This window comes from Podarcis liolepis (genome assembly GCF_965112155.1).
Source record: "Podarcis liolepis genome assembly, chromosome: 14".
NCBI lineage: Eukaryota > Metazoa > Chordata > Lepidosauria > Squamata > Lacertidae > Podarcis > Podarcis liolepis.
In genome coordinates this window covers 10,257,054-10,382,835 of record NC_139569.1, presented here as the reverse complement: position 1 = coordinate 10,382,835, position 125,782 = coordinate 10,257,054, and the positions used below count along the sequence as shown (strand labels likewise).

At 47.4% G+C, this 125,782-nt stretch overlaps 4 protein-coding genes and 1 long non-coding RNA gene across 7 annotated transcripts; 2 read left to right on the top strand and 3 right to left on the bottom strand.

The window, feature by feature from the left end:
- The first annotated feature begins 5,369 nt into the window (after nt 1-5,369).
- Nucleotides 5,370-19,680, top strand: DNASE1L2 (deoxyribonuclease 1 like 2). Of its 2 annotated transcripts, XM_083474529.1 has the most exons (9): nt 5,370-5,528; nt 10,414-10,561; nt 12,324-12,412; nt 13,768-13,851; nt 14,901-15,001; nt 15,900-16,012; nt 16,842-16,996; nt 17,648-17,744; nt 17,885-19,680. In XM_083474529.1, the coding sequence occupies exons 2-9, from the start codon at nt 10,424-10,426 to the stop codon at nt 17,936-17,938; spliced, it is 831 nt and encodes a 276-aa protein (XP_083330655.1). In that variant the 5' UTR covers nt 5,370-5,528; nt 10,414-10,423; the 3' UTR covers nt 17,939-19,680. The 2 variants fall into 2 exon arrangements, with proteins under 2 accessions (XP_083330655.1, XP_083330654.1); XM_083474528.1 differs by having other exon boundaries at nt 17,648-19,680.
- A 336-nt stretch (nt 19,681-20,016) lies between these two features.
- On the bottom strand, nt 20,017-32,150 carry ECI1 (enoyl-CoA delta isomerase 1). Of its 2 annotated transcripts, XM_083474542.1 has the most exons (8): nt 31,106-31,151; nt 28,366-28,451; nt 28,124-28,240; nt 27,180-27,307; nt 25,889-26,035; nt 23,771-23,892; nt 21,890-22,068; nt 20,017-20,446 (listed from the first exon to the last, which is right to left on the bottom strand). In XM_083474542.1, the coding sequence occupies exons 4-8, from the start codon at nt 27,294-27,296 to the stop codon at nt 20,280-20,282; spliced, it is 732 nt and encodes a 243-aa protein (XP_083330668.1). In that variant the 5' UTR covers nt 27,297-27,307; nt 28,124-28,240; nt 28,366-28,451; nt 31,106-31,151; the 3' UTR covers nt 20,017-20,279. The 2 variants fall into 2 exon arrangements, with proteins under 2 accessions (XP_083330668.1, XP_083330667.1); XM_083474541.1 differs by lacking the exon at nt 28,366-28,451 and having other exon boundaries at nt 31,106-32,150.
- Nucleotides 32,151-32,273: 123 nt separating this feature from the next.
- PARN (poly(A)-specific ribonuclease) lies at nt 32,274-80,966 on the top strand. The gene is made up of 24 exons (XM_083474334.1): nt 32,274-32,472; nt 35,394-35,471; nt 36,794-36,873; nt 38,039-38,106; nt 38,205-38,286; nt 38,481-38,541; nt 39,859-40,024; nt 41,479-41,544; nt 41,820-41,858; nt 42,718-42,760; nt 44,418-44,498; nt 44,641-44,697; nt 45,961-46,038; nt 46,986-47,029; nt 47,977-48,019; nt 49,933-50,008; nt 50,598-50,708; nt 50,810-50,879; nt 52,043-52,098; nt 52,905-52,991; nt 56,026-56,100; nt 73,671-73,863; nt 76,040-76,224; nt 80,008-80,966. Exons 1-24 carry the CDS (start codon nt 32,454-32,456, stop codon nt 80,058-80,060), a joined length of 1,911 nt encoding a protein of 636 aa, XP_083330460.1. The 5' UTR covers nt 32,274-32,453; the 3' UTR covers nt 80,061-80,966.
- Nucleotides 80,967-86,656: 5,690 nt separating this feature from the next.
- Nucleotides 86,657-107,877, bottom strand: LOC310692994. The gene is made up of 2 exons (XR_014518938.1): nt 107,264-107,877; nt 86,657-91,571 (listed from the first exon to the last, which is right to left on the bottom strand). It is a non-coding gene; the product is annotated as an uncharacterized lncRNA (long non-coding RNA).
- A 6,883-nt stretch (nt 107,878-114,760) lies between these two features.
- On the bottom strand, nt 114,761-125,203 carry LOC310693797 (uncharacterized protein; the record flags this gene model as incomplete). Its single annotated transcript, XM_083476175.1, has 5 exons — nt 124,544-125,203; nt 123,636-123,693; nt 122,315-122,360; nt 118,555-121,355; nt 114,761-118,008 (listed from the first exon to the last, which is right to left on the bottom strand). Exons 1-5 carry the CDS (start codon nt 124,856-124,858, stop codon nt 114,761-114,763), a joined length of 6,468 nt encoding a protein of 2,155 aa, XP_083332301.1. The 5' UTR covers nt 124,859-125,203.
- Between the last annotated feature and the right edge of the window lie 579 nt (nt 125,204-125,782).

The window sequence follows — 125,782 nt, the reverse complement described above, 5'->3', positions numbered from 1 at the left end:
GAGGGTGTTTCCCAGGCCTGAGGATGCAACTGAAGCTACCTGTGGCCGTCTTACCAGTGTCCTGGCCATCCCTCCTGCAAGAAGTACAGTGGTACCTCGGGTTAAGTACTTAACTCGTTCTGGAGGTCCGTACTTAACCTGAAACTGTTCTTAACCTGAAACACCACTTTAGCTGATGGGGCCTCCTGCTGCCGCCGCACGATTTCTGTTCTCATCCTGAAGCAAAGTTCTTAACCCGAGGTAGTATTTCTGGGTTAGCGGAGTCTGTAATCTGAAGCGTATGTAACTTGAAGCGTATGTAACCCGAGGTACCACTTTATCTGTGGTTGTTCTCTGGGGAAGACCAGTGCTGTGATCATGTCTTGTTTGTAGGCTTCCCATAATGGGAATCTGGCTGATGTCTCTGAGAACAGGATAATAATAAGAATAAGAATAATTTTTATTTATATCCCACCCTCCTCAGCCAGAACCGGGCTCAGGGCAGCTAACATCAAAATATATAATACATTAAGACATAAAATCCAGCAATCGTCTGAAATACAGATTAAAATTGGATTACAGTGGTACCTCGGGTTACAGACACTTCAGGTTACAGACTCCGCTAACCCAGAAATAGTACCTCGGGTTAAGAACATTGCTTCAGGATGAGAACAGAAATCACACAGCGGCGGTGCAGCTGCAGCGGGAGGCCCCATTAGCTTAAAGTGGTACCTCAGGTTAAGAACAGTTTCAGGTTAAGAACGAACCCCCAGAACGAATTAAGTTCTTAACCCAAGGTACCACTGTAAAATCAAAATAAAATCAGATGGTTACCCGCAAATTATAACTAACTATAGGGGTTGGGAACCTTAAGTACTCACCAGGATAGTGGACTAGATGGGCCATAGGCCTTGTCTTATATTCTTTTTGGCCTCTTTGGGCTTTGCCCACAACCTCCTCAAAAAAAATTCACAAGCACTTGAGGGATTGTACGCCAAGGTGGTGTCAAAACCTGGTTTGGGCCATATGTTAATGGAAACCGATCCAAATCACACATTCGAAAACAATATATGAACTGAAACGAAACTATCCTTCGAAATCTGGACTTACCCCAAGTTTGTGATGCAATTCTCTGGCCAAATGATGTGTGCACAAATGTGTGCGTTTGAGGAAAATGTGTGTGTAAATGCATGTATTAGTGAATGTTGCATACAAAATTGCATTACATTAGGGTTATGCTTTACAAAAACATGCCTCTTAGACAAAATTGCATACCAGAAATGTGTATATTAGGATAAATTCACTCTAAAATGCTGGCAAATGTTCAAGAGCGCTTAAAAAAAAATGCAATCTGGTGGGGAAATATGCAGAACTGAATTTACGATGGGAAAAATGAGAAAGAGATTGACAGGCTGACTCATCCCTTGTCATCCTGACCATATTCCTGGTTCCGGATTTACTATTCCAACCCATGGCTAATAGCCAAGTAGTGTGAAGGGAGCCAGTGGAGAAAATCAGCTGAGTGTGGCAAGCAAGCTTCTTCCCAGACTAGATGATGTGTAATGCCTCTCCTTTGTGAAATGGGAAGTTTGAGGAAACTCTGGTCTTGCAATTGTGGTCGGCGCACGGAAACCTGAATTCTCACCTCCTGTGCAAAGAAGAACTTGCAGAAACTCCACTCCTAGTCCTAGACAGCATCGTGAAATCATTTAGCCACTTTACGGTCACAGCCATATCATGCATTTAAAGTATTCTTATGCTCCTGCCAACCTAGCAGTTCAAAAGCACGTCCAAGTGCAAGTAGATAAATAGGTACCACTCTGGTGGGAAGGTAAACGGCGTTTCCGTGTGCTGTTCTGGTTCGCCAGAAGCAGCTTAGTCATGCTGGCCACATGACCCAGAAGCTGTACGCCGGCTCCCTCGGCCAGTAAAGCGAGATGAGCGCCACAACCCCAGAGTCGGTCATGACTGGACCTAATGGTCAGGGGCCCCTTTACCTTAATACCACATGAACAGTCATGGCTTCCACTCAAAATCCTGGGAATTATAGCTTGTTCAGGGTGCTGGGAATTGCAGCTCTACGAAGGAGTCTCAGCACCCTACACTAGGATTCACAGGATTCTTTGGAGGAACTCATTACTGTTGAATGATTTAAGAGGACTTCACATGTGTGATGTGGATGTGATTGTGGGATAGGAAAGAAATTCCATTCAGTTTGCATTTGAAGGCAAACCCACCAAATTTGCACCACCTGTAATGCAAAAACTGAAACACAGCGATCCTTCAAATTCACCCTAATGTGAATTTTGCTTACCTGTTTTCCAGCCAATAAGTATGTACAAAAATGCATGCTCTAGAGCAGCGGTTCTCAACCTGTGGGTCCCCAGATGTTGTTGGACTACAACTCCCATCATCCCTGAGCTCTGGCCTTGCTAGCTAGGGATGATGGGAGTTGTAGTCCAACATCTGGGGACCCACAGGTTGAGAAAGGCTGCTCTAGAGAATGGGTAGGCAAACCAAGGCCCAAGGGTCGGATCCAACCCAATCGCCTTCTAAATCCGGCCTGCGGACAGTCTGGGAATCAGCATGTTTTTACATGAGTAGAATGTGTCCTTTTATTTAAAATGCATCTCTGGGTTATTTGTGGGGCATAGGAATTCGTTCATTTTCTCTCCCCCCCCCCCCAAATATAGCCCAGTCCCCCACAAGGTCTGAGGGACAACGGACTGGCTCCCTGCTGAAAAAGTTTGCTGACCCCTGTGCTAGAGGAATGCATGGTTCACATATGAGTAAAAGTAACATACAAAAATACGTTGTGTTAGTGGGTATCGCTTTGGGGAAATGTGTGTATCAGGGCAAAATTGTGTACAGTGGTACCTCTGGTTAAGAACTTAATTTGTTCTGGAGGTCCATTCTTAACCTGAAACTGTTCTTAACCTGAGGTACCACTTTAGCTTATGGGGCCTCCTGCTGCTGCCGTGCTGCCACCACACGATTTCTGTTCTTATCCTGAAGCAAAGTTCTTAACCAGAGGTACTATTTCTGGGTTAGCGGAGTCTGTAACCTGAAGCATCTGTAACCCGAGGTACCACTGTACAAAGATGTGTCCATTACCAGAAATTTGCACTGAATCGCTGGTGAATTTTCACGAGGACCTTAAAAATAAACAAAATTGCAAACTGATGTGGAAATATGGAGAACTAAATTTAAGATTGGGAAAATGAGAAACGGAGAGAACCTGAGATTGGCATGTTTTCTTCTCCCATGCATGGCTCCCCGTCCATGGTTTATAGGTGGGGCACAGTGGTCATGTGAGGGGTCATATCCCCTGCCTGCCTAAATTAGCCCAAATGATGCACCACAGAGCTGAAGCATCACAACCACCCCTCAAAGCTGCTTTTCAGGTTACGCTGAGATTCCTCCCTGCCTTCCACTCATCCTCTTGTCATCTCTCTGGCTAATTATATTTTAATCACCTTGTTCCCAAAAAAACACCTGGAGGGCATTTGACTCCAACATAGTCACCATGATGAACTGCACACGAGTTTGCCAGGTTTCCCAATTGGGTTGCTGAACACCATCAATATTGCTGGCGCAATCCTTGGACCAGCCATCCCTGGTGGGATGTTTTGGACTCCGACTCCCATCAGCCCTGTCCATTGGCCATGCTAGCAGAGGCTGATGGGAGTTGGAGTCCCAAACATTGGGAAGGCACAAGGCTGGGTAAAGCTGCCCTATTAGGTTGATTCAGGGTATATATGGATATGCTGATGCATGTATTTGTGAGCGGGGGAGAGGCTGGAGTCAAGAAGTATGTCTGCATTTTAGTGCATTAGTGAGGTAGCTAAAAGTCTCTCTCTGAGCTCTTGTGAAAGCAAAAATTCAACAGGTGAAGCTGCCAGCCTTGATTCTTCATCAGAAAGGCTTCAGATGGAACAGTGGGAATGTATGTGGCCTAAAGGATTAAAATTTACATTGTGTTATGACCTAATTTTCTCTTTTCTTTTTGTTTCTCTCCCCCCCCCCTTTGCTCCTGTTTCTTTTTAGGTTAGATTTTTATTTTTTTTAAAAAATATTCATTTTTCTTTTTCATTCATTACATACACCTCAAATTCATAACATTTACTATGTATTCCTCACTCACTCCCCTCCTAGGCTCCCCCCAACTTCCGCTTCTGGTCTGTTTCTCCTTTCACCCACTTTGCTACCTTCCAAAAGAAAAAAAAAACTACTAATAATATATGTATACAATAACACCAAACCTAGAAACATTAAAAAAAAAATGGATACATCATATTATTTCTCTATCTCCCACACATTTTCTAATACTAATAATGTGAATGTTTATTTAAATCCTGCCATCAAGTCTATAGACTTTATTTGTTTCTGCAAGTATAATATAAATGGTTCCCATTCTTTTTCAAAGTCACTGTTGTCTTTTTCTCTTAGTCTGTCTGTCATTTTTGCCAGTTCTGCATAGTTCATCAGCTTCACTTGCCATTGTTCTTTTAGGTTAGATTTTTAAAGCATTTTAAAATGCTGGGGAACCCAGCCTGATGGGTGGAATAATAATAATAATAATAATAATAATAATAATAATAATAATAATAATAATAATGGTCTATCTATTGTAAAAAGAGACTTGGTCTTGGGTATAAACTTTTCCATATATTTTGATAAGTTATAAATAAAAATTTAAATGTCTTGTCCTCAGAAAAGCTTCACCTGTTGGATTTATAACTCGTGACCCGTTGTTGAATACAGAGGGCTGGGGGAGGCGGCTATCATAAACGCAATCTCTGTGGTTTTGGCAAATGGACGGATCCCACCCTGACACCTTGTTAGCCTGGAGAAGAGGAGGTTAAGGGGTGATATGATAGCCATGTTCAAATATATAAAAGGATGTCACATAGAGGAGGGAGAAAGGTTATTTTCTGCTGCTCCAGAGAAGCGGACACGGAGCAATGGATCCAAACTACAAGAAAGAAGATTCCACCTAAACATTAGGAAGAACTTCCTGACAGCAAGAGCTGTTCGACAGTGGAATTTGCTGCCAAGGAGTGTGGTGGAGTCTCCTACTTTGGAGGTCTTTAAGCAGAGGCTTGACAACCATATGTCAGGAGTGCTCTGATAGTGTTTCCTGCTTGGCAGGGGGTTGGACTCGATGGCCCTTGTGGTCTCTTCCAATTCTATGATTCTATGATTCTTTATTTGCCATCCCAGGTTATGCAATGCACTCACTTCTCCCAAGGCGGAGTCTGTAAGGCTTGTGTTTTTATAAAATGTAGGCTCAGAAAATGCTTATTAATGTGTCTCTACCCCGCCCAGCCCAGGGATGGGAACTTGCTGCATTTCATGTAAAGAAACTGCAGCGAGGTGACGGATGTTGCGCCAGGGAGATGGGTGGAGACTGTCTTTCATTTCCATAAAACTTGGTGAGGAACCAAAAGTTGTGAAAGATTTCGCATCAGGACCGCACGGGGCGTCAGTGACTGGAGAGGCTCTCGGAACACCTCCAAACCATCTCTCCACTGCCTGTGGAACACACGGTAGGAACTGGTTCATTTTATTTTTAAAAAAACTATTTGATTTTATTGTGGGTTTTTTGGGGGGGACTTTTTTTTGGAGGGACTTTTTCTTCCTCTATCATAATATTAGAACTTGGGATCACCCAGTGAGAGAGATTTCCTGGCAGATCAGGGGCAGATCAGAACAAGTCCTTCTGGGCACAGGGCGTGAGAAACTGGTGGAACTCCTTGCCACAAGATAGGTGGTGCTTAGGGAGGGAGGAGAAATCCAATTTGGTTAGGATTTTCACGTGTGCCTACCCAATTCGCTCTTTCCGAAACAATTCAGCAACCCCAAAACACAGCTCGTACCTCAAAAAAATTTTTGATTTTGATTTTATGTTGTAACCACCCTGAGATCTGTGGGTATAGGGGTGGTGTACATATTTAATGGATAAAAATAAAACCCTCACTTCCCCAAAATTTTGCAATGCAGTTCCCCAACCAAAGGATGTTTACAAAAATGCATACATTAGGGAATGTATTACATACATTCAAATGCATACAAAAAGGAATGTATTAGTGGAACAAAAAGACGAAGATGCATTATATTTGGAGAAATTGCTTGGGGAAAAAACCCATGTACGTTAGTCAAAACCGCAAACAAGAATGTGTTTATTAGGAGAGGTTCTCCCTAAAATGCTGTTGAATTTTCATTAGGGGTTTTTTTTAAAAAAAACAACAATAGTCACAAATTGCTATAGAAATGTGGAGAAGATGTTTTAAGACTGGGAAAACGAGAAATGGTGAAGGCCAAAATGGGGACAGATTCTTTCATCCCCTACCTATCTGGCAGGGTGGTTGTGAGATAAGATGGAGGAGGAGACATCCTGTAGAGCCTGCCTAGAATAAAGGCAGGAGCAAAACAAGGTAGCAATTATAGCCCAGGTGATAAAATGAAACCTCCAGGGTTAAGAGCAGTGTACCTCGAAATACCAGCTGCTGAGGAAAATAACAGGTTGAGAGGGCTAGAGCCCGCCTGCCTTGGTTGCAGGCTTCCTGGAGGCCTGATCTGACTGATCACTGTAAGTAATCAGGATGTTGGAATAAATGGGTTTTTTTGGTCTGCTTCAGCAGCAATCTTCATGGGATCTTTATAATCCCCAAGGTAGTCCAGTGGGTTTTTTTTTTAAAAAAATGATACTCTATTTACAAGTAGCAAAACTGACGGGAAGAGTTAGAGGAGTATTGAACCAGAAAATGTTTGGAGAATGGAGAATATTTAAGGATTATATAAGATCATATTGTACCAACCGCACCACCTTAGCAGAATTTGAGTGATACTTGTAAAGACAACAAATACCGTTTGTGGAGTAGACAGGAACAATATTAAAGTATATAAAACTGTGCGGGGGAAAACAGCAGTATAAACAGTACGATGAGAATGATTGGAAGACTCGTTTTGTCAGAAGTCTTTTTTATTTAAGTGTTTATTTAAGTATGAATTAGGAAGATTAAGTTTTTTAATGCACGTAAATCTGATTTTTCTTTCTTTTTTCTGTATTTTCTTCTTCTCTTTTTTCTTAATTGTTTTTTCTTTAATTTTCTTTTTGTAGTATGAGATTGTAAAATCTTTGTATATGTGTGTAATTTAAATTAATAAAGATTATTTTTTTTAAAAAAAAGTTTGATATTCTAATGCTTATTTCTGGGAATGAAGGGGTAAAGTCCCACAGTACCTGCCTGGACCAAAATAAACTTGCAATCTCCACCCACATAGTGGTGGTGGTTGTTTTTTTACTAAATAAACATTTGGCAGGAGAATCTCCTGCCAGCAGAGCGATACCAGGATGATCTTGCTGAACCACGGCCTGCAATGCACCTGCCAGGTGGGAAGAGGCAAGACACCTTCCTCTGACACAGAGAACAGAGCAAGACACAGCCTGCAAGGCTTCAGAGCAGCAGGGAGAGAAGTTGGCGACAGAATTCGGAGTCAGGCATTGGTCCATCTAGCTCAGTATTGTCTAAACTAACTGGCAACACATCTCCAGGCTGCCAGGAAGGGATTTCCCCCTGCCTTACCTGGAGAAGCCGGGAATGGAACCTGTGACCTTCTGCGCGCAAAGCAGATGCACTGTCCATGAGCTGCAGCTCTTCTTAATCAAGTACCCTTTTTGGCGAGGGGCAACCCTTGGGATGCAGGTGGCGCTGTGGGTTAAACCACAGAGCCTAGGACTTGCCGATCAGAAGGTCGGCGGTTCGAATCCCCGCAACGGGGTGAGCTCCCGTTGCTCGGTCCCTGCTCCTGCCAACCTAGCAGTTCGAAAGCATGTGAAAGTGCAAGTAATAAATAGGTACCGCTCCGGCGGGAAGGTAAACGGCGTTTCCGTGCGCCGCTCTGGTTCGCCAGAAGCGGCTTAGTCATGCTGGCCACATGACCTGTACGCCGGCTCCCTCGGCCAATAAAGCGAGCTGAGCGCCGCAACCCCAGAGTTGGCCACGACTGGACCTAATGGTCAGGGGTCCCTTTACCTTTACCTAACCCTTGGTTTGTGGAAGAGAGAGGTGGGAGCGCAGCTCTAATCGCTCCCTCTTTGAAGGAGCATAATTCCACCTTGCAAGGTGAAAGATTTGGCAGCGCTTGCGAGAGATAGCTAAGCCACTCCCGGAGGATGCCAAGCATCTCAGCGCACTGAGCGACGCCGATGATGAGAAAGTGAGCAAGCGCAGCCCGGGGCCTGGGTGTCGGCCTTGGGAGTCTGGCTGAGAGCTGCTCCCTCCAGAGACCTTGGGGGAAGGAAACACCTACCAAGCTCTCAGCCTGGGAAGATACTGCGACTGGGCGAGATTCCAAAGCCCCACAACCTCGAGAAGCAGAGGGAACATCTCTGCTGATGCGGCAACACCTTCACGCCTGCCATAGCCAGTGGCCTGGATGCCAAGACCAAGACGCAGCTGTGAGTCAGTGGCTCAGAGCTCATCCAAGCCACTGGGATCCTTTTATTTGCCTTCAAAAAATTTTATTCATTTTATAACACAACTAAACAACGCAAACAGAAAAACAAAAAATACCCCATCGCGGGGATTTGAACCACTGACCTTCTGATCAGCAAGCCCAAGAGGCTCAGTGGTTTAGATCACAGTGCCACCCGCATCCCTGAAGATGCAAAGGGAACCACAATAATCCACTTGTCCCTAGTGGACCCTACAAACAAAAACCCATGCAACTTTAAACAAAAACTTGTGGCCAACAACCTGTTCACCTTACCTGAACGACCTGTTTGTCATAATAAACCCCCGTATGGGGTTGTAAGTCTAGTGACTGAAATGTTATTTACATGTTGTTGACACTGTGCTCTTTTAACAAATGGTTTTGAGCCAATTATGTCGTGAGGAAAGCAACATACAAATCTCCAATCCAGTCAAATCATGGTGCCACTCAGCTGGGGCTGGTCAATTAGGACTTGTGGCCGCAGTGCCCCCAAACACAGCCCTGAAAATAGCACATCTTTGGGGCTCAGTGATCTCGCGTGGGTCTTGTGATTCGCACGGGAGCACAGATGGGAAGCAGCTTGTCCCAGTTTTGGGAGGGTATGCGTTTTAAGCAGTATCATCCCACTTTCTTTTTTAAATACATTTTTTATTTTATTTTCAAAAAGAAATGAAAGAAAAAAGAAAATAAACATACATCAAAAAACCATACAAAATCCACGTATCAAGATTGGTCTGAATCTCCTAACTTGCCCTCTCCCATCCATGGGTCCTCTTGAATCTATTTTCAACTGCATATCAATACTTCTCCAGTTTTTCATCTTCCTAAATCATCTGTACTTTCTACTACTGTACATTACAAGTGTGCTTAAAATCCTGCTAATGTTTTGACCTGTTTACAGTGACTTTGTATATACATTATAAACATTTCCCATTCTTATTAAAATTTCTTGTCTTCTTGGTTCCTTAGCTTCCCGGTTAATTTTGCCATTTTGGCAGAGTCCATCAATTTGATTTGCCCTTCTTCTCTGGTCGGGGTTGTCTCTTCCTTCCACCTCTGGGCTAGCAGCATCCGTTGTAGCATACATGAACAGTTTCCTTTTGTAGTATCACCCCACTTTCAACAGCCTTGGCTTTCCTCAAGGAATCCTGGGAACTGTGGCTTGTTAAGGGTGCTGGCGGATGTTAGGAGACCCCTATTCCCCTCATATGGGACGCGGGTGGCGCTGTGGTCTAAACTATAGAGCCTAGGACTTGCCGATCAGAAGGTCAGCGGCTTGAATCCCCGCAACGGGGTGCGCTCCCGTTGCTCGGTCCCTGCTCCTGCCAACCTAGCAGTTCGAAAGCATGTCAAAGTGCAAGTAGATAAATAGGTACCGCTCCGGTGGGAAGGTAAACGGTGTTTCCGTGTGCTGCTCTGGTTTGCCATAAGCAGCTTAGTCACGACCTGGAAGCTGTACGCCAGCTCCCTCGGCCAATAAAGCGAGATGAGCGCCACAACCCTAGAGTCGGTCACGACTGGACCTAATAGTCAGGGGTCCCTTTACCTTTATTCCCTTCATAGAACTACAGTTCCCAGAGCAGTTTAACAACCAGTCCATCTTCCCAGGAAACTTTGGGAATTGCTGCTCTCGTGAAGGGAACAGGGGTCTCATAACAAGCACCCTTAACAAATGACACTTCCCAGGATTCCTTGTGGGAAACCAGGGCTGGTGCGATGCTAGAACACAGCAAGGAGGAGGAGGATGGAGACAAAGCTAGAACAGGTTGGCCCTGCCCGCCATGCACTCTAGCGCCACCTGCTGATGGGCTCCTTGCAGTCTGCGCAACCAGTCTTAGTGGGCACCAGCTACAACTGGTGCCACCCCAATGGGCCCTCTCGTGAGGTGCTTATAGCCCACAACTAAAATATTCTCCTCCCGTCTCTCCCATTTAGGGGAATTACCATGAAGCTGTTGTTGGGCATTTCCGCCCTGGCTTTCCTGCTACAGGCAGCCACCCCTCTGAAGATCTGCGCGTTCAACATCCAGAGCTTTGGAGACAGCAAACTGTCTAATGAGGGGATCTCGGAAATTATTGTGAAGGTGAGAACGGGGCTTTGCAAGGATAGAATCCCCAACATGAGAGACCCAATACCAGCCCGACTGCAGCAGACAGGTTTGGGAAGAAGGAAAATCTGGGTCCTCTGGCCGAGCTCTGAGTGATGGGCAGGGATTCCTGACTCTCACTTGTACAAGAATAGCAGCAACAAGATGGCTTCCTCCCCATCGTCCAAAAACAGACTGCCTAAATGAAGGAAGGATGGGGTAACCAGGAATGGATTTTCCTGCAGAAGGACTGTGAGCTCAAAACAAATAATGGTATCAAATTATCATCATCATCATTATTATACTCAGAGTAAGTAAAGGGACCCCTGACCATTAGGTCCAGTCGTGGCCGACTCTGGGGTTGTGGCGCTCATCTCGCTTTATTGGCCGAGGGAGCCGGCATACAACTTCCGGGTCACGTGGCCAGCATGACTAAGCCGCTTCTGGCGAACCAGAGCAGTGCACGGAAACGCCGTTTACCTTCCCGCCGGAGCGGTACCTATTTATCTACTTGGACTTTGACGTGCTTTCAAACTGCTAGGTTGGCAGGAGCAGGGACCGAAAAACGGGAGCTCACCCCATCACGGGGATTCGAACCACCGACCTTCTGATCGGCAAGTCCTAGGCTCTGTGGTTTAACCCACAGCGCCACCCGCGTCCCCATACTCAGAGTAGAATCACTGAAATCAATGATTCCAGTAGTAGATAGGTAGCCGTGTTGGTCTGCCATAGTCAAAATAAAAAAATTCCTTCCAGTAGCACCTTAAAGACCAACTAAGTTAGTTCTTGGTATGAGCTTTCGTGTGCATGCACACTTCTTCAGATACACGTGTATCTGAAGAAGTGTGCATGCACACGAAAGCTCATACCAAGAACTAACTTAGTTGGTCTTTAAGGTGCTACTGGAAGGAATTTTTTTATTTTGAAATCAATGAACACAACTTGAGGACTCCTCCAGACAACATATTTATTGCTCGTTCCCCTGATCCAGCAGAGCTTTTCTAATGAAATTCTTCTTTACACAACTGATCTGGGGAACTTGCTGCCACAAGAAGTGGTGATGGCTGCTGTCTCAGGTGGCTTGAAAAGGGTCCCATAAGGGAAAGATGAGAAGAGGCCAGCCACTGGGTATTAGTCATGACATTAGTGGGGCTTCCATGTTTAGAGGCAGTCTACCTCTGCAGGGATGTGGGTGGCGCTGTGGGTTAAACCACAGAGCCTAGGACTTGCTGATCAGAAGGTTGGCAGTTTGAATCCTGTGATGTGGTGAGCTCCCGTTGCTCAGTCCCTGCTCCTGCCAACCTAGAAGTTCGAAAGCACGTCAAAGTCCAAGTAGATAAATAGGTACCGCTCCGGCGGGAAGGTAAACGGCGTTCACCAGAAGCGGCTTAGTCATGCTGGCCACATGACTCGGAAGCTGTATGCCGGCTCCCTCGGCCAATAAAGTGAGATGAGCGCCACAACCCCAGAGTCGGCCACGACTGGACCTAATGGTCAGGGGTCCCTTTACCTTTACCTCTGAACAGCAGTTGGTGGGGAGCTGCAGCAGAAGAGATGGGTTGTGTTGACCACTGTGGGAAGCCAGAAGTCGGACAAGATGGACCTTCCATCAGATCCAACGGGGCCCTTCTGGCATAGCTGTCAACTTTCCCCTTTTCTTGCGAGGAATCCTATACGGAATAAGGGAATTTCCCTTAAAGAAAGGGAGACGTTGACAGCTATGCCTTCTGGTCTTCTTACGCACGCATGCTTCTTCCAGATCCTGTCGCGGTACGACATTGCCTTGGTGCAAGAGGTGCGGGATGCCGACCTGAGCGCCGTTAGTGAATTGCTGGAGCGGCTCAACAGGTAACACTTCATCTCAGGGCTGTGGGTTCGAGTCACGCCTTGGGCAAGATTCCTGCATTGCAGGGGGTTGGATTCCACGAAGACAGGACGGGAGAGAGAGAAGGCAGTGATGGATTGTTTCTCAGCGGGAGGAGAAGACAAAGCGAATTAGGGAGAGTGAGCCCGGGGACCAGTCTCCTTTCTCAGGAAATATATGCAGAACAGCCAAGCCATGCAATGTCGGTGCTGTTAGGCTTTAAAAAAATAAGCAGCAGGCAAGAGGGGACAACCTCCAGGGTCAGATGTAGAGGGCTACTGAAAGTCAGCGTCTGGAGAACAGCAGCAGGAGAGCCCTGCAGCCTCCTTCCCTTCCGATGGGCTTCCTGGAGGTGCTTGGTTGGCCACTGTGGGGTTCATAGAGTCATCTAGTCCAACCCCTTTGATGCAGGAATCTCAATTAAAGCATCCATGACAGATGGCCATCCAAGCTCTGCTTAAAAAGGAAGGAGAATAATAATAATAATAATAATAATAATAATAATAATAATAATAATAATAATAATATCTTTATTGTCATCTACCACCTCCCGAGAGTGTTAGGATATAGTTCTGTTCTACCTTAAAAGGGAACAGGCATAACTATTGTGTGTCACATGCCTGTTTACTTCCAGCGCAGGCTTGCTGGGAACTTCAATTTGTATATTGCTTTTGCATGACTCCTGTTTGCTGGACACGAAGGGAAGCAGACATGTTTTTTCCTTTGTTCCTGATCTATGCTGAATAAACACTTGTAAATAATGCTTACACATGTCTCTGTCCACCACTTCTGTTGTGAGAAGATTTATTCACTCTGCTGATAGAGCGTGCCAAGTCTCTAAAGGTATCTGAGGCTTGTGTTGCTGTTTGATGCTTTTCCAAGGGAGACTGGTGATCACTCGGCTGCCGGCCGGTGGCTGGAGCCAGCTGGGGGCCTGCCTGATGCCCCCGTCTCCTGGGCAGTATCCCAACAGAGAGAACCCGTTCCACTGTCAAGCAACTCTTACCATCAGAAACTTCTTCCTGATGTTTAGTCGGGAACAGAAGGTTGGATGAGGTGGGCCCCTGGCCCGATCCAGGAAGTGCTCTTGCTACGAGATTCACACAGTGTGCAGGCCAGCTATTCTTCAAGAGGCCTACAGGTGTTCCTACCTGGGCTGCCATTGCTTAGGATGTGACAGCTGGATGGGAAAGGGTTTGGCAGGTGATGTGGGGAGGGGCGTCTGCCTTGTTTTACAAGCCAACTCTGTTGAACTAATTCAGAGTCCTTAAACTGCTGCTCTGCACACGTCCTTCTCTGCCTTTCCTTGATTTTCCCTCTCCCTCTTCTTGCTCCGCAGTGCCTCTAAGCACAACTACGCCTACGAAATCAGCGAGTCGCTGGGACGGGAGAACTACAGGGAAATGTACCTCTTCCTCTACAGGTACCGGATCAAATCAGTGCTTTGTGGACAAGTACATTCCTACATTTCAAATTGTACTCTCCCACTCACATTTTCTCATCCGGGTACATCCATCTTCAGAACTGCAAAAAAGCAACATTATTATTATTTTGATTGATTGATTGATTGAATGAATGAATGAATGAATGAATGAATGAATGAATGAATGAATTTATATACCGCCCTATACCCAGGGGTCTCAGGCCAGTTCACAGAATAAAATCAAAACATAAAACCACAAAATACAGTGGCACCTCGGCCTATGAACTTAATTTGTTCTGGAAGTCCATTCTTAAACCAAAGCGTTCTTAAACCGAGGTGCGCTTTCCCTACTGAGGCCTCCCGCCACCGGTGCCCTTCCACCTACTTCTGGTTTTGCAGTTGGTTGCCCGAATCGTTTGTTAACAGGACTGTTCGTAGACCAAGGTACCACTGTACATAATAAGAATAAAAACAACTCAATAGCTGCCCTGCCCCCCAAAGAAACACATTTTAAAAGGGCATAGGATGTAAATCAGATCAACCAAAGGCCCAGCTAAAAAAACGTTTTTGCCTGGAGCGTAAAGATGCATAATGAAGGCGCCAGGCGGACTTCCCTGGGGAGAGCATTCCACAGACGGGGAGCCACTGCAGAGAAGGCCCCGTTCTCGTGTTGCTACCCTCCGGACCTCTCGAGGAGACACACAAAGAAGGGCCTCAGAAGATGATCTCAGGGGCCAGGTAGGTTCATATGGAAGGAGTCGGTCCTTGAGGTATTGCGGTCCTGAGCTGTTTAGGCACTCAGAGCATAAAGAAACAGCAGTTACAAACACAAGCATGGGGTAGACAATCCCTGGATAATCTCCTCCTCTATACATGAGGCATAGAGGACCACAGTTCCATTTGCAGATTGTGTTTGCTGGATAGGGTTCACAATAGGGGGCTTTATCGACAATGGGATGCAGTCCCTTTCCCAGCTTACCTGGTAATCCGACTGGAGTGTGCCTGCATTGTTCCTTTGCTGACTCCGTCCCCCTCTGCTTTCTATCCAGGACAAAGAGCGTCTCTGTTGTGGACACATACCAGTACTCAGATAAAAACAATGCCTTCAGCAGACCGCCTTTTATTGTCAAGTTCTCGCCTCTCAACGCCAGTGAGTAAAACAGAAGGGATCCCCCCCACACAGACACACCCATTCACTTCATAGGCCCATAGCCCAAACTCCATGTGAGGCTAAGGCTGGACATTTGTAGCTTGGGAGCTCAAGGGGCTGGAGGTTGGCTTACAACTCAGGTGGGCAAACGAGATCGGGAACAGAAGGTCCGAATGGATGCTCCGGGCAGGCAGAATGGGAAAGGAGGAAAGTGAGGTTCATCACCAGTACAAAAAGAGTAGCGTCTCCACCCCCATAGCTCAGCCCAGACCCCGAGGTCCAGCTCCGAGGGTCTTCTGGCGGTTCCCTCACTGTGAGGTTACAGGGAACCAGGGAGAGGGCCTTCTCGGTGGTGGCGCCCTCCCTGTGGAACGCCCTCCCATCAGATGTCAAGGAAATAAACATCTGTCTGACTTTTAGAAGACATCTGAAGTCAGCCCTGTTTAGGGACGTTTCTAGCGTGTGGTGTTTTATTGTGTTTTTAATATTTTGTTGCAAGCTGACCAGAGCAGCTGCGGCAACTCATTCAGACAGGCAGCATACAAATAATAAATGATGATGATGGGATAGCAAGGGGTTCCAGACTGGCAAATCCTGCCCCTCTAGAAAAGCCTTGGAAGTCAGTGGTCTTGCCTTTGGAGCAGTGGCGTACAGTGATGGGGGAGGGGGCTACATCATGCGCATGACATCACAAGTCACACATGCATCACACCTCCTTCCCTAAGCTGGGCAGAAGCTTCCTGGGCTTTGGGAAGAGGGTGACAAGGGGAAATTTAGGGGGCTAATATAGTTCCCCTAGTCCACTGACCACATGCCAATGCTCTGGAGAACATTCCTGGCACCTGAGTCCCGCAAGGGAATGAAAGGGCTCCCTGTGCTAATCCTGGTTCTTTTGCAGAAGACGACGAGCTGGTCCTAATTCCCCTCCACACAGCTCCAAATGACGCCGTGGCAGAGATCGATGCCCTCTATGATGTCTACTTGAAGATCATTGACAAGTGGGGGACGGATGTACGTGCTTTTGTTAACAGTTAAGATGCTTTTTGTTGAATGTTTTCTGAAAAGAAGGACTTGTGGCCACAGGTTGAACCACCCTGGTCTGGGGTTTCAGATGGGATACATTCCCAGCTCTGTTTTGGAGATGCGGCCTTGGTCCAGTATACCTGAAGAAGCGTCTCCACACCTCCATCGTTCTGCCCGGACACTGAGGTCCAGCGCCGAGGGCCTTCTAGCGGTTCCCTCACTGCGAGAAGCCAAGTTAACAGGGAACCAGGCAGAGGGCCTTCTCGGTGGTGGCACTCGCCCTGTGGAATGCCCTCCCATCAGATGTCAAAGAGAACAACTACCAGAGTTTTAGAAGACATCTGAAGGCAGTCCTGTTTAGGGAAGTTTTTAATGTTTGATGCATTACTGTATTTTAATATTCTGTTGGAAGCCGCCCAGAGTGGCTGGGGAAACCGAGTCAGATGGGCGGGGTATAAATAATAAATTATTATTATTATTATTATTATTATTATTATTATTATTATTATGCCAGGGATTGAATCAAGGACCTCTGCAAAGCAGATGCTCTACCCCTGAGCCAAGCCCCTTGAACAGGATGTTCTGTTCCACCCATCCCACAATAATTTGCTGACCACTGTTGGAGACAGGACATTAGACCCACCTTCAGAATATAAGAAGGCCCCTGCTGGATCAGGCCAATGGCCCACCTAGCCAGAGCTCTGTTCCCACAGTGGCCCACCAGATGCTTGTGGGGAAGCCTATGGTCAGGATCCGAGTGCAACCGTGCTCTCTCCCCACCTGCAATTCCCATCAGCAAATCTTCTTCCCTTTGTAGAACATGATGTTCCTGGGAGACTTCAATGCTGACTGCAGTTACGTGGGAAAGAACGCCTGGTCCTCCATCCGCCTGCGCACCAGCGAGGTTTTCAAGTGGCTCATCCCAGACTCTGTAGACACCACCGTGGGCAACTCCAATTGCGCCTATGACAGGTGAGGTTGGCCAAACCGCCAAGCAGTGATAGATCTTTAGACCCCAGTAGGGCTCATGACCATTAGGGGCGGGGTGGCGCTGTGGGTTAAACCACTGAGCTTCTTGGGCTTGCCGATCAGAAGGTCGGCGGTTCGAATCCCTGAGACGGGGTGAGCTCCCGTTGCTCTGTCCCTGCTCCTGCCAACCTAGCAGTTTGAAAGCACGAAGTGCAAGTAGATAAATAGGTACTGCTCCGGCGGGAAGGTAAACGGCGTTTCCGTACACTGCTCTGGTTTGCCAGAAGCAGCTTAGTCATGCTGGCCACATGACCCGGAAACTGTACGCCGGCTCCCTCGGCCCATAAAGCGAGATGAGCGCCGCAACCCCAGAGTCATCTGTGACTAGACCTAATGGTCATGGGTCCCTTTACTTTTACAGCTCTTGACCAAGAGCCACAACTGGCCCACTGAGGCTTCTCAGCTGCCACAACAAGCCACCTCTCCTCTTTCTGCTCCTCCTCCTCCTCCTCCTCCTTTCCCACTCTTGGAAGGACACTCAGCATCGAAAGTCGTCAGATGATCTCAGAGCAAGGGATCCAGGGCAGCCTCAGCTCCCCCCCCCCAAAAAAAAACAGGAGAGGACCACTCCATTTCTTTCCTTTTTGTGTCTAGGATTGTCGTGAGCGGTTCAAAGCTGAGGAAGTGGATTGAACCCAAGTCGGCCCAAGTGTTTGACTTCCAGAGCGCCTTCAAGCTGAGCCAAGAGGAGGTAAATCACATTCAGTGTTTAAGCCCTTGGTCCAAACAGGGTTTCCTGGGGCTTGCAGTGCATGCTGGGAAAACAATGTTTTCTGGCTTTGGCAACAAGAGATGCTCTGAGCTTCCCTGTTGTTCTCTCCTCCCATGCAGGCTCTGGCCATCAGCGACCATTTCCCGGTGGAGGTGACACTGAAATCTCACTGAAGCTCCATGCGACCTCGCAGCCTTGCTTTGACACCCCGTGCCGGAAAAGGGGTTCCGGCCACCCCTGGGTCTTCTCACCCCACAGTTACGTGTTTACTCGCAGACGTACAAAGCTGCCTTGATGGACCTGTGGTCTTTCCAGACCAGTATTGCCTCTTCTGTTTGGTAGTGTCAGTCAGCAGAGGAAACAACCCCTAAGGCAGGTTGCCAGGAATGGATCAGACAAGGAAAAGTGCTTACCATCTGCTTTCATTCAATATTTACAGAGAGAGGCTTGGAACACAGCCTCTCAGAATAATGGCGTTGTCCTGAGTGACTCTCCACCCCCTTTTTCCCTCCCACTTCCTCATTCATCATCTCTTCCATGGGTGGTGCTGAGGGCCATTTGCTTCCGAGCCCTTTGCTCTCCTACTTTCAAGGCTCGCCGTGTTCTGCGAGAAGGGGGTTCTGTAATGCTTTCTTAAGACACTGCGTCCGTCAGCTGTTGCCCTCCTGGTGGTTCCTCTTCCTCCTCCTCCTCTCCCATTATTTCCCAGCTTTCCCCCTCATCTGCCGCTGAGCTGTGACCTCCATCAAACCCCAGTCTTCTTCTCCAGAAGGGTCAGGCTGGTCATTTCTCCTCTGCCCAGTCCCTGACAGGTACTCTAGCTGCTTCCTGAGCTCTTAGGCAAAGGAGAGCCTCTTCCCTTGAGATCTTTGTGGCTCATAGGTGGGAGAACCTGTGGCTCTCCTGATGTTGCTAGACTCCCAGTGCCCACCAGCTCTTAGCCAGCAGATGAGGAAGATGATAACTGGAGTCCAACATTATCTGCAGGTCCTCCAGGTCTTGTTTTTGCTAGAGTTGTTGCTGCCAGGGATGGAACCTAGAACCTTCTGTTCTTCTGCAGACCAATTGACTTATGTGACATTGTCCACCTGTGTTGTATTCCACCTGAGCTGAGCTGGAGGGCACCAAAAGGCCTTCAAGAGATTCAGTGGGTTGCAGTGAGAGGGAGAGGAAACCTGTGGGTCTCCAGACATTGCTTAGGGGGACAGGGCTGTAGCTTATCTGCTTTGCATTCAGAAGGTCTCAGGTTTGATCCCTGGTGTCTCCAGGTCGGGCTGGAAGAACCTTCTTAGCTGAAATCACAGAGAACTCCTACCAGCTGATGCAGACCATTCTGACCTAGAGAGGTACCTGCCTTAGTAGAAGGCAGATTATCGGTCGATGTCCCTTGCTGGACTATAGCTCCCCATCACCTCTGACCACTGGCTAAGCAACATTTGGCAGGCCACAGGCTACTCCCACTTAGCACACTGGATTGGCGAGGCCATTGAGCTCTGGATGACTTTGGGACTAACCTACCTCATGTGCTGGTTGTGATAAAAGGGAGGAGGGAACCATAAGTACACAAGGAGAGTCTGCTGGATCAGACCAGCATCTTCTTCTCCTCACCTTGGCCAGCCAGATGCCCCAAGCACAACCCGAGGACAAAAGCCCTCTACCCTCCTGTGGTTTCCAGCAACTGGTATTCAGAAGTACTGCTGCCTCCAGCTGTGGAAGCGGAGAATAGTCATCATGGCTACTAGCCACTGATCATCTCCTCCTCCATTCATTTGTCCAATCCTCTTTTAAAGCCGCCCAAGTTGGTGTCCATCACTGCCTTCTGTGGGAGTTCCATAGTTTAACTACGTATTATGTGAAGAAGTACTTTCTTTTAACCACGCTGACCATGGATGCATGATAATAAATAAAATAAACGGTGCCCAGTCTCCTGTTTTTAAGGCATAATAACCACTTTTGACTCCACAGACCCTGTTAAGTAAGTTTAAAATAGTTTACTTACTAAATACAAATGTATGGTACGTGTGTTATTCCATGTACCAGCAAGAAGATCCAGAGGTGTTGCACAAGTCAGGGCTGGGGCACCTAGTAGCCTTCCAGCTGCTTCTGGACTACAGCTCCCATCATCCCCATCCAGAATAGCCAACAGGATGGTTTGATGGGATCTGTAGTTCAGCGGCATCTGCAAGGCCAAAGGGTACTCAGCCCTGGCCCTAAGCCTATGGCTGCAGTTAGGAAGAGACCAACCACAGCCTCTCTTTTAGTGATTTATTGACCGTTCACATTTTGCGCAAAACTGATTCTTCCCAAGTGCCCAAAGAGCGAGCCTGTGGCCTAATGTGCCCCTTGCAGAATGGGCCTCAGCCCCACTTGCCCACAACCTGAGATCCAGCGTCCAAAGGAAAAAACCTCGAGAGCAAAACTCTGTGCAAAAGGCACCAGCTGGGAAACAAAGGCGGTTGAGATAAACAGTGATGAGGTCACGGGACCAGGAATCAAGGCTGCTCCGCTCGCAGGTCAGGCTTTCTTCTGCTTCAGCATCTGCATGTACATCTGGAGGGATTTCTGGATGGAGTCCCTGGAGATGAAGCGCACAAAGTTCTGGATGTCGGCTTCACGGTGCGCCAGGAGGTGGTCCACTGTGGGCTTCCGCATCAAGGATTTGGAGAGTTGGCGGGCATGGTCTGGGCAGCAAGAAGAGAAAAAGAGAGCGCATGTTGAATTGCGGCCCGGTGTCACGGACGCATAGGAGTGGTGGGAGCAGGGCTGTCTTTGCCTGAGGGTGCAAGGGGTGCCAAATTCTGGGGGGGGGGTGCCAGGTGCCCACCACTGAAGCCGCCTAAGCTCTTAACTATCTAAAGGTAAAGGTAAAGGGACCCCTGACCGTTAGGTCCAGTCGTGACCGACTCTGGGGTTGCGGCGCTCATCTCGCTTTATTGGCCAAGGGAGCTTCCAGGTCATGTGGCCAGCATGACTAAGCCACTTCTGGCGAACCAGAGCAGCGCACGGAAACACCGATTACCTTCCCGCCGGAGCGGTACCTATTTATCTACTTGCACTTTAACGTGCTTTCGAAGTGCTAGGTTGGCAGGAGCAGGGACCAAGCAACGGGAGCTCACCCCGTCGCAGGGATTCGAACCGCTGACCTTCTGATCGGCAAGTCTTAGGTTCTGTGGTTTAACCCACAGCGCCACCCGCGTCCCCTTAACTATCTACCTGTTATGAAATAATAAATAATTTTGATCAAGCTAGAAATACCTACTGTTTCACTAAAGGGATTTCGACTTTGTGCGCTCATCTACCAAAGACGCGCCGCACCAGCGGTGGCACTTGTCATTCACAACGGCGGCGCCTGTCAGACTTGGGGGGGGCTGGGCGGATCTTTGCACCCCGGTGGCGCATATGCTAAGGACTCCCCTGGGTGGGAGGCACCAGCTGGGGAGCACCCAAAAGGAACCCATAAGGGAAGAAGACTTAGAGCTGAAGAGGTAACAGGGTTTAGTGAGCAGGAAGAGACTGCGGCAGAGAGAGGCCCAGAAGCAGAGTCAGAAGCAGAGGCTAGAGAGGACCAGGGCCAAGAGGCAGAGATCAGGCAGGCTGTTGAAGATGCCAGGGAGTCTTCCCCTCCTGCTGCGACCAGCTCCCCTCCCCGCTGGTCTCCCAGAACCTGAAGAGGTATGAAGAGGGAGGAGCAGAGACAGACAAGGTGTTGAGCCTCAGATTGCTTGGGAAGGAGGAGGCTTGGAGAGAAGGGACTTTTCAGTTCCCACAACTGGGAAACCCTACTGGGAAGAGGTTTTGTGCTCACTAGGCCTGAGCCGTTTTGTTCATTTGAATAAAGAATTAAGTTTACTGATATCTTGCAAGTTATTGGTGACCTTCTCCTGACCCATGTGATCGGAAGGCTTTCTTCCTGGAGCCTGCTTTAAGCCAACTCTCCCACCTTGCTGCCAATTCCCTCAATTACTGCCAACACACCTTTCTTTCACCACTAGGGTATGAGGCAGTATGGTATAGTAGTTAAAGCAGGGTTGGTCTGGTACCAAGGAAACCTTCCCCACTATAGGACGTTATTTGTTTTGGAATGTGTATTTGTGGTGCAGGATTCTGGGGGTGGGCTGCCTCACCTGGAACGGCCAGCCACTGGGCCATCACCTCTGCAGCCACCTTCTGGATATTCTCTTCGGGCGCCAACTCATCCACGATGCCAATTTTGAGGGCATCAGCGGCAGGGTACAGGAGTCCCAGCTGGATGGACCGGTCCGTGGCTCTGTGGCCAATGGCATTGACCATTGTGTCTTTAAACCTGGCAGAGAGAGAGAGAGAGAGAGAGAGAGAGAGAGATAACTGAGACCCATCAGCACATGTGGTGGAGCTGCTCCAAGAGAAAAGCGTTCTTGGACAAAAGCAGTTTCTGAGATCTCATTGATAATTATTTTTATTAAAATTTATATACCGCCCTTCATCTGATCACAGTGTAGCACGTAACAACAATAACCTGCTGCCTAAATACACATTAAAAAGGCCATAGATTTTTTTCAATCAGCAAAAGGCTGATTAAAATGGCATCTAAAGATATGTAGTAAAGGCACCAGAGGCATGGGAGAAGAGGAATATTTTTGCAAGGTGCCTAAAAATGTATTATGAAGGCACCAGGCAAGCCTCCTTGGGAAGAGCATTCCAGAAATGGGGAGCCACTACAGAAAAGACCCTTTCTTGTGTCGCCACCCTCCAAATCTCTCTTGGAGGGGGCACACAAAGAAGGGATTCAGACGATGATCTCATGGGGAGAGGCCGTCCTTGAGGTGTAACAAATGAGCCCCCCCTCTCTTTGCCTGATTCTTTAGATTTGGATTGAGATCTGAATAACAAGGAACTAACCTCGTGTTCTTTGGCAGCAGCCTGGGCCACTGTCACCAAGTTTTGAAAGACCTTTGATCTGAATAATCTCTACTATTGGTATTCCAAGACTTGGAAAATCGCCAGTCTGGAGGAAAAAAACAACCCTTATGTACTTTGGCCTTTGCACACTTTTGGTTTATGTGAGGGTGGTTTTTTTTCCTCCAGGCTGTATTCTAATTTTATTTTATATACAAACACAGTTAACTCAGGAGCCTTGGTCCAACAGGTCTATGTGAGTTTTTGGATTTTTTACAGTTCAAGGCTACTTTTTATCTTCTTTTTCTTCTTGGGAAAAAATGGCAATTTAGACCATTGGACTCTTTCAGTAATTATAGATTACACAGCCTTTTCTTCTCTGAAAGGTTTTATTATTGACTCACAGTGCCTGTATCCTCCATATTTATTGGCAATTGTGACAATGAATCTTTTCCTCCTCTCATTTTGTCCTCTCTACCTGCCTGTCACCATCATCGTTATTATTAATTAAATTTGCATACTGCCCTTCATCTGTAGATCTCAGGGCGGTCCACAACGTAAAATACAGTATATATATAAAAAACAGAAAATGTGTAATAAAAATAAGAGCAAAAACAAGCGAATAATCCCCCAATCATTATTGAAGTGCAGTAAAATGGAGGGAGGCAGGAGAGACATTCAAGCAGGAATGAACGAACGACAGGCTAGGTAGCGCAGCCAGGAATTTAAGCTGTGCTTAACATTATTATTATTATTATTATTATTATTATTATTATTATTATTATTATTATTATTATTATTACCCCACCCATCTGGACGGATTTCCCCAGCCACTCTGGGCGGCTCCCAACAGAATTAATGAAGATAATAATAATAATAATAATAGACAAAACATCAGACATGAAAAGCTTCCCTAAACAGGACTGCCTTCAGATGTCTTCTAAAAGTCAGATAGTTGTTTATTTCCTTGACATCTGATGGGAGGGCGTTCCACAGGGCGGGTGCCACTACCGAGAAGGCCCTCTGCCATGTGGTTGGCTGTGCCGGGGTTCAGAAAAACCCTAGAGAAGTCGCAGCGAATTGCACCCCACACCCCCATTCTTCTTCTTCTTACTCCTCCGCCACCTCACCAGAAAGGGGCCACGATTCCCAGCTTCGCCTCATTCAGCCCAATGCTGTACTTGGGATTGTCGGCCATGATCCTGTAGTCACAAGACATTGCCATCAGGCAGCCGCCTGCGGGACTGGAACCCTGGGAGGAAGCAGAGAACAGGAAATCTAGTTCAGGGGTGGAGAGCCTTAGGCCTGGGAGCAAAGGTGGCCCTCTGGGTCTCTCTATATGGCCCTTGGAACTCTCCCCAGGTCACACCCCTCACTGGCTCAAAACATCTGGAGGGCCGAGGTTGAGGAAGCCTGAGCCAGGGTATTTAAATTGTTTGGATACTTAGATCAGGCATAGGTAAACGCTGGCCCTCCAGGTGTTTGGGACTACAATTCCCATCATCCCTAGCTAACAGGACCAGTGGTCAGAGATGATGGGAATTGTAGTCCCAAACATCTGGAGGGCAGGAGTTTGCCTATGCCTGACTTAGATCATTGAAACAGGGAAACAACCAGGTCTTTCTTGAACTCATCATTTCCTTGTTTTTTTCCTGGCTAAACCTGCCTGGTGAAATAACCATTTTTTGCCATTTTGTATTTTTGCCATTTAAAATGGGGCATTATTTAGATGGTGGTGGGGCAGTACCTGAATTTATGCAGACCGCTGCATGGGAAATGCATCTGGAAGACCAAATGTATCGAGGAGCTAGTGACCTGACATGGTTACCCTTCCTGCCTCTGTTCCTTCCCCACTCGTTAAGTTTCTGATGGTGTGAGAACAGTCTTTAATGTCCTGAAAAACATTGGGAGGAGGTGAAGCCCCCCCCCCGCACCCCCCCAGCTGCCTTAATCAGTTGTGGATCAGTTGTGCTGGGTACCTTCTTAGATGTTGGACATTGTTTTGAGAAAGTGAGGCATTGGGAGGGAGTGGCGAATGGATGATCTGCACGTAGTCTTGGAAGCCACACAGGCTACCTCTAAAATGGGACGGTTTGGGCAGAGTTTCTTTGAAGCTGGTGCACGGACTGACTGGCCACGGGCCGTGCAAACTGAGGCTACCTGGGGGAGTCACTTTGCCGCTTTTTGAGGGCTTCCAAGTGGCAGGTTTAAGCAATGTATACGTTGCTTGCAGTTTTAGAATAAAACCTTTCATCTTCTCACCCACTTGTGTACTGTATTTTTCGCTCTATAGGACGCACCAAACCATAGAACGCACTGGACCATAGGAGGGGAAGAACAGGGGGGGAAAAATTCTCCCCCTCTCTGCTCAGCGCCCCTTCAGTGAAGGGGCAGGAGAAACGGAGCCCCTTCCATTTCTCCTCCCGCTTCGCTGAAGGGGCGCTGCGCAGAGAGGGAAAACTGTGCAGCGCCTCTCCAGCAAAGCGAAGCCTGGAGAGCAAGAGTGATTGGTGTGTACTGACCCCTATCGCTCTCCAGGCTTCAGGTGGCTATCCGCAAGCCTTCGGAGCGCAGCGGGAATTCCTGCTGCACTCCAAAGGCTTGCTGATAGCTGCCTGAAGCCCCCAGAGCGCAGCAGGAGTTCCCTACGCTCCGGGGGCTTCAGCGAAAGCAACGCGAAGCCTCCGGAGCACAGGGGGAGCTCTCCCTCTGCGCATCAGAGGCTTTGTGTTGCTATCGCTGAAGCCAAGGCGCCTGCATTCGCTCCATAGGACGCACACACATTTCCCCTTCATTTTTGGAGGGGGAAAAATGCGTCCTATAGAGCGAAAAATACAGTATTTTGTATTGCTTCTGTATCTCACTTTAAAAGACCCACCTTGCCTTTGGCAAGATAACCGCTACTTGAATTGCACTAATTCCTAAACCCACCCCAGGTCCAAGTCTGCAGCATTACGATAGCTATATATGCATGTCTCAACTGTGCTGGGGTGTGCTTGGAGTAGCCCATTGAGCAAAGAGCTAAAAACAGGAGCGGCTTGTCCCTTAGGGCAAATGGGACAGTGCTCCACCGACCACACTCTGCTCTCACCTGCCTGCCTTCTTGCTTACCGCCAGTCGGTGGCTAGCTCTGGCGCCCCCTACTGTCGGCCTCCCTGCCTCCCTGCCTCCCACCCGACCAGCCACCAGCGGCCACTGGCTTAAGGTGATTCTTCTGGAGGGATAGGGAGTAAATAAATGGAACTTGCATTGACAGCTGCAATGGTCACCAGGCTGGAATTGTACAGAGTAATCCACATCTGCTGCACGGCTTTCCAGAACTCGGCGTAGTGCTCCTCGCTCTTCCCACACATCTCCGTGATGTCCAGGCCCCCGGAGAAGATTTTGGGGACAACCTGGGAAAAGGAAAAGGATCTGTCATAGCTGGCAACGTGCCTCCCTGATTCACGCCACGCTGCATCACTCTGAAAAGTCCTACGGGCCGTTTTTGCCCAGCTCCCAGAAAGAGGAGAGATCTTACGATACAATACGATACTCTTTATTGTCATTGTCCTATACAGAACAACAAAATTGAAAAATCTAACCTGGTTAGCCCCCTAAAAACTCTGATACCCCATTTTTAAATACAATATACTCCCATAGAGACTCCTTAAAGGTAAAGGTAAAGGGATTCCTGACCATTAGGTCCAGTCGTGACTGACTCTGGGGTTGCAGCGCTCATCTCGCTTTATTGGCCGAGGGAGCTGGCGTACAGCTTCCGGGTCATGTGGCCAGCATGACTAAGCCGCTTCTGGAGAACCAGAGCAGCACACAGAAACGCTGTTTACCTTCCCACTGGAGTGGTGCCTATTTATCTACTTGCACTTTTGACGTCCTTTCGAACTGCTAGGTTGGCAGGAGCAGGGACCGAGCAACGGGAGCTCACCCCATCGCGGGGATTCAAACCGCCAACCTTCTGATCGACAAGTCCTAGGCTCTGTGGTTTAACCCACAGCGCCGCCCGCGTCCCCTTATAGAGACTCCTTACACTGTGTTTAAAACCAAAATGGCATTTGGGTAGAAACTGTTTCTCTAGTCCTAGTCTTAATAACCCTGTACCTTCTTCCAGAAGGCAGAAGCTGAAAGAGATCATTTCCGGGGTGAGCACTATCCTGCAGCTTTCTTATGGCACTTGGAAGCATAGATTTGATCCAAGGTGGGAAGAGTGCACCCAATTATTCTCTCCGAAGTCTTTACAACTCTGGACAGCATTGTTTTTTCCCTGACCGTGCAGCTCCCAAACCACACACACAGACCATAAGTTAATACACTCTCCACAGTGCAATGGTAAAATGCCATCAACGGGTCCTTTGAGAGGTCTTGTATCCAGGGTTGGCTGGTGCTAAGGGTTGGCAGGGTTAGGCACCTGTCAATCATCATCATCATCCCTGCCTGTGCAATGGACGCTCCCACCCAGCATAGCTTGCCCCCCACCAGCCAGCAAAGGTGGACCCAGAACCAAATGGACGATTGCTATTTTTTTCTATTTGTCACCCGTACCGAGGTCAGGATGACACCGCGGCACGCTTTGTTGTTCTCCAGCTTTTCCAGGCTTATGGAAAGCTCCGTCAGAAACTCCAAGCTAAAGCTGTTAACCGGTGGGCTCTTCATCTTCATCACTGCTACCCCTGAACGAGAAACACAAGGAAACAAGAGTTGCTGCCAGAGATTAGGAAGTCCACCTACCTCAGTGTTGTCTACACTGACCAACAGCTGCTCTCCCGGGTTTTTGGACCAATTCACAAAGGATGGATCTATTATTGCTTCCCAGCCGTGACAGCTAAAGAGAACCTGCATGTGGTTCAAGAGAGCCAGTGTGGTGTAGTGGTTAAGAGCGGTAGTCACGTAATCTGGGAAACCGGGTTCGCGTCCCCGCTCCTCCACATGCAGCTGCTGGGTGACCTTGGGCCAGTCACACTTCTCTGAAGTCTCTTAGCCCCACTCACCTCACAGAGTGTTTGTTGTGAGGGAGGAAGGAAAAGGAGAATGTTAGCCGCTTTGAGACTCCTTAGGATAGTGATAAAGCGGGATATCAAATCCAAACTCTTCTTTTGTGCAGAAGCAATATACCTATGAAATGCTGTGTGCTGGGAGCCAACACAACCTCTCCCAAAGAATCCTGGGAACTGTAGTTTGCAAAGGGTGCTGGGGCTTGCGGCTCCATGAGGGGTAAAACTGCAGTTCCCAGGATTCTTTGCGGGAAGCCATGTGCTTTAAATGTATAGTGTGTACGCCACCATTCCTTCAAAGAACCACACAAAAGGATGTGGATAGCTCAGTTGGTTAGTGTGTGGTGTTGATAATGCCACAGTTGCAGGTTTGATCCCCATAAGGGACAGTTGCATATTCCTGCCTTGCAGAGGGTTGGACTAGATGATCCTCAGGGGCGCTTCCAACTCTACATTTCTATGGTTTCTATGAAATGCAGGCCTGAGGGGGTTTACCTGTGCCCTCATCCAGTTCCACCAGGATCTTGTTGTTGCTGAACGACCTCCTCTGGACAGCAGGGCATCTGAGTCTCTGGGCGGCAGCTCGGCTATGTTGAAACTGAAGTAAAGAACCTGGGGGGGGGGGGAGAATCCAGATATTACCAGCTTGTCGTTGCCCAGAAGAGTGGCAGCTCAGCAGCTGAGAGCCCACTGCCTTGGGGTGAAAAGAATCAACATTTTAGGAAAGGAATCCTTGCCTTTTTTATTCTTTCTGTTGCTCCTCCTCTCATAAGCAGCTCTCCAAACTTCCTTTCAGAAGTGGCTTTCTACATAGTTCAGGCTGCTGCTGAAGAAACGAAGGCACGCTTTAATTTTAAAGCACATCCAAATAACGTTCTTTCCCTCAGAGAAATCAGGGCACTGTAGTTTACTCCTCAGAGTTCCAATTCCCAGCAACCGTTAACAAACTACAGCGCCCAGAATTCTCTGAAAGGAGGAATGTGTTTCAAATGTGCTTTAAATGTATCTTGTGTACCTGGTCTTTTGCTTTGTCTTTATGGATTTAAGACCCCCTAGATGGGTTTTCCTTTTGTAATATTGAATTTATTCTGTACTGTTTATTTTTTGTTATTCAGAATTTACTGACATGTTCTGTATTTTGTAGACATGCAGATCACAATTTCCAACAACAATGCGTTGACAGGAAGTGTTCACATAATGAACTGACAATTTCCATGGATTCCTGCTGAACACAGAATTGTGACCCCAAAATGGCAAAAGAAACCAGGAAAAGCCTCTGAAACAATGAAAAATGCCCTCGTCTCTCCCTTCTTCCAACCATGGTTTCTGGTGAATCGGCTGCTGCAGACCAGCAAAACACAAACAGCAAGGCTTGTTTAAGGCTGCTTATTTGTTACAGAACTACACACAGGTTTGGCTGCTTTGATATTAGAGGTCTCTGAACAACTCTGAACCCGTTCCGGTACTTCCGGGTTTCGGTGGTCCGCAACCCGAAAAAACGCAGCCTGAAGTCGCTGTTACCTGAGGTATGACTGTACATGGAAGGGGTAGTACCTCTGATGGAGGACATGTCATGATCCTTCTGGGGTAGTTTGTCCATCTTTTGCCCCTACCCTGCACTCAGCTCTCAGCTGTGGCTCCTAGAAGCTGTCAGAATGTGACAGCGGCCACAATCCCAGGAACGGCTTCGACTGACCGGCTAAACCAGGTGAGGTGAGCCCAAACCCTCGGTGAGTGTGGCGTGAACATATGAGTGCTGGAGGTGAAATAGTTAAACAAGTTACCCAATCAGAATCCAGGGGGGTGGAGTCAGAGGGACTATAAAACCAGCTCTGGGAGCGCAATAGTTGGGTGGTTGGAGTGGAAGACTCTGTGAGGAGGTTGAGATAGTGTAGCGAAATAAGCTGAGTCAGGAACAGTTAGGGGCTAGGAAGACAAGTAAATATCTGAGAGGTGGTTTAGTGAGTGAGAGCAGGTAGCAGAAGTTATAGGTCTGGATAGGTACCCCATGAATGTAATTGATCGATACCGTTTATGAAACCACACGCTTGTTAAACTGCAATAAATAAAAAGAAGTTTATGTTCCAATTTAACCCTGACTGGACTCAGTATTGTACCAGGTAGGGCCTTGGTGGTGGCAACGAGAAATAAAGTGGTGGCACAGGGATCAATAGACGGTGAAACGTCCGGGGACCCTGTGTGATCGCCACAGTGAGTTCGCCACTTCCCCTGCGTGTGAAGGCAAACTCCAGCAGTTTGAGAAGACCAAAAGTGGGTCCAACGGTCAAGAAGGCCGTTCCTGCACATGCCACAGAAGGAAGTGAGTGGCAGATGGGGCTCACCCACCTAGGAAAACTCTAGAAGGAAAACTCTGATCCTAAACCTCCGCTGCCTTGTGGGGTATTTTTTGGGGGAAGAAAAGGCTAAGGAGTAAACCCTACACAAATATGGAGTCCCTATGGCAGTTGCAGGGCTCCTTCCAGCAATTCCTGCAGCCAAGTTGGTGCCAAACGTCTTGCTCTGCTTTCCTTTGGAGCACATCAGCGATGCTGAGAGGGGGGTCTTGTCATCTGGTCAGCCCAGGACCCCACCCAAACACACTCCCCAGGCGTAAACACCCGCTCCCAGTCACACTCCATTGTCTCTAGAGACAGGCAGATGCCAAAATCAAAGTACCATACAGATGAGGCCTTACTTCCAAGTGAGAACACACGGAGGAGGCTGTGCCTCAGATTAGATGTCCCTGATCCCAGGCAAAATGCCCCTTCCCTTAAAATCTGCTTTAAGTTGTTTTCTCGCTGGTCCCCTTGCTGCGAGAAGCCAAGTCACAGGGAATCAGGCAGAGGGCCTTCTCGGTAGCGGCACCCACCCTGTGGAACACCCTCCCACCAAATGTCAAAGATAAAAACAACTACCAGACTTTTAGAAGACATCTGAAGGCAACCCTGTTTAGGGAAGCTTTTCATGTTTAACAGACCACTGTATTTTAATATTCTGTTGAAAGCCGCCCAGAGTGGCTGGGGTATAAATAAATTATTATTATTATTACTATTATTATTATTTCTCGGATGCCGATGCTGGCTTGCACAGGTTTTGAAAAAAAAAACTTTTAATGGGGTTGTCCTGCTGATTTCAGAGCAGACTTTGATGTTAAACATTTAGGAAGGAAACGCAGAAAATACGTTGCAATCCTTTGAGACGCTCCCCTAAGTTTCGCTGAACTAAGGGGGACTTGCCCCCGAGTAGACGAGGCTGCCTGCTGGCCTTCCGAGCAGGCCTGAGGCCCAGCAATGGTCTCAAAGTCACCCTTGCCAAGGTGGGCTGGAAGGGGAGCAGAACGGGGAGCCCCCCACCCGCAACCCGCCCACTTCACGCCCCTCAATGCAGCGGATGCAGCCGCAAAGCCGGCGCTTTGCATTCCCCGGAGCGCTTCTTGCAACGCCCCGACGGCGCGGACCAAAGCGCGCAGGATCGTACCTGAGTAGCGGAGCTGCTGCCAAGCCCGGGACACCGTCGCTGCAGCCGCCATGTTGCACGGGAGGCAAGAGCAAGAGGCGGAGGAGGAGGAGGGTTGGCCCAGCGTGCCGAGGCCGAGATCCGCCCCAGTCGCGCCCCTCCGACGGCTTCTCCGCCTGCCCACCCGGAGGAGCTAGCGGAATCCCTCCACGGGGATTAGCCTCTGGCCCGGGGCACGACTGCGCGGTATCCTTGGTTGCGCGTTTACTCGCGAGTAAAGCCGCGCCGAGTCGCATCCGAGGATGTTGCCTGACCGTGCTTGTCGTCAGGCTGCAAGATCGCCCACGTGGCAGGGAGTTCCGTAGACAGAAGTGCCTTTTGGGGATGGAAGGATGGCATCCGCCTGGCCTTGCCTCGCTCCACGCTTGTGGCAGCCCAGGAAGGAACTGGCCGCGGGATGCCCGGACATATTACTTATTTTACCATTTAGTATTTATTTCTAACAAGCGCCTGAAATCATACCCCGCTTTTCGCCTGTGTCTCAAGGTGGCTTACAAAAATTATAAAAAATAAAGCACCCAATGCATAGATTTTAAAACGTCGGAAAACGAAGAACGTTCATGATATGTTTTTAATTACATTTTTGAAACCTCTCTTTGCTGCACGCCGCCCTGGTATATTTTACACAAGGGGAGGTCTATAGATATATAGATTTAAGAAGAGCACTCGTGGTGCAAAGACCTCCTGAAATAAAACTTGTTTTGACCTCGACGCCGGAAACTTTGCTGAGGACGGTGCCATGCCTGTTCTCTCCCATAGGATCGGGGCCCCTTTACCCTGAAGGCGCCTCGACCCCCGAGTCCTGCTTCTAATCCACTAACACTGGAGCATCGGGGAATTTTTAATTTGTATTTTTTAACCCTGAATCCGCTCATGCACACGCGGATGTACATTAGCTTTCCCGTGCACGTGTCGGACCAGGCGGTGCACAAAAACCTGGGGCGCCTTCACCTCTCGGGATGCCAAGATTCTTTTGCAACCCCATCAAGTCAGGGCAGAAAGGGGAAGGGCGGCGGAGAGGCTTCAGGGGACTCCGCTGGGCATGCGCGAGGCGGTTTTGCGCACGCGCCTAGGGAAGCAGCCTTCGAACGGCCCGCTTCTCCCCGGGAGGGGGTGTGTGGTCACGTGAGCCGCGTCTCGCTCTCGGGCCAGAGGGGAGGGAGGGGGGTCGCCGGAGGGGGGCTTGTTTCCGGAAGTGCCCGCGCTTCTGCTGGGCCTGAGCCGAGGCCTGACCCGGCCCGCGGCTCTCGCTGCTGCTACTGTTGCTACTGCTGTCGCTGAAGCCGGAGCCGGCCAGCCAGCCGCAGGGATGGAGATAACCAGGAACAGTGAGTCCGGCTGGGGTCGGGGAGAGGGTCAGCCACGAGAGCGCCTCTGAGCATATGCAGAGTGGCCTCCCGCCGCCCCTCCTCTTGGCTGCCCCTCAAGGCAGGCTGAACTTCCTCCCTTGGGGTGGGGGTTGGGGGGAGGCCGAGAAGGAAACCTGACCCCCCCAGAACAGGTGGGGGTGGGCAGAGGCCCAGATCCTGCCCCTTCCTCCTGCTGCTCAGGCTGCCCCTGATCCCTCCAGGCTGATCTTTCCCCCTCCCTCCCCACACATCCTTTATAATGCCCCCACCCCAAAAAACCCACAACACACCCCCATTCGTACCCAAAGGCTCTCCCTTTGCCATTTGCTTTGCCACATTGCCCCCATTTAGTAGTGCACTTAACGTATTATATTGTGTTTTAGGTGGTCTGTTTCCTTCCTTCTCTACTGATTATTTGATATATATATGTGTGTGTGTGTGTGTGTGTGTGTATATGTGTGTGTGTGTATATTGCATTCCCCCCCCCCATTTTATTTTATTTTTTAAAAACACGACCAGCTACAATACAAGAGGAAATTGATAGAACTGTGACGCTGAGCACCGTGTGCGTATCTGCAAAAAGCCTCTTCTCTGTGTCATGGATGGGAGGGAAAGACCCCTCTGTTGTTTTCATCAGCTTAAAAAAAGAAGAAGATTATGCTGGAAGGAGAGAGTCCGCGTAGATCTTTTCCCAACAGGCTTGTTTTGCATGGTGGCCATCCACGTGCACCGTGCTGGCTTGCGGTCTGTCGCTGCAGTTCTACGTTGTAGTATGCCGGCTAGGATATGATTTATAAGAAGCAGAGGAAAACAGGGAGATGGAAGCAGGAGATCAGTTTTGTTTTCTGCCTGATCTGTAATGCATCGGGCTGGCCACTGTGAAAACAGGATGCTAGACTAGATGGGCCTTTGGCCTGTTTCCACAAGGTCTCTTCTTCTGTGTGTAGGTTTAGTTGTACAGTTGGGGACAATCTGCTCTTATGTATTGCTGTCTCAACACTCACACACACCCCAATTTTGGAGGCATGCTGCTTGGAGCTTTCCCCTCTGGCCGCACATGTTGCAGCCCATAGCATGTGACAGAAAAATACTGAACTACTGAAATGCAGTTTAAATACAGGGTTTTTTAAAAACTAAAATAATAAATAAATCAGTTAACTGTCATGCAATAAGCTGGGTTTACAATTTTATTGCAACCTTGCTTTTTAATGACACCCATTAACAGATACACTGTGGTCAGTGACTGAAATAAAACCATCCGTTAATGGATACATTTCTAGTCTTCCAACGACCCTTTTTGCCATACGGTTCTATCCAATTACAAAGATTCTAATAAAAAAAATGAATAAATTCTCCATCCTATACAGAAGCATCTTGCATACAGGGACAGAAGCCTTGGGTATGTGTGGCGTTCCCATTTACTTCATCTTCTCTGGTAAAAATTTACATGGCCATAGGGCAGTCGTCTCAGCTTCACCCGTGTGTCTCCTCCCCCTTCCAGAGGGTATCTATGTACAGCACAGGTGCACTTTGTAATTCTTAATTAAAACAAACAAACGGAGGTGGCATTGGTAAATGGACATTTCCAACTGCCACCCTCAGACCTGTCCCATCAGAGTCCTACTAGGGAGTGTTTGGGCTGTGTGGATATAAAAATATAAGAAGAGGCTACTGGATCAGGCAAGTGGCCCATTTGCATTCTTGCTTTGTCTGACGGTAGAGATAGAACGTAAAGGTAAAGGGACCCCCAACCATTAGGTCCAGTTCTGATGACTCTGGGGTTGCGGCACTCATCTCTCTTTATTGGCCAAGGGAGCCGGCGTACAATTTCTGGGTCAAGTGGCCAGCATGACTAAGCCACTTCTGGCGAACCAGAGCAGCACACAGAAACGCTGTTTACCTTCCCGTCGGAGTGGTACCTATTCATCTACTTGCACTTTGATGTGCTTTCGAACTGCTAGGTTGGCCGGAGCTGGGACAGAGCAATGGGAGCTCACCCCGTCATGGGGATTCAAACCGCCGACCTTCTGATCGGCAAGTCCCAGGCTCTGTGGTTTAACCCACAGCACCACCCGTGTCCCACATCTAGACAAGCATTCTTGCTTCGTCTGACGGTAGAGATAGAACATAGCTATCAGGATTAGTAGCCAGTGAATTGCCAAGGATTTATTTTCATCCTATCGGCATCACCTAGATATATTTCTTGGTGAAATGGAAAAGGTTTTGTCATTTTCACGATGGAGCAGAAGTGTCTTTTTTTAAATACAGTGGTACCTCAGGTTACAGGCGCTTCAGGTTACAGGCGCTTCAAGTTACAGACTCCGCTAACCCAGAAATAGTACCTCAGGTTAAGAACTTTGCTTCAGGATGAGAACAGAAATCGTGCAGCGACGGCGGGAGGCCCCATTAGCTAAAGTGGTGATTCAGGTTAAGAACAGTTTCAGGTTAAGAACAGACCTCCGGAAGGAATTAAGTTCTTAACCCGAGGTACCACTGTATGTGTTTGGAGGAAATGATGGTGGGGCAGATATGAAGGTAATATAGGAGGTGGGGCATTGCACACTGTCAGATTGTCCCCAGTCATATCACGATGGACTCTGGTCCTGGAACATCTGGTATAGGCAAAGATGGTCCCTGCGCTGTCTGTCCCACGCTAGGTGGAATGGGAGTGCTGATATTTAAAGTGACTAGAACATAATTGGACAAGGGTGGTAATACATATAAACTGCAACCCATGAAAATGCCTAGGTGATCCTTAATGTGCTTGGTGAATGTGTTATTTCAGTTACAGAGCTGCGAATGATTCTTCAGGGGTAGAGGGGCAACCATATGTGCTTTGCCCACTTTCACTTCTTGACATGGTCTGTTTCTCTCTCTCTCTCTCTCTCTCTTGCCTACAGATTTTAAGGACAATCTCAGCAAAGTTTATGAAGCTATCGAAGATGCAGACTTTTTGGCTATCGACGGAGAGTTTTCAGGTATGGAGTATTTCATGGAATTCTCTCTTATAATGTAAAGATCTGAATTTGCAGCTCCTTGCGGATCACTGCTCTGGAACATTGTCGCTTATTGATTATGGGAAGGCTGAAGGGATATTGGTGAAAGCCGATCATGGGATGTTCCTACATTTTCTGTGTTCTGTCTCTTGGGTGTAACAGAGAAATGAGACAATGTGGTACATTTTTAGAGAGGGTGGGAAAGGAATGAGGGACATGGGGATTTCTTTTTTTTTTTTAAAAAAAGAAGTGTTTATTGATTTATAGGCATCTGTAGCCCATCCTTCACCATGTGGTCCCAGAGTGGGTTACGTATTTCAGCTGTTGGAAGCAGTATTCTTCTGAATACCAATACAGTGGTACCTCGGGTTAAGTACTTAATTCGTTCCAGAGGTCTGTACTTAACCTGAAACTGTTCTTAACCTGAAGCACCACTTTAGCTAATGGGGCCTCCTGTTGCCGCTGCACGATTTCTGTTCTCATCCTGAAGCAAAGTTCTTAACCTGAAGCACTATTTCTGGGTTTGCGGAGTCTGTAACCTGAAGGGTATGTAACCTGAAGCGTATGTAACCCGAGGTACCACTGTAGCCGGAAATCACAGTAGGGGAGAGTGCTGTTGCGCTCAGCTACCGCTTGCATGCTTCCCAATAGACATCTGGTTGGCCACTATGGGAACAGGATTCTGGACTAGTTGGACCATTGGCCTGATCCAGCAGGCTCTCCATATGTTCTTACATCTTCCAACCCCCAAAGGCCTCTGCAGAAAGGCCTGACATGGAAACAGATACAGTGATGAGGCCAAACGTACTTGTGGGTGGGCATCCTATAATCCGGGGCCGCCACAGAAAAGGCCCTGTCATGTAGTGCTGCCCTGTGAGCTTCACAGGACAGCAAAACTAGCAGCAGCGTCTTCCCTGCAAATCTCAACACTTGGGTGGATCTATATGGTATGTGGTGTTCCTTGAGATACTTGGGGCCCAAATAATAATAATTTAGGGTGTGATTTAAGCATGCTCTGCAATCATTACAGATTAAAATAAAAAAATTCCTTCCAGTAGCACCTTAAAGACCAACTAAGTTAGTTCTTGGTATGAGCTTTCGTGTGCATGCACACGAAAGCTCATACCAAGAACTAACTTAGTTGGTCTTTAAGGTGCTACTGGAAGGAATTTTTTTATTTTGACTATGGCAGACCAACACGGCTACCTATCTACTACTGGAATTACAGATTAAATTTGTAATGCCATAGCTGCTGTAATGCATCCCTAAGAGACTTGTTCAAACAACCTTTTTATACTTATTAGGAATTAGCGATGGACCATCTGTTAGCGCATTAACGAATGGCTTCGACACACCTGAAGAAAGGTATCAAAAACTTAAAAAGGTAAAAATCTTAAATCATTGCGTTACAGTGCTTCGCCGATGAAATATTTTGGACATGGGGTTGTGACATCTGTGTGCCGGACAGATTTCTGTTGCTAAGTACAGCGCTGCAGGGAAACATTTTCAATAAATAGAAATTCAGTGTTGCAAACCAGGCACAGAATGGAAGACTTTCTTCTGTGAATAATAGTCCTCTTTGGGCCACAAGCTTTTATTGGGTCAGGTAGAAGGGTTGGTCTTGCTACAATCCTGTGCATGTTTACTTGGGAGTAAGCTCCCTTGAACACAGTGGGACTTGCACAGAAGTGAGTAAACGTGTAAACTTGTGAGGGGGTCTCCGCATCCTCAGATATTTTATTGGAGGGCCCAAAGGAACCTGGGCCCCTCGGTGTTGGCCCCTGTGGTCGTGCTGTTGCAATCAGGCCCTGCTTGCAGACTTCTGATTGATCACTGAGAACAGCAGGCTCTTCTTGCATTCTAATGTGTGCATTTATCCGGTTCTCCTATGGTATCTTTAACTGGAAAATAAATGTCCTAAACTACTTCTTCCCTTTCTCCACATCTTTCAAGAGCTTGAGATATTTCTGCTGTGTGTTGTTTATATTCTATTTAGAAATATGCTGGGGTTTTGTTTTTTCTAGTGACCCACAATACGGTCCTCCAGGTTTGGCCTTGACCAGTGGCCTTGCTGGCTGAGATGCAAGAGAGCTGAAGTCCAGCAGCATCTGGAGGGCGTTGCGTTGAATACTCTGGAGAAATTCTTGATTACTTCATGCATTCATGTACAGTGGTACCTCTGGATGCGAATGGGATCCATTCTGGAGCCCCGTTCACATCCTGAAGCAAACACAACCTGTGCACATGCGCAGGTCGCAATTCACCGCTTCTGTGCATGCGCGTGACGTCATTTTAATCGTCTGCACATACGCGAGCGGCGAAACCCGGAAGTAACGTGCTCCGTTACTTCCTGGTCGCCACAGAGCATAACCTGAAAACGTTCAACCTGAAGCACATTTAACCTGAGATATGACTGTACAAAGTGCCCGAATTCAGTGGGAAATGTAATTTAGTGACCCTTTAAGTTTCGCTCTGCTCTGGGATTCCTGCGGCTCCTCTGAATGAATAAGCTGACTGTTTAGATCTTATTTTTGTCTTGTCACCTCCAGCATTCCATGGATTTCTTGCTGTTCCAGTTTGGCCTTTGCACTTTTAAATACGATCTCACAGAATCTAAGTACGTGGCTTTCTTGACTTGCTGATACTTTTAAAGCTGAGCATGTTGATAGCGACAGCCCCATCAACTGACCTCCCAAATCCTTTTTCCTTTCCTAGGTACGTTATAAAATCGTTTAATTTCTACATCTTCCCCAAACCTTTCAATAGAACGTCGCCAGATGTGAAGTTTGTCTGTCAGGTTAGTGAGAAGTTCGCTTCATACGTTTTTCCGTTTCCCCCTTCCTTCTGATGCTGTAACGGGGTTGGGTGCAGTTCAAAGCAAAATCTTTCTTTGGGGCCCACGTTTTGCGTTCTTCGCCACTTAAAAAAAAGTCAACGTTCACTGTATTCGAGTAATGCATTCGCCTTAAAGCTTCTTGTTTTCTCTTCCAGAGTTCAAGTATAGACTTTTTAGCAAACCAGGGATTTGATTTTAATAAAGTTTTTCGCAATGGTAAGTTTCGTTTTTCAGCCTGCCATAAAGTGTATATTCTCATAATACTGATGTTTCCATAGCTATAACTTCTACTTCCATCTTCCTATTGATGCATCATCTCAATTGCAGTGAGTTTCTTCAGGATATTTGCCCAGCACAGTCTAACCACTACATAATATAATAATCTTCTAAAGACCCTGTAGAATTGCTGCTTCCAACTTCTTTATGCATCTGTAACAATGGCAGTATACTGAAACAATTATTTGGCTTAGGTGTTAACGCAAAGCCATTGTTTACAGTGCTATATGCATGAATAGGAAGGATCTTGAACAAAGCTCTCTCCCTCCCACATGGCCAGGAGAACTTTGCTAGTGTTTACTTTGCTAGTGTTTTCCCTAACCAGAGTTTGTTGTTAGAATCATAGATTGTGGTTTAGAACTACCTCTGGTCAATTTCTCACGAAGCCAACTTTAAACCATGAAGCCGGCTTTTTGAGAAACTGACCGGATTATTATTATTTTTTAACCCAGTCTCTGGTTCCTATAAAATTACACAAACCAGGATTAGGAGAAACTGGAAGTAAGTCGTTCTGACCATGTGGAAAAAAGTGGTGTGTGTGTGTGTGTATAAGTATATGTCCAAGTTTTCATTCAGGATCTTTCCTGCTTGTGTGTGTGTAACACTAAACAATGGTTTAGCATTGCCTTTCCCAAGCTGATGCCCTCCAGATGTTTGCTTGTTTAATATTACATATATATTCCCACCTTTCCTCTGTGGAGCTCCAGGTGGCACAAATGGCTCCCCTCCTTTCCATTTTATCTTGATAACAGCCCTGTAAGGTAGACCAGGTTGGGAGATGCTGGCTGGCCCAAGGTCACCCGGTGGGGATTTAAACCCTGGTCTCCCAGGTCTACAGTCTAACCACTACATTATAATATAATATAATATAATATAATATAATATAATATAATATAATATAATATAATATAATATAATATAATATAATATAATATAATATAATATAATATAATTAATATAATTAATATAATATAATATAAGAATAGTAATAACCTTTTATTTATATCCCACCCTCCCCGGCTGAAATCAGGCTCAGGGCGTCTAACATTAGTATAAAATCAGACAATAATCTGGAAGGTGTCAGGTTGGGGAAGGTTGGTTTACCAATGCATGAGAACCGGCCTTGTCCGTTCCCAAGCTGCAGTCTTCACCCGATTTCTCCCTCCCTCTCTCTCCCTCCCTCTCTCTCTCTCTCACTCACACACACACACACGCTTTGGGCCACAAAAAGCATCACCATTTCTCTTTCTTTTAAAGGAATCCCTTATTTAAATCAAGAGGAGGAAAGGCAGCTACGGGAGCAATATGACGAAAGGCGATCCCAAGCCAACGGAGTGGGGGCCTTGTCGTACGTGTCCCCCAATGCTTCGAAGTGCCCTGTGACCATTCCAGAGGACCAGAAGAAGTTCATTGAGAAAGTAGTGTAAGTGGAAAAGGCGATGCTCAGAAGTTTTGATGTCCTCAGTAACTTATCTATTTTGAAACCGATTCAGAGCAGTGATTTTCTGAACTAATTTATACCAGGATATATGTGTGTGTGGGACGCGGGTGGCGCTGTGGGTTAAACCACAAAGCCTAGGACTTGCCGATCAGAAGGTCGGCAGTTCGAATCCCCACGACGGGGTGAGCTCCCGTTACTCGGTCCCTGCTCCTGCCAACCTAGCAGTTCGAAAGCATGTCAAAGTGCAGGTAGATAAATAGGTACTGCTCTGGCGGGAAGGTAAACGGCGTTTTCGTGCGCTGCTCTGGTTCGCCAGAAGTGGCTTAGTCATGCTGGCCACATGACCCGGAAGCTGTATGCTGGCTCCCTCAGCCAATAAAGCAAATGAGTGCCGCAACCCCAGAGTCGGTCACGACTGGACCTAATGGTCAGGGGTCCCTTTACCTTTATATATATGTGTGTGTGATATGCTGGTTTGTGTGTGTGTGTGTGTTTCCTTGTGTGTTTCCTCCCTCTCCACTTTCAAGTAAGTTTTACTGACTGGTTCTCTGATGTTCTGAAACCTGTTAAGCTATGGTTCCCAACATAGGGTACACAACCCACAGGGGTGCAATTTGATTTTTAAGGGGGGCAATTCGAGAATGAGTTAGACCAAGTTAATGGCCTTTTAGCTTCCTCCACGTGAATAGGAGTTCACTTTTTGAATAATAAGAAATAATTATATGTCACGGGGGGGGGGGAGTATCAGGATTTTAGAGATGCTTAGGTGGGACATGGCCAGAAAACGGCTGGGAACCACTGCTGTAGAGAGAGGAGCCAAGCTTCGCGTGCTGGAGGTCCCCAGCTCAGTCCGCGGTCTCTCCACTTAAATGGATTTTGGGATTGCATCATCGGACAATCTTCACTTGAGATCTCGGAGGGCTGTTGCTAGAGTTGACTAGTGAGCTGCACTGGTCAAACTTGGGACAGAGCAGCTAACTGAATACTTTCAAACAAGACTAATTTATCTCCACCCCCATTGTTGTACCTGGACACTGAGGTCCAGCGCCGAGGGCCTTCTAGCGGTTCCCTCACTGCGAGAAGCCAGGTTAACAGGGAACCAGGCAGAGGGCCTTCTCGGTGGTGGCACCCGCCCTGTGGAACGCCCTCCCACCAGATGTCAAAGAGAACAACAACTACCAGAGTTTTAGAAGACATCTGAAGGCAGTCCTGTTTAGGGAAGCTTTTAATGTTTGATGCATTACTGTATTTTAATATTTTGTTGGAAGTCGCCCAGAGTGACTGGGGAAGCCCAGCCAGATGGGCGGGGTATAAATAAAAAATTATTATTATTATTCCACCAGGTGGCTTGGGACCTGGGTACTTCTCACTGCTGGACTCAAAACTCCCATCAGCCTAATGCAGATGAACTTTGCATATTTCTCTCCCTTTTTCAGAGAAAGGATAGAAGACCTCCTGCAGAAGGAAGAGAGCACAAATTTGGAGCTGGAACCATGCACAGGGTCAGTTCCTCTAAAAACATAGTTGGGGTCTTGGTCAGAGTTTATGGCAGGGGTGAGGAACAGCTTCCCCTCAAGACTTTGCCAGGCTGTGGCCCCCAGCACCCCCAGCTGTTGGTTCCGTTGGCTGGGTTTGATGAGAGTTGTTGTACAACAATATTTGGAGTTCCCCGCCCCTGGTGCAGGGTGGGTGGAGAGAAGATAAAATAGGGAGCCACTCCTTCCTCTGGAAAGCTTAATCCCTCTCTCTCTCTCTTTCTCTCTCTTTCTCTCTCTAGATTCCAGAGGAAACTAATTTATCAGACGCTGAACTGGAAGTAGGTTTTGTGTTGCATTGATGCTAACTGTTGCAAAAAGAGAAGGGGTTAGGAAAGTGGGGAGGAACTAGATTGAATAAAAAGTTAATTTTATTAGAAAGATAATTTTGGAAAACTGTTACAAGGTGATACAATGAAATTCAGTTAGGGGGCATTTGAGGAAGTCAAGTTACCAATGCAAAGTGATATAGGTAGTTGTTGTAATAATTTTTGTTTGTGTTTAGTTTAGTTTATTGTAGTGTAATGTGTTTTTCTTTGTTGTATGTTTTGTTATGTTTTCTTTATGATAAATGTGGAAAATCAACAAAAAAATTGAAAAAAAGATTGAATAAAAAGCTGTACAGTCATACCTTGGTTTTCAGATTTAATCTATTCAAGGCAAGTTTGATCCTGGAACAGTTCGAAAACCAAGGCGCGGCTTTTGATTGGCTGCAGGAGCGTCCTGCAGCTGATTGGAAGCTGCAAAACCCGCGCCGGACGTTTGGCTTCCGAAAATGGTTTGAAAACCGGAACAATCACTTCCGTGTTCCGATCGTTTGGGAGCCAAAACGTTTGAGTTCAAAGGCATTAGGCTTCCGAGGTTGCACTATATTTGCCACCACTTTTGAAGGGTGGCACAAAGTGGTCATTTTGTGTTTGATAATCAGTGAACTGAGGAGGACTAGCACCCTGCGCAGTTCAAATAGTAAGCCCTTGTGGCCTTTGCTTTCCCACCGGGCTGCCTTTATATAGTCCTTGCCTTTGCAGGGACTCCTGATCCAGCACATTCCCTGAATTCTATCAGCTTATGCAAAACCGACACACACACACCCCGCCAAAAAAAAATTACTCGGATGTTAACTCTTGTCTTTCACGGTAGGTTTCCGAAAGGCATCCATGTCGAAACTCAGGAAACGGAGAAGGTGGGTAGGAACGTATTTTGAAAGCTCTCCGTTTAATGCAAACTCTGACTTGGTGCTCAGTGAGACTCGCAGGGCGGAAGGCAGGGAGAGACAGCAGGATAGGAGCCCATCTGCCCCGGGAGGAGCAAGGCGAAGGCAAGGTGGGGCAGGTGCAGGCGATGTCAGGGTCCTCTCCAGTTGGACTCTCCCCTCCTTCCTCCCCTGCTGCCCACCATTTTGCATGTTACATCATTTGCTCTAGTCCTTTGAAATTGTGAGCCGCCTTGGCAGAAAGGCAGTGCGCAATGCAATTGATAATTGGACCAAGCCTTTTGGATCAACATCCTTTTCCCTGCTGAGTTCCACAAGGGTAACATGGACACTGAGGAGGAGGAAACTGACTGACAGGGCCACCTCTAGGGTTGTTGTAGGTAAGAAGGCAAGGGTGTGTTGTGACAGACCAACAACAGATGGAAGCAAAGCCGGAATCATATTAGCTGTTTCTCCTCAAGGATTTGTGAGGCTAGAGCAGGGATGGCCAGCGTGGCACCTGGGGGTGCAACGACACCTTTGAGATCTTCACTTGGTGCTCACAAAGCCTCTGATCCCCAAACTCGAAGAATCATAGAATTGTGGTGCTGCAAGGACCCCAAGGGTCATCCATTCCCACCCCCTGCAGTGCAGGAAATTCAACTCAAGCATCCATGATAGATGGCCCTCCAACCTCTGCTTGAACACCTCCAAGGAAGGAGAATCCACCACCAGAGAGCCAGTGTGGTGTAGTGGTTAAGAGCGGTAGTCTCGTAATCTGGTGAACCGGGTTCGCTTCCCCGCTCCTCCACATGCAGCTGCTGGGTGACCTTGGGCCAGTCACACTTCTCTGAAGTCTCTCAGCCCCACTCACCTCACAGAGGGTTTGTTGTGGGGGAGGAATGGAAAGGAGAATGTTAGCCGCTTTGAGACTCCTTCGGGTAGTGATAAAGCGGGATATCAAATCCAAACTCTTCTTCTTCTTCACCTCCTGAGGGAGACCGTTCCCCCGTCAAACAGCTCCTACTGTCCCAAAGTTCTTCCAGGTGTTGAGTTGGAATCTCCTTCCTTGTAATGTGAAGCCATGGGTTCGAGTCCTACCCCCTAGAGCAGGAGAAAAGAAGCTTGCTCCATGTTCCATGTGGCAGCCCTTTAGCTATTTGGTGGCTGTCATATCTCCTCTCAGTCTCCTCTTTTCCAGGCTAAACATACCCAGCTCCTTCAACCGTTCCTCATCAGGCTTGGTTTCCAGACCCTCGTAGCCTCCTTGGTTCTGAGGTGGGGAGGGTAGTTACCTTTCCCCCCCCCCCACCCTTGACATGTGCATAGAGGTGAGGTAGGAAGCCAGAAGAGTGATGTTCTTTCCCACTTCCTCTTTCACCTCTATGGGCTTTTCTGGGCTCAGATTAATTCCGCTGGATCTGAGTTTTACCTCGATGCTTTGGAAGAGCCAAGTGTTGTGCACACTCATGTCTGTGTGGGGGACTGATTCTCGGGGGACAGAGTGACCAGAGAAGTTGGTAGCCATGGCAGTCGCTCGCGTGTGCCCACCAATGCCCCAAAGGTGACTTGATAGCCCTAAAGCCTGTGTAGGTGTTCTGCTCCATCTTACATCTTCCTGCAGTAATGCCCCTTTCTCCCCAACTAGAAGGAAAGATACATTATCATTAGCAAAGTGGATGAAGAGGAGCGAAAAAGGAGAGAGCAGCAGAAGCGAGTGAAGGAGCAGGTTTGTGGCTGCATCTCCTTTTCGTTTCAAAAGGGACGGGGGGTCTGGGGGGTTGTGGGTGCTGCTGTTTGAGAATCGCAAGGCCTTGTGGCTCATTGGGCCTTCGCCCTCTTTTTCTCACGCTGGGATTTCTTGCTTGCAGGAAGAACTCAAAGACGCGGTGGGGTTTTCCCGAGTCGTTCACGCTCTTGCAAATTCTGTGAGTTTTGCTGCCTTTTTGTGGGGTTTTGCCCCTATGGTGGGGGTAGCAACTTCCCAGCTTGCAGTTGAGAACTTGAGAATCAGTTTCCCTTCTTTAGATAGCGTGTCCACCGGAGGTGAGATGTGTTGCAACAAGGCAAGGAGTTTCTTTGGTAGTGACACTCCAGCTGTAGCAGGGGTGGGGGACCTCAAGGGCCACATTCTGCTACAAGCAAACTTTTGGGGGCCGCATGCCAGGGGCAGGTCCTGGTGCAGAAGTGGGCTGAGAAACTGATGCCCCTCTTACTGTTGGCTACTTTCCAGCCACACAAAAACTTGCAAACACACACACATCTCATTCCCAAGGACCCTTTCCAGCTAGGCAAAAATCACTTGAGGACGGCTACGGAAGGATGTGGCCTGGGAAGATGAAGCAATGCCTATTTAGAGTCCCATGGGCCAAACAGGAAGGCCTGGGGGGCCCTGGTCCTGAGATCCCTCACCTCTGAGCTATGGAAAGCGCTTCTTAGGAAGATATTCCTAGCAGACACACTTTATCTTTTAGGCATGGGATGTAGGTGGCGCTGTGGTCTAAACCACCGAGCCTCTTGGGCTTCCCGATCAGAAGGTTGGTGGTTTGAATTCCCGTGATGGGGTGAGCTCCCGTTGCTCTGTCCCAGCTCCTGCCAACCTAGCAGTTCGAAAGCACACCAGTGCAAGTAGATAAATAGGTACCGCTGCAGCAGGAAGGTAAATGGCATTTCCGTGCGCTCTGGTTTCTGTCACGGTGTTCCGTTGCGCCAGAAGCGGTTTAGTCATGCTGGCCACATGACACAGAAAGCTGTCTGTGTACAAACATCAGCTCCCTCGGCCTGAAAGCGAGATGAGTGCCACAAGCCCATAGTCGCCTTTGACTGGACTTAACCGCCCAGCAGTCCTTTACCTTTACCTTTTTCACCTTTGTCTCTTAGGCACCAGATATATATTTTTTTATTCACCCTTAAATTTTTAGATTGTTTTACTTTTATCTGCAGGATGGGTGGTTTTTTTTAGTTTTGCATGTATTTATTTTAGCAAACCACCTTGGAATTGTTGATAAAAAGGGATGGATAGAAGCGTTTTTAACAAGTAAAATAAAGTCTCTGTTGTTTCTTAAAAGTCCTGCTGTAGTACAGTACAGTACCACTGTAGTGGTATCTTTCGCCGAGTGTCTGTGTGTCTGTGTGACCATGTGGGCGGTCCCTTAACTCATGCCTTTGGGCTTGTGAATGGTTCTTCACAGGGCAAACTCGTGGTTGGACACAACATGTTGCTGGACGTCATGCATACCATCCACCAGTTTTACTGCCCGCTACCTGAGGTGAGTGGTCCTTGCAGTGTGGCCAACATTTCAAAGGCTGTTCTCCACTTGAACTTGTGCTGCTGTCCTTGCAAGAGAAGCCAAAGGTCTTCTTTCAGGGGTAGCCGATGTGGCCCTCTCAAGATGTTCTTGGACTATAATTCCCATCAGCCCTAGTCATGCATGGCCAATGGCCAGATATTATGGGAGTTGTAGTCCGAGAACACCTGGAGGAGACCACGCTGGCTTTCCCTTCTCTGTTTAGTCTAGCATCCTGCCTTCCATCCTGAGCAGCCAGAAAGCCCATCAGCAGCGAATTAAGATTACAGCCTCCCTAACCTTTGCTCCCAGTTTAACTGATCTTCAAAAGCAGACTGGTTCTGAATTTAGTTTCCCATTTTGCTATCCCAGCTAATTGTCATTTATAGATCTATCCTCCCCAGGAACTTGTCTAATGCTCTCTTAAAGCCATCTGAGCTTGGAGCCATCACTACATCTTGAGGCAGAAGGTTCCACAAGTTAACGTTACGTTGTATGAAAAAGTTACCGTATTTTTTGAACCAGAGTTTTAGCTTCATAAGGAAAGGAGAAAAAATTCTCTCCTCACTTTTGGCACACCATGTTGTAACTCCCCTCCCCAAATAGTCACCCTTTCCCCCCTTCTTCAAAACTAAAAGGCCCCAAATCTTGTAAATTTCCCTCACATGTGAGCTGCTCCACCTCCTTTATAATTTTTGTTGTCTTTATCTGACTTTTTTCCACCGCCGCTATATCTTTTTTTGAAATACAGTGAGCAGAACTGTACCCAAGTATTGTTGTACACAGGTTTGTACATAGACATTACATAGTATGGGTACGTTTATTTTTGAGAAGCCTGTTGCGTGGAATTCACCATAAATAAGCATTGACGCATTTGTACATCCCTTTATTCCTTGTGTGGTGATCATCTTGCTCTGTTTAATTTTTAGGATCTCAACGAGTTTAAAGAACTGGCGACATGTGTCTTTCCAAGGTAGGCTTATTTTGCCCTGAATTCATAAGTTCATTCCTAGAGGGAAACCTTTGCAAGCCAAAATTTGGCCCAGGCAAATACTTTCTTCCCAAGAAAATGAGGCTTTATAGTTTAGCTTCCTGGTTTCAGGAGGGTCAGCTTACACTCTTGGGGTGTTCACACCCATGCATACATCAAGATGAACTGAATTTTGTGATTGGGGGCAGGGGAGTGGAATTGAGTTGCGATGATACATGGCTCATTCTGCTTTTGCTGCTCGGGATCCAGGTTGGGGAACTGAAGAGCTCTCCTGGGTATGGAAGCTCAGTCCCACGGCCAGTGGGAGTCCCGCTCTGCCTAACCTCTGGCTTCTCAGCTGTTACCCTTGATTTCCAAGCCCCAGTTTGCATCCCTGCAGACTTGGAACTTTGCAATAAATATAAGCTATGGGTGCTGACCAGCTCCCAGAACCCAAAACGCATGCCTGTGTGACATAATCACAGGTCCAAAGTTCTGGCAATTGTTGGTAAGGAACGCAGGTGGCGCTGTGGTCTAAACTACTGAGCCTCTTGGGTTTGCTGATCAGAAGGTCAGTGGTTTGAATCTGTGCGATGGAGTGAGCTCCCATTGCTCTGTCCCAGCTCCTGCCAACCTAGCAGTTCAAAAGCATGCCAGTTCAAGTAGATAAATAGGTACCGCTGTGGCGGGAAGGTAAACGGCGTTTCCATGCGCTCTGGTTTCCGTCATGGTGTTCTGTTGCGCCAGAAGCAGTTTAGTCCTGCTGGCCACATGACCCGGAAAGCTGCCTGTGGACAAATGCCAGCTCCCTCGGCCGGAAAGCGAGATGAGCACCGCAACCCCATAGTTGCCTTTGACTGAACTTAACCGGCCATGGGTCCTTTGCCTTTTAAAAAAATGGTTGGTAATTATGGTGAAGCTTTATCCTTGCTGTTTCATTTCATTTCTAGGTTGCTGGACACTAAGTTGATGGCCAGCACTCAGCCGTTCAAGGTAACCAGCACCTGCTAATGGCACTTGTAAAATTAAATATAGCTTTAGTTCAGCCTTCCCCAAGCTGCTCCCTCCTCGATGATTTGGACTGCCAGTTCTGTACTTCTCTGATGAAGCAAACTCTTAAAGCAACATACTGCTTTCACAGCAAAATTACCGCTAGGATATTTCCTGCTCAGCATCAGCTAGGGAAAGATTCCTTGTCGTGCTATAGCGAGCTCATTTCTTCAGTACAGATCCCTGCATAGCAAAAAGACCCCATCAACTTGCAAGGGGGGCAGTATCTGCTAGGCTGCGCTTACAGCTAACAATCCCCAACAAAAATCTAGCTATGCAGGCAAAATAGCTTCTGTTCACAGGTAATGCACGTGAATGACTTGGATACATTATCCCCCTTCCCAAGGATGCTCAATTAAGTTGATGGGATTGAAAAAAGACTCATAAGTTATAACGGAATTTCAACAACTCTTCCATCTTCTAATATATATTGCACTTTTTCGCTTAATTGCATCATTGTTAATTTTTGGGGTATCCAGTCGTACCTTGATTTTCGAACAGCTTAGTTCTTGAGCATTTCGGCTCCCAAACGCTGCAAACCCGGAAGTGAGTGTTGCGGTTTGCGAACTATTTTTCGAAGCCGAACGTCCGACAGGTGTTCCGATTGGCTGCAGGAGCTTCCTGCAGCCAATCAGAAGCCGTGCTTTGGTTTCTGAACGTTTTGGAAGTCGAGCGGACTTCTGGAACGGATTCCGTTCGACTTCCGAGATACCACTATACAGTGATACCTTGGGTTAAGTACTTAATTCATTCCGGAGGTCCGTACTTAACCTGAAACTGTTCTTAACCTGAGGTACCACTTTAGCTAATGGGGCCTCCTGCTGCCACCAGAGCCCGATTTCTGTTCTTACCCTGAAGCAAAGTTCTTAACCTGAAGCACTATTTCTGGCTTAGTGGAGTGTGTAACCTGAAGCGTATGTAACCCAAGGTACCACTGTATATGTTCTTAGAGTATGATACAGTGCTGTTTTCATACTTTGGTTGTCTTGTGGTTTAGGCACCCTCTCAAAAATAGGGTTGATGTGTGGAAATCTCACACCTTTTTCAATTTGGGAGGTTACAGCTATCTTTTGCCTGGTCCCATGGAATTAATGCTGCCGCTCAGATGTTTTGAAGTACAGCTTCCATCAGCCCCAGCCAGCATGGCCGCCTGAAACATCGGGGGAGGGGGGGCACTAGGTTGGGGGAAGGCTGCAGTGTTGAGTGCTTGCTCTGAACTCACTTGGATCGTGCCTTGTGGGTCGAAGGAATCAACAACTGGTGGCTCACATTATCTTTGTTTTTTTGTATTTTTGGTTGTTTTTTTAATTTGCATTTTATTTATTTGTTAACATTCTTATATTACATTGTTAAACATTGTCATATTACATTACAGGACTTACTATAATATAATTTCCAACATATATACAAAAACTATATACAAATTTTATATACCTAGAAAGAAAATGAAAGCAAAAAAAAAGAGGGGGAAAACACAAATCCTCCCCCATCTTATACATACCAACACACTAGACTTCCTGTGTATCCCATTATATATTCCTTTTTTTACAAATGAGCGTATTCTTATTATTGTATATTTCTTTACATTTTATCTAATACATTTCTATATCAATATGTGCTCTTAGTCTTATTTCTCAACTCAGTCTCACTCCAGCGTCAATCAAATGTTAGCATAGATAGCAAACCCTTACTGTATTTTTGAACATATGTTTTACAGTATATCTATCCCACTTTTCCATAAATTTTTGTTTTGAATTGCCTCTCAGGGTATTTGTTAACAGCGCCATTTCAGCAAATTCTTGGAGCTTGTCATTCCAGTCCATTATTGTCAGGGCTTCTTGATCTTTGCTTTTCAGGAAATCATTAACAACACATCCCTTGCAGAGCTGGAGAAGCGTGTAAAGGAGACTCCCTTCAGCCCTCCAAAAGTCGGTAAGGCGACAGAGGGCGTTTTGCACAGCCAGTTCTGGACCACAGGTGGAAACAGATTGATTGAAATCTAAGGATTCCCCTCGAAGCTGGAAAATTCTTGGGGAGGAATTTAAGCTGTACAGAACTGGAGATCTTACTGGTCCAGTATCTGTGGGCAAAAGACACTGCAAGCTTGTCTCCAGTTGCACCAGGTGCAATTATTTCTGTAGCTCTGTTGGGTCTACATTTATGTGTCTGTTGTTCTGGAACCAGCAAAACGATGAGGCTGTTTGAATGGAGACTTGTTGCTCTTTCAAACAGGGCTCCACCTCCCAGTGTGGCTAAAATACCCCTACTCCCGCTAGGATAACCTGCAGTGAGAGCCAGGTTCAAGGTTCTTGTGTTAATTTACAAGCCCCTTAACAACTTGCGTTCAGAATAACTCAAGGGCCGCCTAATCTATCCTGGCCTGATCACTCAGGTCTTCCATCGTTTCGATACTTGCCCTTTCTGTATTGCATTTCTTGTCTACCACTTAAGAGACGACTGTATTCGAGTCCTTCATAAATTGTTTAAATAAAGTAAAAGCAAACCATTTTTCCTTTCCCAGAAAGCGCAGAGGGATTCCCGAGTTACGACACAGCTTCAGAGCAGCTTCACGAAGCAGGTTATGACGCTTACATCACAGGCCTGTGCTTCATCTCAATGGCCAATTTCCTAGGTACTTTTTGCCGTTTGTTCCATCTTGCGCAGTCTGTTCATCCCTGCCTTTTGCCAGCTGTGTCTGATTCTTCTGTGGTGGGCGCATCTTCTCTTTGCTAGGTTCCTTTCTCAGCCCCCCGAAAAGTCACGTGTCTGCCAAATCAAAGCTCATCGAACCTTTTTTCAACAAGTGAGTAACCACTTTTAATTTTTTAAAAACCACACAAAGGAGAACCCCAGCTTTTGAGTTGAACTTTAACCTGTTGTTCTTTAACACTCCTCTGGTTAAAACAATAACGATCAGAAGATTGGGAAACATTTATTGAATATAGGGAGGAAAATGGTGTTTATTTGAAAATGTGGGCAGCATTAAGATAAATTCAACAGTGCAAATAAGTTTTGATGGATGTAATAATGGAATACTGAATGGTTTAGTTTATATAAAATACGCAGGAATTTATGTTTTGCAAAATGAACCAATGGAAAGAGAAGAAGGGAAGTCATTGACATTTTAAGGTTGTTTGAATGAATATTCTAAAATGTGAAACAAAATTTAATAAAAATTATGGGGGGGGGGACCAAAACCAATAACAATTTATCATTTATATGCCACTCATCTGATGGATTGCCCCAGCAACTCTGAGTGGCTCTCCCCCCCAAATAGTAAAAGCACAATACAGCATCACACATCAAAAACTTCCCTAAACAGGGCTGCCTTCAGATGTCTTCTAAAAGTCAGGTAGTTGTTTAATTCCTTGACATCTGACTGAAGGGCGTTCCACACGGCGGGCACCACCACCGAGAAGGCCCTCTGTCTGGTTCCCTGTCACTTGGCTTCTCACAATAAAAAAATTCCTTCCAGTAGCACCTTAAAGACCAACCAAGTTAGTTCTTGGTATGAGCTTTCGTGTGCATGCACACTTCTTCAGATACACTGGCTTCTCACAGTGAGGGAACCACCAGAAGGCCCTCAGCGCTGGACCTCAGTGTCCGGGCTGAACAATGGGGGTGGAGATGCTCCTTCAGGTATACAGGACCGAGGCTGTTTATTGCTTTAAAGGTCAGCACCAACACTTTGAATTGCACTTTGAAACATGCTGGGAGCCAATGCAGTTCTTTTAGGACTGCCCTGTTCTTGTTTTGCAAACCTCCAGACCTTCCTTGGAGGAGGCACACAGAGAAGGGCCTCAGATGATTATCTCAGGGTCCAGGTCAGTACATATGGGGAGAGGCAGTCCTTGAAGTATTGGAGTCCTGAGCAGCATACGGCATTATAGGTCAAAACTAGGACTTTGAATTGAGCTTGGAAACTGGATCATGCAAGTGACACTCTATCTCGTTCTTTCACTCCAGACTGTTTCTGATGCGGGTGATGGACATCCCATATCTCAACTTGGAAGGACCAGACCGTAAGTGCTCTTTTCACCTTTCACGTTCCCTCTTCAGAGAATTGAACCTGTTCAAAACTTCCTCTTGCCCAGTAGTAGGCTGAGGCAGAATTTATTTCAGTGGTGGGAACCTCCAGTCTGGAGGCCTATAGTTAAGCCTGCCAGGCCATTTTCAACAAGCCATGCCCCCTTTCCACCCCAAATGCCATAGATGATGTCCAGTGTGAGAAAGTCCAAGCCCTGGCTGCTGCAGGGGAAAGATTTTGAGAGTAGTCCAAGCCCTCTCCCAATTCTCCCTTTGCAAGCACCATTTGTCACTTTCTGAATTTGGTGTCTTTTTCTGTCACCCTGTGACAAAAATTGAGAACTCTGTTTTGTGTTGGAGAATCAGTAAGGTAAAGGTAAAGGGACCCCTGACCATTAGGTCCAGTTGTGGCCGACTCTGGGGTTGCGGCACTCATCTCGTTTTATTGGCCAAGGGAGCCGGCGTACAGCTTCCGGGTCATGTGGCCAGCATGACTAAGCCGCTTCTGGCAAACCAGAGCAGTGCATGGAAACGCCATTTACCTTCCCGCCGGAGCGGTACCTATATATCTACTTGCACTTTGACCTGCTTTCGAACTGCTAGGTTGGCAGGAGCAGGGACCGAGCAACGGGAGCTCACCCCGTCGCAGGGATTTGAACCGCCGACCTTCTGATCGGGAAGCCCTAGGCTCTGTGGTTTAACCCACAGCACCACCCATGTCCCTGGAGAATCAGTAGGTTGTATTAAAAAAAAAATTAAAAAATCACAAGCTGAAAACTTCTTTTCCCCCCTTCACTTTCAGTGCAGCCAAAACGCGACCACGTTCTTTACGTTACATTTCCCAAAGAGTGGAAGACGAGCGACCTTTACCAGCTTTTCAGTGCTTTTGGTAAGTAACAAATGAGAAGGTAGGGATGTGACTCCACTGGGGGGGGTCAGGGTTTCCCAAACATCAGTCTCCAGCTATTGTTGGGACTACAACTCCCATCATCCCTAGCTAGCAGGGCCCAGGTGTCAGGGATGTTGGGAATTGTAGTCTAAAAACAGTTGGGAGACCCAAGTTCGGGAAACCCTGGTCTACGTGCAACAGGGTGTAAGATCCCTGCGGCAGGGGTGGTGTCCTTCCAGTGTTCTGTTCTGCGCTTGGCCCTGGTGGAACCAAGTATTCGGTGAAAGGTTTGGTGGCTGCCAGACTAGACGTGGGAGAGAGGGCAGCAGGCAAAGAACAGGCATATAGCTGAAGGCTCTCCATATGATGCTAGACTCCCAACTCCCAAGAAAAAAGCACACCAAGAACTCAGGCCAATATAAGTTTCAGTAGTAGGAGTGGTCCCTACTCGCAAATCATTTTTTTTTAATAAATATTTTATTAAGTTTTCAAACATAAAACAGAAAAACACATATTAAACACACAAAATCCCTTCACCATAAAAAAATAACGAACAGAGAAACAAATACAAATACAAATACACCAACAAAACATATAAAAGAGAAAAAACTGTTCATAACATTTTTTGTATAACTAATTGGACCTCCTCGCATCCCCCTCACCCTGCATTCTCTACAATAAAAATGTCAGCAAATTGTTACCTTGTTTCATTCCTTATTTTGTACTTTTCAAATGTTATATTTCTTAACTTAAAGTAATTTTAATCAATTGATTTTAACTTAAGTTTAACATAAATATTGCTTTAAGCTTCATCCTTTTCTTACATATGACTTAATTTTCTACATCCCACAGTCAAATTACTGCAACCATACTTTTCTGGATCGTGCAATTTCTTAACATTCATACAACTTATACTGTTTTTGTAAATAGTCTTTAAACTTTTTCCAATCCTCTTCCATTGTTTCTTCTCCCAAATCTCGGATTCTGCCAGTCATTTCCACCAGTTCCATATAGTCCATCAGTTGCGCCTGCCATTCTTCCAGTGTGGGCAAATCTTGTGTCTTCCAATACTTGGCGATGAGTATTCTTGCTGCTGTAGTCGCATACATAAAGAAAGTTCTGTCCTTTTTTAACACTTTCTGGCCGACGATGCCCAAGAGGAAGGCCTCTGGTTTCTTAGTGAAGGTATACTTAAATACCTTTTTTAACTCATTATAGATCATTTCCCAGAAAGCCTTCACTCTTGGACAGGTCCACCAGAGGTGAAAGAATGTTCCTTCAGCCTCCTTACATTTCCAGCATTTATTATCAGACAGGTGATATATTTTTGCAAGCTTACCACCTATATATCATTTTCATAATATTTTCCTTCAAGGCATTACATGCCGTGAATTTCATTCCGGTGGTCCATAACCTTTCCCAGTCCTCAAACATGATGTTATACCCAATATCCTGAGCCCATTTTATCTTGGCTGATTTAACTGTCTCATCCTGAGTATTCCATTTAAGCAGCAAGTTATACATTCTCGAAAGTACCTTAGTCTTTGGTTCCAACAGTTCTGTCTCTAGTTTCGATTTTTCCACCTGGAATCCTATCTTTTTATCCAAACTAAAAACCTCTTTAATCTGAGCGTAATGTAACCAATCTCACACCTTATTCTTTAGTTTCTCCAAGCTCTGCAACCCCTACTCGCAATTCAATAGTCAATTGTAACAAAAACTAATCCATTCAAAAGTATGTACAGTGGTACCTCAGGTTAAGTACTTAATTTGTTCCGGAGATCCGTTCTCATCCTGAAGCAAAGTTCTTAACCTGAAGCACCACTTTAGCTAACGGGGCCTCCTGCTGCCGCCGTGCCGCTGGAGCACGATTTCTGTTCTCATCCTGAAGCAAAGTTCTTAACCTGAAGCACTATTTCTGGGTTAGCAGAGTCTGTAACCTGAAGCGTATGTAACCTGAGGTACCACTGTATTCTGACAAGGATTACAAATAGAGATTACAAACTCAGACAGAGATTACAAACTCAAACTCATGAGGATATGTATAACACAATAATTAGTTATAGAATTAGAGATAAGAGTTTATGAGGAGAGATAAGTTCATGTTAGTCCATAGTCTCCCATGATGCTGTGATATTTTCAGTATGTCCAATGAATGTTTTCGTATCCAAAATGTAGGAAGGAGTGTCGATAGCAAGTGGATGCAGAAAGTGCTCCATGTATTGACATAAAGGTTCTAAGAGAGAGTCATTGCCTGAGACAATAGGTCTACCAGGTGGAGCACTAAGTGATTTTTGGAAGTACAGTATATAAAATATCAACCCGAGGTACCACTGTATATAAAATATTGGGAGTGTGTGGGTATTTCTTTAAGAGAAACAAAGACTCCCAACTCCCATCATCCCTGACTTTTGGCGGTGCTGTCTGGGGCTGATGGGAGTCCAAAGACCCTTGGAGGGGGCCACAGGTTTAGCCAGCCATGATAAAGGCAGGATTATACCCTCGGCTATCAGTGGTGGCTCCATCCTTTCTGCTGGGTAGGCTAAAGACACTGAGTACAATCTTAACAGATGGGACATTTTTGGGAGGGATTTGCATACACCCAGCATACACCCAGAGAAGAGGCCACGCCACCTGTTTCTGTGGAAAAGGAGCTAGCTTTTCTTGACCACGTTTGCCCCATGATTGCGTCTCATTGCTCCTCCCATCTGCCAGGTGTCAAGACACACCTGCTCTGATTTCAGAAGCGAAGGCTTTCTCCCAGTACCATCAGACCTCATGCCCTCCTGTCCCAGCCTGCCTTTTCCCATAGTGCACTGCTTCATAGCACTCTTGACAGTCTTGATGATGGCTGAATGTAAGGGGGGCTATACTAGTGCTTCTCAGACTTTAATCCCCCTCTGTCGTTGGACTACAACTCCCATCATTCCTGACCCCTGGCCCTGCTAGCTAGGGATGATGTGAGGTGTAGTCCCAACAATAGCTGACGACCCTGGTCTGTGCCCTTCCACTTCACAAACACTTTTCTTTGCAGGCAACATTCAGGTTTCCTGGATCGATGATACGTCAGCCTTTGTGTCGCTTAGCCAGCCGGAACAAGTACAGATTGGTAAGTTACATGGAGCCTCTCTGTCGAGCCAACACACAGAGGCCGCCGTTACTTCTGCAGAATCATAACCGATAGAAGGTTACATGAGAGGGGGTCTTGTATCTATAGCCCCTTTAAGACCAGTTTTTACTGGCTGATTGCCGCCTGCTATTGAGTTCTTTGTGACCTCGGTTGATTTTCTTGTTTCCTGCTTGTTCTTCTGAGGGATTGATCTCAGAGACTTGTATAGCAAGGAGGGGGGAACTGTGAGCCCCCAGATGTGGTTGGACAGCGTCAGCCTTCACCATTGCGGCCCCGTGAGATGGGAGTCATAACACCTGGAAGGCTGCAGTTTCTCCATGCCTGTTGTCTAGTTGCCTAAAGATTGTGAACTTGTGGTGAAATGGACACATAACCAAAGGAAGGGCTCCCTGCTCACTTGCTGCTAGTATTTATTTATTTATTTATTTATTTATTTACTTGCTTGCTTGCTTGCTTGCTTGCTTGCTTAAAGATAAAGGGACCCCTAACCATTAGGTCCAGTCGTGACCAACTCTGGGGTTGCGCGCTCATCTCGCTCTATAGGCCAAGGGAGTCTATAGGAAATGCAGTTTACCTTCCCGCTGGGGCAGTACCTATTTATCTACTTGCACTTTGACGTGCTTTCAAACTGCTAGGTTGGCAGGAGCAGGGACGAACAACTGGAGCTCACCCCATCACAGGGATTCAAACCGCCGACCTTCTGATCGGCAAGTCCTAGGCTCTGTGGTTTAATCCACAGCGTCACCCGCATCCCTCACTTACTTACTTACTTGCAAAAATATTGGTGGTATTATTATTACCCTGCTTTTTCCCTGACAGGACTCAAGGCGGCTTACAGATAAAAATAAGAACAGCTAAAACAACAACTAAGCTTTGATAAAGTGATAGCTATATACATATCTAAAAATCTATTAAAACCATACCAGTAATTGCAATAAAAACAGCACAGCAGCAGCCCTCTCCTTAAAAAGCAGCCCATTCCCAAAAAAGACTGTTGGAATAGGAACCTGCACCGCCTTTATTGCAGGAAAAAATATCAGCATAAAATCCAATGGTAAAATTACATTTATAAAAACGAATGCAAAAGGCGTCGCAAATCGGTAGATCAGCTTAATTTGCTAACACAGCTGGATCATCAGGTAACATCTGGGAGAACAGATGGTGTTTACGCAGACGTATAGATGCTAATACTGCCTGGAAGCGCATTCCAAGGGGCAGGGGCCACCATGCTAAAGGCCCTGCTTTTTGTGGACATAAAAGTTTGGACTCCTGTCTCTCCTGAGGTTTCAAGTGACTGGGAAGAGGTATAAAAGTTCAGGCATTCCCAGAGGTAACCTGGTCCCAGATTGTTCATCATTTTACGAAGCTAATAGCAAGACCTTAAAACAGGGCCTGGTAGCATAATAGCAGCCAGTGATTAGCCCTGATGAAAGATGACAAGTGAACTGCTTAATATTACTGTTCTGTTTAATAAGCAGTTACGTCTGATTTTCTCAGTCGCTGGTAGGTTTATAAGTGCCAGGTTGCAGCAGTTGCCAGATGGTGGCTGAGGAAGAGAGAGGAGGCTGGTGACTTTGGGAAGAAGCACCAGCCGAGTGGAAGGAAAAAAGGAGTTGAATTGTGATGGAGAAGGTTGCTTTTCCTACTGTCCCTGATCATTGTCTCTGCTGGCTGGGACTGATGGGAGTCCCTCTAGGGAGGGAGTAGGGCACCAGGTTGGGTTCGACTTTGCACTAAGCGTAGGGTCACATGGAAGATGGAGCCAGCTTGTTTTCCTGCTGCTCCAAATTAAAAGGAGTTTCTGACTAAACCTTGGGAAGACCTTCCTGATATCTAGAGCCATTTAACAGTGGAGCGGACTACAGTAGTGCCTCGCAAGACGAAAAGAATCTGTTCTGTGATTCTCTTCGTCTAGAGGTTTTTTCATCTTGCGAAGCAAGCCCATTGACGGATTAGCACTTTTAGCGGCTTATCTGCTGATCGGATCAGCTGATAAGCAGCTTAGCAGCTTAGAAAAAGGGGGGGAGGGGAAAAAACCAGCAGGAACTCGCAAGACATTGTCGTCTTGCGAAGCAAGCCCATAGGAAATTCATTTTGCGAAGCACCTCCAAAGCGGAAAACTCTTTCGTCTAGCGAGTTTTCCGTCTTGTGAGGCATTCGTCTTGCGGGGAACCACTGTATCTCTGAAGGCGGTGGAAGTTTTTAAAGCAGACGTTGGATGGCCACCTGTCATAGATTATTTAATTGTGATTCCTGTATTGGACTAGATCAGCCTTGGGGTCCCTCCCACCTCTATGATTTTATGGGTTCGCTCAGAAGCTGCCTCCCTCTCAGCAAAGTTGCGTTGCATGGTAGTGGTAGGGGAGGAGTCGTGCGTGCTGCCCCGAGCTCCTCTAGAGGATGGGCAGGGAAAAAAGGCAATCGACGAGCACACGTGGAACTGTATCTGGAATCCTGAGGCTTGAGGTGTTGTCCGCAAAGGCCCATAGCTCAGTGACAGAGCATCTGCCTTGCATGCTTCAGAAGGACCCGGGTTCAACCCCTGCAGGGAAAAGCCCCTGCCTGAACCCCTGGAGAACCACTGAGAGTCAGGAGTCGACAATACTGAGCTGAGCTGGAGCGACTCAGTGTAAGGCAGCTCCCTCTGTACTGTTGATACCCAGCTCTCTTCTGTACGGGTGCCTAGGGGGCAGTGGAGGACAGGCTAGAGGTGGACGAAGGGAAGTTCAATCCAGACAGCACAGCAGAGTTTTATTATTATTACTACTGTATTACTATTGAAAGCATTTCAGTTGGAGCAAAATGAAATAAAGATAAAAAGTGCATGGAAAGAAAAAGAAAAGAAAGGTATAATATACGCAAACCACTACAATTTCATATATGCTTGTCTAGTATATGGGTGTTTAAGTGTCGTTGTCGTTGTCCAAATACATATGTAGTTATTTATAACACAGAGAAGTTGAAGGTAGGAGGGCCGCTCAACCTGGACTTGATGGTCTCCCTGTTCTGGATGGGGCCACATTTCCTTTTTGACAGTTTGGAGGGCATAAAAAGGTAAAGGGACCCCTGACCATTAGGTCCAGTCGTGACCAACTCTGGGGTTGCGGCGCTCATCTCACTTTATTGGCTGAGGGAGCCGGCGTACAGCTTCCGGGTCATGTGGCCAGCATGCCTAAGCCGCTTCTGGCGAACTAGAGCAGCACACGGAAACTCCGTTCACCTTCCCGCTGGAGCGGTACCTATTTATCTACTTGCACTTTGACATGCTTTCGAACTGCTAGGTTGGCAGGAGCACGGACCGAGCAATGGGAGCTCACCCCGTCGCGGGGATTCGAACCGCCGACCTTCTAATTGGCAAGTCCTAGGCTCTGTGGTTTAACCCACAGCGCCACCCTTCGAGGGCATAGCTTGTGGGTAATGTTGGGCCAGGCACTGCTTTGCTGGCTAAGAGTGCCTTGCTCATGCTCATGTCTACAGGGCCTGCACAACACGAATGTCCAGTCCATTGCTCCCTGCCTTAGGGGCACCATAGAATCCGCGGCCTTTGGGGTGGCTGGCTGCCTCTCTGGGTGCCCACGTTCTTTTCTCTAGCCCCACCTGCACTGTACATGTAAAGCAGGATCATACCACTTTAAAAGCTTTCCCCCAAAGGATCCTGGGAAGTGTAGTTGGTTTAGGGCACAGAGAGTTGTTAGGAGACCCTTATTCTTCTTGTAGAACTACAATTCCCAGAGTTCCCTGGGATTGGCTATTAAACCCCCTTCAGTTTTGATGAGGGCCAGCTTTTTAGCTGAGAAGCAGCCAGCCAGGTGTGTATTATGGCCGATTGACCAATGGGGGGGGGATACAAAATATAAAATGCAGAATTGCAACCCCAGTCCAGTTAATTATTCTTTAAAAACAACAAGCTAAGGCAGGCTTCTTCAACCTCAGCCCTCCAGATGTTTTTGGCCTACAACTCCCATGATCCCTAGCTAGCAGGACCCGTGGTCAGGGATGATGGGAATTGTAGTCTCAAAACATCTGGAGGGCCGAGGTTGAGGAAGCCTGAGCTAAGGTCTAGCATATTGTAGCAGGACTCAAAAACACAACGGCTGATTCAGGTATTCCCCCACCTGCTCAGTAAAAAAATGATTTGGTCTCCTCAGTGAAGCCACTCAGAAGGGCCTCTGAAGATCGACCAGAAGCTTATAGTATGCATTCTCGTAACCCCCTGATGAAAACTACAGTGAAAAGATCGCGTGAACGAACACTTCAACCTCTGAGTGGTTGAACTGACAGCATCTAAATTTAGAAGGAATTCTAGTAAATCTGCTGTCTGAAATATTTGAAGGTGTAAATGCTATACAGTGGTACCTTGGTTTTAGAACAGCTTGGTTTATGAACAACTTGGAAATAGAACGCTGCAAACCCAGAAGTAGGTGTTCCGGTTTGTGAACTTTGCCTTGGAAGCGGAACATGTTCCGCTTCCTATTGCGTGTGTTCCGTTTGTAAATTGAGTCCCCCACTGCTAATCAGAGGCTTCCTGTTGAGTCCCAAGCACATACGCAATAGAGAGGTGATATTTGGAGCTCTTGTTTTTGCTATTTTTTGCATTTTCGTTCGTGTGGCTTTTTTGTTTTTTTTGACTGTGACTTGTTCTTCATTTTATGGGACTGACATGTGACTGTGGCTTGTGACTTTGTTTTGTGGCTGTGACTTGTGATTTCATTTTTGTGGCTTGTTTTTGTGACTGTGTGCTGTGTGGAACCCAGCTCAGCTACTGATTGATTATGTAACTGCAGAAATGGATAAAAGCCCCCCATCCAAACAAGGACTATCATCAGTGCATGTAAGAAAAAAAAATATATTTTAATATTTATCATCTACAATACTGTCTTATTTATTTTATAGCACAATACATTGATCATTGCTTTCATTTTGTGGACCAATGGTTTCGTTAGATAGTAAAATTCATGTTAAATTGCTGTTTGAGGGGTTGTTTTTAATTTTAGAAGTCTGGGACAGATTAATCCATTTTGCATTACTTGCTATGGGAAAGCACGCCTTGGTTTTAGAACGCTTTGGTTCTGGAACAGACTTATGGAATGGATTAAGTTTGGGAACCAAGGTACCACTGTACAGTCGTACCTTGGAAGCCGAACACCTTGGCACTTGTACGTTTTGGCTCCCAAACGCCGCAAAGCCAGAAGTGAGTGCTCCGATTTGTGAACATTCTTTCGGAACCTGGACTTCTGGCACAGCTTCCGATTGGCTGCAGGAGCTTCCGGAACAGATTCCGTTCGACTTCCGAAGTACGGCTGTAATGGGTCAATATACTAGCAGGCTAGAAGTCTGGTGGGTGTAGCCAGTTTCCCCCATTTCCATGGGCCCCTTGTGCTCAAGTGCAGACTATCACATTCAGTCAGAAGCCTGTTACAAGATAATCGCCGCAGACCAGTCAGACAAGTGCAGCGACAAACATGGAATGGCATCAAGTCTCCCACCTCTCTCTGTAGATTCCATTCATCGTTTGTTTTTTTTTTGTAGCAGTGCAATCTAGTCTACTTCCAGTAAAGGGGGTGGGGGGAAGCTGTTAAAAGATTCTTATCAAGGTAATTATTCGCCATATAAAGTGCTCTTCCAGGTAATTCCCATGAGTTATGAGAGGAGGGTTGCAGCGACTCCGCTGCCAGCTGATCTTCATCTCCCTTTCATGGTGAAATAAATAGCTCCATAATCGACACTTCCCTGCGAGGCTCCGAGCGGCAGGAACCCGCTTTGAAGTGCTCCTTCATAATTCGTGTCGGGGCACGAGAGGCTGTGCCGTCATCCCAGGTAGCGAAATCTTCCTGGTTTGAAAGGCGGCGCCTGTTGCTTCAGCGGGTGGCGGGGGTTTGTGCCCCGGGGGCCGTGCCAAAAGTCTGAGGGTGGCTGGTTTCGCAAAGAGCTGGTTCAGGAGAGCCAGATGCCTAGAGACCTGCCAATTTCGCTCCTCGTGGGGCAGCGTCCCTATCTCCCCTTCGACGCCACCCTGGTCCCCTCCCAGATGATTTGGACGCCAAGTCCCATCAGCACAGAAAGAGGAGGAAGCGGTGCTTGAAAGCAAGATTTGAAGGAAGGGGTGGCATGGAGCAGAGGCATAGAACATGTGCTTTGCCTCTGGAAGGTCTCATTCAGTCGGTATTTCCAGTTAAAAAAGAAAATGAAGGATAGGTTGTTAGGAAAGGTCTTTGTCTGTGCTTGGAATTCTGGCAAAGCATTCAGTAAACAATACTGGACTCGGTGGGTAAATAGTCCAATTTTGTGCAAGGCAGGGTGTATGGGGTGATAGGGGAGGGGTAGTACCTCTGGGAGGGACGCGAGCGGCGCTGTGGGTTAAACCACAGAGCCTAGGGCTTGCCGTTCAGAAGGTCGGCGGTTCGAATCCCCGCGACAGGGTGAGCTCCCGTTGCTCGGTCCCTGCTCCTGCCAACCTAGCAGTTCGAAAGCACGTCAAAGTGCAAGTAGATAAATAGGTACCGCTCCAGTGGGAAGGTGAACGGAGTTTCCGTGCACCGCTCTGGTTCGCCAGAAGTGGCTTAGTCATGCTGGCCACATGACCCGGAAGCTGTATGCCGGCTCCCTCGGCCAATAAAGCGAGATGAGCGCGGCAACCCCAGTCTCGGACACAACTGGACCTGATGGTCAGGGGTCCCTTTACCTCTACCTTTAGTATCTCTGGTGGGGACACATCATGCTCCTTCTGGAGTGGTTTGTCCACCTTTGGTCCCCATCCTGCTCTCAGCTCTCACCTGTGGCTCCTAGAAGCTGCCAGCATGAGACAGTGGCTACACTCAGGGAAATGGCTTTGACTGGCTGGCTAAACCAGGTGAGGGGAGCCAATGGGTCTCGAACCCTCAGTGTGTTCGGGACTTCCCCTGCAAGCGAAGACAGGCTCCAGCAGATTGAGCGGACAAGACCCATAGTGGGTCCAATGGTCAAGGAAGCAGTTTCTGCATGTGCCGTAGAGGGAAGTGAGGGGCAGATGGGGTTCATCCACCCATTAGCTGCCTGGGAGTTTTCGTCAGTTGGGAAAACGCTGTGGGAAACTTGGTGATAAGCAGAGCTTTGCAGTGGACAGAGTAGTTCTTTGAAAAGTGCTAAACGCTATGCAAGAGAGATGCATGCTCTCTCTCACACACACCCCAAATGGGAGGCCAAATGCTGTTGGTTTTCTGTTAATTGCAGTGTAATGGGTAGAAAAGAGCTGGTCTTTCGTGTTGGACAACCGTTGCAATGCAAGCTGTTCCGTGGAATACCGGGAATCAATTTTTTAGGCTTGCCTTGACAAGACAAGCCGCCATCCCAGATCTGCGCTACATTGCACTACTGTACTGGCAAGCCCTGAGTGTGTGTGTGTGTGTGTGTGTGTGTGTTTTAAGTGGTTCCATGCGCTACCGTCATGACACACAATCCCCTGCCAAATGGGCTGCACTGCAGGCCTGTTCCTCTCTAGGGAGGCAGATCCTGGAAGGCCGGCATGCTTGCCGAGAGCGCCTCAGGGGCAGGAGCAGGTGCAGCGTATCGAGTTTTGGTTTATTTTTTGCAAGGAGCGCTCGCTCGCTCGCTTCTGCTAATCCTCCCCGTCAGCTTGCAGAGCGGCAGGAGAGGGAAGGGGATCAGGGAGCCTTAACTGGGCATTAAGGCTGTATCATCTTGTTAATGAGCTTGAATGGTGCTGATCACTGCCACTTGAACGCTGCCCAATTAATTTCATCCCCCTCCCTGGGGCATGCCCTCCAGGAAGTTCTCCTGTGCAGGCCCCAGTTAACATGAACGCAAGCTGGCAAGGGGCAAGGCTTGCTCGCATGGTGGCCAGGTTCTGTCGCAGCCAGTGTGCCTCTGTTACTGGGAGTCATGGGTGAACAGAGGGCTGGTTCGCTCATGTCCATCTTTTGGGCTTCCCACAGGTGTCTAGTCGGCCTCTGTGAGAACATGGTGCTGGCCTAGAGGGTCCCTTGGCCTTATCCAGCATTCTTATGCTCTTACTGGAGGAACATAAACTGACCCAGACTCTGCGTTCATCATCGGAGGCCCTTCTTTGTGTGCCTCCTCCACGTGAAATTAATACAGTCGTACCTTGGAAGTCGAACAGAATCCGTTCCGGATGTCCGGACGACTTCCAAAACATTCGTAAGCCAAAGCGCGGCTTCCGATTGGCTGCAGGAAGCTCGTGCGGCCCATTGGAAGCCGGCTTCCAAAAAGGTTCACAAATTGGAACACTCACTTCTGGGTTTGCGGCATTCAGGAGCCAAAACGTTCGGGAACTAAGCTGTTTGAAAACCAAGGTACGACAGTACAAGTACCTTGATCCCGGCCTCATATCCTGAGAGACCCAGGCCCCGTCTGCGCGACACCTTTAAAGCCGTGTCACACGGCTTTGAACAGTCCTCCCCAAACGATCCTGGGAGCTGTAGTCTGTTAAGGGTGTTGAGAGTTCTTAGGAGAGCCGCCTTCATCTCCCAGAGTTACGTTTTCCATGGTGGTTTTAACAAATCTGCCCTTCTTCCCAGGGAACTCTGGGAACCGTAGCTCTCCTACCAACTCTTAGCACCTTGAAACTACAGTGCCCAGGATTCTCTGGTGGGAAATCATGGTGGTTTGAAGTGGTATGACACTTCTTTAAGCATGTAAAGGAAAAGGTAAAGGACCCCTGGACAGTTGAGTCCAGTCAAAGGCGACTATGGGGTTGCGGCGCTCAACTTGCTTTCAGGCCAAGGGAGCCGGCGCTTGTCCGCAGACAGCTTTCAAGGTCTTGTGGCCAGCATGGCTAATCCATTTCTGGCAAAACAGAACACTGTGACGGAAACCAGAGCGCATGGAAACGCTGTTTACCTTCCCACCAGGGCGGTACCTATTTATCTACTTGCACTGGCGTGCTTTCAGATTTCTAGGTTGGCAGGAGCTGGGACAGAGCAACGGGAGCTCACTCTCTAATGGGGATTCAAATTGCTGACCTTCTGATCGGCAAGCCCAAGAGGCTCAGTGGTTTAGACCACAGCGCCACCTGCATCCCCTTTACGCATGTAGTGCTGGTGGCGCCCTGCTATGGAACCTGCCTCTTTTTGCGCTGCACGATTTCTTGTAGAGGCAAATGTGGAATGGAGCTGTGTTATTTCCCGCCCCCCTTACGTGGTTCTTTCAGCATGGCCCGTCAGATTTCTTTCGCAGCAGGGTCCCCGTTCGGGCTCCCATCCTGACCACCTTCGCGGTAGCCCAGTTTACGAGTGCTGAGTTAAACCTTCGTAGGATTCGGCTGCGAAAGAAATGAGCCCTTGAGCAGATTTCTCTCTCCAGCTGGCTCAAGCTATCTGTTTCACTGCAGGGATTTCATCTCCCCCACCGCAAAACACACCAAGCTTCTATTTCCATCGCTAACAGCGTACAAAGGTCGTGCTCTGAATTCTTTTGCAACGGGCTGGAGAAACCTTCAAGAATATAAAACCCCAGGCAGGCAGGGTGCCCTTCCAGTTCTTGAATCCTTTGCGCCATTATGTTTGACATGTGCTCCCCCCTCCCACCCGCTTCCAATACACAGCCTCAAGTGGTGTTAAACGCCACCTGAATAATCTTTAAGAGTATCAGTCTTCCGCATCATCCCAATGACACAATCAGATTTCAGATGCAGGGATTCAGTTTTCCAGAGTCTACATTTCCCCCATGCCTTCTGGTGCTGGAACTGCATAAAAACTAAAAGCGCTGCCCTATACCGAGTCCATCTAGGTCAGTATTGCCTACACTGACTGGCAGCCCCTCTCTAGGATTTCAGAGAGGGAATCTGTCCCAGCCAAGCCTAGAAATGCTGAGGATTAAACCTGTGACCTTCTGCATGCAAGGCGGATAGATATGGGAAACCTTTGGCTCTTCAGGTGCTGAACTATGACTCCCATAATCCCTGGCCTTTGGGCATGTTTGGTGGGGCTGATAGGAGTTGTAGTTTAGCAACATCCAGTATATAATGTGGGATATACCGTATTGGCCTGAATATAAGCCGCACTTTCTCCCCAAATTCCAACCGTGAAAAGTTAAAGCACGGCTTAAATTCGCGACCTTCCAAAAATTGGCTTTTACGATAGCGCTGCTGAAACAGACATACGGTAAAACAGAAGAAAAAAATGTTTTGTTGCCAATTTGCGAGCTTGAGACTGTTCATTTGCCATTTGCGGGTGTGAGTGCCTGCGGAATTGTAGCAATTGAATAGCGATTTGCGATTTTAGCGATTGTACGGTAACTTTTATGGGCTTGCAAGAACAAAGGCTTAAATTGGCTCGGAGTTACAATTGTACCAACCGCAGCGATTTTCAGCCTGTAACCCAATTTTAAGGGAGTGGCTTATATTCGGGTATTATCTTTTTCCCCCCCTTGAATTTTAAAGGTGCGGCTTATATTCGGGCCAATACAGTATACTGTTAGGTTTATTTGTTCAGGATACTGACATAACACTTTTCAGATGAAACTCACAAAGGTGTGTTTTTTTAAAAAAAAAATACATTAAAATGGTAGGGATCGACCAAAACTATGTAATAAAACAATAGGGTCTAGCTACCAAAAACAGCAGCCTTTTAAAAGCTTAGATCTCTCATTCCCTCAGGACAAAGATGGACTTTAGATAGACCTGTGACAAAAACTAATGGAGGAGGAAGATAACCTCAGCTAGAGGCTAGAATTTAGTTGTGAGTCTTTTGACGTCCAACCTGGGAACAGCATAAAGTTGTACAGCGTTGTCGGTATATGGCTAACAATACAGATTTTATCTATATTTTGATCATTTTATTTGCTGATTTTAAGGTCAGCGGTTATTGCTGTTTTAATGAATGTTTCACATCATTGCATGTAAGCCGCTTAGAGGTGTGTGGTTGTTTTTTTAATGAAGTGGCATATAAATTTTGCTAGCTAGCTAAATAAATAAGGGGATATAGGCAAGAGTAATTGTGCTCCAAGCTGCAGTACGGTTGTCTACAGAATCGGAGCTGATGAGGAGAGCCTGTTTTAACCACCTGCCTGACTTGCCCACTCCAACCAGCCCAATATTGGAATGCAAGGCTTGCCGGGTGGCTGAAAATGGCAACTTTTCATTATGACATCTGTGGCTTTTAAGGAAGTTCTAGAAGGCCCTCTGCAGTGATTTAATGTCTCCCGTGGGATACTGCTGAGCATTTGTCTAAAGGCAAAGACGAGATAGTGTGAAAAGGAATAGCTTTTGGTGGGAGCAAAATCCTTCGAGCAGGTTGGGGAAAGGGAGAAAACATGCTTATTTTTGAATTTTATTGTTATTCATGTTTTTATGCTGTATTTTATGCTGCTTTTACAATTAAGTGTTTTAAATTTGTTGTTAGCCGCCCTGAGCCCAGTTTTTGAACCAGGAAGGGCGGGTTATAAATAAAATTTTATTATTATTGTTGTTGTTATTCAGGTGGTTTGAGGAAGGGAGGGGAACAGCCTTTGGGCTTGTGTAGTTCACAAATGCCCTGCACTGAGACACTCGCTCATCTGCTATTTTCCTGTGCTCCGGTTATCTATCTGCATCTTGGGTTTTGATGCGTTTCAGTTAATAATTCAGAGCGGTTTGTTTTTATTTTTGTTAGTCCCACGGGCACCGTAGGGAAGGAGGTGCATTTTCTGCCGCCGCCGTAGCTTGGAAGTGATCCACAACATATCGTAAAAGCTAATCTCCAAAGTGTCATCTGGAAAAACAGGGCGGTAAAAGGCCTGTTTGAGAGTGTTAGCCGTGAATGTCGGCCTCTTGTCAGCTGGCTTAGATTTTTGCCTTGTCCCATCTCCAGAGCATCACCAGAGAGCCTGGGGGGAGGCGTAATTTAAAAAGCAATGATTGCATTTTAAAACATGCAGTGCACTTCAAAACAGGGGTAGGGCACCCTTCTCAGCCTGAGGACCGCAGCATTTGGGGAGGGCAGCATTATTATTATTATTATTATTATTATTATTATTATTATTATACCTGTTATGTTTTTATATGTGTAGGAAGCCGCCCAGAGTGGCTGGAGCAAGCCAGCCAGATTGGTGGGGGATTCTTTTTCTTCTTCCTCCTCCTCCTTTTCTTCTTCTTCTTCTTCCTCCTCCTCTTTTTCTTCCTCCTCCTCCTTGTTCTCTTCTTCTTCTTCTTCGTGCCGTGGTGAAAGCGGGCCTTTTGTGTTTTTGCATCCCTTCGGGATCCCTCTGCCTGAGCCGGGCTTGGCTGATCACCCTTTGCTAGGAGAGCCCTGCCGGGGACTTTAAATGGCTTTTGTGACACAGTCCTTGTGTTTTGTCCTTTGATCTGCTGCCCGAGGAATTCCTTGCTGCCTGCCTTGAACTGGAGGGGGTCCAAACTATGGCAATTGGCTACTGAGCAGGATTTGACAGCTCTGCCTGTGTGATCAGTGGACACTGTATTGCGGAAGGGCCATAGCGCAGCAAGCGGAGCATGTATTTCACAGACAAAGGGTCTCCTGAACACTTCCAGGCAGGGCTGGGAGAGACCCCTGTCTGAAAACCTAGATCAGGGTGGTCCAGCTCATGGCCTCAGGCCCTTTTTTGGTGGCCCTTGGCAACATTTGATGTGCCCCCCCCCCCGCCGCCGCCGCCGCCCTTGCACTGCTTTCCAAAAGCCAGGTAAACAAGGCACTGGGCTTGGGGAAGGAGGCTTGCGGTCACCCTCTTCTGCACTTGTTCCAGCTTGCCAATATCCTTCTTACAGTTTTATTGCCCAGAACTGGACACAGTACTCCAGGTGTGGTCAGACCCAAGGCAGAATAGAGCGGCACTATGACTTCCCTTGATCTGGACACTATGCTTCTGAAACACCGGTCCTGAAAGATCTATATTGGCTCCCAGTACGTTTCTGAGCACAATTCAATTTAAAGGTGCTGACCTTTAAAGCCCTAAACGGCCTCAGCCCAGTATACCTGAAGGAGCGTCTCCACCCCTATCATTCAGCCCAGACACTGAGGTCCAGCACCGAGGGCCTTCTGGCGGTTCCCTCGCTGCGAGGTTACAGAGAAGCAGACAGAGGGCCTTCTCAGTAGTGGTGCCTGCCCTGTGGAATGCCCTCACATCAGATGTCAAGGAAATAAAAACACTGACTTTTAGAAGACATCTGAAGGTAGCCCTGTTTAGGGAAGTTTTTTAATGTTTAATCACTTTTGTATTATTATTATTATTATTATTATTATTATTATTATTATTATTATCATTATCATTATCATTATTAACATCTGTTGGGATCCACCCAGAGTGGCTGGGGAAACCCAGCCAGATGGGCGGGGTATTTATTTAATTATTTATTATTATTATTATTATTATTATTATGTTGATGCAGCCTAGACTAGCATTCGCTTTTTTCCTCTCTTTTTTTTGGCACTACTGCATCACACGGTTAGCTTACATTAAGCTTGTGCTCCACCAAGACCCCTAGATCATTTCCACATGTGCAGGTGGTTTTGCTTGCCCGAGTGTAAAACCATACATTTGTCCCTGTTAAAATTCAGTTTGGTAGTTTGGTGGTTGCTCCTTTTGAACAACTGAGAGTGCAGGTTGTCTCCAACGCTGTTGAAATCTATGGATAGGAGGACCGTCAGGCCCATTCATTTCAGTGGGCCTGCTCTTGAGTAGGCCTAGTGTTGGATACAGCTCTTAAGCGGTGGCTGCATGGAGCTGAACATCTTGGCGCATGGAAGTGACTCTCCAGCAACAGCTCATCCACCTACAACACCGGGGGGGGGGGGGCAGGGGGGACGGGACAGCTGTGCAACACTTTCCTCTAAGCAGTCGGACTGAAAACAGCTAAGGGGCATCAGCTGGCAGCCAAGGGGTTTTGCTGACTCACCCCTAAGAGGTGGCTGGCTTTGCGCCTGAGCTTGGCAAGGAGATGAAAGGCAGCCGGTTTGCAAAGCTGCTGGGACTTGAAGGGAATCGCGAGGGCGAAACCTCCGGGAGCGCGTGTGTGCGTGCGTGAGAGAGGGAACGCACACAGAAAGGTTCTCTTCTTCTTTGGGATGTTGCGAGAAACCAGCAAGGCGGGAGCCACCAGTCTGTAAGGAAAAGCACCCCCCAAAAAAACAGAAGCAAAACATTGATGAGTTGTGTTTTTCCTGTCTATTTTTCCAGAAGCTTTGGAAAATGCATCCCAACTTGTTCCGTCAGACCTCCTGCTAACCTAGGGAGGGAGGAAGTTGCTAGCCAAAATGTTACTAGAATTTTAAAAATTTGGACGCACACACACACAGGTCGAATCAGGAGTGGGGAGTGGAGCCCCAGTCGGCACAGCCAGTCCTCAGAATATTAGGGTCGCATCCGCCAGGGCCGGCCCACCCATGAGGCACGGCAAGGTGAGCACTTCAGGCGGCAGAATCCACGGGGCAGCAGATCCAAGGAGCGCGTCACCAACTATTTCTGCCACAGTGGTGGCAGCGGCTGCAGCGCACTCCTTAGAGCCTAGATCCGCCGCCTCCACGCCTCCTCTACAGCCACCTTTTCGTGAACAGGAGGTGCTGCTAGTCTCCTCCCATCCCTAGGGAAGAAATGGAGGGAGCTGCCCTCTTCGGTCTCCCGGACTCTGCGCCCACCCAGTGTGATTCAGAGCAGGCCTCAGATTCCCACTTGAACTGTGTTCTGTCAAGGGCAAGGTTCTCCGGATCTGGAGCCAATAAGCACACCAGTGGATGAAGAAGAAGTAAGGCTTTATTTGCGTAAGGTTAACAGATAGCAGCAGGCATACAAAACACAAATTATAGCAGGGGTCAGCAAACCTTTTCAGCTGTGGGCTGGTTCACTGACCCTCAGACCTTGTGGGGGGCCAGACTATATTGGGTACCTCGACCTGTGAAGAAGCTCTGTGATCCCCTTCAACCTACAGCTTTTATAGCCAACTTTGATTGACGGCACCTGGTTAGCGGGCATCACTCATGATCAGCCCGGGACACCGGGTGCGACTCAACAGGAATGCGGAGCAGCTGAGAGTCTCCAACCCAATTCACTGCAACAGGGTATCCTCCCCGCTAGCCAATCAGAACACAGGAGACCAAGGAAACACCTGACACAGGTGTGTGGAAAACAAGTTATACAGTGGTGCCTCGCAAGATGAAAAGAATCCGTTCTGTGATTCTCTGCGTCTAGCGGTTTTTTCGTCTTGCGAAGCAAGCCCATTGACGGATTAGCCTATTAGCGCTATTAGTGGCTTTTAGCAGCTTATCTGCTGATCGGATCAGCTGATAAGCTGCTTAGCGGCTTAGAAAAGGGGGGGGGAACCAGCAGGAACTCGCAAGACATTGTCGTCTTGCGAAGCAAGCCCATAGGAAATTCGTTTTGCGAAGCACCTCCAAAACGGAAAACTCTTTCGCCTAGCGAGTTTTCCGTCTTGCGAGGCATTCGTCTTGCGGGGCACCACTGTACCAGCATGAATCGGCAAACTTTAAACCGGAGGTGTAAAGGGAAAGAGACATGTCATCTAACTCCTCAAAATTCCAGCGGTCCTCTGCGTTTCCCCTACAAACCGCTGGGTAAAGTTGATCTGATCCCACCCCCACCATGTTCCCTGTGTTGATCTTCACTCCCCCCTCCCGACACACACCTTCTTCCCTTCTAGGGGGCGCCATTTTGTGGCTTGCCTCAGGTGCCGAAAGGTGTGGGGCCAGCCCCAACATCCACCTCACACGTGAGGGATAGCTCGGTCGGTTAGAGCACGAGACTCTTAATCTCAGGGCCGTGGGTTCGAGTCCTGTGTTGGACGAAAGATTCCTGCACTGCAGGGGGTGGACCGGATGTTCCCTGGGGTCCCTCTAGAATTCAATAATTCTAAAGCACTTGGATTCCACTTTAAAGAGTCACGGCTCCCCCGTGCCAAAGATTTATAGGGATTTAAAATTGGGGAGGGTATTGTTTTTGTTTGTTACTATGTTACATATTTTTGCTTTTCTATCGTAAGCTATCCTGTGGTCCTCAGATGAACAAAAACAACAATATAAATTAAATATAAATATAGTAGTAGATGGCAGTTCCCAGGATTCTGGGCTGGGGAAGAAGAAGAAGAAGCCATGAATCTTCAAAGTGGAATAAATGTGCTTTAATCATACGGCGTGGGATGTGGTATAAGTCTTAAGACATTAGCACAGCTGTTAAGAAATCGTAGATTTATTGTGGAAAGGGGTGGAAAACTGTGTGCAAACTGAAAATGTGTCGTCATTAGCCAAAGATTCAAAATTCAGGAATAGATGAGGGCAACTCGTGTTTCCAGGTAATACATTGGGTTGCACAAGACCTGGAGTAAAATCAAGGAAAAGGTTGGCTACAAAGAAATATTTTTAAAGGGTGTGGGTTCAGAGGGTGTTTCTCACAAACGCTCCCTGCAGATTGAGAAAAAAAAGACTCATCGTCTTTAGTCTACAGGGCTGGGGGTTGTTCCATCTGAGCAGAACTGAATAAACCAGAGCTTTCCACACTTTTCATGTTGGTGACGCACTTTTTAGACACACATCATTTCGCGACATAGTAATTCAGTTTTGCACCATTTTGTGACACGGCAATTCAGTTTTGCTAGCAAGGTTAAACTAACCCCCTTCCAGACCCGGGAAGTGCACGGGGAGCGTTCACACAACTACACACTTTAGCCGAAACACTAATGTGTTGCGACGCACAGTTTCGAAAGCTCTGCAGTAGACCATATAGCACAATTTGCATTACTTTTTTGTAGTTAAGGAAAAGTAAATTTGCTGAAATAGGACCTTTCAGCAGGGCAGGCCTCAGTGCTAGAAACAGCAGTGAGTGATCCAGGGTTGGCTATGGAATGGTGGGGGGGTTGTTAGGAGACACCCTCACTGAGCTACAGTTCCCAGCACCCTGGAGGGATGCAATTGGATCAGATCCTGAGATTTCCCATCCCTGCTCTAATGTGGCATTTTTGTACGTGATTTTTTACTTCGTAATGCTTCCGACATTTAAAAGGCTGCTTTGTTTTGCTGCTCATTTTGCTTCTTTGAATGTTGGATTTATTTGTTATTTGATGAGCCTTTGCAATGTCCTGTTCCGACCTCGGCTTCCTTCTTTCGGTGCTTATATTTGGGAGAAGGGGCCTCTGTAGTCAGATATTCTGCAGTGTTGCCTTTCTAATGTTTCCAGAGGTGCTGTAAACCTCTTTAAGAGATTTCCTCCTTTGCCCCCCCCCCAAAAAAAACACACATGTAAAATGGTATAGAAACAATCTAAATGCAGTCGTACCTTGGTTGTTGAACGCCCTGGAACTTGGACGTTTTGGCTCCCGAACGCTGCAAACCTGGAAGTGATTGTTCCGGTCTGCGAACGTTCTTTTGGACCCTGAATGTCCGATGGGGCTTCTGCAACTTCTGATTGGCTGCTGGAGCTTCCTGCAGCTGATCAGAAGCTGCAATTTGGTTTTGGAAGTTGAACGGACTTCCAGAATGGATTCCGTTCGACTTCCAAGGTACGGCTGTAAATAGAATGTGGCTGGAGAATAGAGATTTCTCCTGGCTCCAGTTTGCTTCAGTGTTAACTAGCTGTCCCTTTGCATCCTGCAGCCGTAAACACCAGCAAGTACGCCGAAAGCTACAGAATCCAGACCTATGCAGAATACGTGGAGAAGAAGCACGAGGAGAAGAGGCAGGGCAAGAGGAAATGGACGGAAGATGGTTGGAAGGAGATGGAGGGAAAGCGGCTGAAGACACAGGCCGCTTCGTACGTGCTTCAAAACCGGTACTACAACCCGAACAGGTGAGAGGCACTTTTTTCACTGCCTGCGCCTTTGAAAGACAGGTGAGAGAGAATCAATTTTCCATGCATTTCGAAGATACCCAGGTATCCCCATTTGTAAGATTTCACACCCACCCTTCGGCACGGAGGGTAGGACTCGAACCCGTGGCTTTCAAGTTACAAGAAAGGAGATTTTGACTAAGCAGCAGGGAGAGCTTTCTGGCAGTAAGAGCTGTTTGATTCCCTCCAGAGGTGGCGAGCTCTCCTCCTTCTTTGGAGGATTTTGAGCAGAGGTTCGGTGGCCATCTGTCATGGGCTCTTTAGTTGAGATTCTCCTGCAGTTGCAATTAGATGATCCATTCTACGATAAGTCCCAGGACAGATTACAACAATGTTATAAAAACAGATACAGCCGTTGCAGTTATAAAACAGGTAAAACCATTTCACGTGGAACAAGAGAGGCGGGTTCCCCGAAGCAAAATGCCTAAGCTGATGTCCAGCGCCGAGGGCCTTCTGGCGGTTCCCTCCCTGCAAGAAGTGAGGTTACAGGGAACCAGGCAGAGGGCCTTCTCGGTGGTGGTGCCCTCCCATCAGATATCAAGGAAATAAACAACTATCTGACTTTTAGAAGACATCTGAAGGCAGCCCTGTTTAGGGAAGTTTTTAATGTTTGAAGTTTTATTCTGTTTTTAATGTTCTGTTGAAAGCCGCCCAGAGTGGCTGGGGAAACCCAGCCAGATGGGCGGGGTAGAAATAAATAATAATAATAATAATAATTATTATTATTATTATTATTATTATTATTACAGTGGTACCTCAGGTTACATACGCTTCAGGTTACATACGCTTCAGGGTTAAGAACTTTGCTTCAGGATGAGAACAGAAATCGCGCAGCAGCAGCAGGAGGCCCCATTAGCTAAAGTGATACCTCAGGTTAAGAACAGTTTCAGGTTAAGAACAGACCTCCGGAACGAATTAAGCTCTTAACCCGAGGTACCACTGTATAGCTGTCAAGGTAAAGGGGTGTGTCTTCAGCACTCAGTGGAAGCTGTCCAATGAAGAGGCTCAACACACCTCTGCAGGGGCGGGGTTTCTGCAGATTAGGGGTTCCCACAGAGGAATGTTCTATCCTGAGCTGCCACCTCCCAAAATTCCAGGGGTGTCGGAACTACCAAGAGGTCCCCCTCTGCCAGTCTTGATACCTGAGACGGCCTATAGGGAAGGATTCAACCTTTCAGATATCTGAGACCTGAGCCATTTAAAGCTTTAAACACTTAATGTGAGCACCTTGAACTCAGCCTGTGAATGAACCAGCAACCAGCGTGGCTGTTTTGGAACAAAGGTCATGTGAACCTTCTCCTGTTTTATTTATTTCACAAAGCTTGATTGTAGGGAGAAAAAAAATCCTCAGAGCCAGTGCATTGACTTCATCCCATCTTGTTCAATTGGTAATTCTGTGCAAGAATCACTGATTTTATTTTAAACATTTTCATCCCATTCTTCAGCTGAAAGGGCTCCCAGAATGCCTTAGAAATATGTCCTTACATGACATGTAAGGAAAAAGGATTTAGGGAGAAATATAAAAATCTGCTGGAAAGGAAAACTGCTATCTCCTGTCAAGGCTATTACACTTAAGAGAGTTAATATGGATAGACAGTGGGCATCTAAAAGGGAATTGCTGTACTTTACGGGGGCGGGGGGGACCACCCAAACTGAAATCAATGGAAAATATAAGGAACCATATTACAGTTTTAAACATACGTTTAAAGAAGACTGGAAAACATCTATTGAATATATGGGAAATAATTGTGTATAGCTGAAAACGCTGGCAGCATTCAGATAAATTCAACAGTGTAAATAACTTTTGATATAATGGAATACTGAATGGTATGCAGGGATTTATAGTATGTAAAATGCAAAATGGAAAGAGAAGAAGGGAAATAAGTCGGTATTTTAAGGATGTAAAATGAGTATTTTAAATTGTAAAACAGAAAATTTAATTTATATATATATATATATATATATATATATATATATATATATATATATATATAAAATTTATATATATATAAATTTATATATATATATAAAACAAAACAGAAGGAAAAGGGATTTGGGTGTTGGGGGAGGAGGCGGCAAAAGCAGACTTCTGCATGAGAACCTGAGAATGTCCTCTTTTCTCTCTTTCGCTCCCCAGTTTTTCAGCTACCAGCACCGTGGGGAAGAGAAGCATGAGCCCCATTCAAGAGGAGAGTGGCTGTGACGACGTGGAAGAGAGCGAAATGCAGGAGGATCCCCCAGACTCCTTTGCGGAGCCCTTGGAAGAGGGGAAGAAAAAAGCCAAGAAGTTCAAGAAAGCCAAAAGGGAACATGCCTCAGCAGGTAGGTGGAATACGTAGGTGTGTTGATAAATCAGCACGTCTGGTGCCGCAGAGAGCTTGGTTGAGCTCTGCATGGATTTAGGTTTAGTGGGTGGTGCTTGTGGGGTGAGTTTGGCTCCGCCGGTTTGGTAGGGCTGGATGCGGGGGGGGGGGGGAGAGAGAGAAACACACGGGTGCTAGAGGTGCTTCTTAGTCTGCCACAGCATTTGACAGCTCTGCATTTGTGGCCGGCCGCTACAATAAGCCAGCAGCAGTAATTTCACTTTGTTGTTGTTGTTTAGTCGTTTAGTCGTGTCAGACTCTGACTCTTCGTGACCCCATGGACCAGAGCACGCCAGGCACTTCTGTCCTCCACTGCCTCCCGCAGTTTGATCAAACTCATGCTGGTAGCTTCAAGAACACCATCCAACCATCCCGACCTCTGTCGTCCCCTTCTTGTGCCCTCCATCTTTCCCAACATCAGGGTCTTTTCCAGGGAGTCTTCTCTTCTCATGAGGTGGCCAAAGTATTGGAGCCTCAGCTTCAGGATCTGTCCTTCCAGGGAGCACTCAGGGCTGATTTCCTTCAGAATGGATCGGTTTGATCTTCTTGCAGTCCACGGGACTCTCAAGAGTCTCCTCCAGCACCATAATTCAAAAGCATCAATTCTTTGGCGATCAGCCTTCTTTATGGTCCAGCTTTATTGTTAAAGTAAAGGCACAAGTTACCTTTACTTAATTCTAGTGTCAGACTAGGCCAGTGTTAGTTAACACAAAACAGGGTTAGGGTACAGCAGGATTCTACTTGGCAAAGGTTTGATTTGTGGCAGCTGGGTAGCTCAGTTGGTAGAGCATGAGGGTCGTGGGTTCGAGCCCCAGGTTAGGCGAAAGATTCCTGCATTGCAGGGGGTTGGACTAACTGACCCTCATGGTCCCTTCCAGCTCTCCGATTCTATGATTTTTTGAGCAGTGATGCTGGTATCTTGTGTCAGCCCTCCAACACTTCTGCTCACAACTCAGCACTGCCAAGCTGCTTCTCTCTTTTTTTTAACTGCATCTTAATTTATCTTAGGTCTCACATCATTCTTGAAGCTACTACTGAAGTTAATCAAATGCTGCGACAGAATTCGTTAATCAAATGCTGCTACTAAAATTTTTTTTGAAATATATTTTAAAGACTTTCCATTTAGATACAAACACCTGTTTTGGTTTGTTCTTTATTTTTTCAGAGAAACTGTCTAGTTCCGCATATTCAATCAATCTCTGAATCCATTCCTGCATAGATGGAAGTTTATCAGATTTCCAAATTGCAGCAGTTAGGACTCTTGCTGCCACTGTAGCATATAAAAAGATGTCCCTTATTTTTTAAGGGAAGTTCAAATCCATAATTCCCAGAAGGTAAGCTTCTGGTTTTTTATTGAAAAAGATTTTTAACCGTTTTTGTAATTCTAAATGGATGTCCTCCCCAAACACCTCAATTTTCTTGCATTGCCACCACATATGGTAGAAAGTGCCTGATTTTTCTCCACATCTCCAGCAGTCACCTAGGACACCTTTGTGCTCTCATTATGCACAAGCAAACTGCAACTAAATGGGAGAATAATTCAAGCTGTCCACATGTGACTGAATAGCAGGCCTCTTTGTCCCGAAGGGCTTGTAAACGTCTCGATTATTGCACTCTGCTCCATGTGAGGCTACCGTTGCACCATATCCAGAAGCGCCAGCTGCTACAAAATGCTGGAACTAGACTATTGATGGGAACAGGATATCACCAGCACATAACCCAGGAGTTTACAAGCTTGGTGCCCAGATATTACGAGGCCAGGTTCAGGTTCCTGTATTTATTGACAAGGCCCTTAGCAAGTTGGAGCCAGCTGATCCCTTATATCCCTGCCTGGTCACTAAGATATTGGGACAGTCTCTGTTGGTCGTCCCCCATGGCTCAGATGTGCAGCTCATATTGACTAGAAGCCATGCATTGACCATAGTGACCCTTGCCTGACCGAGATTAGATGGGCTCTGAGCCTCAGGCACATGATAATGACTTCCTTACTCCAGGTAGTGTTTGGAATAACTGTTTTATGATGAGTTTTTACGGTTTTATTTTCTGTGTGTTTTTTTTTATGTACACCTCTTTAAAAACGCTAATGACCAAGTGGTTGTATTAGTGCTTGAAACTACAGCTCCTCAGTTATTTGAGCAGTCATCCCCACACACTAAGTTCTTGAATGCTGTCGCAGGCTGAGAAGCAATTCCGACACTGGTGTGTTTTCCTTCCCTCCAGGCCTGTCAAACTGGCAAAGCCAAGCCTGCCTTCTTACTACTTACAGCCACCCTCCTCCTCCTTAGTCTCAGGGTTGCCTCCTGTATGACTCTGCAGGGAGGATGACGGAGACCAAACTAGGATTCGGTGGTTCTGCCTATTGCTGGCTCTAGCGCCACCTGCTGTTGGCCTCCCTGTCTTCTGCTCTACCAGTCCCACTCAGCCATTTGCTGGGAGTTGTAGCCCAAATACCAGGAGGGGAGCAGGTTTGGAAAGGCTGCTTTTAGTTACGGAAGCTCTGCAGAGCTGCCCTGCGTGCCCCAAGTCGCCCTTGACTATAAGACTCATTTTAACACCCAAAGGGCAGCGGCCATGACAGCCACAGCCAAGCTCGGTCCGTAACGTCACTGTGCCGCTTTGTGGCTAAATGAGGCCCTGACACCCTTCCAAATTACGTTGTTTGAGACCCAGCTTTATTTATTTATTTATTTATTTATTTATTTATTTATTTATTTATTTGTAGATAGATTGATTGGGTCTATATATCACCTGCTCGCCAAGGCTCCCAAAGGAGCTTGCAATGTAAGCACTAAAACAAACACAGTGGCACCTTGGTTTTCAAACGTCTCTGTTGACAAACATTTCGGAACCCGGACGCCGTAAACCCGGAAGTAAATGCTTCCGTTTTCGAACGGCTTCCCCCTGAGTTTTTCTCGATTTCCCCAGTTAAATTTGCAAACCGCCCTTTGCACCTTGGTTTTCAAGCGTTTCAGAAGTCGAACGGTCTTCCGGAACGGATTACGTTCAAAAACCAAGGTGCCACTTATTATCTTATAACACGAAGACTTGGCAGAGCCTTCTGGGGGTCCCTGAGCTCCCTGGCCTTGGTCCTTACTCGGGATCCCTGCACAGGCATCAGCAGAGTCTGTTCTTCCGCTTTGACACACGAGACCATAGAATTGCCATGGGAAGGGACCATGAGGATCATCTAGACCAGCGGTTCTCAACCTGTGGGTCCCCAGGTGTTCTTGGACTACAACTCCCATCATCCCTGAGCCAGCATGGTGTAGTGGTTAAGAGCGGTGGACTCGTAATCTGGTGAACCAGGTTCGCTTCCCCGCTCCTCCACATGCAGCTGCTGGGTGACCTTGGGCCAGTCACACTTCTCTGAAGTCTCTCAGCCCCACTCACCTCACAGAGTGTTTGTTGTGGGGGAGGAAGGGAAAAGGAGAATGTGAGCTGCTTTGAGACTCCTTAAAGGGAGTGATAAAGTGGGATATCAAATCCAAACTCTTCTCTTCTTCTTCTTCTTCTCTGGTCTTGCTAGCTAGGGGTGCTGGGAGTTGTAGTTCAACAACATCTGGGGACCCACAGGTTGAGAATGGCTGATCTAGTCCAACTCCCTGCAATACAGGAATCTTTTGCCCAACTCAGGACTCGAACTTGACAACCATGAGATTCAGAATCTCGTGCTCTTGCCAGCTGAGCTATCCCAGCTGTTAGGATGCTCTCCATAACCACTGCGTCATGTGCTTTCCTCCAGAAGACCTCCAGGCCCAGCCCACCCAACTTTTTGACGTTCCAGACACGTGGTAGCATCCGGCTACGACACCAGCGCGAAGCAGACTCCCAGTTCGGACGAATCTGCAGCCCCTCGCACCTCGGCCGGGCTGCCCTTTATTTTAAAACGAAGTGGGGGGGGGGGCGTTTATATAATATACACGAATAAAAAGCAAGATGTCTCTCAGCAATCAGTTTAATTTTTTTTAATTAAAGAAAACCCTACGGAACAATCATCGCTGCCGCCACTCCCCCACCTTCGTACATGTGTGCGTGTAACACGTCGGTTTTGTTGCTTAACCTGAAATCTTACTTTTTGCTCGTCGTAAATGTTAGAAGACTGAGTGTTTGGTATTGATCACCTTTAAACGGCATGTACCCTGTGAAATTTGCAAAAAGAAGAACCTGTGTGTGTTGTAACTTTGCTCCGCTGCTCCATCAAGGGGGGGGGGGCGGGGGGCAGTTTATGCGCAAGTTGTCTTTAGTCCAGATTTTCACCTGTTGTTGCAACTTGGCCAGTAACAAAATGCTTTCAGCCACTTGACTCCCTTTCATTCCTCTCTAGGATCTGTACCCCCACCCACCCCTTTTCCTCCCCCAGCCCCCTAAATTAACATCCTTTGACTTGTCTTTTTTTTTAGGGGGGCCCCCACTATTTTCCTCAACCTCACCTTTCATTTGGGAAGTATTTGAGTGTTATATAGAGGTGGGAGGGGGGTCATACTTTTCCTGCTCCCTTTTCCCCTTAACTTTGTGGGTTCTGCAAATGAAGACCTGCGACATTAACCAGCCTTAGTTTAAAATACAAAACAAAAGATCTGCTTTGGTAGATTTCATAAACTTGGTTTGATATTTAACATTTTTGTATCATGGAAATGAGAATATGGGGGGCGGGGAATGTATTTCCATAAAGTGAAAATTAAAGATTTTTTTTTCTTAGGACTTGGGTCTCTCTCTGTGTGCTTTTAAAGAACAATTTTGAATCAGAATCAGAAGAACCTTTTATTTGCATCAGCCACTAGCCATAGCAATAAAATAATAATACAACGTACTGAAGCTAGAAGTAAAAACTTAACTATACAAAATACATTCTGCAGGTTTACAAAAAACCACAATGTTCTTGTTCCCCCACCTTGCAAAAAAAACCCAACCATTTTAGGGTTAATAAGGATTGCATCACAAGCTGTAGAAGAGGGAACAGGTTTTCCCAGCCAGATTTTTTTTTAAAAAAAAAGTTCCAGTTGCTTGTTGATCAATGAGCGCAACCTCGGATGAAGACTGTGCTGAATCTTTTCTATCACCCATTCGCCTTGCTCAAAGCATGGGTTTGAGAAAGAGCTCTGCGAGGTAGGCTCACACTATTCATGGCCACTTGGGAGGGGTCTGGGTGACTTAGCAGAAGGCTGGGGAACCCTGAGCTTCCAGAGATTGTTGGACTCCCAGCTCCCATCAGCCCCAACCAACATGGCCAATGGTATGATGGGAGATTGTAGCCAATGAAAGGCCAAGCATCCCCAGCCCTGCACTTATGCCTCTCCACAGTCTCTGCAACATGGAGCCCACCAACTGTTGCTGGACTCCATGGTGATGGGCTGGGCTGCTGGGAGCTGGAATCTGGCAGCATCCAGAGAGGCATTAGGTGGGATCCCCCCACTCTTCCAAGACGTGCTGCCATCGAGCCACTTGTGCTTGCCGATCAGAAGGTTGGCAGTTTGAATCCCCACGACGGGGTGAGCTCCTGTTGCTCTGTCCCAGTTCCTGCCAACCTAGCAGTTCGAAAGCACACCAGTGCAAGTAGATAAATAGGTACCGCTGCGGTGGGAAGGTAAACAGCGTTTCTGTGCGCTCTGGTTCCCGTCACAGTGTCCCATTGCACCAGAAGCGATTTAGTCCTGCTGGCCACATGACGTGGAAAGCTGTCTATGGACAAGCGCCAACTCCCTCGGCCTGAAAGAAGATGAGTGCCGCAACCCCATAGTCGCCTTTGACTGGACTTGACCGTCCAGGGGTCCTTTACATGCTTAAAGCAACGTCATACCACTTCAAACCACCATGATTTCCCACCAGAGAATCCTGGGCCCTGTAGTTTCAAGGTGCTAAAAGTTGTCAGGAGAGCTACGGTTCCCAGAGTTCCTTGGGAAGAAGGGCTGATTTGTTAAAACCACCAGGGAAAACACAACTCTGGGAGATGAAGGGCGCTCTCCTAAGAACTCTCAGCACCCTTAACAGCTGCCAGGATCGTTTGGGGAGGACTGTTCAAAGCCGTGTGACACTGCTTTAACGGGGCCTGGGTCTCTCAATAGCAACCCCATAGTCGTCTTTGACTGGACTTAACTGTCCAGGGGTCTTTTACCTTTTCTTTTTTTTTTTTACTTTTGCTGCCATGTAATGACCAGATTCATCTTGCAACCCTTTTGCACCCAGCAAGCTGGGAAAGGAACAAAGTTCAGCAGCAGAGGTTCCACGTTCAATCTGTCTCCAGGTAGGATTGAGAAGCTCCTTTCTGAACCCCTGGGCAGCTGCTACTTGTCACAGAATTGTAGAGTTGGAAGGGGGGGTCCCAGGATCATCTGTTTACAGTGGTGCCCCGCAAGACGAATGCCTCGCAAGACGAAAAACTCGCTAGACAAAAGGGTTTTCCGTTTTTGCGTTGCTTCGCTAGACGAATTTCCCAATGGGCTTGCTTCGCAAGATGAAAATGTCTTGCGCTTTTTTTTAAAAGCCGCTTGAAGAGGCGCAGTTGCAACGGACCGTGCTTCGCAAGACGAAAAACATCACAAGACGAAAAGACTCGCGGAACGAATTCTTTTCGTCTTGTGAGGCACCACTGTATTAATAATATTTTATTACGAGGATTGCATTTATAAAAAGATATGAGCAAGGGGGGAAGTGAGAATGAAGAAAAAAAGAATACTGTTCTATTACCCTCCATTTATACAGATGTATATATTCTTATCCTAATACACGATTGTCAATATAGTCTGTGGAGACTCATTCCAAATACCATTGAAGTAGGTTCATATGTTAGCAATGGTAGCTTACGGCTTGAATTTTAATCCATCCCATTTATCTGTTGACAGTATCGTAATCTGCTGAAGGTCTTCCTAATATTTCGGTGGAATCTCTTTCCTCAATGCAGACACAACTGGAAGAACTAAGAGACACAACACCGCAATAATAAGACAAACAGTGGGTCATTGCTTGTGGCCTTTGTCGTGGTTTTCAGGAAATCCTTGCTTACCGCCGCCGAACGCTGCGCTCTCTTCGTGAGCCATAACAAAGGCAAATTGCTCGGCTCCCCTGCTCTCCCCGGGGCAGCGAGAGAATAAATATGGAATTTGCTTGCATATTTGTTCTACAAAGCTTCTGGCCTCGGCTGGCTCTCGACGCCTGCCAGATGAGCAGATGTTTTGGCTGTAGAGGATCCCACCGCAAACTGCGCGGCTCCTTGCTGCAAAGGCGGTTTTGTTTAAGCAAAGACAGAAGTGTCCTTGTGTAGGCCGACGGCTCTGGCTCCAGGCTAGAATCAAAAGTGACGTTCCGTTCCCCGCGCACACACCCCAAAACAGAAGCATTGCTCTCCAGCTGCAGCGTTGGCCCAGGCACTTGGGCAACCAGGAAGCAGTTTTCCATACCCTAAAAAAAATAAAGAGTCCGGCCGCACAGCCCAAAAGTACTGCAAGGAGTTAGGGGGCTTTTGGAGCCCACCAGAACAGCCAGACATCAAGTTAAAAAAGGTAAAGGGACCCCTGACCATTAGGTCCAGTCGTGACTGACTCTGGGGTTGCAGCGCTCATCTCACTTTACTGGCCGAAGGAGCCAGCATACAGCTTCCGGGTCATGTGGCCAGCATAACTAAGCCACTTCTGGCGAACCAGAGCAGCGCACGGAAACGCCATTTACCTTCCTGCCGGAGCGGTACCTATTTATCTACTTGCACTTTGACATGCTTTCAAACTGCTAGGTTGGCAGAAGCAGGGACCGAGCAATGGGAGCTCACCCCGTCGTGGGGATTCGAACCACCAACCTTCTGATCGGCAAGTCCTAGGCTCTGTGGTTTAACCCACAGCGCCACCTGTGCCCCTAGACATCAAGTACATCATGGCAATGTTGGGAATCTTTTTCCAGGCCGGGGGCTGGCATAGACTGGTTGGATACAGAGGAAAAGTGGGAGGAACCAGCTGAGGAACCCCTAAGGCAACCTTTCTCAACCTGTGGGTCCCCAGATGTTGTTGAACTACAACTCCCATCAGCCCTAGCTAGCAAGGCCAGAGCTCAGGGATGATGGGAGTTGTAGTCCAACAACATCTGGGGACCCACAGACTGAGAGCCCACTGCCCTAAGAAGGCTCAGAGTCCAGGGATTGGGAGTGGGATGACAGTGAGTGGTCAGAGGGAGAAGAGAGAAAACCCTGGGAAGAGCGAGGTGTCAGAAGTTGAAGGAGTAACAGGGCTCAGTGAGCGGGGAGAGCCTGTGGCAGAGAGCAGTCCAGAATCCGAGGCAGAAGCGGAGGCTGGAGAGGAGCAGGGCCAAGAGGCAGAGATTAGGCAGGCTGCTAAAGAAGTCAATGGGTCTCCCCCTTCTGCGGCAACCAGCTTCCCTCCCTGCCAGTCTTCCACAACCAGAAGAGGTAAAGAAGACAGTCAAGGCCGGGGGTGGAGCCTGAGGACACCACTGGCATCCATCTCTCGACCAAGTCAAACTGCTGCCAATACTTATCTTTTAGGTATTGCATGTGCACAGATCCAGCCCATGCTTAAGGCAACCATTTGGCATGCGGCAAGAACGGTTTATTGAGCAGCGGCCCGAATTGGAAGCGTTTATCCGCCGCCGCCCGCATTCCGCAGAGCGGAGGAGCTAATTTACGTTAGTAATTACGAGTGCTGAACAGAACAGGACAGTTAATTAGATGATGATCGGGCGATGCTGAAACCAGGCAAGAGGCAGAACAAGCTGAAGCAGATGGCATTTATTTTATTTTATTTTTGGAAGAACGTGAGAAGAGCCTGCTGGATCAGGCCAAACAGGGGGGCCTCATCCTGTTCTTAACAGTGGCCAACAAGATTGCCCCCTAGGGAAGCCCACAAGCAGGGCCTGAGTCCTCCAAGTGGATTCAGAACAGGCATAGACTGAGCTATCCAGAAAGATGGCCAGTCTTATCACGTGTGTTTACTACTCTGGGCTCCGTTGGGAAGGCGGCTGGGATATGAATGTAATTAATATGGTTACTGTTATCGTTTTATTTTAGTATTATCATTTAATAGAATAGTACAGTGGTGCCCCGCAAGATGAATGCCTCGCAAGCCGGAAAACTCGCTAGACGAAAGGGTTTTCCGTTTTGGAGGTGCTTCGCAAAACGAATCTCCTATTGGCTTGCTTCGCAAGACGACAATGTCGTGCGAGTTCCTGCTGGTTTTTTCCCCTCCCCCCCCCTTTTCTAAGCCGCTAAGCCGCTTATCAGCTGATCTGATCAGCAGATAAACCGCTAATAGCGCTAATCCGCTAATCCTTCAATGGGCTTGCTTTGCAAGACGAAAAAACCGCTAGACGAAGAGAATCACAGAACGGATTCTTTTCGTCTTGCGAGGCACCACTGTATCCTATGCTTCTAAGCTGCACCAGGGATGCGAATGTGGAACTGAAGCGGTGCGGTGCAAAGTTTAGAAGCAAACAAGCAAGGCTGCTGGGCCCTTCCAAACTGTGCCCAAATCCTCAGTGTGCACCAGTTTCTTATCACTCTTGTTTACTGCTGATTAGGGTGAAAATATTTCCCTTTTCAACAATGCCATTAGCGGTAAATGAAATGGGAGTGGGGGAGAGAGGGAGGCTGGGGAAAGCCAGCCAAAGCAAAGTCTGAAGTCTGCCTTGTTATTTGTGCTATGTAGCCACTATAAAATGCAGCTGCTAAAATGGGAGCAAGGCAACCTCCAGAAGTCACTGGACTCCAACTCCCTTCAGCCCTCTCTGTTGGCCATGCTGGGCTGGGATGGATGGGAGCTGGGGTTCACCAAGATGTGGATGCTCACGGTTGAAGAACACGACCCTGGACTCCCTAGATCAGGCATAGGCAAACTTGGCCTATCCAGATGTTTTCGGACTACAACTACCATGATCCCAAGCTAACAGGACTGGTGGTCAGGGATGATGGGAATTGTACTCCCAAAACATATGGAGGGCCGAGTTTGCCTATGCCTGCCCTAGATGGTGGGCAAGGCTGATCTACAAGTCTGAAGGTCCCTCCAGACTAGGGCTGGGCGATATAATGTTAAATCGTCCCAAACCAGTTTGAAGTCCACAGCATGATATCGGTTTTGACTTGGCGATATATCCCAACTCATGATATGTTTCCATGTGTGTGCTATGCAAAAACCAGAATGGGGGGGGGGACCGTTAAGCCAACTACTGTCTCTACATAGCTCCATCCTTATTTCAGACATCATGATATATCGGTATATAAGGATGTTTAGCTGGTGATATATCACAATATTGAAAACCAGTTCTCACCCAGCCCTATCTACTCCAGACTGGTGTGTGCATGTGTCCTGCAACATGTCAAAGATGCAATAATAGTGTATTAATGGTAATTTTTGGGACACGGGTGGTGCTGTGGGTTAAACCACAGAGCCTAGGACTTGCTGATCAGAAGGTTGGCAGTTTGAATCCCCGCGACGGGGTGAGCTCCCGTTGCTCGGTCCCTGCTCCTGCCAACCTAGCAGTTCGAAAGCACGTCAAAGTGCAAGTAGATAAAGAGGTACCGCTCCGGCGGGAAGGTAAACGGTGTTTCCGTGCGCTGCTCTGGTTCGCCAGAAGCGGCTTAGTCATGCTGGCCACATGACCTGGAAGCTGTACGCCGGCTCCCTCGGCCAATAAAGCGAGATGAGCGCCGCAACCCCAGAGTTGGCCACGACTGGACCTAATGGTCAGGGGTCCCTTTACCTTTAATGGTAAATTTATTCTGGGCTGTCCATGCATCTTCTAGGCATTATTGCTTCTTCTGCAACGCTCCCCCCAACATTTCTGTTCTTCTGCTGTCGTTGGCAGCTTTGCACTACAGCGCAACAAAAAAAGACACAAGCAGTTTCTCCTAATGCAAATGCTATTTTCACTGACGCATGCATGTCTATTTACACTTTCTCCAAAATATTTGCATCCTCGTAAACATTCTCTGGCTGTAGAGCTGCACTGCAGAACTTGTGTGACTTTCAAAGGATGGCTTGCCTTTAAATCAGAACAGAATTGAATTCCTTGCCCCACCATCCTTTCAAAGCTTTGCATGGCTTCAGTGCAGATTCCCGTGCCAAGGTAAAGGGAGTGCCAGATTTACGTATAAGCTAAACAACTAAACAACAAGCTATAGCTTAGGGCCCCACTCCCTTGAAGGCCCCCCAAAAAATTAAAGGGGGAAAAACTGGATGTACATTTCCAAAATAGAAGATAAAAAGCAAATAAAATAAAAACTACATACAGCAACAGTGTTTTGTGTTGTGTAGGCTCTTATGATGCAAGTAATGGGCCCTGCCTGCTCCCTAAAAAATCACTGGTTTGCTCATTTCTATATATAGGGTGCCTACATTCTGCACAGACTGGTTGCATGGCAACATGTGCAAATGGCTTTAGATACCTATTAGGTCCATAAATTACCATATAGCATATATTCAACACAAAAAAGCGATAATTTGTTGTTGACCAAGGACAGCTGGACATATAAAGGGCCCCATTACCGTCAGTAGCTTAGGGCCTCATCAAACCTAAATCCGGCCCTGGGTAAGGGTCACAGCCATGGATCTGTCACTTTAACCTCTAGCTCCACAAACCAGGGACACTATTCCCCCAGTAGACTGCCCACTAGGCAATGCAGCCTTCAGGCTGGGAAAGCTTCCTCAGCCCTGCTGTACACATTACCGTATTGGCCTGAATATAAGCTGCACTATTTTCCCAAATTCCGACCGTTAAAGTGGAACTTAAATTCGTGACCTTACAAAAATTAGCTTTTACGATGTCACTGCTGAAACATGCAGCAAAACGGAACAAAAAAATGTTTTATTGCCGATTTGCAAGCTTGAGACTGTTTAACCCACTTGCGGGTCCTCTCTGGTACCCGTAAGATTTTCTTATACATTTCCCATTTAAGGGTGTGAGTGCCTTCGGAATTGTAGTAATTGAATAGCAATTTGCAATTTTAGCAATTGTAATTTTTGGGTAGTTTCCCCCCCCCCCAATAATTTTAAAGGTGCAGCTTAATTGTGGGTGCAGCTTATATTCGAGCCGATACGGTACTTACTACAAAGAATGGAGGTAGAAACTGTCTCTCATGCCTTGTTACGCTGCCGTTTCTACGGGAATATAAGCTCAGTATTTATTACCCCTGCTATGCAAAAATCTCCAAATGAATCCAAACTTCAATGTCTAAAATCCCTGGTAGAGGACAAGGATCCTGAGATCACATTAGGGGTAGCCAAATTCTGTGCAATTGCCCTAAAACTTAGGGAACAAGCTGTGCTACCATAATGATTAAGGCCTTAAATGATAATTTTATATTTTAGTGATTAAGTTTTAATTTATATATTTTTTAAACTGTTGCTATACAGTCATACCTCGGGTTAAATATGCTTCGAGTTGAGCACGTTCGAGTTGCACTGCTTGGCAACCCGGAAGTAATGGAGCGCATGCGCAGACGCTCAAAATGACGTCATGCGCAGAAGCATCAAAAAGCGACGCGCGCGCGTGTGCAGACACACCGTCGCTAGTTACGTTTACCTCTAGATGTGAACGGGGCTCCAGAACGGATCCCATTCGTATCTAGAGGTACCACTGTATCTGTTTTGTCCCTGTTATACCTAATTGCAAATTCAAATGTATCCCTAACTTGTTTTATGACTTCCTTGATATTGTATGTGAGCTGGAACTGGTCTGTGACCGAAGTAATAAACTCATTCATATGGTACTCACTACAAAGAAAGTCCTGGCTTGTTCAATGGCGTTTATTCCCAGCCTGGTATGCTCAGGCCTGCCGTCAGATTCGGAACAAAACGCATCATGTATTTTGGCCTGCAGTCAGCTCAGCTCTCGGCTATGGCAAGGCTCCCAGACCGCTTGGGCTGTTGTCCTGTGTTTGCTTCCTAATGGGTTTCAAAGATCAAGAGCGCTTGGAGCGTTTGCTAAGCCATCTACCTGCTTTTCCCCGAGGGTGTCATCACCCAGAAACTCCCAGGGCAGGGCGTTCCTGAATGCGCCAAACAGCAGCAAAGATGAATGCGCCAGGCATTTAGACAATGCCTGCATTCCACAGGACCTTCCCCAAGCATTTGGCATTTCAGGCTATGCTCGGTTTCCTTCGCGGCTGAGTCACAGCACATGCCGCTGCCAGAAACGGTGCGTGTGGCTGCCACTTTTGTGAAGCAAGCTCTCCCTCCAATGCTATTGCTTTTATATTGAGATGCGGTGAGTTCCCATTGCTCAATCCCTGCTCCTGCCAACCTAGCAGTTCGAAAGCACGTCAAAGTGCAAGTAGATAAATAGGTACTGCTCTGGCGAGAAGGTAAACGGCTCTGGTTCGCCAGAAGTGGCTTAGTCATGCTGGCCACATGTACGCCGTCTCCCTCGGCCAATAAAGCGAGATGAGCGCCGCAACCCCAGAGTCGTCCACAACTGGACCTAACGGTCAGGGGTCCCTTTACCTAATGCACAACTGCACCTTAGGCTCCCAGGAACATCAGAAGAGCTGGCTGGATTAGAAGAAGGGCCCATCTAATTCAGCGTCCTGCTTCGTCTCCACCTCCTGTTTGCCTTTCACCCCACCAGATCCCACCAACACTGATGGAATTGCCACCACTCGCAGCAAGCCAAGTCCTCTGGGCGACAGCTAAACCATGTGAGAAAATTCAGGGCTTCGTTCATCCCCGCAGTATACTCTAGAGAAGCAGGCTGTTCTCTCTGACCTGCATCCCCATGCCTTCCAAAGAGGATGGGCTTCTCGCTCTCCTGACTGGGCCAGGAGAGCAAGGGCAGCGTTCCAGGAAAAGCAGACAGACAAAAGTCTTCCTCCCTCTCTCATAACACGTCCAGTGCCAATGCTGAATGGTGGACAATTGGGGAGAGATAAAAGGAAGTATTTCTTCACGCAGTGCATAGTTAAACAGGGGGCAGTAATGGCAACCAACCTGGGTGTGTTTTAAGACTTTACGTTAATATATAAATTAAATGTTCATAAATTTACAAGGCAAACACATACATAAGTATATAAACCACGTGTCTGAAATAGTACAGGAGAGCATTTTGACTCTCCCAAATTGACCTCAAATGTTTCTCTGCAAGGAGGAAGGAAATGGGAAAGTCTCCCCATTGTCGTATTTGCCATCACAAAAGAATGGCCGGGCTGCCAAAGTAAAGCCATCACTGGCCATTGTCAGGTATCCAGGCAGACAGGATTTCTGTTGTAGACCACCTCCTTCTGTGATGTTGTTAGGAGCTTGTCCTACACTCGAGTAGAACTCTGGCAGAGACACATGCCTGACTGGCATGTTCTCTCCCTCCTGGTAGATCGTTCAGGAGCTTCAAAAGCTTTCTTCTGCCCGAACATCACAAAGACTGATGCCAACAGACATTGGCACACTTAGGGATCCGCAGAGTTTGCGCAGTTGCATAACAGACCTCAGCAACTCAGCATTTTGGCTAATCCACTTTATTTACATATAAACACACACAGAGCCCTGCAACATGGCTCCCTCTCTCTCTAGCATCAGACAGCAAAGAGAAAGAACAAAGGACAACAGTCCCACTTCACAGAATACAGTAACACAAACATCCTGTCTCCGTCACTTCCCACTTTGTGCAGCCAAAACATACACCGTCATGTGAAAGACAACAATCCCATGACTGCAATCACGGAGCAGGAATTCTAACAGTATGTATGATATGATGCTCTTCCGGCTTGTCAACATCCTCCTTAAATTGTGGTACCCAGAATTGGAGGCAGCGTTCCAGGTGTGGTCTGACCAAGGCAGCATAGAGTGGATTAAAAGAGGATTATTAGACAAATGCACAGAGGAGAAAGTTATCCGTGGCTATTAACCATGATGGCTCTGATCTGCCTCCACGACTGGAGTCAGTATTGCTCCCATATACCAATTTCTGGAAATCTCAGGAGGGGAGATGGCGCCTGTGTTCAGGTCCTACTTGTGAGTTTCTCACAGGGAGAGTCTGGTTGGACACCAAGAGAACAGGAAGCTGAACTAGATGGACCCTGGCCTGATCCAGCAGGACTCTTCTGATCATAGCTGTAAACTTTCCCCTTTTCTTCCGAGGAATCCTATTCGGAATAAGGGAATTCCCCTTTTAAAAAGGAAAACGTTGACAGCTATGCTTCTGATGTCTTTATGAGTTCTTGTAGCAACCAGCAGATACAGCACATGGTTGATTTAAGCACTGATCACAGCAAAAGGAGCCACCGGCAACTGGTTGCTCTGGCAAGCGGTCAGAATCCTGCTCAGATTCTAACATAAACTGGCGATGTTCAGGGTATTTATTCCAAAGAGATGAATCACCGAGCTGCGAGAAAGAAGATGAAAACACAAGTCATTGGCGCTTTCATCCAGATTTTTTAAAAAGAAGAAGAAAGAACACTTTTTTTAAAAAAAGAGAGATTCTTTTCAGCCCTTCACTGGATATTCAGGAAATTGCTGCACCTTCCAGAGTATTAATCACACACTGACTGGGTGCCAAAGATGTGAGGCAGGAATGCTGAGCAAACCAACCCGAGCTGAGGAATTCTGGAACGGCTTTGTAGGGGAAAGGGAAGAGGGAGGTCTGGGAGGATTAAACTCTCCTTGCTCCTTCCAGCTGGGATCAGTTCCCCTCTCCAGAGGGAACCAACCTACTGAAGGCCATTAATCATTATGGCCTGAGGCATCTCCCAGTCCTCAAGTCTAGAGTGAGGGAGATAAGACTAGTTACAGATAGGTAGCTGTGTTGGTCTGCCACAGTCAAAATAAAAAATTCCTTCCAGTAGCACCTTAAAGACCAACTAAGTTACTTCTTGGTATGAGCTTTCGTGTGCATGCACACGACTGTCTTCCACCTCCCCAGATGTCTTCAAGGCCATTCAGTTGCCCTGTCACAATCTGCAGGCTGCCAGCTTCCTTCTGAGCTTTCCAATGGGGAGATAGATAGATAGATATAATTTTTAAAAAAAATTTACTCAAGAAAATCACCATTTTATAGTTCAAATCAGGGAAAATAAATACAGTAAATGGACAAAAGTACAAAGAACATGCATTACACAGGGAAAGGAAAGGAAGCCACGATCGGAGATGGTAACAACGAAACTGACCAATCACCCTGCTAGATTCCAACTCCTACTTCACACATTAAACGCTCACTTCTGTCCAAGACTCAGGAAACACCGTGACAGGAAATGAGGCCGCCATTGGGGTGGCAACAGAACTGACAATTCACCATGCTAGAGAAGAAACTATTAAAAAAAAAAAAAAGCTTCTTCTCCCGTTAGATTCACAACACTGGAGCCTTGTTCTCTGGCTTCCAAAGACTAAACTACAGGTAACATTACTGTTTTGCTATTAGCATCCAATCAGGATTGGGACATCTGTGAAAGACAGAGAAGGCTGCTGCTGCTGTTTTTAAACCTTCTCCTCCTGTCTGAGGCACCCCAGAAACTTCTATTTAACAAAGAATGCTGCAGCACGATTGCTGACAGGAGTGAGGTCTTGTCACCATATAACACGTGTGCTCAGAGGTCAAGAAGAATCCTGAGAACTAGTCTGTTAAGGGCAGTGTTTTTCTGGGGGTACGCAGGGGTACACATACCCCTAAACAATGGACATATATTTAAAATCTCAGCAGCAGCACCCTCCAGCTGGATGCGGACAGAGGCCCCATGGGGGGGAAAATACAGGACAAACTGCATCCTGTATTGAATCAATACAGGACGTAGGATTTTACACTGAAATACTGGACGGTTCTGTATTACTTGGGATGGGTGGCAACGCTATGTAACTGTTGCCCTCTCTTAACTCTGTGGACTTTGCCTGCACACCTCTGCTTGCTTGATCACTGGATAAGGAGGGCAGTCAGCAATGTAAGAATGGGTCCAAAACCTATGGAATATGCAGGAAAGGCGAAACTTACCAGAAGAATAAGAAATTACGATAACAAACTTTTTTAAACAAAAGAATGGAAATGGTTTGTCGAATATTTACAAAGCAAATATTTACAGATAAATTGCAGACGGATAAAAACATTAGCAGGATTGTTGTAATAACCTGAAGTTTCGTAAGTGTGTATCTAATGAGAATAGGGACATCCTAAGGAAAAGTGAGATGCTGTTTTGCAGGGATTGGCCAAGTCTACAAAGCATTTTTACAGGGGAGTAATAAATTTACACACATTCACTTAAAACACACCCTTGCCACGCACATGCACACAAACACAAGCACAGCATATTCAAGTACTTTCTTTCTAAAGACAGATAAAGTAGACTCACTTAGAGTCAGTTCCAGCAGGGCAATGCAAGAAAGCATGCCAATTTTGATTATTTATACATCGTTCTTAAAGGCACCACCAGCAGAAACAAGAATGAAAGTCAGAGGAAAACAATACAGTATTAAAATGCAAGGAACAGAATCAGCACAATAGCCTAAGCTGCTCTTCCCAACCCGAGATTTTCCAGTAGTTTTGGACTACAACTCCCATCAGCCCCCTCCCATCACGGCCATGTTGCCTGAGGCTGATGGGAGTTGTAGTCCAAAGCATCTGGAGGGCCTCAGTTAAAGGAGATTGGCTTGAGCAAATCAAAAGGCCTGTGCCTTTGAGTGGAAATGGCATCTGAGTTGGCACCAGGCAATCTTCCCTGGGAAAAGCATTCCCAAGTCAGGGTGCTACAACAGATAAGGCCCTGTCACAAGCAGGGATGGGGGGAGAAATTCAATTCAGTTCACATTTAAAGGCAAACTTACCAAACACACATTTTTCCAAAACGAGTAGCAAACGAAAACACCGCCATCCTTCAAAACTGGCACTTCTCCAAATTTTGCAATTTAATTCTCATGCCAAGTAAGTAATGTGTATTTAAAAAGCGTTGGCTAGAGTAAAGCCTGCATATTAATGCATATACAGTGGTACCTCGGGTTAAGTACTTAATTCGTTCTGGAGGTCTGTTCTTAGCTTCAAACTGTTCTTAACCTGAAGCACCACTTTAGCTAACGGGGCCTCCCGCTGCTGCCGCGCTGCTGGAGCACAATTTCTGTTCTTATCCTGAAGCAAAGTACTTAACCCGAGGTACTACTTCTGGGTTAGTGGAGTCTGTAACCTGAAGCGTATGTAACCTGAAGCGTATGTAACCCGAGGTACCACTGTACTAATGAAAACAGCTTACAAAAGTTATATGTGGTGGGAAAATATGTACATTAGGCAAAACTACATACAAAAATGTGTATAATGGATAGATTTGCATTAAAATGCCGATGCAGAACAAACTGATGCAGGAATGTGTAGAACTGAGCTCGAGATTGAAAAAGTAAGAAAGTGAAACCAAATTTGTGTAGATTTACTCATCCGTAAATCACACGCCATATGCATCCCTCCTCATCCCAAACTATTGTGGGAAGGGGGGGGGGGCTGCAGAAAGGTCTTGAAGTCAGGTTTCTACCTGCAGGACTGATGCCTCCTACAGGTCAGATCCATCTGTTCCCAACTCTTTAATGGTGCCCCAAATCCACCACCTTGGGGGTCTGCCTCACCTTACCTCATGGTCGAGAGCATGCAGTTAGCAAGAGTCATAACCATGCAGTGATCTTCCATCAAGGCTGAAAAATGGCTCCATAAATAACACGGTCAAATATTTTAACAGCCCTTCACTAGATTAATGTACTATTGCCTTGAAATGACAACTTGAGTTTAAAATAATAGAGTGCGTGGGGGGGGGGAGAATGCAGATTACTTTGGGCCAAGTCAAATACCATCTGGCTCAACAACTCCCTAAATATTTGAAGCCACACCCCGGACTAGAAAAATGGGGTGGAGGGTAGGAGGAGGAGAGCAAAAGCTGGTTTTCAGCCACAATATATAGAGCTCCTGATTAATTCTGAGTCACAGAGGATTCTTGGAATCCTGGTCTCCCTCTTTCTCGTGAAACACAATCCTCAATGAGGGCCTTCTCGGTAGTGGCGCCTGCCCTGTGGAACGTCCTCCCATCAGATGTCAAGGAAATAAGCAACTACCATGGTACCTCAGGTTAAGTACTTCAATTCGTTCCGGAGGTCCGTTCTTAACCTGAAACTGTTCTTAACCTGAAGCACCACTTTAGCTAATGGGGCCTCCTGCTGCTGCCGCGCCGCCGGAGCATAATTTCTGTTCTCATCCTGAAGCAAAGTTCTTAACCCGAGGAACTATTTCTGGGTTAGCGGAGTCTGTAACCTGAAGCGTATGTAACCCGAGGTACCACTGTATCTTACTTTTAAAAGACATCTGAAGGCAACCCCGTTTAGGGAAGTTTAGGGAATGTTTGGTGTTGTATTGTGTCTTTAACATTCGGTTGAGAGTCACCCAGAGTGGCTGGGGAAACCCAGCCAGATGGGCAGGGTATAAATAATAAATTATTATTATTATTATTATTATTACATCCGAGAGATTACAGAAGGGATAGAAAGAGCCACCGGCCATTACAGAAGGGAAACTGAGGATCTTCTAGTCCAAACCCCTGAATGCAGGATTAAGCAGCTGTCCCACACAGGGATCGAACCTGCAACCTTGGCATTATGAGTACCACACTCTAACCAACTGAGCTATGCCAGAGCCAGACCTAAGAGCTTCTGCATTCCCAGTGGGATTTTGGATTTACAAGACCTTGCCCAAGAACACCTGAGGACTAAACTCAAAAGTTGCTCCTTAGCTCTTGAAAGGTGGGGTTGGGAGGGAGGAGGAAAGGGAGGCAAAACTATTTTTTTCTTCACATGGCACATAATCGAACTGCGGAACTCACTTTCACAGGAGGCAGTGATGGGTACCAACAAGGATGGCTTTAGAACTGGAGGAGAAAGGCTATGAATGAATGACTTCTACACACGGTGCCTATGCTCAGGGTCGGATTTAAGTCTGATGAGGCCCTAAGCTACTAAAGGTAATGGGGCCCTTTGTATGCCGAGTTGTCCTTTCTCAACAACAAATTGCCGCTGTTTTTTTGTATTGACTATCTGCTATATGGTAATTTATGGACCTAATAGATATCTCAAGCCATTTGCACATGTGGCCACGCAACCAGTCCATGCAGAATGTAGGCACCCTATATAAAGAAATGAGCAAACCAGTGATATTTTAGGGAGGAGGCTAGCAGGTGGGGCCCATGACTTACATCATAGGAGCCTACACAACACAAAACACTGTTGCTGTATGTAGGTTTTATTTTATTTGTTTTTTACCTTATATTTTGGAAATGTACATCCAGTTTTCTTTTCCTTTAATTTTTTGGGGGGACCCCCAAGAGAGTCCCGGGGCCCTAAGCTATAGCTTGTTTAGCTTATACATAAATCTGGCACTGCCTATGCTTCTGAAAACTGGAAATCACAAGAGGGGAGAGGGCTCCTGTACTCAGGTCTTGCTTGCAAGCTTCCCGTAGGCATCTGGTTGGCTATGATCTAGTTGAGATTCTTGCATTGCAGCGGGTTGGACTAGATGACCCCCTGGGTTCCCTTCCAACTACCATTCCATTATGATGATGTTGATGATGAATATACCGCCCTATACCCGGGGGTCTCAGGGCAGTTCACAGAATAAAATCAAGACATAAAACCACAAAGCACCCAACAAAAATAAAACAACAACACAACAGCACCCCCCCCAATTTAAAAAAACAAAAACACATTTTAAAAGGCCATAGGATGTAAATCAGATCAACCAAAGGCCTGGTTGAAAACGAAAGTTTTTGCCTGGTGTCTAAAGGTGCACAGTGGTACCTCGGGTTAAGAACTTAATTTGTTCTGGAGGTCCATTCTTAACCTGAAACTGTTCTTAACCTGAAGCACCACTTTAGCTAATGGGGCCTCCCGCTGCCACCGCTGCACGATTTCTGTTCTCATCCTGAAACAAAGTTCTTAACCCGAGGAACTATTTCTGGGTTAGCGGAGTCTGTAACCTGAAGTGTCTGTAACCTGAAGCATATGTAACCCGAGGTACCACTGTATAATGAAGGCGTCAGGCAAACCTCCCTAGGATTCTTGATGAGCCATTGGTCTGATCCAGCAAGCCTCTTCTGTTGTTCCTGTGACAGGAAGGACCCTGCCTTGGAAGATACAATCCCAGGTCTCAGTGTGTATCCTGCCAACCACAGCCCCAACAACCAGGTCCAAATTCCCTGCCGTATCTGTTTTTGTTTTTTCCCAAAGTCACCAATCAGCCCAAGATGGAGAGTGGTTATCAGGCTCCTCCCGCCTGTCAACTTAGCCCACCAAAATATTTATCTGCTCACTACAGTCAAAGCACGAGGCGTTGGCATTGGGCTCGACGAGCAAGCGGTCCTCAAAAGAGATCCCAGCAACCTGTCCACAACGTTGCTTTTATTTTATTCTTTTATAAAAAATTTATTCCTTTTTCTTTTTCATTCATTACATACACCTCAAATTCTGAACATTTACTATGTATTCCTCCCTCCTAGGCTTCCCCCAACTCCCGCTTCTGTTTTGTTTCCCCTTTCACCCACTTTGCTACCTCCTGACAGAAAAAGTTACTAATAACATAACATCAAACCTAAAAACATAAAAGTAAAAGTAAGTACACCGTAACCTTTCTCTATCTTCTACACACTTTTCTAATACAGACAGTGTGAATGTTTATTTAAATCCACACAACGTTGCTTTTAATTTTGCTTTTCTTTCTGGGAAGGAAACCTTGCCAGCAGGTATCAACGCTTCCTAAGCTCAGGACGGAACTAACCGCCCAGTAACTCCCAGCAGAAGTCCCAGAGAATACAATTTGGGTAACAGAAGCAGTGCTGTTTCGCCCAAGAAACAAGGACTATGGACAAAACCCTTGTCAAACTGAGAAGGGCCATGGCCTAGTGGTCATAGAATCATAGGATTGTAGAGTTAGGAATACGCAGCTGTCCCATGCGGGGATCGAACTCGCAATCTTGGCGTTATTGGCACCATGCTCTAGCCAACTGAGCTATCCGGGCAGAGCATCTGTCTTGCAGGCAGAAGGTCCCCTAAGCTAAGAAAATCCAGCACTGTTCAAGCAGTTTCCCCAAATTCAGCTGAAAACCCAACTTTGATTTGCTCCTTGCAAACAGCTGAAAGCCTGCAAATTTTGATAATAAACCTGATTTGCAATGGTGGTTGAATAATTTTGATGGCAACTGTATCTGAGTTTTTAGCACTGCTTGCAGGGCTCTATTGAATGGCCTTCTGGTGTGTGGAAAGGCGACGCAGGCAGCCCTGGATGAGGCGGGTGACTCAGGCGCTTTGGGACATGTAGGGGCAGCCCGACTGCACCCTCGGATTCACTCCAAGACCCGTCCAACGAGAAGCACACGTTCCCAAGGCTCTCCCGCTCCCGTCTCTAGCGAAACGCAACCCCATCCCTGCCAAGCCGCTCCCGGGAGGCCCCCAGCGGCGCTCGAGACGTCTTCCCGGGATTTACGACTGACTAAACCCGTTGATCAACAGGTGGTCCTCCTCAGCGGGGTTTAGGCAGGGCTAAAAGTAAGGCAAAGGTAAACGTAGCTTCGTGGTCCCGCAGGTGTTTTCCTCCACACCAAGCCGTCGGTGGCTCCAGCCTTGGAGAAAAGTCGGCCGACCTGAGTCCGGCCGACCGGAAGGATACTGCAAGAGCAATAAGGATTTTTAGGGGCATTATGGTGGTGCAAAAGAAACACATCTGCCCCCAAAAGTCCCTCATTTTCCCTGCGTTGAAGAGCAATGGTGGTGCTGGGTAAATAAGTTTATGTTTCACACTCGTACAAAGAGCTCCGAGTGCCAGGCGAGGTTACGATACAGTACGATAATCTTTATTGTCGTTGTCCCATAGAGAACAACGAAATTGAAAAAATCTACATCAGACATTCAAAAACCAACAAGCCAGCTATCCCAGCCTGGTTAACCCCCTAAAAACTCTGATACCCCATAATTAAATACATAATAAACAATTCTCTGTCCTCCCACCTTTTCTCTGCACAACCACCTTGTGAGGTAGGCTGAAAGAGAGTGAGTAACGGGCCTACGATGACGCAATGAACTTCATGGCTGAAAGGGGGTTTGCGCCTGGGTCTCCCAAGCTCTCGTCCGACCTCCTGACCAACCGCTACACCACAAAGTGAATCTTGGCATATATACTAACCATGTATATATTCTTAAGTTGTGGGTTTTCGGCAAGGTCCCTAATAAATAAATCGTTGAGATCCAGTGTTAGAAGACCCCTTTAAATTAATGGACATGACTAAGGCTGTGAACAAGCCAGATGTTTAAAGCACATCCCCTTCTCAATATATATATTTTAATGTGTATGGGTTGCTCGTGCGTAAGTTGCCGCCTCTCCAGGCTTTGTTGCCTTGCTAAACCCTTTCAGTCTGGGCAGCCCTTCACTTCGTGGCTGCCTCAGTCGCTAGCAGAATCCGTCAGTGGGCGTTTCTTAAATCTTTTCCAACATAAAAGTTGTTTGACACCCAGTCTCCTCCTACTCTCTCTGCGCGGAAGTCTTCTGCGCAGGGTGGGCGTGGGTAGCGGAGGACCCGTGCTCTCCCCGCTGGTGTCCGGTGAAGAGTCCTGGAGCCCTCTCGCCGATTCCCCCATCAGCCCCTCTATATCCCTGGTGTTGCGCTGATTTGCTTCCCCATCTGCGGAGCTGCCTCTCTCCCTGCTGGGCCCTTCTCCAGCATCATTTGAGAGCCTTCCCTCCGCCTCTAGCTCCGATGTCAGTTCCCTGACATATATATATCCCAGAAACTGTAGTTTAAGGGTGCTGGGAGTTGTAGCACAGTGCGGGGGTAAACTACAGTTCCCCAAAAAATGGGCCGGGGGGTGGGTGTCATGGTATGTAAACAGCCTTAGGTCCGTTCATTTCGCTGCACCTAACTGAGTGGGGATATACAACCCTACATTACACAGAGGGAAGTCAGGCAGCCCACGACAATTTGAACATAACAGGCAAGCATTGAAGAAGAGCCCATTCACATGTTGCTGTCATAAACCCAGGTTTGCATACCAAGGCAACGTTGACTCCCAAGTTTTTGGGCGGCCTCGGGTGAGAGAGTAAGTGCTTCCCTTACTTCCATCGTTGCCAACTGCTGAGGCTCCTCTGCCTCGATACCAGACAAAGCCAATGAGCAAGCAGGCAATGGGAGTCGCTCCTCTGCCTTTCTCACCGCTGGAATTGGCTCAATTATCCCCTCCAGGCTGGAGGGGCAGGTAAACAAGCAAGCTGCAATGGTGAAAAGGAGGGGAAAGGTTCGTTGTCCGGGAGGAGGGAGCTATTGGGGTGCGAGGCCTCAGCACATGCCAACCTATGACCCCGACCCTGTGCACCAAACGGACATTGAACAGAGAGCCAAAGCAAATGCCAATTCTCAGGGCAGGTCTGCTATGCCACACAAAATTATTTGGATACAATTCTGTACGCACTGCGGGTCCCTATTTAACATATACAACCAGCATTAAGAGAGGAGGGACGGGCAAATTCGCCAGTTTTCATTTCCCTCGGTTTTTCGTTTTTCCAGTCTTCAGTTTTCCACATTTTCACATCGGTTTGTGATTTATTTATTTTTAAGTCCTCATGAAAATTCGACAGCATCAGAGTGCAAATTTCTCCTAATAAGACACGTTTGCATGCATTTTGCCTAATATGCTTTTCTTTTTTGCAAAGTGGTTTCCCCAAATATAATGCATTTTTTGCAGGGTATTTTCACTAATGTATGCATATTTATGCACAGTTTACCCTGGTGTATGTATTTCTGCAGCCCTTTCTTGGCTGGAGGACTGCATTGCAGAGAACTGTGGATTTTGAAGGAATGTTCTGTGTTTTGGTTCTCACGATGATTCAGAAAGTACCAGTTAGGAGAGTCTGCCTCCATAAGGGAACTGATTCTAATTTCTCCTACATCCAATATGGCAACATACTTGTAATGTACTTCAAAGAACAAACACATTTGTTCATGTGTTACAAGCAATTTAACACATATAGGTGAGCTTATTGCTGGTTGTGTATGTAAAATTCCTTGCTACATTCATCACACACAACGTTTTTAGATGTACACGCTGACAGAATCTGGGGTGCAGAGAAGCCCATCGCCCCCTACAGAGTCAGGTTTCATCAGTCCAGCCTCCCACCTTCCCACAAGACGATTATGGCTCTCTCTCAAAACATGAAATCCTCGTCCAAAATCCTTATCAGGTTTGTACCTTTCTTAGGCCAATGACACAGTCACAAAACAGCATGCAAGCTTCTGAGTACCTCAGGACACTTCCTCAGGCTTGATGGTAAAGAAAATGAAGAGTTCTGGGGAACTCAGATGCCTTGGGGGCTATTTTTGAAGGCAACTTAGAAACTACAACTAAGCAGAATGTGGCAGCTAGACTGGTGACAGGGAGTGGCCACTGGGACCCTACAACACCGGTCTGAAAGGATCTTCACTGGCTCCCAGTATGTTTCCGAGTACAATTCAAAGTGTTGGTGCTGACCTTTAAAGCCCTAAATGGCCTCGGTCCAGTATATCTGAAGGAGCGTCTCCACCCCCATCGTTCTGCCCGGACACTGAGGTTCAACATCGAGGGCCTTCTGGCGGTTCCCTCATTGCGAGAAGCCAAGTTACAGGGAACCAGGCAGAGGGCCTTCTCGGTAGTGGCGCCCGCCCTGTGGAACACCCTCCCACCAGATGTCAAAGGGAAAAACAACTACCAGACTTTTAGAAGGCATCTGAAGGTAGCCCTGTTTAGGGAAGCTTTTAATATTTGATGAATTATTATGTTTTAATATTTTGCTGGAAGCCGCCCAGAGTAGCTGGGGAAACCCAGCCATAATGGCATGGTATAAATAATAAATTATTATTATAACAAATGAGAAGGTAGGGTACCAGGCCGAGGGCCTTCTCGGTAGTGGCGCCCGCCCTGTGGAACGCCCTCCCATCAGATGTCAAGGAGACTAATAACTACACAACTTTTAGAAGACACATGAAGGCAGCTCTGTATAAGGACATTTTTAATGTTTGACGCTTTATTTTGTTTTTATATGTGCTGGAAGCCGCGAAGAGTGGCTGGGGAAACCCAGTCAGAAGGGCAGGTTGTTGTTGTTGTTGTTGTTGTTGTTGTTTTGTAATATTCTGGTTTGCCTAAGAAAGGTAAGGCCCCGATATGGATATGGGATTTTCCTTCTTTTTATAAAGAAGAACATCATGAGCTAATTGGGTACTCTACCCATAGACAGAGGCATAAATAGACAAAGGAACAGGCCTGAGGAAGGGGACCACAGGACCCTTGCCCCCCTCCTACTCCATGCTCTTTGGTTGGGGAGAGAGAATGGAGGTCTTGCTTGCCAAAAGAGACCACAATCCAGCTCTCTGGAGCAACAGCAGGATGATAATACAGTGGTACCTCGGGTTAAGAACGTACCGTATTTTTTGCACCATAACACTCACTTTTTTCCTCCTAGAAAGTAAGGGGAAATGTCTGTGTGTGTTATGGAGGGAATGCCTACGGGTGGCATGCCTACGGATTTTCCTCCTCTAAAAACTACGTGCATGTTATGGTCGGGTGCGTGTTATAGAGCGAAAAATACGGTAATTCGTTCTGGAGGTCTGTTCTTAACCTGAAACTGTTCTTAACCTTTAGCTAATGGGGCCTCCCACTGCCGCTGTGCGATTTCTGTTCTCATCCTGAAGCAAAGTTCTTAACCCGAGGTACTATTTCTGGATTAGCGGAGCCTGTAATTTGAAGCGTCTGTAACCTGAAGTGTCTGTAACTCGAGGTACCAGCGTATATGGAAACTGTAACATGGCTATCCTGTGAAACGGGCCCTCCTCCAAATTTTGCAAGGCAGTTCTCAAACCTAACGTATGTAGGATGTAGATATTACGGCAAAGTGTGCATCGAAGTACAGTCATACCTCATGTTACGGACGTCTCAGGTTACGTGTACTGTCCTCATAGCAGAGCGTTAAACAATTTTGTGGTCATGGCTCGGGGTGTGTGTGCACAGGGTACATCATGCCCCTGCCTGGGGTCAAAAAGAGGGTCCTTGTAGCCAAAGGAGCCAGAAAATTTCTGTTACCTCAGAAAACATTTGCCTTTTATGCACGAAGACGAGCATTGACATTTTCAGTAAGCCTACATAAAACGCCAAGACACTTATTCTTCTGCCAACGTGCCCCACCCCCCTAGCAACTTCTCTCAGGCAACCCAGAAGAGGCAGCCCTGAAGCCCTGGCAAAAGATAGCATGAGCAGGTAAGGCGAGAAGGCAGGTTTGCCTTGCCCCTCCCGCAGGAGATGTGCTCCGCCTACTGACAAGACTGCCCTCTGCCACTGAGGCCTAATAACCGCTAAGAAGGGAAGCTGACGGGAAGCTCTGGGAGAGTGAAAGGGGAAATGAAAGAAGAATGGCAGACAAAATTAATGGACAATGTAGAATTGGACAAAATGACAGGAAGAATTCGAAACCTGCAGGACCAGAGATTCACAGAAGATTGGAAGAAGTATATGAACTACCTGAAGAGCAATTGTAATCAACAAATTACGCTACTAGGACTACAAGAAGTTTTGTAAGGAGAAATATATGAAACGTTACAAAGTAGAAAAAGAATAGAGATATTAGTTATGAGATTTAAATGTAATAGGGAAAGTAAGAAATGTATATTAAGAGATTAGATGGGGAAATTTTCAGATGAGATTGATGGAAGTAAAAAAAAATTGTAAAAGTATGTTTAATTACCGTTGAAAATGATATGTTAAAAAACTAATAATAATCTATATAAAAAAAACAAAAACAAAAGGGGAGGACACAAAGAATGGCTGCTCCAGGGTCAAAAACGCCTTCAAAGGATGACCCAGAGTTAAGTGGACCTGCCTGCTCATTTTCCATAACTCCTTTGCCTTACATTCTGTTGCAAGCAGAGGCGTTCTTTTCCTCCCATCAGCCCTGCACCCCCACAAAAGAAAAAGCTCATCCAACACGCTTTGGACACTTCAGACACTTTTTCAGCTTGCTTCCAACAGATTCAGCAAAGCCACCGTTGCACAACCACACGGTTCCTTCACAAACCGTAACATACTTTAAAAGATTCCAGATGTCAAAAAGGCACACAGGGACTGGAAGCGGGGCCTCTATACAACGCTCGCAAAAACGTTTTGCAATGAGAACGCATCAATCTTTTGGCAAGATCTACCTAATAAACACCATCCAAGGTCAGGGCCGGCCCACCTGTCTGTAAGACAAGGTAAGGCGACCGCAACAGGCGGCAGGATCCACAGGGGCAGCAGATCCTGATGTAGATCTTTATTCCCACCCGCCAATCCATGTTCCTGATGCAGATATTAACTCACCCCTTCTTCCCTGCTGGGGAGGGGGTGCCATTTTGTGGTTTGCCTCAGGTGTCAAAATGTCTTGAGCAGACCCCGACCAAGGTAATACCTAGCTCAATTCTGAGTGAGGCACAGTTGAATATATTACAGTATTCCGTTTTAGGTTGGTTTCATTTTTCGTTTGAATCTATGTTGCATCTTTGTTTTCGTAATTCACTCCAAGTTCATTTTCTGTAGAAAAGCAACTAATACAGTAAATCTAAAAAAAATGCGTAATGAATTAAATTCCTGTATTGTTAATGGGGAAAGGCCTGCTAGAAGCATGTGGTTTTTTTAATCTGCTTTTCCTGTCACATGTTAATCTCGCAGCTGATTTCCTGTCCATGAGGACTGCTGGAGTTCTCAAGGAATTTCCCCTGGACAAATGGAGGGACAGTTCTCACATCACACGACCAGGGTTAGCCAAAAACATTTTGGCACCTGAGGCGAACCACAAAACACCACGCTCCCTTCCTACAAGAGAACGAGGGGTGACTGATTATTTACATCAGGAATTTAGGTTGCTTGACTTGTGGATGATTTGGTGCTTGTGCACAACAAAACTGTTTCCACTCACCCCCCAAAAAGGAAAAACACTCCTGGATATATATATTTTACAGTAAGGAAATTGGCAGGGAAAGGCACTGAAAATGTGTGGGGTAACAGGGACTTGGCGCAACATTGTATAAACGCCCCATAAATAAATTAGAATGAATAGCCAATAAACAGCAGAAGGCACAGAGTGGAATTTGTGCAAAGCAATCAAGAGGAGAACTCAAGAAACAGGCTGTCTGCAGGTGACCCAAGGCTGATTTGCTACGCCAGTTAAGATGCAGGTATTTTGTTAAGATACAGGTATTTTGTAGAAACTCCATGCAAACCCTCCGCTCTCTCAGCCACCGCAAAACAGGGTTCCTTTGCAGACCAACGTGAGCTCCAGAAGAGGGACTTTGTGGGCCAGTTGGATAAAACGTAAGCTCATCTCGCCCCCAAAACCCCGACTCTGGAACCACCGCATCCAAAAGTTCACTTTTATTTCACAGATTGCTCCCCTGGATTTTTTCCCTGCCTAGATTTCTCCCTTACGAGAGTTTCCCAACCCTCCTGACAAGCTGAGACGAGACGGCAAAATTTCCTGCACTGTAGAAAGACACACACACACACCCATCTCCCCACCAACCAAGCGCAGATCTTACTCAGAGTCTGCTGACTCTCATTCACAGCCAGATAGCAAAGTCTTTGAAGGATCAGATTTACGCTTGTTATCAAGGGTGGGGTTAAGCTCTGGTAGAAATGAGCTGCAAGAGCCACAATCTGATGGGAACTTTGAACATCCAGATCACCCCCGTCTCTGCAGAATTCACTAGACCACAGTCCTGTGGCAGACCATGGAAGCAGTTTCACAGCGGTGGCTGCAGAGTAGACCTCTGAAGTTGGCTCCCCTGAAATCCCTCAAAGACCAGAACAACCCGCCTCTTCTTACCCCAGAGGCAAATCTGCGCACCATGTGCTTTCCGACAGGCCCCATCCCAACCTCTGCTGTTTTCCTTCCAATTTATCATCACCTCCCCAATACGCTCTGTGCATGGGTGTAGCCCAGGTAGGGGGGCAGGGAGGGGCACCTGCCCCCCCCCAATCAGTAGAAGTCCAATAAAAATACAGAGAAAACTGAGGTTCTGCTGCCCCTAACAAAAGGCCCGCCTGCCCCCCGCAACAAAAATCCTGGCTATACCCAAGCTCTGCGCCCGCAACTTTCTTCAAAAACAACAGATTTGTAAGAAGTGCTTCACTGGATCAGATCAAGGACTCATCCAGCCCAGTGGAATTCTCCCTCTGGGGGTATACTGGGCCTATCCATGGAGGTTCCATGCATTACTTTTAATTTACTGCTTTGCAGCAGCCGCTGACACCTCAACTGCCCTGTTTCTGCGCAATACTATTCATTATTATTTAAACCATATATTTCCCCCGTCCTCCCTGCACAGGTCACAAGGCAGCACCATTTCACACAAAAAAAGACAAAGCATGCAAAAAAGCCAACCACCCTAAAAACCCACGGATTACACCCAGAAGTCAAAACTGACAGCAGGAGTCTTGGCGAAAGCCAAGGTTCTCTGGAATAAAAAGCCAGGCATGCCTGTTTGTTTTCCAGATGCGGCACCTGAGATTTCAGTGATGCACCCACCCACCTCAAGGCCTGCAAGGGAGGGGGGGAGGTAACTGAGATAGCTCAGTTTGTAGAGCATGAGACTCCTAATCTCGGGTCACGGGTTCGAGGCCCACGTGGGGCAAAAGATTCCTGCGTTGCAGGGGGTTGGACTGGATGACCCTCGTGGTCCCTTCCAACTCTACAATTCTATGACTCTACGGGCTTCTAAAATTATACACCACGTGGAGAAAGCAGAGAGAAGTTTTTCCGCCTCTCTCCTAAAACTAGAGCTCAGCACCACCCAGTCCAGCTGATGGTCAGGCAAGAGTAAGTTCTTATTGTTATTATTAATGCAAAGCTGTCAACGTTTCCCTTTTCTTGCAAGGAATCCTATTCGGAATAAGGGGATTTCCCTTAATAAAATGGGAAACGTTGACAGCTATGTATTCATGTGCGAAACTCATTGACACAAGACAGGAGGGTTTTAGGAGGGGTTGAGGCGCATTCATGCATCATGTGTTGGATAAGCGGAACCTCCATACCTAAGTGCAGTCTACCTCTGAATCCCAGGTAGTCAGGGCTGTCAGCTTCAGGCATTCCATGGGGAGAAGGGCTGCATCCAGCCGGCCAGCCAGCCAGCGCCCTGGCTTAGGGACCCTCCAGCAACCCCCGATCCAGCAGGGTCTCTTTCCTAGATGTCTTTACGAAGCCCCCAAAGGGAACTGTCTGAGCACGTACAAAGCAGGCTGTGTCTGGCACCATCGCTGTCCTCCAGGAGGCTGGACGCGCTGTATTTTGCAAAGCAAAGCAGCCACGTGGAGACAGTCAAGCCATTGCTGGGGGGGGGGGGAGTCAGGCCAGCGGAGCCTGGGCTCCACGTGGGTCTTTTTTTTGGGGGGTGGGCTTGGTTTCTGCATCCCCGTCCTCTAAAAATGAAATAATAAAATGCTCTCGTGTCCCAACCCCGCCAAGCCACCTGCTTCCTGAGTTCCACATCTCGGGCAGAGCAAGGAGCCCAGCTCCAGGGGGTGGGACGGGAGCGCGCCCCCTCCCCACTCCTCTCTCTCTCTCTCTCCAGCCGAGCAGGCGGGCGCCAGTGTCTGCTGCGCGCTCCCGGGGGAACCCCGGTGCTCCGTCTGGCTGGCTGGCGGCTTCCGCCTCCCCCCGCCTGCCCCCCCCCCATCTGACAAAAGCCCACCGGGGAGGGAGGGGGGAAAGGGGGCGGGGAGCTGTCAGGGGGGGTCTCTCCCCCCCCGCACTTCTGATTGCGTAACACCAAGAGACAGGCAAGGGAGAGAGGGAAGGAAGGAGGGGGTGCCGCCCGCCCCCCTCTTTACCCCCCTCTTCAAATACACCTGCCGGCGTCCGGAGCCCAGGCGAGGATCCCCGCGTGGAGGAGGGACCCGGGGGAATCCCCAGAGGGGCTCCCCCGAGAGGACTCACCCGGCGGCGTTGCACAGGCGGGGGTAGTCAGAAGAGATTCCGCCAGCGGCGGCGGCTGGGGGGGGGCACGGGGAATCTCCCGGCTGCCTGGGGCCGAGGCCGGGGAGGGGGAAGAGGCGACCGGGCGCCTCCTGGCGTGGCCGCCGCCTCTCCCTCCCTCCTTGGCTGCCTGGCTGCTTCTCCTCCCCGGCAAAAGCGTGACTCAGGCGGGTGGCGGTGGGGAGGGGGGGTGTTTTGGCCGGGACCCCCCCCCCCCAAAAAATCTTACCGCGGTCGATCGCCCATGAGGGAGTCTCCCCGAGTTGTCTGCCTGTCTGCTTGCCTGGCTGCCCCGCGGGGCAGCGACTCCTCTGCCCGCCCCGTCGGCGGAGACAGGGGGGTGTGGCCCGCCAGCCAAGGGAAGGCTGGCCCAGGCAGGGAGAAGAGCTCTGGCTGTGGGGTGGGGTGGGGTGGTGGCATATAAAGCCGATTTGCGGGGGGGTCTTTGGAACTGGGGAAGCGGCTGTCTGCTCTCCCCAAAAAAAAATCGCTCCGGCCCCACATCTGGCCAGAGGTGTCTCTGCGCTGCTAGGGTGCCCCCTCTTTCTCCCTCTGCAGTTGGAGTGTTGGTGAGCACCCCGGGACCTCGCGCAACGGGGGCCCTTCCTCGCCCATGCAAAGGCCTGGAGCTCACGCATTAAAGGAAAAAGAACGAGGAGGGGAGAAGAAAAGCTGCTGCTCCCCCCAACACTCCGTCTCCGCTTTGCAATATCCCCCTGCCTCTTTAAGAAGCAACAAGCAACCGCGCGCCCGGAGCGTAGGGACAGGCTCCCAGGCTTCGCCAAGCCGGCGCCCCTTGCAGACGTTGCCGACTGCAACTGAGCTGCCAAGCGGGACGCAGGGAGGCGACAGGCAAGCAGGTAAGGTCCCTGCCCCGACCAGCTTGCTTGCAGTCCAACATGCTCCGAAAGGGGATCGGGGTGTAGTATAGGCGCTGGAAGAAAGAGGAGACTTTGCAGCACAGCCAGGGCTCTTGCGTTATCAGGCAGCTGCAGCAGGGAGAGAAGCAAGTGAGTAGATGCAATTTTGAAATTGCCACCACGCCCACCCGCAGCTACACGGGGCTCCGGAGCTGGAGGAGAAAGGCCTAGCGGACGGTTCTGTAGGAACAGCAGCTGGAACCAGCGACCCCAGGCGCAACTTGGATGTTTCCACACTATTCCTGCCCGAGGGAAAGGGCAAGAACGGCTGTTTGCCGCCTCTTCTCCACCACCTGATCTCAAAACATATTATGGGGCCTTCTGAAGGACTGCCGCAGTTACCAGGAGTCGTTCACGTATATCTGCGCCTGTCTTAGGGATTAGAATCTTAACTTTTAAAACTTGCGTGGTGTGGCTGCAGAATCGCTGCATAGGAACACAATCCCGCCTGTCATTTCAGGGGGTTGGGCTAGATGACCCTCAGGGTCCCTTCCAACTCTACAATTCTACTATCTTCTTACACACCTGAGTTCAATTACATATTATATTTTGTATTAATTGTATTGCATTGTATCTAACAAAAATACTTAATTTTATAAAAAAATTATAATTTTAATTTTATAAAATTAATTTAATTTTTTTTAAAAAAAGGTTCTGTAGCCTCCAGCAGCTTGCCTGGAAGCTGCGTAGCATAGGCTGATATTCCACCCCTATTATTATTCATTATTATGATTTATTAAATGTATCAAATGCCTATGTTTCTCAGCGACTCACGATAAAATCCTAGACCTTTCAGGACTAGGTACGATCAGATAGAACAGGCTCACTGTACATGTTCAGAGGTACTCTCCTCTTTTTAAATATTGCATCTTATGGCATGACTCTAAGAAAGCAAACACGAGATCTGAGCCCCAGTGAGCCTTTTGCATACATTAGGCACTGCCTCCACGCCCATTGGCTGAAATTCTGTGATGTCATGGTGGCTTCCGCAATGAGGCAGGCCATCTGTACGGTCACAGAATGCGCCTGAACATTCCAACTGCTAGGGAGGAAAATCATCAGTGCAAAGGGACAAGGAACATCAGATAACATGTGCTGTTGTGGGTGGAAAATATTAGGAAGCTGCCTTGTACCAGCTCAGACCATTGGTCCCATCTAGTTCAGTACTGTCCACACTGACTGCCAGCAGCTCTCCAGGGTTTCAGGTGGCCTCTCTCTCTGCAGTGTGGAGATGCGAGCGACCACAGAGTATGATCTTTCCTCTGAAATAAGGCATACGTAGAATACGTAGAAAAAACCCCAATACATTAACTAATGCTTTCTACTTTGGGGGGAGGGAGGGGCAAAGAATTGCAATTTTGTTCTGACTATTCCCCAGTTTCCAAAAGCTAGCATTTAATAACATTTAGGTAAAAAAGTAGCATTTAGTAACATTTAAGCAGCTCATCAGTGGGATATGCTAAAATACACAATTTAAAAACAAAACTTCCCATAAACACAGTTTCTTACTGTTATCTTTTGAGCCAAACAGTTGCTTCCCATCAGCATTCAGGTCATTCGAAAGAACCATTCTGCCAGTTCAATTAGCAATAACTGCTTGTTTATCATCCGAGGTCACACTCCGAACAATCCCTGGGAACCGAAACCAAGGCGGATACTTCTCGGTGGCTCGCATTACTTGGTTCAGTATTATTGCTGCCGCTCACTTTTAATTTCCTTCGCGGAATGCGCCCTGGGAATCATTTATTGAGATAAATAAATAAACAGCAGGATGGATTTGCTGCCCTCCAATGGTCGCACATGAGGTCTGATTTGCAAAAGCAAAAAGTTCTGTTGCAAAAGAGGGCGCTGCCTGAATTTCAGTAGGTGCGGTTATTGTGGCCTTTGTGACAGACATGAAGAGTCACCTGTTGAACTTCTGCCTGCTGTGCAGGAGGCTGACCAGAAGAAGAGGAATCAACCTTCACTGTCAGAGAACAATGCAAATCATTATAGCATCTTATGCACTAAGGAATAGGAATTTGCACCATAGGCTTGCAACCAGGCTGAAACTGGTTGGCTTATTTACATTTGCGCCCTGCTGTTCCCTAATTGTAATCAAGGCAGCTGCCAGCTGCTGCTCCCCCCCCCCCCCAACGTCTCACTCTTTTTTGCTCTGCAAATCCGGTTTCCTTTCCGACAACCTGCACGCACAGTTAAGTCTGGTGCTGCAAGAACGCCCTCTAGTGGCTCCAGGTGTGTTTTCTCCCCTGGATGCTGCTCACCACTGTTGTGAATTGCGCCGTGATGCGCCTTTCATGAGGACTAGAACATTATCTTTCGATAATGCAAGGCATTTAAGAAGTATCGCCATTCCCAGCCCAGCAAAAGCACTTAAGTGGAGGTGTTGAGCGTGCAATGACTATAACGCTTTGTTTCTTGGGGGAAAGCTTGGCGCGTGGTGGGTTGCTCTTAAAAGGCGCAGGAGCTAGGAAAAGAAATCGACAACCCCAGCAGTGCAAGGCAATTCCAGGCTGATCGATCTCCCTTTAACGTGGGAAAAACCCCTTAAATCAAAAGCCGACCTGGACCCTGACGAGTGAATGCTCTCCCCGTGTTTGCTTTCACGTGGGAAACAAACGGAGTGGAGCTGAGATCGCTAGATTCCCTTGCACACCGCAAAGGCTCCTCGCCCCCTTTTTTCCTTCTTCTTTAAACTTTCGCTTTCGGGTCTTAAATTGCCCTAAAAATGAGCCCCTCCCTCTCATTCTCTCTGGCGCGCCCACCGGGGCGAGGGGAAGAGGCATTCGGCCCGCACGGGGTTTTAGCGAGGCACGGACGGGGTTCGAACCCGTGATCTTCGGTTTACGAGACCGACGCCTTACCACTTGGCCACCGCGCCTGCGTTGAAAGCCTCGCCTCACTCCCATCTAGGCTGGCGCCGCTCCCGAGGCGGCGGCGACGCCGGCGCGCGCCCCCGACGCTCGCTGTGCTGTCTTGCTTTTTTTTTCTTGTCCGCCGCCAAGCGGCAGCCCTGGGAATTGCACTCCTTGGAACTCCACACACCCCCAGCACACACCTCAGTGCGCATGCGCCTGGGTGTTCGCTTGGGTCTGTTGCAAAAAGACGGTCCGATCCCGTTCTTGCAACTCCGCACCGAGCAAACGCAGAGGAGCCCCGGGGAGAGACAGGACACCTGCGAGGAGGCGGGCACATACCTCCCACCCAAATCCCCGATTGCGAGCTGCTCTTTCCTTTTCATTTAATTTTTGATCCACTAAAGCAGATCGGTGGACAAACACAGTATTGAAAGTTGCACAAGGCTGTCATTGAACTTATTATTCCAAAACATTGCAAAAAAACCCGCAAAACCCCACCCATTTTTCCATGAACCTATCAAGCTTGTTTTATATGTAATACTGTAAGCTAATTTAATTATTGATTTATGTATAAGCTAAACAAGCTATAGCTTAGGGCCCCACTCTCTTGGGGGCCCCCCAAAAAATTCCACTATTAATATACTTCTTAATTGAATTTCAGTTCAACAATTACTTTGATATAATACATATTTTGTTATGTGCAAATGGCTTTAGATACCTATTAGATCCATAAATTAACATACAGCATATATTCAACACAAAAACCAGCGGCCATTTGTTGTTGACAAAGGACAGCTGGACATATAAAGGGTCCCATTACCTTCAGTAGCTTAGAGCCTCATCAAACCTCCATCATGGATGCTTGAGTTGAGATTCCTGCATAAAAGACTTTTTATGTATGCAGCGGCGGGGGCGGGAATGCTACTAGCCCAGAGATGGAAGGATGTACCAACAAAAGAAGAATGGCAGATGAAACTCATGGACTATGCAGAGATGGCGAAACTGACGGGAAAGATCTGAAACCAGGAAGATCAAGTATTTTCTAAAGACTGCAGTAAATTTGTAATTTATTTAAAAGATCATTGCAAACGGTTAAAATCTTCGGCAGGGATGTAATGACACTTGTAATGTGGCAATTACTTATGATAATTATGGTTATTTAAAATAGATGGATAATGGTGAAAGATGCAGCAACAACAACAACAACAACAACAACAACAACAACAACAATAATAATTTATACCCCGCCCATATGGCTGGGTTTCCCCAGCCACTCTGGGCAGCTTCCAACAGAATATTAAAATACAATAGTCTATTAAACATTAAAAGCTTCCCTAAACAGGGCTGCCTTCAGATGTCTTCTAAAAGTCTGGTAGTTGTTTTTCCCTTTGACATCTGGTGGGAGGGTGTTCCACAGGCCGGGTGCCACTACCAAGAAGGCCCTCTGCCTGGTTCCCTGTAACTTGGCATCTCGCAATGAGGGAACCGCCAGAAGGCCCTCGATGTTGAACCTCAGTGTCCGGGCAGAACGATGGGGATGGAGACACTCCTTCAGATATACTGGGCCTTTGAGGCCGTTTAGGGCTTTAAAGGTCAGCACCAACACTTTGAATTGTCCTCGGAAACGTACTGGGAGCCAGTGTAGGTCTTTCAATCTTAAACATGGAACCCATGGAGGGAGGGAGGCCTGAAAGTTCAAAAGAACCTTGTACTTTAATGTTTGAAATGGTTATGTTAAAATGCATAAAATTATGAAAAAAACAATAAAAAATATTTTAAAATAAAAAAGATACAGTATTCTTGCATTGCAGGGGTTGGACTAGATGACCCTTGGGTCCCTTCCAACAATTATGTGTTTCTGTGGGCCAACAATAACGCCTTGACTTTGGCCCAGGAGCAAATGGACAACCAGTGCAGAAACCCTGATCAGGCTTCCTAGTTGCAGTTTAGTTACTCTGCCAACAGGGTTGCAGTGAGTGAAGCGGGCAAATCTGCTCATTTCAGTTTCTCTCAGTTTCTTATTTCCCCCATCTTTAAATTCTCCGCACATTTCCACATCCGTTATTTTATTATTATTTTTAAAGTCCTCATGAAACTCCACCAGCATTTTAGTGTAAATGTCTAATGCAGGCAACAACTGTTTTGCATGTGTTCAAAGAACAAGCAACCGCGCATGCGCGCATTGCCGCAACCCAGATGGGGCCAGAAAAGGGGGTGGGGTCGTGCAAAAGAGGGCATAATGGGGCACGGTGGACTTCCATGCTTTCCGCTGATGCGCACGGGGGTCAGGAACGTAACCCCCCTGCAAAATGGTCATTGCCCACATACATCTTTTGTATGAAATTCCGCCCAATATAGACATTTATGCAATGCATTTCCCTAATGTTTATGTTTCTCCCAATAATATGAATCTCTATACATTATTTTCATTTGCACGTGCATCTATTTGCACACTTTACCCCAGTATATCAATTTTTTTGCACACATTACTTGGCAGGAGATCTGCGCTGCAGAATTAAATCGGAATGCAAATTTCAAAGGCTATCGCTGCGTTTTGGTTTGCAGAGTGTTTCAGAAAGTTGGGTTTTGTAGCAAACGGAACCAAATTTTTCCTTCCTCAATCCCTAGGAGTGAGAATCTCCCCACGACATTAGCAAACTGTCATAAAACAGCACAAGATGGCCAGCAGCTGGGCTTCGCTTTCAGGCAAATATCTTTAATAGTTTCTTCCTCCCCACCCCAATATTCCTTCTGCTTCTGAAGAAATCCCCTTCTCTCTCTAAGAAGGCTGGATTGTCACAGCAGGCTTTTTTGGCACCCCTTTTGCCTCCTTTTCCAAGCCGGAAGGAGCAGAGTTAGTTGGAGCAGTTTTGGATTTGCTATCCCATCGTACCACCTGGGGAACCCGGTTCCCATTCATTTTCAAAATCCGCTTTGGAAGGACCCAGCAAACAGGTTTGACTGCCACCCCACTTTTATCCAGGGACATGCAGACGTAACAGAAGGGCCGGCTCGGCTTGGGCTGAGGGTCAGCGGAATGGCTCGGCTGTGCTGATTTCTTTGTTTTCCTTCCTCTCGCCTCTTTGTCAAAGCCAACGTGGACCTGCAGCTCTGCTCCCTGGGACGGAAGCAGCCGGGCTTCCATTTTCTTCTTCAAGTGCAGATTCAGTTTCTCTTTCACCAGGTCCAGCTCGAGGAAGAGGCTTGCCCTTATAATGGAGGCCTCCTTTTTCCGGATCCTGGCCTTCTCCATCTCTGGCCTGCTTCCACCGGCCACTGCTGCCCCTTTCTCCGTTTCTGCCTCCTTTCCACCAGTGGAAGGAGAAGGAAGCAGGGAGTCAGTCGCTGGTTCCTTTTGCCCACTCCTTGCTTTCTCAGCTCGGCCAGCCTCTTTCGCCTTCTCTTCAAAGAAAGGCAAAAGAACCCTGCGGCGCACCCCTTCCGACTCCTTTTGCTGCTGCTTTGTAGTTCCAGTACTTCCACCGACCTCTGTTCCTTCCTTATCCAGGGAAACTGGGAGAACCTTTTGGACTGGCCCTTCATCCTCCTCCTTTGGCTTGTCCTTTGTTTCTGCAGTCCCAGGACTTCCACCAACCTCTGTGCCTTTCTTCTCAAGGGGAACTGGGAGAACCTTCTGGGCTGGCACTTCCTGCTGGTCCTTTGGCTGCTCCTTTGATTCCACAGTTCCAGTAGTTCTACCAACCATCGTTCCTTTCTCATCAAAGGTAACCTTGTGAACCTTCTGGGCTGTCCCTGCCTCCTGCTCCTTTGGCTGCTCCTTTGTTTCTGCAGCCCCAGGACTTCCACCGGCCTCTGTGTCTTTCTTCTCAAGGGGAACTGGGAGAACCTTCTGGCCTGGAGCTCCCTCCTGCTGGTCCTTTGGCTGCTCCTTTGCTTCTGCAGTCCCAGGGCTTCCACCGACCTCTGTGTCTTTCCTCTCAAGGAGAACTGGGAGAACCTTCTGGCCTGGAGCTCCCTCCTGCTGGTCCTTTGGCTGCTCCTTTGGTTCTGCAGTCCCAGGACTTCCACCGGCCTCTGTGTCTTTCTTCTCAAGGGGAACTGGGAGAACCTTCTGGCCTGGAGCTCCCTCCTGCTGGTCCTTTGGCTGCTCCTTTGGTTCTGCAGCCCCAGGACTTCCACCGACCTCTGTGTCTTTCTTCTCAAGGGGAACTGGGAGAACCTTCTGGCCTGGAGCTCCCTCCTGCTGGTCCTTTGGCTGCTCCTTTGGTTCTGCAGTCCCAGGACTTCCACCGGCCTCTGTGTCTTTCTTCTCAAGGGGAACTGGGAGAACCTTCTGGCCTGGAGCTCCCTCCTGCTGGTCCTTTGGCTGCTCCTTTGGTTCTGCAGCCCCAGGACTTCCACCGACCTCTGTGTCTTTCTTCTCAAGGGGAACTGGGGGAACCTTCTGGCCTGGAGCTCCCTCCTGCTGGTCCTTTGGCTGCTCCTTTGCTTCTGCAGTCCCAGGGCTTCCACCGACCTCTGTGTCTTTCTTCTCAAGGGGAACTCGGAGAACCTTCTGACCTGGAGCTCCTTCCTGCTGGTCCTTTGGCTGCTCCTTTGGTTCTGCAGTCCCAGGGCTTCCACCGACCTCTGTGTCTTTCTTCTCAAGGGGAACTGGGGGAACCTTCTGGCCTGGAGCTCCCTCCTGCTGGTCCTTTGGCTGCTCCTTTGGTTCTGCAGCCCCAGGACTTCCACCGACCTCTGTGTCTTTCTTCTCAAGGGGAACTAGGAGAACCTTCTGGCCTGGAGCTCCCTCCTGCTGGTCCTTTGGCTGCTCCTTTGGTTCTGCAGTCCCAGGACTTCCACCGGCCTCTGTGTCTTTCTTCTCAAGGGGAACTGGGAGAACCTTCTGATCTGGCCCTCCCTCCTGCTCCTTTGGCTGCTCCTTTGTTTCTGCTGCCCCAGGACTTCCACCGGCCTCTGTGTCTTTCTTCTCAAGGGGAACTGGGAGAACCTTCTGATCTGGCCCTCCCTCCTGCTCCTTTGGCTGCTCCTTTGGTTCTGCAGTCCCAGGACTTCCACCGGCCTCTGTGTCTTTCTTATCAAGGGGAACTGGGGGAACCTTCTGATCTGGCCCTCCCTCCTGCTCCTTTGGCTGCTCCTTTGGTTCTGCTGCCCCAAGACTTCCACCGACCTCTGTGCCTTTCTTATCAAGGGGAACCGGGAGAACCGTCTGGACTGGACCTGTCTCCTGCTCCTTTAACTGGTCCTTTGATACCGTAGTTCCACTGACCATTGCTCCCTTCTCAACAAAGGTAACCTTGTGAACTGGCGCTCCTTCCACCTGCATTTTTTGGTCCTTTGATTTTGCAGTTGCAGTTCTTTCACCAATATCTTTTTCTTTCACATCAAGGGAAATATTGTGGTGTATCCCTCCCACCACCTCCTTCTGGAGGTCCCTTGATTCCACAGTTACAGTTCTCCCAGTGATCACTATTCCTTTCTCATCAAAGGAGATTGGAAGAACCTTGTGGTCTGGCCGTTCCTTCACCTCCTTTTGGTGGTCCTTTGATTCCACCATAACAGTGCTTCCACCCATCTTTGTTACTTTTTCATCAATGGAAATGGCAAGAACCTTGTGGGATGGTTCTCCCTCTACCTCTTTTGGTTGGTCCCTTGATTCTACCATAAGAGTGCTTCCACTTATCTCTGTTATTTTCTCATCAATGGAAATTGCAATAACCTTGTGGCATGGTCCTCCCTCTACCTTCTTTGGTTGGTCCCTTGATTCCACAATTCCAGTTCTTTCAGAGATCACTGTTCCTTTTTCATCAAAGGAAATTGGGACAGCCTTGTAGTGTGGACTTCCCTCCACCGCCACCTCCTTTTGATGTTCCCTTAATTCCACAATTCCAGCTCTCCCAGTGATCACTATTCCTTTCTCATCAAAGGAGATTGGAAGAACCTTGTGGTGTGGCCCTTCCTTCACCTCCTTTTGGTGGTCCTCTGATTCCACCATAACAGTGCTTCCACTCATCTCTGTTACTTTCTCATCAATGGAAATTGCAAGAACCTTGTGGCATGGTTCTCCCTCTACATCTTTTGGTTGGTCCCTTGATTCCACAATTACAGTTCTTCCAGCGATCACTATTGCTTTCTCATCAAATGAGATTGGAAGAACCTTGTGGCCTGGCCCTTCTTCCAGCTCCTTTTGAAGTTCCTTTGTTTCTACAGGTCTGGTTCTTCCTCCGACCTCTGTTGCTTTCTCATCAAATAAGATTGGGAGAACCTTGTAGTGTGGACCTCCCTCCACCTCCACCTCCTTTTGGTGTTCCCTTAATTCCACAATTCCAATTCTTCCAGTGATCGCTTTTTCTTTTTCATCAAGCAAAACTGAGAGAACCTTGTAGTGTGGCCCTCCCTCCACCTCCTTTTGTTGGTCCCTTGATTCCATAGTTACAGTTCTTCCAGTGATCACTGCTCCTTTCTCATCAAAGGAGATTGGAAGAACGTTGTGGCCTGGCCCTTCTTCCAGCTTCTTTTGAAGTTCCTTTGTTTCTACAGGTCTGGTTCTTCCTCCGACCTCTGTTGCTTTCTCATCAAATAAGATTGGGAGAACCTTGTAGTGTGGACCTCCCTCCACCTCCTTTTGTTGGTCCCTTGATTCCATAGTTACAGCTCTTCCAGTGATCACTGCTCCTTTATCATCAAAGGAGAATGGAAGAACCTTGTGACCTGGTCCTCCTTCGAGCTCCTTTGGAAGTTCCTTTGTTTCTGCAGTTCTGGTTCTTCCTCCAACCTCTGTTGCTTTCTCATCAAATAAGATTGAGAGAACCTTGTCACATGGTCCTCCCTCTACCTCCTTTTGGTGGTCTCTTGATTCCACCATTCCAGTTCTTCCAGTGACCGCTGTTCCTTTTTCATCAAGGAAAATTGGGAGACCCTTATAGTGTGGACCTCCCTCCGCCTCCTTTTGGTGTTCCCTTAATTCCACCATTCCAGTTCTTCCCGTGATCACTGCTCCTTTCTCATCAAAGGAGAATGGAAGAACCTTGTGACCTGGTCCTCCTTCGAGCTCCTTTTGATGTTCCTTTGTTTCTGCAGTTCTAGTTCTTCTTCTGACCTCTGTTCCTTTATCAGTAATGGAAATTGGGAGAACCTCGTGGCATGCTCCTCTCCCTACCTCCTTTTGGTGGTCTCTTGATTCCACCATTCCAGTTCTTCCAGTGATCTTTGTTCCTTTCTCATCAAAGGAAACTGCGAGAACCTTGTGATGGGACGCTCTCTCCAGCTCCTTTTGGCGGTCCTTTGATTCTGCAGTTCTGGTTCTTCCTCCAACCTCTTTTCCTTTCTCATCAAAGGAAATTGCAAGAACCTCGCGGCATGGTCCTCTCTCTACCCCCTTTTGTTGGTCCTTTGATTCCACCATTCCAGTTCTTCCACTGACTTCTATCTTTTTCTCATCAAAAGCAATTGCGAGAACCTCGTGGCTTGGCCCTCCCTCCAGCTCCGTTTGGTGGTCCCTTAATTTCGCCGTTGCAGTTCTTCCACTGACCACTGCTCCTCTCTCATCAATGAAAATCGGGAGAATCACGCAGGATGATCTTCCCGCTAGCTCCTCCTGGAAGTGCCTTAATTCACGGCCTCTGATCCCTTGTCTGCCCTCAGCCTCCACTCCCTTTTCCGCTCCTTCTCTTTCAGCTGACGCTCCATCGGTACTCAAGGAAAACCGGAGAACCTTGCTGGAGGATGCTGTCTCTGCCTGCATCCCCATTTTGTGTGGCTTTGGGGGCTCTGGGACTATCAGCATTTGATCCAAGCCAAGAGATGTTTCCTCCTTGGGATGCCTCCTCAAAATGATGCTGGGTGTGCAAGGCCCAGGGGATGCCCTTTTCATGATACTTGTTTCGGTCCCGCTCAGCTGTGAAGAACTGTAGGTCAGCTCTGCCACCGACTTTGAATAGGGCGTTGGAAGTTTCGACTTGTAGGCCAAGTATTTGTGTCCGATGTTCAGGTCAATGATGCAAGGAGCCTCTCCAGTGGCGAAGGGCAGGCAGTTGTGTTTGGGCCTTGGGGTTTTGTTGCCAAAGCGGATCGGCTTGGGCAGAGGATTTGCAGAAAGGACCTTGTAGAGTCGGAAGGATTTTTCCACCATTTCTGGAAAGGCGCCCGTCTGCATTTCTAACATCTTCACCGTCATGTGGAAAGTGAGCTTCTTCACGTCTTCTGGCTCCATCGAGAGGAGAATATACTTCCCAGGGGAAGTCCCGGTTTTATGGCCTGGCCTCTTCGTGAGGAAACAAGGCTTCCCGCTCTCTTTCGGCTGGTCCTCCAAATGGAGAAGGTAGTACTTCTTGGTTCCTGGAGATTCTCGTAAAGGTTTCGCATAGAGCAACGTGGCGTTTCTGTGTGGAGACTCAAGAGGCAGGGGGCTTCGGGCACAAATTATCTTTCTCTTTGGCCTCTGGGGCCTGCTTTCAAGCTCCCCGGAAAATTCGTCCGCACAGGGTCGAAACCACGATTCAGACTTGGAGACGAGGGTGGGGACGCCACATCGCCTCTGAACCATTTTCTTTTTGACGTGAAATTCAAGAGAGCCTCTGGTTTCCCTGTCCATCTCTTCCAGGACTAAAGGGGCCAGCTCAGAGTCACGCAGAGGGAAGCTGGTGCCAGAGATTGCCTTTGTCGCAGGCCGCTGACCGGTGGGAGAAGACGGCTTTGGCAAGCTTTCCTCCGAGGTGCTAGAATGTTCCTGTGCGCACGTCATTTCCATATCTATACATGGAAGTGGCATTTGGTCGGAGCAGGACAATTCTGGAGGTTTCTCTTCCCTCTCCTCTTGATCCGTGCAACTTTCAACACTGTCTTTGTCCATCAGTTTGGGAGGAGAGGGTGGCTTGGCCTTATGTGATGGTGCAGGGCCCATACGAATTGCGACACATTTTTCCACCAAGATGACCTGGTCTTCTTTTTTATAAGTCGCGCTCTGGAGAATATTTATCTGTGTAAATGGAGCAATAGGCGGGAAGGAAGGGATTCTTATGACTTCTGTATGTTTTTCAGGCAGCAATGGGACCTCCAACGGTTCGCGCTTCGGCACTATCAAGCAGGGCTCCTCTGAATTGGAGCAGGAATCGGAGCTTTTGCTCTCCGTCATGTCCGAGGAATCTAATACGGTCCACGAAGTATCTCTAGCATCCTGGAAGTTTTCAGAACTCGAATGCAGGTCCAGACATTTTAAATGAGGTAGGCAGGAGGAGGAGGAGGAAGATGAGGAGGAGGAGGAGGAGCAGGAAGCATGGCTTAAAATGGCCTCATACTTCCGTGGAGGAAATCCATCATATTTTGGACATAAACACTCCTCTTGATGCCAATTTCCCATATCTTCACATGGAACAAGAGAACAGTGGTGAATTTCACAAGGCTGCTCACAACTGCAAGAAATAAGACAAAACAGAGTTGTTTTGTACATTTGGTGCGTTAATAAGGGTCAGGTCCAACTGAATTTTAATTTTGTGTGTGTGCATATATATATAGTGGTTTACAAATGCTTTAAAATAATAGATCCATTGAAATTAGTGGGCCTGGGTATTGCATGCCCATTAATTTCCCAGAGGGCTATTCTGAGTAATGCTAACATTGGACACCACCCAAATTCCTACCATTTCCAAAAGTTCACATTTTTTAAACCTACATGTCTATGCAATTTCTAAGATCGGGCTGGGCAATCACATGAGGACGAGAAAAGAAAAGGCAGTGTGGAAAAGAAAGTACCAAGTTAGCATAAAGCAAGATAAAACTTTGGTTTTGTGTTGAGGGAAGTGGGACCGAGTTGTGTCCTACAAAACATTTTAGGAACCGCCTTAGGATGGAATTCAACGCCAGGGAGATACAGAGCAGGCACATTGAACTTAGTGGGCAGGTCTAACTTCTATGTCATTGTCTACTCTGGAGGAAAACAACAGAGGGAAAAGAGGGACAGGGATGGCAGAACATCTGATTTGTGTGCAGTAAGTCCCAGATTCAGTCCTCAGCATCTCTAAGTACAGCCTGGAAAGACCTGAAAGCCTGGAAAGCTGCTGCCTGATATGAGTCTGATTCTTGTTCACATTCATCCCTTGTTAGCTTTTCTGGTTTGCATTCATCCCTTGTTAGCGTATCTTGTTAGCATTCACCCTTTGTTAGTGTTCTTTGTTTGCATTTATCACTTGTTAGCATTTCTTGTTTGCACTCATTCCTTGTTAGCTTTCACACCAGCTGGGACATAAGGGGCTGCCTTTTACTCCCCAGGGCCCTTACCAGTCTTCTCCCAGAAGACTCCCCACCTGGGCGCCCCCTAGAACACAGCCCAAATAACATCCCTTTTGTCTAGAGTTACTGAGGGCGTACCTACCTTTCGAAATAAGAAGTTAACGGTGTCCCACAAACGCAAAGACATTCTACGACAAAAAAAAAAGTATTATTTGTTTTGAAGATTTATTATAGCTCTGTAATGTTTAATCAATGAATGACATTGACTCGGGGGTACGAAAACCTTTTTGGCCTGAGAGCCACATGGCAGTAGTCGGTGGGGCCGAATTAAAAGTAGGCGGAGCAACACATGTAAATTTTACCTTTAGTTTCCACACAAACGCTCCTCTCTATCTATCCTCCATTCACTTCTGTGGGAGGGTTTTTTCTTTTATTGTCATTCCCACGTCAACAACTGTCCCGCCAGCATTGCCATGACGAAGCATGTTTTATTTTACTTTATTTATAAAGGTATTTATAAAACTGCCAGCTTGCAATAAGAAGTGGCGTACACCACGTTAAACCAAGAACAGACGTCCCACACCGATGGCAGTATAGATCTCCGCAGAGACAATGCAATTATTACAGGACTTGGAAAAGAACAAGTTAAGGGCAGTGTTAGAAACTGAGATATGAAATCTAGGAGCTAAATGGCACCTTCAACCTAGGTTATGGGCGCAACAGCGGAATGTCTAGGCACACTTTTTATAACAGGAATACAAAGCTGGAAATGAATTAACTGCAGCTAAAATATTACGTTCATTTTTCACATAGTCTAGTTCTTCCCACCCTCTAATGTTCTTAAGAGGGACTCTTCTCCAGTCTTTTTCCAGTTACTCTCTGAACTGGAAGTGGGGAGGCAGAAAAAGGTCCTCCTTTCCTTCCACTCGGGGACGCAGGTGGCGCTGTGGTCTAAACCACTGAGCCTCTTGGGCTTGCCAATCAGAAGGTCGGCGGTTTGAATCCCTGCGAAGGGGTGAGCTCCCGTTGCTCGGTCCCTGCTCCTGCCAACCTAGCAGTTCAAAAGCATGCCAAAAAGTGCAAGTAGATAAATAGGTACCGCTCCAGCGGGAAGGTATACGGCGTTTCCATGCGCTGCTCTGGTTTCGCCAGAAGCGGCTTAGTCATGCTGGCCACATGACCTGGAAAAACTGTCTGCAGACAAACGCCGGCTCCCTTGGCCTGTAAAGCGAGATGAGCGCTGCAACCCCAGAGTCATCTGTGACTGGACTTAACTGTCAGGGGTCCTTTACCTTTACCTCCCCCCCCCCTTCCACTCTGCAGCTTTAATCTCAAATCTTAGATGCAGTATGCGCCCAGAGCTCATAAACTGCTCGCGCTATTGAAATTCCCTGTCGCAAAATGCACCTAGAGCAATGGGAGTTTCAAACACTGTTTAAGGAAGAAAGGTTAGAAAAACATACCATTTTTTCCTGGTGCTTCCTGCTCTGCTTCTCTCTCTAGTTCGGGAATTGTTTCCACCTGTGTGAAGGCAGATGAGTAAAGTGAAAAACGGATTACCTGCTTTCCAGTTCTCTTAGATAGCCGTCGTCTTATGTCAGCCTTCGCCACAGAATCATAGGGGTTGGAAGGGACCCCAAAGGTCATTTTGCCCAATCCCTTGCAATGCAGTGGTCACAACTAAACAATCCATGAGAGAAGGCCGCCCAACTTCTGCCTAAAAACCTTCAACGCAGGAGAGTCCACCACCTCCCAAGGGAGACAGTTCCACCATTGAATAGTTCTTACCATCAGAAAGTTCTTCCTAATATTTAGTCAGAATCTCCTTTATTGTAATTTGAATCTGTTAATCCTGGTCCTACCTTCTGGAACTGCTGAGATATTTGATGATAGCTATCCTATCTCCTCTCACTTATTAGGTAGTAAAATCCAGGTTAAATTGCTGTTTTAAGGGTTGTTTTTAAAAGTCTGGAACGGATTACAACGGTACCTCGGGTTAAGTACTTAATTCGTTCCGGAGGTCCATTCTTAGCCTGAAACTGTTCTTAACCTGAAGCACCACTTTAGCTAATGGGGCCTCCTGCTGCTGCTGCGCTGCCAGAGCACGATTTCTGTTCTCATCCTGAAGCAAAGTTCTTAACCTGAAGCACTATTTTTGGGTAAGCAGAGCCTGTAACCTAAAGCATATGTAACCTGAAGCGTATGTAACCCAAGGTACCACTGTAATCCGTTTTGCATTACTTTCTATGGGAAAGTGCGCCTCGGTTTTGGAACAGACTTCCGGAACGGGTTAAGTTTGAGAACCAAGGTACCACTGTAATTTTCTCTGCCATAACTACTGAATACGCTTTAAGGAGAAACATCTCTTTACCGAGCTCACAGTCGCCTCGCGAGGCTTTGCTTGCGAAGAAGCCGGGCCCGATGAAGTCCAGATGTTTAGCACCAGCCACAGAAGCAGCACGGCCGATCCCACCAGGAGGAACCCCCAGGGAGAGTCCGAAAGCCAGCAGAAGCCATGCTGCAAGCAGAAAGACTTGCGGAATTTCAGCAGCTTGTTCCCCTCCTGGAAGGGTGTGCCTGGGTCTTCCCGCACTACTATCCTGCCGCTGTGGGGGGAAGGATCTCTGTTTGGCTTCTTCCCCAACAGCAGGGAACTCAGCACCAAAGCTGCATATGCGTGTCTCATGCTAGGTCCACGCCGCTGCGTCAAGGGCGCATTCCAAGCGCCTCTTTGTGTGTGTTTTACATCCGCCCCATCGCGCCAGGAAGCCAAGCTGGGAGCTTTGCGACAGCCAGGTTGCCGGTCCGAGAAAAGATGGGGCAGGTCTCCGTACAAAATGTTGGCCTCTCATCTCAGTTATGTCACAATAAGATCACTGCAGGGCCTGGTTGCTAAGGGACTGATTTGTGGCTCAAAGCTGGTGGAGAGGGATGCTTTCGGGGTGAACACAGTTTATCAAACTTGTTCCCCTTAACGTCGCTATCTGTCAGGAGTCCAGGTTCCCAGCTTGATAACACAGTAAAGGTAAAGGTAAAGGGACCCCTGACCATTAGGTCCAGTCATGGCCAGCTCTGGGGTTGTGGCGCTCATCTCACTTTATTGGCCGAGGGAGCCGGCGTACAGCTTCGGGGTCATGTGGCCAGCATGACTAAGCCACTTCTGGTAAACCAGAGCAGCGCACGGAAACGCCGTTTACCTTCCTGCCGAAGCAGTACCTATTTATCTACTTGCACTTTGACGTACTTTCAAACTGCTAGGTTGGCAGGAGCAAGGACCGAGCAACGGGAGCTCACCCCGTCGCAGGGATTCGAACCGCCAACCTTCTGATCAGCAAGTCCTAGGCTCTGTGGTTTAACCCACAGCGCCACCTGTGTCCCGCTAACACAGTAAGCGTAGGTAATTAAAAAGGAGGATTTATTGCAAAAACAAACAGATCTCTCCGGATGGCTCTAACGCAGCCGCCGGCATTATCACTCAAGATGACCCTTCTGAAGACTCCTTCCGGTGTCTACAGAATATATTGAACTGTCGCCCTTTGCATCTCGTTTTGCTTCCGATCTAGCAGCCCTCCCATTCGCCGACTCTTCAGACTTATTGGATTAGCTCCTG

Coding starts and splice junctions, on each gene's coding strand:
- DNASE1L2 (XM_083474528.1), top strand. CDS start 10,424: ATGAAGCTGTTGTTGGGCATTTCCGCCCTGGCTTTCCTGCTACAGGCA. Junction 13,852..14,900: donor ATGTACCTCTTCCTCTACAG/GTACCGGATCAA, acceptor CTTTCTATCCAG/GACAAAGAGCGTCTCTGTTG. Junction 16,013..16,841: donor TTGACAAGTGGGGGACGGAT/GTACGTGCTTTT, acceptor TTCCCTTTGTAG/AACATGATGTTCCTGGGAGA.
- ECI1 (XM_083474541.1), bottom strand. CDS start 31,157: ATGGCGGCTGCAGCGACGGTGTCCCGGGCTTGGCAGCAGCTCCGCTAC. Junction 27,308..28,123: donor GGAACTGGATGAGGGCACAG/GTAAACCCCCTC, acceptor TTTCTCGTTCAG/GGGTAGCAGTGATGAAGATG. Junction 23,893..25,888: donor TGACCATTGCAGCTGTCAAT/GCAAGTTCCATT, acceptor GCTTCCTCCCAG/GGTTCCAGTCCCGCAGGCGG.
- PARN (XM_083474334.1), top strand. Junction 38,542..39,858: donor TAATAAAGTTTTTCGCAATG/GTAAGTTTCGTT, acceptor TTTCTTTTAAAG/GAATCCCTTATTTAAATCAA. Junction 41,859..42,717: donor TATCAGACGCTGAACTGGAA/GTAGGTTTTGTG, acceptor CTTTCACGGTAG/GTTTCCGAAAGGCATCCATG.